Source organism: Anoplophora glabripennis, unplaced genomic scaffold (assembly GCF_000390285.2).
Source record: "Anoplophora glabripennis isolate ALB-LARVAE unplaced genomic scaffold, Agla_2.0 scaffold104, whole genome shotgun sequence".
Classification (NCBI taxonomy): domain Eukaryota; kingdom Metazoa; phylum Arthropoda; class Insecta; order Coleoptera; family Cerambycidae; genus Anoplophora; species Anoplophora glabripennis.
In genome coordinates this window covers 1,050,181-1,189,040 of record NW_019416210.1, presented here as the reverse complement: position 1 = coordinate 1,189,040, position 138,860 = coordinate 1,050,181, and the positions used below count along the sequence as shown (strand labels likewise).

Sequence of the window (138,860 nt, the reverse complement as noted above, 5' to 3'; positions counted from 1 at the left end):
AATAAATAAAAAATTTAAATTTAAACACTCTGTATCTCCGAAACGAAGCATATTTCGATCTACGTTTATATGAACTTTTTTTCACAGAACTACTTCGGCAACCACGCCCTAAAATATTTCGCACTTGTTTACAAACATCCTGTAATAATATACTATACACGGTGTTTTTTAAGTACTTGTACAAATTTTAAAAGGTCAATCTTTGACTAATTTTGAGATAAAAGTTCATATGAACATGGGTCGGCAACGGCTTGGTTCTTGAGATCGTCCAAAAAATGTTTTGTTTCAGCAGTTATTGTGTAAACTTATTTGTAGTAGTTTTTAGTTTTAGTCTTGTAAATGATCTAAGTTTGTCACAGCGCAATGCAATCAATAACAGACACATTTTTTTGTCCACTTTAACAGGAAATGTGCTTTAAAACATCTGCAAAAAAATGTATTCTTCCCAGGATAAAAAACCTTTTTTTCTTAGTTGCTAATAAAGGTAACATATTTTTTGTTAAAATAATAAGTCGTTGTAACTGAAATATCTGAATATACCACAGAATTTTCTATCGTGAACTGTTAACATCTGCCATAGAACCAAAGTTGAACAGTCATTAGGTCTGTTCCAACATGCAATTTGCATACGATTTAATAACGTACTTGTAATAATTGAAACTCAATTGAAACAGGGTTCAAATCGTCTTTGTTTTTTTACGACAGAACTTTAAGCCCTTAGGGAAACACAAATTGGAATCCAAAATGTCATAGAAATTATATTTTCTCTAAGAGATTTTGTTAGTTAAATTGTTAAATAGGAAATAGTACAAATATAAGATCACGCGCGAATATAAACAAGACAACAAAAGTTAGAACAAACCTACAGACTTCCGCTTAAAAAAAATTAGTTCAAAATGAAATTACCCTTGCGGTGGCAACGACGCGAGACTCTTAGCGGCCTCCTTGTCCAATTTGTCGAAAGTCGGCAACGTCGCTTTGCCCGCATTCTTTATGATCTCTGTGTCCGTGACACCGGGACACACCGCCATAACTTTCACCTTGCTCAAGTTGTGGAAATATTCGGAACCCATGGATTTGGTGAATCCGATGACGAACCACTTGGTGCCGCTGTACACCGGCATGCTGAAGAGCGGCTGCAGGCCCAGAATCGAGGACACGTTGATAATGTATCCACCTCTGCCTCCTTTGTGGGCGCCCATATGTTGGAAGCCCAGTATAGTTCCCAGGACGAGTCCAGTCTGTCAAAAAAAATAGAAATGTTAGGAAAGTTTTCCGTAGAGCATTACACAGTACGACTTTCTGAGAACCAAGTCATTCCTGCGACATTCTCATTAACAAAACACAACAAATAAGATAGAAATAGATAAATAAATAACAAAGAATAGGATAACTTTTGCTTAACAATTTTTTTTATGTTATTCAAAATATGTATATTAAGTCGCTCTACACTTCTGATAATTCAATAATTGATCACAAGAAAACAACAATTCTTGGGGTGTACGAGGATGATAAATTAACTAAATGTGTGATCTCCAGATATTTCCAATGCACGTTCTCTAATTGAATATTGTGAATATTATAAATGGGAAGCAATCAATAAATATTCTAGTTTTTAGCACACAAATACTGTATCTTTAGAATTACTCAAAATAAGACTAATAAGGAGTATGTTCATCAAACGAAATGTCTATCAATCAAACTGTATACTGCAGATGTGTGTAACTGTGATTGTGAATTCTAAATAGTCCAGGCGGTACTTGTTTCGTGTTGGGTAAAACGCATATGATCGGAGATTTTTGCTTTAACGGCTTTTAAATAACATCAGAAATGATAATATTTCTATGCAAATAAAAAAAAACGTGGGCTTAATTGTTATTGCAACTAAGTATAAAAAAATTGCAAAAAAAATCATTTTTTTCTTGGATTTCTCGTCGACAACTTAGCAACTATTCGTTTTAGACAAATATGGAAGCGGAAAAAAGTTTTGCAATTAAATTTTGATCAAGATAGAGTTAGTTGCAATTCGAAAAAATAATTATTGTTGTTGCAAAAATCGGAAAAATCATTTAAAAAATTGCAAAAAATGCTAGTTTATTTGTAAATTTTTTTCAGACACTTGAATAATACCTAGGATCTTCATACTTTTTCCAATTAAACTTCTTAGTGCATAGAATCATCACACCAAATTTCATCCAATTCGGTTCGATAGTTTTTACATAATAATTGTTTAATTTTTTTTATTTTTTTTAAATTAAAAAATTTTCAAAATCAAATTTCTAAAAATCTAAAGCCTTTGAATACTTGAAAATTTCACCACAAAAAGAAGAGCTCTCAAGCTTTAAAATGCTTTTTGAAAAATTCAAATCGGACGATTAGGTGAGCCGTGGTGATTGTTTAAACATTTTCGCAATTTTCACGCTTATAAACAATTGCAATAATTTAATGTTTTTTTAAATTTTTTTTTAATTTTAAAATATGGTTTGAAAGTACTCGGAAAGACGAGTATTTAAAAAAAAACTGATGATCCGCCCATTATTTTCGGAGTTATAGCCCGTTAAAGTTAACCCTTATTTACAGCAAAACTATAAGGGTATAAGGGCTGTTTTTTGAACTAATAGGTTTGTCATTCCGAGTACTTTCCAGATATAAATTTTCAAAATTTGCAATCACGGGCGTCCCATTTAAAATGTCACTCAAAGATATTCAAGACCGCGTGAAATCAATGAGGTATCAGTGGTGGGGGGAGCAAACACACAGCTACTCCGATCTGAATTCTCGAGTTCAAAACTGCGACACTCGGAAAAATTTCACTTATCTCAGCGTCTAATGGACCAATTTCGATGATTTTTTTTTAAATCGATGTCTCGCAACTAAAAAATTCAATTATCATATTTTCAACTACATTTTATTATTAATTATTGGACTTTTGACATGCCGATAAACAGTTACTTTAAAAAATGATTAATTTATTATGTTTATTTATTTACTATGTTAATATTCACGACCAAAATTTTTGCATGTTGCACCAGGTAATACTAGTAAGTTTGTTTAAATATTATAAAATTGTTTAAACAATAATTATTTAAATAAACAACTGAAAATTGGTATTAATTTTTAGTTGTACGATAAATTTCTAAAAATCTTTCAAAAAAAATAAATTGTGAATAATTATAATTTTAATTTTTTCGTTTACTTTTAAAATATTTATCTAAAATTTATTTTTTATTTATAAAAAAAAGTATAAGAATCTTTTGGAAACTTAATTAATACCAACAACATGGTGCAACATGCAAAAATTTTGGTCGTGAAAATTAACATAGTAAATAAATAAACATAATAAATTAATCATTTTTTAAAGTAACTGTTTATCGGCATGTCAAAAGTCCAATAATTAATAATAAAATGTAGTTGAAAATATGATAATTGAATTTTTTAGTTGCGAGACATCGATTTAAAAAAAAATCATCGAAATTGGTCCATTAGACGCTGAGATAAGTGAAATTTTTCCGAGTGTCGCAATTTTGAACTCGAGAATTCAGATCGGAGTAGCTGTGTGTTTGCTCCCCCCACCACTGATACCTCATTGATTTCACGCGGTCTTGAATATCTTTGAGTGACATTTTAAATGGGACGCCCGTGATTGCAAATTTTGAAAATTTATATCTGGAAAGTACTCGGAATAACAAACCTATTGGTTCAAAAAACAGCCCTTATAGTTTTGCTGTAAATAAGGGTTAACTTTAACGGGCTATAACTCCGAAAATAATGGGCGGATCATCAGGTTTTTTTTTAAATACTCGCCTTTCCGAGTACTTTCAAACCATATTTTAAAATAAAAAAAAATTTGAAAAAACATTAAATTATTGCAATTGTTTATAAGCGTGAAAATTGCGAAAATGTTTAAACAATCACCACGGCTCACCTAATCGTCCGATTTGAATTTTTCAAAAAGCATTTTAAAGCTTGAGAGCTCTTCTTTTTGTGGTGAAATTTTCAAGTATTCAAAGGCTTTAGATTTTTAGAAATTTGATTTTGAAAATTCTTTAATTTAAAAAAAATAAAAAAAATTAAACAATTATTATGTAAAAACTATCGAACCGAATTGGATGAAATTTGGTGTGATGATTCTATGCACTAAGAAGTTTAATTGGGAAAAGTATGAAGATCCTAGGTATTATTCAAGTGTCTGAAAAAAATTGACAAATAAACTAGCATTTTTTGCAATTTTTTAAATGATTTTTCCGATTTTTGCAACAACAATAATTATTTTTTCGAATTGCAACTAACTCTATCTTGATCAAAATTTAATTACAAAACTTTTTTTCCTCTTCCATTTTTGTCTAAAATGAACAATTGCTAAGTTGTCGACGAGAAATCCAAGAAAAAAATGATTTTTTTTGTTATTTTTTTATACTTTTTTGTAATAACAATTAAGCTCACGTTTTTTTTATTTGCATAGAAAAATTATCATTTCTGATGTTATTTAGAAGCCGTTAAAGCAAAAATCTCCGATCGTATGCGTTTTACCCAAGTACACCCTTTGTAAGACAGATACCGCCTGGACTAAAATGCCCGTAATCCAAATACATTGAAGTTTACTTTCATTATCTTCTTGTGTTGACGGCTTCTCAACGACAATTAAATATAGGCCAGTCAATAGTGCCATCATATAAAAGACAGTCTGTAGATATATGCTTATATGTTTCCTACTCCAATTTACTATTAATTAATAAGAGTATGTTATAAACATGTATATACAAAAAACGCATTTATTTAGTTTTTTGCTTATAAAACCTAAACTAACGAAGCAATCTAAATGCTATAAGGAGACAATTTGTAGAGAATCGAAATACGAATAAAACGAGAGGTCGATCGATCCGATCGGATAATTAGAAACAAAGAAAACCGACCTTCCCCCACTACTCGAGAGTACGCGCGGTCGGGCGTTTTTGAGCATGTTTGGGGGAATTTTTCACCTATTTCACACCATTCTATCGGAAAATTAGAATATATGTTTTGTAGTGTTATACTTTTACTTTTAAAATCTGGCTGAAAAAAATAAAATCGGACCACCTCCAACGCATCCAGAAATAGTCCACAAAAATTCAAATTGCAATTGTGCCAAAACTAATGGTCCGACAGCGCCTGATTTGTGCACACTTAAACTACATATAATTTGCTAGTTTTCTACACAGGGTCAGCTATACAACTTAAAAATGACTGAGTAACGAATTTAAAAGAAAACGCTAAATTTTCCGATTTTTCCGAATGTTCTTCGTTTCTAATTATCCGATCGGATCGATCGACCTCTCGTTTTATTTGTATTTCGATTCTCTATAAATTGTCTCTTTATAGCATTTATATTGCTTCGTTAGTTTAGGTTTTATAAGCAAAAAAACTGGAAAAAATGCGTTTTTGTTTAAAAATGTTTATAAAATATTAATTAATAGTAAATTGGAGTAAGAAACATATATGCATACATCTACACAAACTGTCTTTCATATGATGGCACAGTCCGTTTGCTACTAGTATTTTTGTCACAAACAAAACCTCTATTGATTGGTCTAATAAGGTACTTGCACCAATTAAGTTTTGAATAAATAGTTTTAGGTATACTGTGTGAAAAATAAGTTAACAGCTTCTACCGACCGAAATGAGGTCACTGTCCACATTTTATATTTTAAATTTAAGACAGCTGCAAATTATAAGGTAATATTTATATAACCACATTTATTTTCACCCATAATATATTATTTAAATTGTCTTCCTTATGCAATTCAACACATCCCTCATGAGAATATTGTAAGCACATCTTCTTCACGAACAAAACAATATTGATTTTCTTTAGTCTGCAATTTCTTATTTTATTTAATATCAAACTTCTTTGATATAACGAGCGTATTAAACTAACCTCCACATGTGGTTTTAATAGAAGCGCGTAATTTCTGGGTTAGTAACCATATAATTGGTTTAAATTTCTCAACGTCGAAAGAGATATTGTTTTCTTCTTTAAATGGAGAAATTCCGAAACTGGAGATGAGCCACCTAGTCTATAATTTGCTGTGTGTTGTGTGTTCTGGCGTTTGGATGCACTGTCTGAAGCTCCTGACCTGTGACTTTTCAGTCCTTGATTTGTAACGTCCTCATCTCGGTTGACATTATCTAATTTCTCTGTCGCAGTCTTAGCTACCACCTCCCTCTAATTGTAATTCCGGTAATTACCTAGGTTTATCAAATGCCATATACTCCGGAACTATGTCTCTGTGTTCAACATAAACTTTGTTTCAACTATAAAGGATGTTGCTCTGTGTCCCGAAATCTTGTAATATGGACCGTTCTTACAACTCATCTTTGGAATGGATATTCTTATCTTCTATTGGATATATTTCTGTTACTACATCTATTTTCTCTTGAGAGCTGTTTTACAGGGTTGGGAATAAAGAGGGTTCATCTAATGAACATTTTTGAGGTCTGGTAAATTCTCATCCTTGTTTTCTGCAATGTGCCCTCGATACATTTCCCAAACTTCTTTCATTCATTTATTTTCGTAAACATTACGCAGAATCTCGTTCGGATATCGTCTGGATTTAGTTCTACTTCCTTGATAATTTTCTGTTAAACATCATTTCATATAGCGCTTCAGTCATGTTTCCCTGGCGGAAATAAGAACAAGCAGCTTCTCGGACTTATTTTATTCAACACCAAAATACGTCAATTAACGTTTGCAGTAACTGACGCTCCGTACTTATGAAACACGTAAATTGTTTTCGGTAGGAATATTGGGTTAATTGAATATTCCAAAAGATTCTCTTTGAAATGGCGCTGTTTTGGCCTTATTAAAAAATGGTCTAGCTGGTACAGGTACCTTATGGTTAACAGTTACATAATTATTTCATTAATATTTGTACTCACCGTATTGATATTGATCACCTTATCCCACTCTGATTCAGCAACGCCAGCATTATTAACAACAATGTCGAGTTTTCCAAATTTTTCCGCGGTGCATTTAAATATTTCTAAAAATAACAAAACTCGTATGTATTTGTAACGTAGTGTGTAGTCCTTGTATTGCAACTCGTGTTCACACAAAAACGTTCCACTTTCAACAATAATTATTCAAAACTATGTAAAGGAAATTTTGACAGATTAACACAATGAGAAACAAATGCAAATTTTAAATTGATATTGAGACTTGCAACAAACAAACGCTTCTTACTTTCCATTTCCTCCTTTTTGGTGACGTCGCAAGGTTGAAACAGAGCCCTGTTTTCTCCATACTTCTCATTAAGCCTACAGGTAGCCTCTTCTAGGTCATCAACCAGAATATCCCCTAATACGACAGCCTAGAAATATTGTACGTATTACCTATTTTTTTCCCTGTATGTATAGGATTACTTACTTTTGCACCAGCTTCTAGTAGGCTGTCAGAAATGTGGTAACCAATACCGCGCGCTCCTCCAGTCACGAGTGCCACCTTACATTGGGCTGGTTTCGTATTTTCACTGTAATCTCTCTTCAGAAGTGGTGTGCTATGAAAAGCCTTATTTTAGTTTGAAAAATATTAGATTGCCCAGTAATTTTCTTAGTAAGATCAGGTCAGTATACGCGGTGCCCAGAACTGATGGCTGGCGCTAATTACAGGAAATTCATTCTCGGTTTAGCGCGTCATCAAAATTTGTTCATAATTGAATTAATTTCAATTATTTTTTAAGTTAGGTGAAACCTTCAACAACTTTCGTTAAAATAGTTATTTCGATATATCTTTCCTTTGAAAAGATACATAGCGATATTCATAACGAAACTACTGATTTTGTTAGCATTGCCGGGAAAAATAAGATACTTGCAATGATATGTGACATTACTGACTTGTTTTAATTATTTTAAGCAGGTACGGTCTTAATTTTTGAGAAAGCTCGGAAAGATTAGATTTTAGCAGTACGTCTTTATAGGAACAAAAAAATATTAATAACGAATATAAGCATCATTGGTTTTATAAACTTTGGTATCAGAGAAATCGGAGTAAGGGCTGATCGACGGCGTCAGATCTGACAAATTACGCTTTTATTAATCTTCAAGTAACAAATTACCTCTTAGATCAGGGCGGATCTGTTTTGAGGTGGATGTGAGAGGGCGGAAGCAATTTTTTTCTGGATTACCTTCAACACAACTCACATAATAAAAGTGTAGATCTCTAGATCTGGGCGAGGTCCGGAACATTTTCAAAATTGCAAAAATTGTTTAAATTTTTTTTTAAAATATCTACGTGGGATTTTTCGACAGATCCGCCCTGGTCTATGTAAGGAGATATCGAAAAATGGATTTAATGAAAGAAAAATATTGAGAAAATTAAGAACCTTCGTATGATGTAGAGATACATGTGTGAAATTGTGGGCGAAATTTTCATGACGTCGCAATATACCAAGATGGAATTTAAAGTCAAATATCCCGTCTTTCTGTAACTGTAACCAACAATATTTTTGATGGAATCAAACATTCGTAAAAAGTTTTTCCCTTGAAACTTCTTGGTCTTAGTTCCAACCTGCTTCACCCCGTAACTTTTTTATAAATGAAAATAATTTGAATTGTATGCCATATTGTGAATTAATTAAAGATTTTAAAGCAAGTGATAACTTCCTTGTTTATTACTTTAGCTGGTACCTTTTTTTGAGCCATAGAGCTTCAATGGTGATAATGACGTGCTTGTCAACGCAACAAACAGTTTATTTGCAGGGATGTTTTGAATGTAATTTATTACGCAGTAGTATCAATTGCAAAAAATAAACAATTTCGTCAAAAACTGATAAGAATATCAACATAATTATGTTCCTTCAAATTTTAAGTTTTGGTTTTTAAGAATCAAATAAACAATTTCTGTAGAATAATTAGGCTCAAAAGGTTCGATTGGTTCAAATCTGGAAAACATATAGGCCATACGATAGGATGATCTATATGAATATTGTTCATCTAGTCACTGAAGTTGAAACTGTAATTCCTCTTTTGGATCCCCATCACCCAAAATTACTTACTGTAATAAACAAAGTCTAAGAACTCAGATTAGGGCATACAATTAGTTATGTACAACGATATAACTGTCACAGGGTGAAACATTTCGAAATTTCTTATATCTACACTACTGAATTATTTTTTAGTCGAAATACTTTATCAAAACATGCAGTCAAGTCGACTAATTTAATTTTTTTAACTCCTGTAACTGCTGAATCGTTAATAATTAGATAAAAGTTTATACCTATGCAAACTTGCAGTCTATCTTATCCTGATTTTTTTTTAACTACACTGTGAATCACCTTGTACCTATATAAAATTATTAAAACAAATAACAAATGATATCTACTGAAATTGTTCAGGTACCAAAGTGAAAATCTCGTTGCTATATTAAAATATTGAATATTTAATTGTTAAATAATTTTATATTTATAAAAGGTGTTTCAAAACATGTATCGGAAATGAAGGGCGTGATTCTTTGGCTTATTCTAAGAAAAAAAGTTCTTATTAACATGGATCCGCAAACTCACCGTTTTCGAGATATAGGGTGTCAAAGAAATATATACAGTGTAGGAAAGTACCGATGGTCTATCAGAAGTTACGTGAGAGCGATAAAGTAAGCCATAGAAATCCATGTGATAGACAAGGATGGCTATAATGAAGGCGTCTAATAGTCAACGCCCATTTCGCCCTTCCACAAATAAGAAGTGGATCTTATTTTGTGGAAGGGCGAAACGGGCGGTGATTATGAGAGGCCTTCATTATAGCCATCCTTCTCTATCGCATGGATTTCTATGGCTTACTTTATCGCTCTCACGTAACTTCAGACAGACCATCGGTACTTTCCTACCCTGTATTTTTTTCAGTTTTTTGACGATAATTCCGTTTGAGACACCGTATTCAAATTTTGTACGCGTATGTCATTAATATTAGCTACTTTTGAGCGCTAATTTAATTCTTATGCATATGACAGTGGCGGAGATTTTAAGATTACGTGAGGTTCTTTTGCCCTCAATTTTTACGACTCTGGGAAAATTGGTATTTTGAAGGCATATTCTATGTGGCCAACATAAAAAGGTACTCATCATCATTTTCAAGTTTCATTTATCTCGGAAACGGTTCACGTTAGAGCTTTTGATGATTAGTACCTTTTTGTGTAGAAAACATTGGCGTTTTAAAATATGCTTAGAGCTCAAAAGTATCTAATATTAATGATAATACGTCTATAAAATTTAAGTTCTGTGTCTCAAACGGTTCCTGAATTATCGTAAAAAAAAACAAAAAAAAATATTTTTTTTGACACCCTATATCTTGCGGACCCATGACTTTTTTTCTTAGAATGAGCCAAAGAATTACATCCTTCATTTTCCGACATGTTTTGAAACACCCTGTATAGTAATGTTTGCCTTAAATCTTCAGTCGTAGAAAGAAAAGTTAAAGTAAGGAAAAATTTACCTGGTACATACTGCTGCATTTGAAAAGCACCTGTAGACACTGGCGGCAAATTCATTGGCACGCCTAAAATTTGTGGATAAAGCCATTTCACAAAAATTTTTAGATATTACATTAACAATTTTGAATTTTATGTCAGCGTTGACAAATTTTTGTTGAAATCGTGATTTTCATTTACATAATTTGTTTCACTAGTAAACTTGATTTAAATATGTGGTTGTGACAATCTTTTGACATGACAGTTATCTGACGTGGCGATTTTCTCACAAAATTTTTATACTCTGCAAAAAATTATCAATACGAATTTTAAGATTTTAAAAGACTTGTACTCATCAGAATGATAGGTGATATATGATAAAATATATACAATTTCTCAACAAATTTTATTAAATAAAACCATTATTTGAAACAGTATCAACGTAGCAAAATTAATACATATATAAAAAGTATATATACCTCTTTGTTGAACATTGATACAAACTTGTGTGTAATATGCATTTTTATACTTCTTTAAATATAAAAATAGATTGCTACAAATCTACCCCTATGTCAGAACATACAAAGCAAAATTTCACAGAAAAATTACTTTGACCAATTACTCCAGTCGGCAGAGGCCGAAAAGTTACTGTTGGTGACATTTTCTTGATAACTCGGAAATAACTACACAGGAATACTTTAAATGAGGAGTACAATAACAGGCTAATTTGCTGACAAAGTATCTTATCAGGAAAAAAAGTTATTAACAATTTAATCGCGAAAAAATTTTCTTTAGTAGTTTTCTTTAAATAACTCAGCGGGATGACTTTGTACGAAAAAATGATAAGTTAAAGGTTTACCCCACACGTACGATTTTGTTTTATGTTGATATGTTGAATAATGTACGACTATGGCTAACAGGCGCAAAATGTTAAGTAGCTTAGGATCTAAACGATGAAAATAAATATTTTTTTAAATTGTAGGTAATTATGCTGGCTAATCTACCGTAATGGAATATTTTATAAATATACATAAATATACGTCCAAAAATTAAAAAAACGGTGACGTATAAAACTAGGGTGACGTATAAAACCTTACCAAAACTGCAAAAATGAAGATACTTGAATTTTGCAAATTGCTTTTGGTTTCTGCATATTTACACTATGTGTGTACCAAATTTCAAGTGTCAGCAAAGCTTCGAACAAATTTGGCAAAGTTTCGAGTTTCAGATGCCGATGAATGTATAACACCTTATAGAACAAAAAGTTTTGCTCTCCTGATTTTCGGCTTTAGCGTCATTATTGTATATATATTGAACTATAGTTTTCGAAAGTTTTATCACTTTTTGTTTATAATTGACATTTTTACAGCAACTTAAAAAAATTGACGTTTTATACCGTTTTTTCAATCTCACGGCTTTGTTATTGCAAATTTCGTAATCGGACCACCGCCATTTTGTAGCTATTTTTATTACGAACAAAATCATGTCCTAAGCATTTTTTCGTACAAAGTCATCCCGCTGAGTTATGTAAAGAAAACTACTAAAAAAAATTTTTTTCACGATTAAATTCTTAATAACTTTTTTTCCTGAAAAAATACTTTGTCAGCAAATTAGTCTGTTATTGTACTCATCATTTAAAGTAGACCTGTGTAGTTATTTCCGGGTTATCAAGGCTTGACACACGCTGAAGCTCTACCAACTGGACTAAATATCAAACAGGCAGATCATAAGTACATAAATAATTTAAAAATTTAGGGTGGTACATAGTTCACTTTTTGCGGAGGGTTTGTCTTTCTGGAATTGCCACTTCATATATTGGTTCTCCACCTTCTGATACCCAAACACTGCCGTTTTCGCCCTTAGTAATCAGGGTGATTAGGCCCTTTGCAACATTTTCTGGCCTGAAAAGAAGAGCAGTGTATAATATATGTTCAATTAAACAATGAATGATTAACTAATTATATTATCACTTCTAGTATGGATAAGTTCAGAAAATAACCGCCATTATTCCATGGCTAGAAATTGGCCTCAATGATTTGGGATCGAGGGGGATTATCCCTCTTTATCCTGCCTCATCTCGTGTAGGCCTGGACAGCCTTCGTAGGTGGGCCCCATCCGTCGTCTACCCCGACCGCAAATGCGGCCGGTGTAGGCGCTTTGTGGGACCTCCTTTTGTCCTGGCTGGGCCCCGCCGGCTAGGGCCCTTGAAAATAACCGAACTTTTTTAATAACACGCTAATGTAGATATTTAGTGGTAAGCGGTTGGCAGCATTGCATTCCGTCTAACTTCCTCTGTAACCACATGTTCTTGAATTGTTGATATCTCATTTAGTTTTCGTGACATTGTTATTTGAGTCAACGTGTTTAAGTGTTAGTGACTATTTTTGAAATGCGCGATTTTATGGAACAATGATGCAGCGTAAAACTTGGAAAAACTTTCACGGCAACGTTTCAATTTTTGAAACAAGGTTACGGAGATGATGCTTTGGGTTGTACGTTGTTGCGAATGGTTTTCACGATTTGTAAGTGGTCGTCAGTCAGACTACCTGTAAATTTGAGATCTTAATATTAACAAACAAAGGCCACAATGATTTTTTGAAAAAAAAAAATCTCAGCTCCAGAGCATCGTAGAGCAATGAGTAAAAGCTCAAAATTTGCATAAAAATCGTAGGAATTAAATAATCGATGTGAAAATTTTATGTGAAAAAAATTTACCACTTAACTTTAACTTTAATATTAAAAAGGCTTGATTTTCAACTTAATGTTTAAACAATTTACAGTTCAATAAACAACTTTTCCTTTATTGTACGTTGTAGTACAATAATTCTTCACGAGTGAAATAAGTCTCTAAGAAAACTAATAAATATTTTGATCTAAATTTTAAACCACTTATTAAGTATACATTGAACTACAAAAAAGTTATAGTACGATTTTTTAGAAGCAAAACTAATTGAGTTATATAAAATTGAAGAAAACACTAAAATTGGCTGTTTTTTGAGTTTTGCAAGAAAACTAATTAACGAATTTTGATCCAGCTCATTTTGTAGATATTTTTAATATTTTTTCAATACCTATAAAAAGTATTAAACTTTTTTTCAGTAGCAGCAACTTTGAAAAGTTGAACACAAAAAACCGGTTTGTCGAGTTTTCTTTGATTGAAACAATATTCTGCAACAGGCTACTGGTCTCAAACTATTGTCCTACTAATATCCTGACACCCTTCCGAAAATTTTTGATTAATAATATACTCTCTTTTAATTAGTCCCCAAAACAGTACTTTTAAAATCTAATCCAATGGGAGTCAATTCATCAGTTTTGTGCCAAAAATCAAATTACTGTCCTCCTTCACCCTCCTTACTTGCCAAACCTGGCTCCAAAGAAAGACCAATAATGTATAAAATTAATAATAAACTCAAACTTAAAAAAAAATTCGGTTATTTTCTGAACAGACATCGTATGGTATATGATTAAATGTACATATTGATTTTTATGTTTAAACAAGAGATATTTTTTTCAAGTTGTATATTTTTGAGAATTTTTATTTAGGTCTTTGAAAAATTTGAACTCTGTTCACCAAAGCGAGATTTAAAAATGATTTGAATTTGTGACACTTCCCGATAACACAAATCTTGCATTTTTTTTTTGTAAACATAATTAAATAATAATTCTTAGAACAATATCTAAATCTAAACAATTTTTATCAAAGAATGCCGGAATTTCTTGATTTGGCAAATCAAAGGTTCCATGATAATTTCTTATTATCATTGTATTTAGATTTTTATTTTGTAAATAACCGACTGATATAACTGACACACTGGCTGATATAAATATGTATACTGTATCTCTAATTCTGGGGCTACACTTAGAGTAGTTTCAAAATCTCATGAGCCGCGAAATGCGCGAAAGGCATATTCGCATAATTCTTCTAATAAGCACGTTGTGAAAACATTGACTCATAATTAGATCACGTGTCTTATTACAACCAGAAATGAACTAAGGCGCTCGGGCATCAATAAAATCAACTGGCGAACGTTCGTTATATATATTTGTATTGCTTAAATTAAAATAATAAAGAATAGGGCATTTTATTATGATATTTGTAATTTTGTAATCGGATCAAAGGCTTGTTTACGCTACCAGAGCTCGAGATAGACTGTGAATAATAGATGTAATGTTTTTAGGACGTAGAATAATTTAGGCGACGGTCGGAATTATGTTACTGCGCATATGAATGTCAAAGCTCATAAAATTTTGAAGCAACTCTACGTCTATTGCCGTTAATTATCGCCCTATCTTGCATTAAACGTAGCTGTAACCACGACTTTATAATTAAGCCGCTAATTTATCCATTGTCATTAATAATAGCATGCTTCGAGCATGGTTTAATGCGGTTAATGCAAAAATGGAGTGATCTAACGAAAAAATGATATAGTTCTTAGAACTGTTTCAAACGGATCCTAGACAAAAAACATAAACTAATAATTGACGCTCATATAATACAATTGTAAAGCTTCCTCAATCTCGTTAACACGTTAACGTAAGTGTGGCTCCAGCATAAGAGACTACATATTTTTTAAATAATGTTAATAATTGATCTTCTTACAGAAAATACTACATTTTAAAATAATTTCTAGTAGAAAAACGTATGGATTTACTGTACCGTATTATGCGTTGGATACGTAACGCCAATTTTTTTTCTGTGCAATATTGTCCAAATCAACTCGAAGATTGTACTTTGATCCTTTTCTGAATTATTTTTAATTCGTTTTTGCTCTTTTATAAAATTGTTAAATTTATAAAAGTATGTGTTTTCTACGGGCATTTAAATATTTTATTACTATTACTAATATACAGGGTGTTAACTAAGTACATAGGTAAACTTTAAGGGGTGATTCTTTGAGTGATTTTAAGGTAAAAATATTTTATAAACATGGATCCGCAAATCGATACTTTCCGAGAAGTCAAAACTTAGGTTAATGATTAATGGTAAAAATTCGCTGAATTCGGATATCCCTAAATACGTTTACTAGTGGCGAAAACCCTAGAAATTCGACGACATGGTTTCACAATAATTTCAAATAATAGCTGCTCCTTAAGGTGTTCATTTTCAATTTATTATTTTTTTTTCAACTTTCATTAACCAAGCACTTCATTACAATTTACAACTTTAGTACTACTCGTTTCTCAAAAAGTTCATATGATTATACTTTTTTTTTGAGAAACGAGTAGTTCTGGATTTATGTTATATCCTATTGTATCCTAATCCAGTGGATTTTTATCTTTAATTTTAGGTAAATCGTTAGTCTAAGTCTCATGAAATATTCTCAGAGATATTTTACAAATCAAGTTTTTTATATTTCATCAACCTGTCTCGAAAATCACTGATTTATGGTCCCTTGTTTATATGGGTATAAACTTTGTTTCTTTAAAATCACTCAAAGCACAGCACCTTTGTCCGCGTACTTAATTAACATCCTGGATTGTATTTCAAACATTATGTGCAAAGCATAAAGATATAGAGGTATATAAAAAGTACTTAAATAGTGTGTTTGTTAGTTTAATATTGGATCAAATGTACTTGTACTTAAAGCGAGTTTTCTCTGGTCTTTAAATAAAAGTTCTAAAGTTCTCCTCTCATTTTTTTCAAGATAATTTAAATCCGTTTTTTGTAGTAAATCAATAAAAACTTGCAGCAGTGAACAGAATTTGCACTTTTAATTATCTTCTTAATTAAAGCAAATAAAATTGAGACGAGCAGTGGTAAATGAAAGGAGGAAAATACCTACTGCTAAAACGTGGAGCTTTAATAATTTGCGAGTTAAAATTTCTAATGTATAGAACCATCTCATTAACATAGGATAATGAATATTCTATCGGCAAACTGCTGCAGGTGATTCTCTTATAAAGAAATAAGTTAATATAAAGGTATGTGCAAAGATGTTTCGTTTTTGAAATACAGGGTTCTACTATTCATCAAAATTTAACTTAAAGCGTAACACATATACCTAATATATCATTGTAAAAAATCTATCTACCAAGTAACTTGTAAACAAACGAAAATAAGTGAAAAAATCAAAGAATTTACGTGTGTCGTATAAATCTTTTTTATTCTTGCACAGGAATCACCTATATTATTTTGTTGGTGAAATATTTTGAAGTACCTATATGTATATTGACTATGTTAAAATTTTCAAAAAACTAAATATATCCCTAAAGAAAAGAGCCTTGCCATGTAAATATTATTTTTTTAGATGATAATTACATGTTACTTAAAATCGCATATTAACAGAAAATTCTTATAATTTTTTTTTTTGTGAAACCATTTGAAGCTTTTTCCGACATAAGTGTGTAAATGTAATATTTTTCAATTCTTAAAAAATTAACAATAATCAAAACTGTTAAAGTTTATTGAGAACTTCTGGAAGTAAATAGTTGTGGTCACAGATGGTTGTGGTCTCCTTTTTTGTCTCAATTTTCACAGTGATCAAATAATTGATAATTAAATTTGTTAATGTCATCAATTCTACTGTACGTCTTTATCAACTGTGATTTGGGTAAACACTTGTAAACAGAACCAACCAAACTGTCGATAGGCTCAGCGGTCCCAAACCGTTTTTTTTTCAGATTGTTGTGATAGATTAAAAAAAATTACCTGTTGGTTCGTGGAAGCTTTAAGACTGAAATAATCCAGGGAAAATTCTTCCCAAGCTATGACAGACGACACCATGAAAGAAAATTAAAGGTACTTACGGTTGTTTTGGTAGGGATCCTAGTTCTTCAGCTAAAACTCTTCCAAGGTCTGGATAACCCTGAAGAGCGAATTTTCCAGCCTCTGAAATCAGTGGAGTATCTGTAACACCAGGACACATAGTTCCAAATTTGATTCCAGTCAGGTTGTAATAGTAAGGGGTTCCAAACGATCTGTCCAATCCAACAACGAAGTGTTTCGTTCCGACGTAAATTGGACATCCTGCCAGTTCTTGAAGACCTAGAATTGAAGCGATGTTCACTATGACTCCTCCTTTTCCTCCATTATTTTTGCCCATGTATTTGATTCCCAATAGAGATCCCTGAGCAACGGCATTCTGAAATATAATTTCATTAAAATATCATCCAACTTTTTTTACAATTTGTACTCTATATTTTACAATAACATGCTTTTTAAACTCTACTAATCTAACTAACATGATACAATGAAACTATTTATTTGGACATTACATTTAAAATTTACTTACGCAATTGATTGCTATTTCCAGCTCCCAATGGGCATCATTCATAATCCCTGCATTGTTTATCACAATATCTAAAGTGCCAAAGGTGGAGATTGCAAGTTTAAATGCAGCTGTAAGATGAAGGAGGTATTATATGTCAAGTCCCTTTGAAAACTGAATATAAGACAACACATGAGACATAAAATTAATGCATTTGTATAGGATATCCTAGTTTTAATCCATCGGACTTCGAGAGCAGATAGAACAAGAAAAAATAATGGCTTTGTCTTATTTATTTTCATATATGAACCATTCTTGAGATACGGGGTGTTAAATGTTCCCCAAAAATGCATTTACTGTGAAAATGTCTGAAATAATACAGATATTTGAACTAAACTTATGAACATATAAACTGATAGATTAAAGGTGGGATATTCTGTACACTACACAAGAAGATGTAAAATATAAATTTTAAATGAAACATTTTGTACACACATGTACAAAAGTTTATCAAGGAATGTATTTGTTCATGAACTATAAAACTATTTAAATAACAGCCGAGTTATAAATTATGTTTTGCGTATTTTTTAAATTTGATAACGCTGTATTTGCAACATAATATCTTATTTCTTACACGTTATTGTTAAAGTATTAAGCTAATTCTATTTTTATTAGTAGAGATCAAAATAAAAAAGTTCTTCACAAACAACCTATTTTGAGAAAAAGGCAGTTTATACGGAATTTTATATTCAAAATTAAGGCACACAAAATACAAAAAAATATATACAGATTACTAATAATTCAGTCAGTTACGCATCTTTCGGTTATTTATAGTAGTGTTACTGGTGAATAATTATGTAATATTTTATGTACATCATACGTGAATAATACAAGTTATAAAATGGCGGAGCAAGACGCAACTCATATTTATAGTAACTAATATCCAGACGTTTACTATACGCTAGATCATATGTTTTAGACAGCGCATTTTAGATATTGGTAGTGTTATTCCTCGCCGTGAACGAAAACAACAACTTCCTGTGTGGGGAGAAGAATAGAAGAATATATACTATTATAAATATTGTCGACGAGAATTCCGATCCCTAAGCATATCCGATAAGCATAAGAATTGGTGTATCTAAAGCAATAATATATAAAATGCTTAAATAATAATTATTGTACCTTAATTACGTTCAATGAATGAGTTGACTGTGGCAGATTTGCCTGACAGAATTTCTGTATGTGGTTCTTGGAAACAAGTTGCAATAATTTTCTCGACAAGATTCTAGTTCTCTTCTTTCCAAGGAAGCGATTTTTTAATTTTCACAATAGTCATCGCTAACGAACTCAAAATTTCCTATTAATTTAGGTGATGGTCTAGCAGGAGATTAGTTAATTAGACCATATATTATTTTGAGAAGACTAACGGAGCGGCATTTTTGGACTTTTTAATTATTACGTTGACGGTTCTATTGGACGATGTTTTATGTGGCATTTACACGACATATGTGTATTGTTTCAAGGTGTTATCCAAACAGTGTATTTGGGGACCGTTAGATTGAAAGATATGGACCACGTGGATACTTATTCTAGCTGTAAAACTAATAGATATAACAAATATGTTCATGTTATTACGAATAGCGCTACGTAGTTTATTTCGATTTAATGAAAACACACATGCGTGACATATTAAATTATTTAATTAATGTTGCAAAGAGTTAACGAAATTAAATTTTTGAAACTTAGTCACTATACATTATTTAATACAATTCAGCATTTTAAAGACTGTTTCCTCGTGGTTTCCTCGTAAAAGGTAATTTGAATTAGCTTAACGCTTCCAAAATAACGTAAAAATAGAAGACTTTGTCATATGAAAATAATGATCGTACAATGTAAATCATAATATATTACTATAATTCTTAGAAATACTTCTATTATCATTATTAGCAAACATATCCACATATCTGTCTGCTATGTAATTATCTCTTCTTATATTTTGGGTAAAAGTATTTTGAATCAATGGTTAGCAATTAAGTGGTAATCACTTTGTGGTTAATTTGTTAAAATAACATAAAGCAAGTAATTTTAAACCATTTTAAACTAGATTTTATTATAATGTACAACCAATACCAACCATTATAAAAATTATTAAAAGTATTTCAAAATTGTGAGAACTACCATCATTATGAAAATATAATATTGTTATTCTGTTGATTAGGTAATGTAATAAAACTTTAATATTTTCTTTTTAAAAACTTTTCTCAAAATATGAAGAAAACTGTTCTTCAAAAAAATGGCATAATCATATTTATTTTACAGGAAAGTCAAAATGCAATTTGGTAGAGAAGTCTAACTGAAAAAAGAACAAAAAATAGTACTTGTATTTAACTAAACCATAACATATAACTAAAATAGGACTAATTCTTAATGGTTTTTATTGCAAATCTGAATCCAAAATAATAAAATAAGTCATAGAATTCATTTTAATTAAAATGTCCTATCCTAAGTCTAAAAAATTATTTAAAGGTCTCACAAACTTACCCTCGAGTTGATCAAATTTGGTAACATCAGTCTTTATGAATACTGCCTTATTTGCTCCAAATTCCGTATTAAGTGTATTTATAGCTTGATTTCCATTGTCCGCATTTAAGTCTGCGATAACAACTCCCTAAAATATAAAAATAAAAAAATAAAGCACGAGCCCTAAGAATAAATTGGTTTGGAATTGTCATCTATTTAAAAAAATATATAATGTATTAAATTTTATATATTACATAACTGAAAAATATTTAATTTGTAAATATTTTTTGCACATTTTATCTCATTTGCTTAAATCTTTATTCTGATAAAATATGAATGTAAAAAATTGTAAACAAGGTAATACGTTATGTCTAGCCATCAAACCTATTTAAGATGATAAACTTTTAGATTTTTGTAATGAAACTATTCTGTAACCGTTACAACCAGTGAGTACCTAAATGCACATAAATATTTTTTATAATTGGATACAGTAAAATTTGGAAAAATTGGGAATTGATATTAACAACTAATGAGTTCTACTCACCGCAAGTCCATTTTTCAGCAATTCTACAGAATAAGTATAACCTATACCAGCTGCCCCTCCAGTAATAAGGGCAATTTTTCCTTTGATATCGTAGGACATTGTTAAAGTTGAGTTTGTGTACCAAATTCAGTTGACACAGCTTCTAACGGACTGAAAGGCAATACCGTGGTGCTAGGTTTATATAGTTTAAGTAACGTGATAAGATAAAAATGTAACACATATTTGTTAATCTGTGGAGCAAACATAGCGGCATGTTTGTAAAACTTTTTTAATAAATCGTCAGCTAATGTTTGTAAACAATTTTTTGGACAACTTGTTTTTAAGTTGTCATATTTTAATAAATTAAATTTGTTATGTAGAGGTAAATATTTCTAATTCAGTTCTTGTAAAATTATATAATAAATATTTCGTCTAATATCTTTGAAAGTATTGAAAATTATTTTAAGACATTTGAGGGGAAAGAAATATTGCAAATTTTATACCTACTGTAACATAAACAAATCATTGGCGGAGATATTTAAAAAATGTAGTTTATTGTAATGATGTTAAATATGCTATATTTAGGAAATGGTGTGGCATTTTGGGATATATCAATGGTGTTCATTTTAATTTGTATCTCCCCTTAAAAAGTATAGGCAGAAATATATACCTGCGTTTATTAAAATTTTTTAAAATGAAGTAAATGCCTATGATATTCGATCGATTACACTGAAATTTTTTGTAATTATTTATTTGTAGGATTTTTATTCTTTTTCACCAATTTTATATTTTTGACAAATAATTATCTACTTTTTCAATACCAAACACTTCTGCATAGGCAAAAATTTCAAAGTCTCAGAAACACCCAAAAATAAATTAATGAAAAATATTTTGCTCAGATTGTATAATAAGTAACAATTAACATTTTTGAAAAGTCCATTGCTGAAAAGGCACCTTGATAATACAGTGTCCGATTTAAAACAAATAAGTGTTTTAAATAAATGTTCTACCAAATCAGTTTCTTGACTAAGATGAATTTTGCGTGCAATAAACTTTGAAAGCTTCCCTCTTCGATTTTGTACATCTTGCATTCTAAGACGCAACGAATAAATTTTACCTATTATAAATCCCCACTATTACTATTTTGGACCGGAAACTGTGGTATATATGGCATCCGTCTTTTCATAATGTTGGAACATTAAGAAAATATGGAACATGAAAAATCTTAAATATTTCACAAACTCAAAGAAATAGACCTTAATAAAATCGAAAGAAAGTTAAATTTTACATGTGATTGTTCCAAATTTAACATAACACTCCATTAAAAAAATTTATGATCCAAAACTTCGAACTTTTTCAGTTTGAAATATATAAACAGTCCAATTAAACAGGCCTTTAACACGCAGTTTTGGTCAACTTGCCTGAATTTTTAATACTATAAGTTAGTTGACAGTATTTTTTTTTACTTCAGGCCAGGGGTAAAGAAAAGTGTTTTTTGAAGATAGCGCAAAAGGGGTAAGAGTTAGGAAAAAGTTTCTTATATAAGTTATAGACTATAGAGCATATAATTTTACATAAAAATTGTCTATTGGCTTTTTCTTCTACTATAAAAATTAACAGAGTTAGGGAGGTTAGAAGTTAAGGGATGATTTGAGAAATTTCAAAATCATTGCAAGCAGAAAAATGAATGAATTTCAAAAAGTTTTTTGTTTCAATTTATTCTAAAGAAGATGAACCTTCATTTCAGAGAAATAGATATTATATATTTTTAGTTTTAATAAAAAAAGTTAAGTGGGTATTAACCATTTATATTTTTTAATAATTTAACAACATTAAAATAATCATTTTTATATCATTCGATTCATTATTTAAGACAACGAAATGTTTTGGAATTTTTTTCATCCTTGATTTTCAGGTAGATATATATTTGTTTACCTTTTGAATTGTATTTAGTTCCTTCGATATTTCCACGACAAATCTAAACAATTACATTAGCTATTGTCTGTCGTACTCATAGGTACCGAAAAGAATTGTTTTAAAATATTTAACTATGTAAGTTTATGTTAATTACAAAGAAAAATAACTTATTCAGCTGTAACAAAAATCTTACGATCGAATTTATTAAAAATAAATGAGATTAAACTGTACATGCATTTATTACAATGGAAATATAAAACTACTATAACTCATTGAAATATAAATGTGACGCATGCGCATTTACAAGGACTGTAATGTGTGCGACAAACATAATAATCTATCTTTGTCATAATCATACGAATTATCCAGGACAGTCATATTTATGTAAAATTTTGTGATCTGTAACTTTTATAAGAAACATTTTTTTCTAGTTCTTACCCAGTTTGAGTTATCTCGAATAACACTATTTTATTTTTTTTTACCCCTTATATATTACCTGAGCTGTCTGTCCTAAATGGAAAATTTTGTATGTAACTAACTGCGATTTACATTTTGCCGCAACAAACCTTAAAAACAAACTTACTACATAATTTCTGTACCACAAGAATCAATTAAATAGTTTCTTTTTAACGTTTAATAATAAAAAAGCATGGTTTACAGTTTCCCTTTCCATGCTATTACTTTTTACAGTAAGTAGTTACTAAGAGTTGTTACACATAACCTTTTTCCATTGGCAGGACTAATAAACTATCAACTTAGAAGAATTACAAACATCCCTAATTTGAACTGGCACTCTTGTTAATTCTCCCCATACTTTTCCTGTACAGGCCACAGTAAAACGGTTAAAGCCTATTAAGCTTTGTATGTGAGGTCTATTTCCCTATTCCTTAAATATTATGTGGTACAATTTGTTTTACAAACTTATTAAAAGTTTTCTTGCCTTCAAGATTAAATGGGTCAAATAAATCAATATTTTTAGGAACCTAGTTGTAGTCAAATAACTAATAAATACCTACCTGGTAGGTACTTACAGCGTTATCTAAGCAGGTAAGGTCTTTTTATGACTTCGTATACTATATATAGTACAAAGTTGGTTGTTACTTTTAAAGTAAATGCCAACTGATGCATTTGGGAAAGTATTTTGTGAATACATTTTCATATATTTAGTTCTAAGGAAAAATTGAAAATATGAATCCATTAATAAACAAATGAAATGAGAATTAGAGGATTTATAACCCGATTCTTAAACTTAGGCAACTGTATACAAACATTTAAAAAACTTACCTTTTCTTCTACATAAAATGGAACATACCTACACTTACAATTAAGTAAATAAATATGTGTACTACTGTTATGTACTACTTACCGAGTCAAATCACCGGCACCGACTAATCATTTTCAGCCTACTGCCTACTTCACTGTCTTAAGGCACCTGGGTATTCTGAAAGTTACATTGCTTTAAAATGCGCAGAACTCAATGCGCAGTGCCGCATATTCCAAACCGCCTTAAAGTCGTGTGTTTGTTTCGGTTATAACCAGAAAAATGAATGCTTCTTAGGGAAACAAAATGTGGCTACTTCATTTGATAACTACTCTTAAAGGAAATACAGCAATACAAATACAATGTATAAGAGCCAGTGGTGGTATAAAGTAGGAGCGGAAGTGATTAGTAATAACATTAGACACATTAATATTTATTTGCTTAAATCATATAAATACAAGTTAGAATACAGTGTCTAAAGATTCTTATTTACAATTAAAGTGGGATACAAATAGATATATAAAACATGTATTAAAATCCCTAAGTTTAGGTTTGTATAAGAAGCTGTTTCTACCTAACTTTCTTGCAAAATCTGAACTTTGTAAAGATAGTACCGATTGCCACCTATAAATTGAATATAACAAGATAAATTATTCATTTACCGATATTTAATTATGTTATACAAGGTGTTTCAGAAAGGCCCCCCATAAGTACAGAGGGTGATAGTACTACAAAAAATAATAATTTTTTGTCTTATGAACTATATTGTTTTCAAGATACAGAGCGAGAAAATAAAAAATTTTAAGTGGAATTTTTACGAAAATTTCCAAACGGCGCGAAATATTTTTATGAAATTTGGTATTCCGGGTTTTTTACGGATGCCAAATATGCTGGTCTAATTATTTTTTAAATATTTTATAGAGGGCGCTAGTTATGCTACATTCCTATTTCATTCTAAATTCTAATTTTTTTAAGGTTAGGTTTTTTACCATTCGAGCTCCAATTTATAATGTACAATTATATTTTTTTAAAATTATGTACTCTTGTTAGAACTTCCTAGTGTGGACGGTTTTCGAGAAAAAAGGCTTTTAATTGAACTTACAATATTACGGTGTATAAAATAAGTGACTTTTCTCAAAGCAGGCTTATGTTAAGTCTTATTGATGGATGTCTCATAAACAACGCATACATTCTTAGTAATATTTTAAACTAACCTTATATCAAAATTTTTGTGACTGTAATTAGTCATTACTAACTACAGTCACTAACAATCACTAAAATTTTGATATAAGGTTAATTGAAATTTTATTACATTTTTTGTAAGCATTCATTACCCGCAATAGTGTACTCCTCAGCCCGAACCAGACATTTTGTCCCGAAAAATTCATCTTCAATATAATCGTTCCAAAATCTATTTTTTTAGATTTCTATGTTTATTGAATTATCGCACACTAGTATCGTTAGACCCTGTAAAATCCACCTAGTTATTTAAACTATTACCATCACACGTTACAATAAAACATTATTGTGTTTCAATCTCCATCACATAATTCGATAAGTTGTTGCGTCAAAATTAAAACATTATTATAATTTTAATTTCACTATGATAAATTAATTCTTAAAAATGCATATGAGCAATCAAAACTCCAAATGAATATTATACTTAAAAATTACAGTAAATGTTCAAAAACGTTTCCGTTTTGGAATGATTAAAAATGAAAATAAGCGTAATATTATCGGAATTTATTATACCTATAACTGCAACTGTGAAAGAGCATGTCAGATGTATTTGTATGAATATACTGAAAAAAAGTTAGATACAAATTCGTTTGAATTTTGAGTAGGTACTCGAGAACCCTAGAAATATGAACACGGGATTAAAACTCTAATAATGTTTTATTGTAACGTGTGATGGTAACATTTAAATAACTAGGTGGATTTCACAAGGTCTAATTACAGTTAAGAGTGTACGATAATTCAATAAACATAGAAATCTAAATAAAAAATTAGATTTTGGAACGAATACAATGAAGGTGAATTTTTCGAGACAAAACGTTGCCATGAGAAAATGTTCTTTTTTCAATATCACCTCAAACAAGGCTGAAATGAAACAAAATCGGATTTCTAATATTTCGCTTTTTTTCAAATATTTCGAAAAGTAATTATATTAGCCTTGATTTTTTAAAGGTATAATGTTGGTCCCATGATTATGCAACATTACCCCCATTTAAGCTACTTCGTATCCCTAACCGTTTCCGAGCTCCCTATACATAGTAAGAAGCGAATTTGTAACAGCCTGTATTTAACGCTTACATTTGTTAAAAATATAAATTTCTTAACTAAAATAATTGTTACTAATTTTCTAAAACTTTTTTATGATTACGTTTATGATATGATACAAATTTCAACAATTGATTTAATAATCCTTCACAGGATTCCAAAATAAATGAAAACTTCTTAACAGACTAACAGCTTTATTATTTTTTTAAATAATTAATGAAAATACTAAAATACCAGTGATTTTAATTTTTTGAAATAAAAATTTTAAGTATAATAAAATATTTCAATATTACTAAAGTTACGATTGTTTTCAGTATTGAATTCTAAAGTAAATGCATATTCATCACGTTCTCAAAAGATAAGAATTTGTGGAAAACATTATATTAATTTTAGCAATATTTAAAGTTAAATGCTCTGTTATACTGTACTAAAGTTCCTCTCGTTTCGACATATTCGACTTTCTGAAATAGTTACAATTATTCCAAAAATACAGAAAAGGGATTATTAACTTTAGACATTTTAAATCTGTAGCAAACTTTTGTATCAAGTAAATTTCAATCATATCAGATATGTTCAGAAGCAGAATAGGTAATGTAATCTATGTAAATGGAAGTAATATTGTGTCCATACAATCTTTTATATCAATACATTTATATCTACTTCCTAATTTCGTTTCCATACCTCCTTCTAAAAATAAACTTATTTTATATACTTATTTAATTTTGATGGTCAAGATAAGAGAGATAATGTTTTACGCTTGGTCCATTCTTATCTATTGGATTTATAACTCTGTAAGAATAGCAGAAATAGAATATCATTTATTTTTATTTTTCTTAAATAGTCTCGAGTCTGCGTTGGTATTGCTTTCGTATCTCGGACGAGCACGTGTACAGAAATCTTTCCTCGATTTTCATTAAAGTGACATAATCCGCTTATATTCGTTGGTTCCATAGCAGCTATTAAGATAATTTTAGCGGTACCCAATATATTTTTTTCAATAGTCAACATGTTTTGATTAAATCTAAAAATATAAATACAAAATAGAGATTCCGTTTGACGTCGCCTTTTCTATTTGCGTACTACTATTAGATATTTCCACTTCTACCGTGAATACTTTTCCTTTTTTTTAATTTTAAAAAATTATTTGTGGAGAATTTTGGCGACACTTAGTATTTTTTACATAAGTCAACATGTTTTTATCAATTCTAAAAATATAAATACAGAATAGAGATTCCGTTGACGTGGACTTTGCTATTTCGATAACTACTATTTTGATTCTTGTCGTGGATCCCATAATTTTTTTCATTTTTTAAATTCTTGTCTGGTGTGGTAAAACTAAGAAAGTAAAATTAGATTTAACCTGACGATTCCAAAAAGGTTATTTATGATAAAATAATCTGTAAAATAATGCTATGTGCTTACACAGGCCGACAAAATTTGGCCGACCCTCTAACCCAGAAACCAGAATGTACTTTTCCGAAAGATTTTGGTATCTGAATTCGAATCCGAGGTCCAAATTCCTGCATTAGCTCTGGTTTTCGAGATTTCCTAACCTAAAAGTGACAAAATCACGATTTTCTTACATATTTGAGGATATGTTAGTTGGATAGGTAAATAATTTTTTTTGCCCAAACCATCAATGGGGTCTTAAAGTACTATACTTAGTCTTTAAAACGCACTTGGATTTATCCCGATATCATTTTTCGTCTTTGAGAAATCGTGTGTTGAAATTTAGTTGTTATCATTATTGATTATTGAATGTACCAACAACACAGCACCACAAACCTAAATTCATCGGCACCCGGAAGTAGTCACATATTTTTAGGGTCGCTGATCATGAACCTCTACTCCAAAATACTCTATCACATCAAATTTTGCAATAAACATAAAAAATGTCTAAAAACTCAATACATGACCGATATTTTATGCATAATATCAATCTGGAAATACATTTACACGCAAAAGAGGCTAATACTCCCAATCCTAACTCATAAACCCTAAGTTCAAAAACCCTAAGCCCATAAACCCATAAGCTCATAAACCCTTAATCCATAAACTCCAAACTCATAAACTATAAACTTATAAACCCACAAACATGTAAACATTGTAGACCCTTAACTCAGAAACCCACAAGTCTATAAACCCACAAACCTCAAACACATAAGTATTTTGGAGTTTAGATTCGTGAGCAGTGTCCTCAAAAAATGTAAGGTACCTAATTCCAGGTGCCGATGAATTTAGGTTTGTGTGCTGTGTTGTCAGTATATTCAAAAATAGAGAAATAAATCAAACTACTAAATTTCAACATGCGATTTCTCAAAGACGAAAAATGATATCGGGATAAATTCAAGTGCGTTTGAAAGAGTTAGTAACGTACTTTAAGATCCCATTAATGGTTTCACCAAAAAATTTACCTTTCCATGTAATATAATCTCAAATATGTTAAAAATCGCGATTTTCGCACTTTTAAGTCTCGAAAAACAGAGCCCATTGAGAAAATTGGATCTCGGATTTGAATTCAGTGCATCAAAATCTTTTGTGAAAGTATATTTGTGTTATTGAGTTAAAATCTCGTCGGCAAATATCTCCTGGATATACCTGTAGCCTCTTACAATCCTTTGATGGAGATACAGACATCTACGTTACAGATCTGCTACAGCTTGGCTGAATACCTACATTAATACCGTCTAACTCTAATCGCGCCTTTGACATCTTGACAATTGCAGCTCCTATTACTGCGTTACTATATTTTAGAATTTTACTTTAGGTACCTTCCTAAAAATTGTCTTAATGGTAAGTCATGTAAGTCCCGCTCACAAAAAGAAAACAAATGAAAACTAGAAATAATAAGCCATGGATTGCAAATGAAATACTTTTGTTGGGAAATATGGTTAAAGAAATGCATCGTATAAAGAACTCAATTAATAACGCAGACTATAGCCAGCCGTAGATACAAAGAACTAAGAGACTTCTATCACAAAAAAATAAAAATATCCGAAAAAACTTATAATGATAAGAGATTAAGAGAAGCTACCAATATAAGTAAAGAAAGTTGGAAAATAATTAACCAAAATAAAAAAAGTTGCTCTAATAAAATAAAACAAATAGTATATGAAAACAAAAAACAAAAAAAAGTAATAAGTAACTATGATATTTTTGAAACCTTTAATACATATTTCGTTAACATTGCAAATAATGGCGATCTTCCGAATCTAACGGTTCCAGACTTACCTTTAGGTACAAAAACGTTATTTTTAAATCCTACAGACCCAAACGAGGTAGAAAAAACTATGTTTGTAACAAAATGTATCGGCGGGAGTTGATTATATACCCGGAACGGTACTCTTATTTGTAAAAAAAAGAATTAGCACCTGTTTTGTCCGATTTTTTTGCGTGGTATTTATTCTGATTCTATGAAAGTCTCTAAGGTTATACCAATATTTAAAAATAAGGGACATGCAAAGTGTTGAAAACTATAGACCAGTAGCATTGCAATGCCATATTGCTAAAGTGTTTGAACACTGCTTTAATGCAAGACTAAGATCGTTTTTGCAGAAATACGAAATACTCTCACCATGTCAGAATGGTTTTCGCAAATGGTGCCTTGCATCATATGGTGAATGGTGCCTTGCATCATATGGTGAATGGTGCCTTGCATCATTTATGTAATGCACTAAATAATAAAGAAGTTATATTAGGCTTGTTCTTTGATATAACCCGAGCTTTTGTTTCCGTGGATCACCAACTGCTGTTGGAAAAATTACATTTAATGGGCATTAGAGGTCCTGCCAATAACTGGATTAAATCATATTTGACAGAGAGAACGCAGCAGGTTGTGGCTGACGGGGTCAAAAAATCATGTCCAAAACAGATAAATAAAGGCACTCCTCAAGGTTCTTGCTTGTTCCCGACATTATTTAATTGCTTTATTAACGATTTGTCTTCTTGCGACATCGTCAGTAATAAATTTTTAATATATGCAGATGATACTAACGTATTAATCTCTGCAAAAAACAGAAGCGATATTTCACACTGTGCTTCCGGCGGTAATAGAGCGCGTAGTGAAATGGGCGAAGATAATGGCATTAAGCTAAATGCACCCAAGATCACAGCGGTGGAATTCTGTACAAAAAACGCTACTGTCGATGGCAGGCCTACTCTTTAAATTTATAACACCGTTTTTAATATTAAAGGACTTTTTTAAGTGAAAAGTTGAATACTCTTTAAACATTGGATTCAGGATTCAAGTAATCTTGGATACTTTTTTAACAGAGTATTCAGTATTTAATACTTTTTTAGTATCCCTATACAGCTTCTGATTATTTTTTAAGCAAAGTCGTTAAAACTTAACGGTTGTATTCCACAAGAGCTTCAGTTCATTAGTCAGAAGTTTCGCGACGTCCGACAGTAATGAATGCAATTTCCTGACCTCAGAAATCAACGGACCATCCGTTATTCCTACGCAGTAAAGAACTTAATTCCGGTTTAGTAATAAAAATAAGGTATACTGATCCCTGCCGATTAGGAAATGTTCCGTCCCGACATAAATTGGACATCCGCTGAGCTCCCGAAGACCCAACAAGGAAGCCATCTTTACGATGACACCTTTTCTCCCCCCACTGTTCTTCACCTCGTGTCTGATTCCCAACGAATTCCGTGGACGTTGCTGTTATAGTTTGAAACGAAAGTTACATGATCCAGATACTAAATAATATATATAAACAATACTATAGTTATGTTCAATATACAGGGTGTTTCTTAATAACGTGCTAATATTTCAGGAGGTTATTTTTGGGTCCATTTTAAGAAAAAAACTTCATATGAACATATGTCTTAACTTTTAAACTACAGGGTGCTAAGTTTTATGAAAAAACATTTTTTTTTGTGATAACTTTGGTATTACCCTAGATATTTTTACAAATTTGGTACACGCCTTCTATTCTGTAATTTCATAATTTCAACGTTTAAAAGTTATTATCTTAAATAAATTATTGTTCAGTTACATAATTTTTTTTTCTCGTAAGTGGTCCAATAAGATGCAAATGAATGAACTTTATTTTTTTATGTGAAAACCGTACATCAAATGAAAAAAATTCAAGACACCACATTTGCTCAGAAAGGAATGATGATTTCAAAAATGATTTTTACTTTAAGAAAAAGCAGTGGAGTAACATATTTTTCTTCAAAAATATCCAATACAAAACCTGTACAGACGCCACTGGCAAAAATAATAAAATTGTTTGTACATCAGAAAATGCATCTCGATGAATAGAAGGCGTATACCAAATTTGAAAAAATATCTAGGGTAATACCAAGTTATCATAAAAAAATGTTTTTTCATAGAACTTTAGCACCCTGTAGTTCAAAAGTTAAGACTTTTAGGACATATGTCGTATGAAGTTTTTTTCCTAAAATGGACCCAAGAATAACCTCCTTAAATATTAGCACGTTATTAAGAAACACCCTGTATGCATACTCGTGTACAGGGTGGTCACATTTAAGGTTTACACCATTAGTATCTCCCGAACTAGAATATATACGGGAATGGTTAGATTACAAAAAAGTTGCATATTTTCTGGCCATTTCGAACTATGAAAAGAAACTGAAGTTGTACTGTTCCTGAAGTAAGCTGAATAAACTGAAAACCTGACTTTTCTTGTTTCTTCCATATCTTTTTTATTATTGAAAATAATGAAAATAGGTTTATATGCAAAAGGCGATATGCTCTATTGCATAGGTACTCTATTCATAACCAACTTTATATTTTCTTATGGACGCCATATATTGAATTTTGGACCATTAGATAGACCATTAAATTTTGAGTTCAACGATGTATAATACTTGGGTGAAGAAATTTTATTAAAGCCCAAAAAAAAACCGCCAAATTTATGATTTATTCAATTTTATCGTAGTAGCCACGAAAAAACATGAAAATTTTGACATATCTATCATTTACTACTGTAAATAAGTGCTCAAGTGTTTTTATTATTTATTTGTAGTGATACAATATTTAATAAGTGAAAAACTAGACACTTTCACGTTTTGTTGTAAAAAATTGGCAATATATGTCTAAAACTAACGGTGCTTAAAAGCTCCCAACTTAAGGAATCATTTGATGAACCAAAATTGCGGTTGAACCGGAAAATTATAACAAAAATGTCAAAAAACATGTTGGAATTAAAAAAAACAAAAACCAAAAAACCAAAGAAACATAAAAAACAAAAAAAAACTAAAAATAAGCAGATACAAAAAAGAGACTCTTTAGTTCTACCTCCATGCAGCAAAAGTTGGGAAACATCGAATATTGTTGGCTAAATGACGGATATATTGGTTTATTACACGATAAACCCAATTAGGACCAAATATAATAATTGACTAATTTCGGTCTAAGAAGTGAATGTGATGGTAACTAAAATATTTAAAATCGAAAATAGGAAAGGTTGCAATTTTTCCAGATGTTGTTTTCTGGAATTTTATCATTGTACAAAAAATGTTTGAACTTTTTCCATTTTTGGACAATATTCGAAAAGTGATAAAATTATTCAGAATCGAAAGAGGAAGGTTCAGGAATTTTTTTCCCATTTTTTCTGTGACTATCGATTTGGTCAGAATTGGTCAAGTAGAAAATTTGAATAAAATGGCCCAAAAAAATTCCAACGTATTCTTTAAACAATTCTTTTTGTCTCTTGATATTTTCCGAGCAAATCCGCCTTTTTCGAGTAAAATCTTCTAAAAAATCAGATTTCATTTATTTGTAGTATTCCTAAAATATTTTTTTTAGGATATTTTACCAGTCCAAATTAAAAAATTAAATAATTGAAAAAAATGTAAATATCTAATCCTCTGTTCTACAAAGAGATTCATGGGTTGTTTTTGACAAACTTATTTTTGTCTCATTTGAAAATCACAAGAAGTATCTGGATTTCTATACAGGGTGTCCTTTAATTCGATCGCCAAACTTTTACATTATAAATTGTTATGACAGTTTTTCATTTTGCCCGAAAACCTGGTTCTTTCGCAGTATTTTTTCAAGAGCTGTAATTCTTCTAATTACCATAATTTGTGTTATAAAAGCAAAACTTATATTTTCTATAAGAGACAAAAAAGAAATAACGTTTTCTTTATAAAGTAACTGTGAAAAATTGTATAAATATGAGGTACCAGTAATTTCTAATTTGATACTGTTATTTTAATGGATTAAAAAGAATTTTAATAACAAGGAATACCTTGTAGAAGTTTGGCAGTAGAATTAAAAGACACTCAGATGCGTCATTATAAGACACCTTTTCCACTAGATGTTTACGTTTCGAAACATTTTCCAAATTCGTTTAAATACCTACTTGACATAAAACAAATTTTTCTCATTTCAACTCATGTTTGTTTAATTTCTGTAGACTGTACAACGAACTAAGTAACTGTAATACCGTTTCTTATAGAAATGTATTCAACTTTGGAATTTATTACAAAACTTATACTATTCAATTCACTTTTGTAACCATGATGTAGACTGTTCAAACTTTTAATAAATTTTTGTACGCTAAGCTCGCATAAAGGCTGATAAGTGCAATATTCAAGCATATTAAACTAGAATTCTCCAGAATATTTGATGCTATGTTAATATTATACCTGCAGAATATTTTAAACTCTACCTCCTACTGTAAATATTAGTTTCTTCGCTTTAATAATGAAAATATTTGAAAAATAATTTAACAGACTTGAATATAGTAAATAAAAACAAATAAATGTCGTTTATACTTCACACAAATGTGGAAAATAGTATACATTTATAGGTATTTAGATAACAGAGCTTGGGGATATATTGTATGTTACAGCAATGTAACATTTTATAATGTTAATAACGTCAAACGAGCGTTAAATTAAATTATCTATCACATGACACAATAATTACAAACTGAATTTACTGAAATCTAATAATTGTGGTGATATTACAGCATTGTACTAGCTGTAAAATGGTTTGATGATACATCAATTCAATTGGAGTATCAATAAAACTCTACGGAGGAATATGAAAATATTTTTTTGCGTAATCTGGTTTTCTGTATTCGGGATATTCTGGATATGAAATATGATTATATACAAATATTTGCTATAATATGACAATATCGCGCTTTTAGATTGTAACGGTTTTGACATAACACTGTGCAAACACACTGGACCCACGATAACGTTCTCATTAATGTAAATAAGATAATTTATTTATCGTATACAACATCACATTTTTGATTTAATTAATTTGTATTGATATAGGGTACATACACACGATATTTGCGGTACCTGTTTTACAAAAAAATTACTAATTCATTCATCTATCTAAATTGATTTATTTTGAATAACATTTCATCATCAATCTTTATACGATATACGTATCAATTAATATAGTACAATATTAAAAACGATGAATAATGAATGAAAATTATATGAATAAAAATGTTGCATGTATATCCTTAATTAAAAGAAAATATTGAAAAAGAGTTCATAAAGTCAAGAATACGTTATTTACAAAATTTTGAAATCCGTATTAATATCTTTTTGTGAAACGCTTAAATTGGATTCCTCGTTTTCTGTAAAATAATGCGATAGTTTGAATAATTGGTTTTCCTATCCAGGTGGATTTTTTATTTCAAAAAATAACTATTTGTCATATAAAGTTATGCTCTACGGGTTTTCTTTTCCAAAAATTTTAAAAAATTTAGTTTTTTAATCTTATATTTTCAATGCAAAAGTGATTTGATTTTTGAATGCCTATTTGACTATGTTCGGTGGCTGAGTCAAAGCATACTTCATAATGTTTTTGTTATTTTTATTTTCCTATGTTAGCAGTGGGAAAAAATGATGGTATTTACAAAAGTTTTATTTACGGAAAAATTACAAGAGCTAGAAATAAAACGCAAGAGGGTAATTTTGTTTAAAATAAAAAGTGGATCATAAAAAATTATTAAAAAAATGTTTTTACCAGTGGCGTACCACAATTTTCTTCGAAAAACCTTACGGTACAATCTGTACGCACGCTACTGAGTAACTTACAAAGTCAATCTTTTTCCTGTTACTCGGCGATTATCAAATTAAGCTAAGGCTAAAATTTCGTTCTATTATCTTATAATGTTCGAAAGTTATTGGAGAAAAACTAAAGTTTTTAGCGCCCTGTAGCTTGGAAAAGAAAACCCGTAGAGCATAACTTCATATGAGAAAAAAATTATTTTTTAAACCAAAAAATCCACCGTTTAATTTATTCCCAACCTTTACGTTACACCCAGTATATTATACCTACCCTAATATAGATAAAATCAGATAAAATATGTATGTTTCTAAGGAATCATACAGTATACAGTGTGTCCCACTATGGTGTCTTGAAGAGGAAAAGTTTTCATTTCCCACTTTCCCTCAAACTCATAAAAATGTTACAACTCCTCTAATTGTACTCAAGGGTGGTCAATTTTGTGAAAATTGATAGTAATATTAAGAAGGTTGCAGGTATGAATTGTGTATTGTTTTGTAAAAGAATTGTCATCTTATTCCACATCAGATAGGTAGCAGATACTCTCACGATTCTCGTAATTTTATCTAAACTGCTGACAAACTAAATAATTAATAAAAATTCTTTGAATTCCCCACTTGAAAGTGTAAATTATAAAAGTTTACAGATTTTAAATTATGAAATCCAGCTAGATATTATAAACATTGGAAACGGTATTGTTTTGTTTATTTTTTTATTTATTTCTTATAGGCAGTTGGAATTTTAGGAAATATCAAGAATGTACCAAGCAGCATTTAGAATTGAGAAGTACTTAACAATACATTCACAATTGAATTACTTGACGGGAAAATGTGGTCAAACTGTATGACCTCAAAGAAGCACGCATTTGAGGTCAATGGATTTTAATTAATTTATCATTTGTTACTTAATTTATGGCTTAATTGTAGGTATCATAAATGTCTCCAAGCCATCTAACTGATATGAAATGCTTTCATATTTTTTTACGAAACAATTGCATTTTAATATTTATATTCTTACAATTCTTTTATAAAACGATGGATTTTATATTTGTATAAGTATGTTATTTTCTTGTAAATCTATAAGTAAATAAAAAGTCTTTTCTCTTGACGATGCAATTGTGAGACACAACGAGATTCAGGGTAATTCGCAGCATATAAAAAAAGGAGATGATATAGAGCATTAAAAGGTGCTGAAGACAAGAAATATAATTTTTGACAATAACTCAAACATTAACGAACACTTTCGTTTATCATTATTTCATGTAATTAAAAAAATTAAATTACACTTTTCTGATTATTAACCAAAGGTCAAAAAACACTTTAATATCAAGGTAGACACTATTTTTGTGAACTGAAATAGTCAATACTTATTGACTAAAGTACCTAGTCTGATCCGCTAATGAAACCTCCACCTCCTGTATTTGGACTTCCAGAAACCGGACTTCCAGAATTCCAGAATTTGCCGTAGACACTACACTCATTGTCAGTATTATCCAATCACCCAACACTTGGTTATACAAAAACAAATCGGTTCTGTATGGACACCAGAAGTTCGATGCTTCAAAATCTGCTGCAACCATTTAGTGGTTTCTCTTTCGATGGGGTCCTGCAAAATAGTTTATTTGCAATAATGATATATTTAAAATCTTTTAATGAGCCAAGAAAATCGATTCGGTTATAAAATTACTTTTAAAGGCTATAGAAAATCATTACAATGGTTTTTAGTCATTCTTTTTCGCAATTGCTGTATTGTATGCAAAAAGAGATATACGTGTGAAAGGAAAAGGGATAACAAGAAATCCTCTACATAAATAATGCGAAAACAAAAAAAAAGGAATGCAAAGGGAAAAGACACTGTATTGAAAGGCTGCAGTGCGCCATAAAATAGTTTTATAAGTTCTGGACTTATTCGTAGCTGCCTTCACACATTTCGGTTTATACCATGCGCCCAAGTAGACTCCTTTGCTATAAATATGTGGTTCTTAGATTTACTTATCTGATATTTAGGTTTTACAGGTAGTTTTCTGGTGTTCACTGGAAGCTAAAGTATTGTTAAAGTTGAATGAGTCTTTGAATACTCGATATGCAATGATTATGTTTCCATTTGTTTCTAGGATTGCACCAAAGAGAAAACTACTAAATGCCGGGTTTTGACTATTTTCAGGAACGGTTTTTAATAATTTAAAAAGAACTAAACTTTAATGGAGTATTGCTCATGACAGATTGAGTTTCTGGGGACCAAATACATATAGGTATGGTCTTATTCGTGTAGAACACTTTTTAGTGTGTATCAATGAAAATCAAATATAGATCTCATGATGCGTCAAATTGCAAACATTTGTAAAATGTAAAATAAATGCCGTAACGTGTGGATGCCGCATATCGATCCATTCGAATGCAAGTCTTCACTTGCCAAATATTCATCAAAGATATTTGTATTTATATTTGAAGACGCTATACAATTTTCGCTCTTTTTGGGCAAATAATCTGCAAATATTTGATACATTTATGTTTAACAGATGTTTGGAGCTGGCATAACTATTATCAAATTACCTTGGCAAACATTTGAAATGCATTAGTAAATATTCCTTTGTTTTATTAGAAGGATTAACAGTAAATTCAATCTCAGTGAGATTCACCTTACCTTCGGAAATTAGAGACTAAAACATTGTAGATACTTTTAATCCATATAAATAAAAAAATGACATGAATTTACTTTCACTGAAATATTTCTTTTGTTACAGATTTTATTGGGATCTGTGCATGCTTCTGTTGCTCGTAGCGAATCTTATCATTTTACCAGTGGCAATAAGCTTTTTTAACGATGACCTGAGCACCCGCTGGATCGCCTTCAACTGTCTGTCCGATACCATATTTTTAATCGATATTGTTGTAAATTTTAGAACAGGTAAGTCCAACACAACCCCCTTTTAATCACCTAATTAAAATTAAACTATCATTAATTTGTCATAAGTATATCCAATGATAGACTTTGCAGAATTTATTTGGTTTACTTTTATCATGTTAATTCGAAATATGAGAGATTGAACTTGTCTGACTTTGTGTTGTAATAGTACAAATGTCTAATATTTTTCTTGGAAAGATCTCGTAAATTACACCGAACTTACTCATCATAGTTTACAAATTGTCTGTCTAAATTTCGTAATTAGTTGATTTGACTCTAATTAATTAATTTAAATGAACTCTCATTTTTTTTTGTAAAAATTATTCTATAATTACACGCTGTTATCAAACACGAGAAACTTTTATGTTAATCGTTATTATAATTTTCTTTAAATGACTTTGTCGTGTTTGAGTGATGTAAAGTAGTTCATGAACGACGTTCATATAAAGATAAAATTAAAAAAAATACATTCGTGGAAAAATGTACAATATACAGATTTATATAAAAAAATCTATAACAGTAGAAATAAGTATGTAGAATGCCTATATGTATTATTGCTTTAGAAATTTAATTTCAACACAAATTCGACTGCTGCAGTTATATTAAAAATATCATGTTGAAATGTTTATATATAGGGTGATTCCCTATATTTTGACCCCCCCTTTAACTTTTTTGTTTTAAGAGTTATTTTCTTAGTAAAAAAACCTTCTTTTCGTTTTTTGATATTATCTCGCTTATTGTTAGAGACGGGCACAACAAACCCTATATGACTATGCTCGACAGGGAACGTTCTATCCAAATATATAAAAATATACAGGGTGTTCCATTTAAATTAACAAAGCTAATATCCGCGGCCATTTTGTTTGGACTTCAATTGTTTTTCTACTATCATTTTCGAAAACTTCATAAAAATCGTGCAACTTTTGTATTTCATATCTTTTTATAACTCTTAAAACAGAAAAATTAATGGGGGGGGGGTCAAAATATAGTGAATCACCCTGTACCTACAACATTTCTCGTAACTTCTAGTCTAGTTACTATATTTGTTAACAACAAAAATACTGAAGTTAATATAACAAAAACTCAAAACACAGTGTACACGGAGTATCAGTGTCTTATGTTTAATACGTGAAATAACAATCAAAATAAACAAACTAGTATACAACAATTCACTCTATTCCTTAAAAAAAAATACAGTTTATATGAAACTTCAATATCAAATAAGGTTACAAGATAAAAACAATTAGGTACAGTAGTGGCTAAAAATGTTTCCTTTAATAATAAATTTATAACATGACCTAATTCTATGCAAAAATATGATAATAAGATATTTATCATTTGTAATGTTTTCAAATTATGTGTAAATCAAGTCTAACGATTCGGTAACACTGTCCTGTCTGGCATTAGCATTATGAATGATATTCAATTGTGACTCATAGTCATTCTGTTTTTTATTGTTTCCCGGATTGCGCTCTCTCGGCAAATTATCGATTAGCCATAGTTGAGATGTTAAATCAGTTTCAATTTGCCAGTTCATTAGAAAACAGTTGTTATTTATCATGTCTTTTGGTTGTTTATATTAATGTTATGGGAGAAAATTTTTTGGATAATTGAATTTCACGAATTTATGGGGAAACAGCATGCAACTCGTTAGCAACATAACGTACTTCTGAAAACGGGTATCCAGATAGATGTTTATGAGACATTACATTAGGTCATTTGTTGTGATGTCCCGGTATGTTCTAGATACCGTCAGTATTGTTCCTCTCCCTGGACGAAGACCACAACATAGGCCAGGAAATATAGAGTTGGACGCGACTTTTTATTTCGGCAAGCTGAATTTATCACTATAGATGCTAAATATTATGTACAATAACATAGTAGTTTCCACATATATTGCTGAAAAGTAAAAAAAATCTCAATTTTTTTAAGTCATGACGAGCTACGATTTCCATTTAAAAAAAATATAACTTTGGGTCATAACTCCGGAATCTTAAGAGCCACTAAAAATCTAATACCGGCATTCAATTATACGCCAAAGAATTAGTTTTGAGCAGTTTTCACTGCTACCTTATTTAAAAGCTGAGATACAGACATGATCAAAAGTGTCACAATAACGAGAAACGCCCTGTAACTCAGAAATAAATGAAAATAGCAAATTTCTGATTTGACAGTCGAGTTTGCCATGAAAATTGAGCTCGAGAACGTGGTGTCAGATTTATCATATCTTTAGTAGTTTCTGAGATACCCTGAAATCCCACCGAAAATGGACCAGCCTGTACAAAGTGACACATTAAAATCGTAACATACTAATAAATATATATGTATATATTTATTAATCGGTTTTCATCGTTCTTTTTTTAAAGATGAATACCAAAAACTGCACTTTTGGATAAAACATCAGATTTTTTTGAGCAGCAAAATTCAATAAATTCTATTAGCGATTTTTCTTGTATAACATCTAGATACCTCTGTACTCATCATCTCCTTAAATGAGTGTGTACCAAGTTTCATAAAAAAATACAAAATTTTAAAATTTTTGCAGAAAAATTTAGAAATAAATTGTTATGCAATTATTATTACAGATAAAGCAAACCATTAAATAAACATCAACATTCCATATCGTTCTCTAGTGTCACTTGGTGTAATTTGTTCGCATTGCTAGTAATATTATTAGAATCAATTATGTTTTCTGTTGTCATGTTTATTTCGTGGCTTACTTTGTTTGTATTAATAAACTTATATGTAAAGACCACAATTATATATTTTTTTTAAGAAATTTTTTGCACATCGATTTCTGAGGGGTATATTCAGATTTTAATGACAAAAAAAAATCGTTAATTTCTTCAACTTTAGTCCTCAAAAAATATTGCAATAGGCCCTGATTATAGAAACAGTCTAACGATTTGTTCCAATGTACAGTTTTTGGGGTTCTGTCTCTTAATTTGCATCAAAATGTTTAGGTTTGAAATATGTAGGTTTCTCCATATGAGTTTCTCCATTTATTTACTCTTATGGGTTTCTCTATATAACAAATGCGCGTTTAACAAAAGTTTGAGAACGCTGGCTTAAAAGATCCACATACACCGTGTCCACCTAGTGCGCGTAAGTCCAATATCTAGGTTAATAAAATATATAATTTATTTTTTTTTCTAAAGAGTTGCCTACATTCCCGAGCAGCACAAAATGAAAATATATTTGCATATACAGGGTGTTTTTCCTGGGCAGGTACCAACTTAATTTTTTTTAAATGGAAACCTATATTTTTTATGGCATTATCGAATTCTACGTGAAAAATTAACGGAACTTTGTGTTATGATCCCTATTAAAATATTGATAGTTTTCGAGATAGTCAACGTTTCATTTTTTTTCTTGTTTCGTCACTTCTAGTAGTTGACATAATTATGATTGTATGACAGCTAGAATTTTTTTTTCAGGAACTATAGAGTGAAGATGGCTCTTTCAAAAAACCTATCAAAAGTTGACGTGCGATATACAGGGGGAAAAAAATCGTGCCAAACCTGATAATTTAAAATTTGAAAAATTTCGACTTTTTCAAATAGAACAACCGGTGGTTTATGATTTCATTAGATGCCTTTCTGTAGACCCTACAATTTTTTAATAGCTTTCCCTATACTTAAGTTGCGTAGTTTTTGCAAAACACCAATTTTTATGTAAAATACCGGATTTGCGCCCGTTCCTTTGGCTGTAATGTGATTATTTTTTTGTTATTATACTTTTCCTATTACCTATTTATCTTTCAGGTTAGAGAACACCTAAATCACGTATATCTAAACCAGTGGTTAGGTCGTGGTAATCCAGTTCCTTGGCCCGCACGTTTACCTGACATAAATAGTTTGGACTTTTTCTTGTGGAGTTATATCAAGGAGCGAGTATACGAAGTACCACCAACGGATATTCTAGACTTAAAAGAAAAGATTCAAAACGAGTTTCTAACTATAACGCCTCAAATGTTAAGAAATGTCCACATTCATTTTCATCGTAGATTAATGCTTTGTGTGGAAAACAACGGTGGGCAGTTTGCGACTATAAGTATTCTTTTTTCAAAATTCTATTCATCCAAATTTTTTAATCTCCAATTTCACTAATAACTTTCCTAACTACGGTAACAGTGCTTGATTTTCAATATGATACGGATGAAACTTCTTCTTCGATATTGTCAAGCTTTTGAAAACTCCAAGGTTACTACTAATTTCCTGGCACTAATATTTGGATTTTCAACAGCAGACGCCACAACTTTAAACTAAATATTATCGTTGTTACTTTCATGTCTCCTGGTAGTTTTCTCATAATTCGCATTTGCTGTTCATTCAAACCTTTCCTTCACATTTTCAAAACAGTGGGAATCTCTGTAAATTTGGATTATTTGCTTTGTAAATACGTGCTGCTAGCAAACATTTCCCATATTTTGCTAATTCTTAATCACTTGTAGCGATTTTATGGTTTTTTGATTTTATTTACAAATAAATGGTAACTTTCCATAAAGACTTATTTATTAAACTCAAATATCTAAATTTTTCAGTTATTAATTTTTATTTTAAATAGTGTAGCTAGACAACTAATAAATTTAATAAAAATAAATACCCTTACAATATTTTTCCCGACAAAGGAACGGGCGCAAATCCGGTATTTTACATAAAAATGTTTTTTTTTTCAAAAACTACGCAACTTAGGTATAGGGAAAGCTATTAAAAAATTGTAGGGTCTACAGAAAGGCATCTAATGAAATCATAAAACACAGGGTGTTCTATTTGAAAAAGTCGAGATTTTTCAAATTTTAAATTATCAGGTTTGGCACGATTTTTTTTGCCCCCTGTATATCGCAGGTCAACTTTTGATACGTTTTTTGAAAGAGCCATCTTCACTCTACAGTTCCTGAAAAAAAAAAATTTCTAGCTGTCATACAATCATAATTATGTCAACTACTAGAAGTGACGAAACATAAGAAAAAAAAATGAAAAGTCGATTATCTCGAAAACTATCAATATTTTAATAGGGATCATAACACAAAGTCCCGTTAATTTTTCACGTAGAATTCGATAATGCTATAACACCCTGTATATGCAAATATATTTTCATTTTGTGCAGCTCGGGAAAGTAGGCAACTCTGTAGAAAAAAAAATTAAGTTATATCTTTTATTAACCTAGATATTGGACTTACGCGCACTAGGTGGACACGGTGTATAATCTGAACTAACCCTTCCTCGGAAACTTTTATTTCATAGATTTTCTATTTAACAAATATTTAATTGTTTATTACATTTCAGGTATAATGCAGCAAGATAATGCCGAACAAGTTATCCTAGATCCAAAACTGATAGCCAAGCACTACCTGAGGACGTGGTTCTTCCTCGATCTAATTTCGTCCATTCCTCTAGACTATATATTTTTAATATTTAATCAAGTAAGTGGAGTTTAATATTATCAGTGGGATGTACCGCATGATTATGCACGTGTCACATTATCTTTAAAATACCCTGGAATAACCTGTTCTTTATGTAACCTTTTTCAGATAGCGCAACATATTAAGTAATGATGAACTAAAACAATAAATAATTAATTAAAATGGACATTAAGATGCTTTATCTGTTTCCGAAGCAAGTTCAAGAGTAATTATTAATCTTGGAAAAATATTTATGTCTATCATTCTTAGTAAAGCACATGCAAATGTTTTTGTTTATTATATTTTTATCAAAATGTTAACATCAATAGAAATGTATTGCATTTTTCTATAGATTTATTTTGGGAAGTTCCTATAAAATGACAAATTGTCATTTTTTTTTTCGTAGAATACAGAAATTAGTACAAAATCTATATTGTTCATTGTTTAAAAGTCACAGAGAATACTCTTGTTACTTGGGCATTTAAAAAGCAATTTAATATTAAAAATTGTACGAAATTGAGTAGCTGAGATTCCCGTTAACTTTATTATTATGTTTTAATTAGCGATGTGACAAAAGTATCTAAAAAAAAGAAACACTAAATTAGTTCAGGAAGACTTTTCCTGGATATCAGAAGATTCCATGTGGTCTGAGTAGGCTGAGACAATCCCAAAAACTATGGTAGTGTATGTAATAGAATGGGATGTGAAAGCCTTAAAACTACCAAACTTTTAAGACTATTTGTCTCTTATCAAAACAAAAAAAGAAGATTTCTAAGGACTCTGTTCTGTTATATCTCAAAAATCGGAAGCGGAACATATTTTTTGATGATTAGTTACTGAAGAACTATGGAAAATATAAGGTTTGTTTTGATTCCGATAGAGAACAACTCTAGGATGATTAAATTTTCTTAACATTCCATCCATAAGAACATCTGAACGAAGTCGTATTGACATATAGTTGGATAGCTATTCTGTTCTGTTCTAAAACCATTTTTAACGGAACCAAAATAAGCGTATTACAGACTTAAAACTTGAAATAATATATAAAAAATTTGACCAGAAATTAACCCTAAACGTTGGAAGTGTCAAATGTCAAATACATAGGTAATGTTAAAAATAATTTTTATGGTTTTGGTTGAACCATTTGCAATTAAAACTAATTCTTTTTTCATAGAATTACAGTTAAAACTACAAAGCCATAACGATGTCAGGAGAATTGTTTAATAGTGCAAAGCAGAATAATTACAAAAAATTTTAGCTTATGAAAAATAGGCAGATGAATAAATTCAACCTTTCCATAATTACGAGCCTCTAAAAAATTTGAGCAAACAGACCTTTTCACTGAGAGAGCTCCCCTCTTGGAAATTACTTTGTAATTCGTTTTATAATTTAAACTTAAGACTATGTCGGTCTGAATGCCTATTCTTGAACTCTACATTCATCAAAATTCAGAAAAAATCCGGCATTCAATCGCTGGTGATTTATGTGCCGGTTGGTATAAGGGTCTTTAGGGCAACAAAATACATATTATATTATTCTCCGGAGATTTTCCAGAAACGCTTCAACGTCGTCTAATTCTGTAGTCTGTAGGTACCTTCCTGGAAAGCTGGTTCAGGAAAATAGAGCAAACATTATCGGGAATTCCTTTGTAACTAGAAATTCCTGCATGCATGGTGAACTTCATATACTTTGTGAAAGTTTCATTTCTGAAAAATATAGAGGCCCACCGCACAGGAAATTGTGGCAAACTAGACCTTTAACCACGAAATAGATAAACCAACATAAATCTGTTTTAACTAAAAGCAGTAGATATAAGTTATAGAGGACAGGTATCTGTCTATTTTAAGTTAAAATAAAATTAAAAACAATATAAGAATCTGTTTCACAATACTCTCAAAATTGTTTGATTATTCTTTTTTTGCAGATTAATATACTATACAAGGTGTCCTAGAAAGATTAGACATCGTTCAACTGTAGAGTCCTAAGATTGAAATGAGACAATTTGATAGGAATTAATAAAGTCGGATTGGGGCAAGAAAATCAGGGTGTTGATTATCTGACTAATAGACTATAAATTATAATAAAGAGATACGAATATCGACAAACATAATTTAAAAACATTAAAGTATTTAAAAAAAACATGTTCCAATACTTTTAGAAACAAGCACACACATTAAAATTGTTAATTAAATTGTTCATTAACGCTACATAATAAAAGAAAGGAAGAAAATAAGAATTAAAATATATTCAAAAAGGGAGAATAATAGCAATCTTACTAATTGTAAGTGAGATGAAACCACTGCAATGTCAATTGTCCTTAAACTGCATAATGTATGTATGAAGTTGTCAGTTTGTGATAAGGCAATTAATAAAAACTAAAAAATTCAACAGGAAAAGGATAATGCACTCGTTGTTGTCATTTGATTACCATTTAATAAATTTATTAACAGTGCCGTTGTAGATTGTACTTAAATTATCTGTATCTGATGATTTTTTTGTCTATGGTATTATTGTATGATTATGTACAAAGTTATTAACTAATTCATAATTAATTATAATTAAAAATATGTCTTGTCTAAAATGACGAGATGGCAATCTGTTTGTTCTGTTTTGTTTATATGTTTAGGATTACAGGACGATTTAGGTGACCAGTAATTTTGTTTGAAACAGTAATTTTAATTCCTTCATGTTTGCAATGAAAATTAAAAATTATAAAAGCAATAATTTTCTATTCAACCAATCAGCTATCGTATTATTTCGAGTGCAGACGTAACGGTTTGTGATTGTTCATCATAAATCTTGGTGACGTTGACGCTAAGATTTGAGATTTTTAGTTGACAGTACCAGCCATGCAATGTTCGTTGCCTAAGCTCGGCAGTCACGTGGCTGGTAAACATTTATGAAGGCTCCGTATTTTGTTTTTCTTGTCCGATATAGATTTCTGAACTATTAATAACATTGAATTCCATAAACATGGAACAGATATGATTTTTCAAGTTTATCTTTCATTGAAGAATACAAATATTCTACCGTATGTTAAAGATTCTTCAGAAAAATTAAGAATGATTTTAAATAATGATAATTTACAGTTGTTTTTTATAATAGCAGCACGGTATTTATATTTATAGTAAGCGATGGGAGTCTATGTTGAGCGATATCTCAATCTTGCTGAGGCATCCTGTATAGAAATTTCAATAAAGGAAAGAATATTATATGTAAAAATAATGTACATAATTAATTATTATTACAGGAAAAACTATAAAATAAATTATAATTATTTATATATCAACAAAATATTAAAGATGAACTCTTATACAGTATGTTTTTATATACTCAGATTTTATATTTGAAATATCTTGTCTAACCTATCTTGTATAGTAAAATGGTCAGCATTTTCTGAAAGCAGACTAATTAATTGAAATTAGAAAATGCGATAGAACTGGTCACTCAGCTACTACCAATTTAGTTAGAGAACTATCAGTTCTCATTTAATTATTGTTATTCCATAATTTTAAATAATGAACCTATTTAGTACTATTTTGATTATCTTAAACGTAAATTGTTCAGTATTGTGTAATGTAGGTACTATTCAAATCATCCAGAGTAGTTTCCGAAGCGAAATCTGATTTATTAAAAATATTGCAAGTAATTCCAAAGTTATTCATTTTCAATTCAATAAAGAGATACTTTTTTCAAATTAGGTTAACAACTTCTATTTTAAATTTTCCAAGTTGTTGTGATATAATGGCATATTTGAAAATACGAGGCATATCCACAAAATTATAGTAGTACTGAGACTCCGATGCTCCGTGGTTTTAGTTTTCGACAAACACTGCGTTCAAGGTCAACGTGTTGAGAGCAGAAAGCGTGTTAACTTGTTTCAGTCAGTTCAGAACTGTTGTTGTCGTGACACTTGTTGAAATGAGTGCCGCTATTCCGAAACCCGTTATTTGCAAGGTGAGGAGCATAATCCTGTTTCTTCTTACAAAGGGAAAGACGTCGTTCTAAATTTTTTACGAAATCAAAATTGTTTATGGGGATGGTGTGATGAATCTTATTAATGTATATGGCGTCGTGAATATAAACCTGGCAGAACTAATGTTCATGATGAACAAAAGAGTGGGTGTCTCTCAGTCGTTACTGAGATGAACGCGGTGTTTCCATAAATCTCCAGATCTCTGCATGAAATCGTTACTGAAACTGGAACACTTGCTTATAGAAAATCGGGTGCAAGGTGGGTACCAAAATAGTTCACGGATCAACATAAAGCCAATAGAATCGCCTCTTCGCGGTGATTTCTCGAGCGCTTCGACTTGAAAGTGAACATTCCATGACTGTATTGTGATTGGCGACCAAACGTGGATGGACTACTACACCCCTAAGATGAAATGACAATCAATGCAGTGCCGACATCCCAAAATCGTTGTTTCGATCCGAAAATGGTCACTATGTTGTGGGACCGTAAAGGGATTTTCTCATTGACTTTTTGATCCAGGGAGAAACAATTAATGCTTTGCGGTACTGTGAAACCCTGAAAACACTACGAAAGGCGATAAAGAATAATAGAAGGGGTATGTTAACGAAGGGAGTGTACTTGTTGCATGGCAATGCACGTCCTCACACAGTCAATTCCACAAAGCAACTCTTGGATTCATTCGGTTGGAACATCAACCACACCGCTCACAGTCCTGACCTGGCACCTTCTGATTTTCATCTTTTCTCTTCTTTGAAGGTGTTTATAGGTGGAAAAAGTTTTTCTACAAATAATAGACTCAAGGGACGACGAGAGATTTTTTTGACGAAGGAATTAGAAAGCTCATCCCTCGGCTCACAAAGTGCATTCAGGTTGAATGCAACTACCTCGAAAAATAGTGATCGATGCCGTTTCTATTTTTAAAAATTGAGTAGGTACTCTTATTTTGTGGATATGTCTAGTAGACTAAAAGCAACATGTGTTCATAAGTGTTACCAAGATGGTACACTGTATGATAAATAGAAGTAAACCTAAATATTTTATAGAAGTGTTTTATGTCATACCTCACTGATTTTTTTTTCTCATAAAATTGTGTCATCAAAATTTAAAATTTCCTACTAATATATCCTGTATATCCCAAATAGATTGATGCATGTGAATTACTAGTAGTCCCGTATTGTACATATAAAATTATTCGTTGTTTCGTATGATGACCTACATCATACGAAACATTTGATTAATTAAAAAGCTAATCCACCACATGCAGGATAAATATGAAACCATAGATCTATATCCCTTCATATGGTTATGTTTGTAGAGATAAATTTAATCTTCTGCATCTGCATGTCGATATTTTGATATGTATTATTGTTTAGTATCCATACCGCTTTCTTAAAATATAGTATTGAGGAAAAACGAAAGACGCTTTGAATACACATTCATTTTATAGACTAGTTAATTGAATGAAAAGGATGTTTTTAAAATTATAAAGTATAAAGCTTAATGTGCACAAAATTGCTAGTGTTTCCATTTCATAAATGATTTTTTTTGGTATTTTACAGTATAAGTAAGGTAATATTTTAAGTAGATTGAAATTACAACAAATTTTATCCTCAACTTTAAGGACATTTGTATGATTCTCCTGTCCTTGTCCATAACCATGATACGATGAGAACAAACACTTAAAATTTGAATTTTATGTATTTTTAAATGTAAAAAATTTTTCTATTTTCTTTAGTAATGTATCAAGTATAACTGGAATTAATTGGGTAACAAGATTAATGTTTATTTCAAATTTTAACACCTTGCATTTAGAAAATGAAGCGTTTTCGGGCACATATTTATATATTTCTTTTTTATTCTGTTACTTTGTGAGAGTACGCAAATTCGACTAAGTATTTTAATACACCTTTATCACAAAAATGAATCCGTTTGGAGTTATTGTAACGGACTGATATAAACAACCGCACAACTCAAACAAATTCTTTGATTTTCATTAGATACAAAGGTCTGTGCCATTATTAAGTTCTTTTCCTTACACAGGGCGAGAAAGAAAACCGTTTATTTATTGTATTACACTTTAGGTCACGAGCTCTACTGATCACGAGCTTGCAAGTTTTTTTCTCTGTCAAACATATGATTTTATTTTGTTTATTGAACCATTTTTATTTGATTTAAAAATTATTACTTAAAGAAACATAACAAAAAGCAGATACTACATATTCAGTAATCAGGGCCGGACACCTCGAAAACTGTTTGAAACCCCAAACCATAACAAAAGGCTACTAAAGCGGATATGTTCCACCATTGTTTCACTCAAATACCTTACATAAGGAAAACATATTGATGATGATCCTATTTTATACTGATTTATGAAAATACACACACACATTTGGTGCTCCAGACGGAATATGAGACGATCTATTCGATGTTTTCTACATCTCTTTTCAATTTATTTTTGACCATTTCGGTAGAGTTGTTTTTGTTTCATCAAGATGGCATTCGTGGTTGAATTTAGGACCCTTCTGTTTTCATTCTTCTTCAACCACTATGGCATAATGGAAGAATTAGTTACTTGATACGTTAATTTTGCTTTATTGATTTGACTAATTAATACAATGATCACCTGGGCAGTTCTTCCTTGCAAAATTTCCTTAATGGCAACCGTCAGATAAACTGACGTATGGTCCAGTTTTGTTTTCAAAGCCACCTATTACAATTACAATGCTAAATTCTGCTTCTTCAATTAATCATTTTTTACTAGAAAAGGCTTCATAAACAAATACAATAATACAAAGACTTTATAACTTCAAGTGAAATATACCAAAACATCCTGGGTAACGCATATATCTATAAGAATGACACGGACAATTAATTGTAACTGATAGAAATTGAAGAACTACCCTAAAGTTTGAAGCAAAAATAAGTTAATTTTTAAGCATTTTACGCATACAATAGCTTATTTTCTGCCATTACTTTTTTCAAAAGCCTGATAGGTCAAATCAGAAATTAATTTTTTCACGGTTATTCCTGCGAGGAGTGGAACCAAGTTTAATTTTTCAGCTGCTATTATTGTCTCTCTCTTTCCATATTTTAACGTCTTTGTTCATTCAAATATCAAAATTTAATTGCCATGTGTCATGTCACTGTCACAACTTCCAATCAGTACAAAATAACAAAAAATGTTTCAGTTTTGAGAATAGTGCTTGGCTCTATTGTAAAACGGAAGATTTTGAAGTATGGTATTAACTGTACCATAATTAGTCTCTATGATCATAATAGAAATTAGAACTATAAGTTTGTGTATTATTGCTGCGCTTTAGAACAATTGGAGAAAAAGTCGACATGTGTGGCCACAGTTTAGAAATCATAGAAAAACAAAAAAAATTGCTCTTGGAAGCTGTAATGTAATTAAACCTTTACAACTTCAAACGGATCATTTTTTTGTTTTCACTACTTCAAAAAAAAATAATAATAAAATTAATAAATCTTCACATTGTTCATTAAACTATTTCATTTTCAATTGAATTAATTGTTTTAAACATGAGTTTTAGTTTGTTTTAAAGTGTCAAACACACACTCCTGTCTTGTATAGATTCAGATTTTTACTTTCTGGATAATTTATACGTAAACAGATTAGCTTTTGTATCGCGTCCTTATCGGATTTATTCGATTGCTCACCTTGGATTCGTCTCGGCTAGCAATCTCGCTCTATAAAATGACACTTTACAAGGTACATCCCTTGACTATACAGCGTGTCCCACTAGTGCGGGAAAGTCCAATATCTATGTTAAAATGAGGAATATATGGATTTTTCTTTTTACTGTGTTGTCACATTTCTCGGAATGTACAAATTAAAAATATATTCAATTATACAGGGTGTTCCACTTTTCCTGGCCAGACACCAACTTTGGTTTTTTAAATAGAAACACACATTTTTTTATATTTTTTTCGGATTCTACATCAAAAATAAAGGGTACTTTGTGTAGAATAGTTTTATTCAAATATTCACAGTTTTTGAGATATCTCGCTTGAAAGGTTTTTCTAGTCGATATTGTCTGCTTACATTTTCTGATACTGACAGGTTATACTAATAGCTACCAAGACCATTTTTTTATCAGATGTTTAGTAAGGATGACTCTTCCGAATCATCCTCCAAAAACTGGCCTGCGTTATACAGGGTGACCAAAATATCATGTCAAAATTGCCAATTGAAAAATTGAAAAATCTCGAATTTTTTAAATGCAACACCCTCTATATTTTCGTACCATGAGATGCAGAATTAAATTCTCTACAACTTTGCTATACCTGCTCCTATACCAAAATTCATTAGTTTTTCATGAAATCTCATTTCTATGAAAAAATGCGAAGTTTACAAATAGCTTATATGTAAAATAATGTAGTAGGCTCCTGTCAAAGGATAATCTGGAAAATTTTCGATTCACATAAGGTTTAATAGAAAAGCGACAGTAATAATTGTGAAATGAATTACTCTAAAGAAGAATTAGTAAATAAATAATAGAACAATTAGTAAAATCATGGTAACTGTTTATTGACAAGTATTTACCACACTAATAATCCAGATTTACAAAGATATCCTCGTACAAAGTGTTTTGTAAAACTGAAGGAGAAGTTTGAAATAACGGCAAATGCAAATTATGAGAAGACAACAAGAACACACGCATGCAATAATCAGGATAATTAAATTGACATTTTGGGATGTGCAGTCCAAAATCCATCTACAAGTGTCAGAGAAATTAGTGATGAAATTAGTATTTCCAAAAGTGTGGTTAATAGAACGTTAAAAAAAACAACTTCCACCCCTATCATTCTGAGTATCACCCATTCTTAACACAGCAAGATTTTCAGAAGCAAGTACAATTTTGTGAGTGGCTACAAGATGAAATTTTTTTTTCAAATATGTTATTTACTGACGAGTCATCCTTTGCCAATACTGGTCGAGAGAATCGACATAATTATCACCATTACGCCGATCATAATCCCAGATTAATAAGACAAGACGATCATCAACACCGCTTTAAAGTCAACGTTTTGGGCGGGAATATGCGGAGAATATGTCATTGGACCACATTTTCTTGAAGGAAACTTAACTGGTAATGGGTATTTGCAATTTTTACAAAACGACTTGCTCCAATTGCAGGAACATATTCCTCCGGACGACTTAAACAGTCAGTGGTTCCAACATTATGGTGCCCCTGCACATTCCACACTGGCGGCAAGTTTTCTCATTATGTAAATTATGTAAATTCATAGAAAAACTGTTTCAGGTTAGAGAATACTTAAATGGTTTGTATCCAGATAAGTGGATAGGTAGAGGCGGTCCAATTCCATGGCTTCCCCGATCCCCAGACCTGTCGTCTTGATTTTTTTTTTTATGGGGCTATATAAAAGACAGGGTGTATAAAACTCCTCCGATAGCTGTAGAAGATTTACGGGCAAAGATAAGAAATGCTTTTTTGACCCTAACTCCGGAAATGCTGCGAAATGTGTCAAGCAATTTTCGTCGTAGAATTGCTCAATGTCTAGAGAAAAATGGCAGACATTTTGAGCGGTTACCTATTAATTACTAATTTAACTAGGTCTTTATTACTTTTGTTAGAAATGCACGATGTTAATTTACTGTTTTGGATACTGCATGCGTGTGTTCTTGTTGTCTTCTCATAATTTGCATTTGTTGTTCTTTCAAACCTCTCCTTCAGTTTTACAAAACACTTTGTACGAGGATATCTTTGTAAATCTGGATTATTAGCTTGGTAAATACGACTTGCCAATAAACAGTTACCATGAGTTTTACTAATTATTCTATTATTTATTTACTAATTCTTCTTTAGAGTAATTCATTTCACAATTATTACTGTCGCTTTTCTATTAAACCTTATGTGAATCGAAAATTTTCCAGATTATCCTTTGACAGGAGCCTACTACGTTATTTTACATATAAGCTATTTGTAAACTTCGCATTTTTTCATAGAAATGAGATTTCATGAAAAACTAATGAATTTTGGTATAGGAGCAGGTATAGCAAAGTTGTAGAGAATTTAATTCTGCATCTCATGGTATGAAAATATACAGGGTGTTGCATTTAAAAAATTCGAGATTTTTCAATTTTTCAATTGGCAATTTTGACATGATATTTTGGTCACCCTGTATAACGCAGGCCAGTTTTTGGAGCATGATTCGGAAGAGTCATCCTTACTAAACATCTGATAAAAAAATGGGCTTAGTAGCTATTAGTATAACCTGTCAGTATCAGAAAATGTAAGCAGCCAATATCGACTAGAAAAACCTTTCAAGCGAGATATCTCAAAAACTGTGAATATTTGAATAGAACTATTCTACACAAAGTACCCTTTATTTTTGATGTAGAATCCGAAAAAAATATAAAAAATGTGTGTTTCCATTTAAAAAACCAAAGTTGGTGTCTGGCCAGGAAAAGTGGAACATCCTATATAGTTGAATATATTTTTAATTTGTACATTCCGAGAAATGTGGCACCACAGTAAAAAGAAAAATTCATATATTCCTCATTTTAACATAGATATTGGACTTTCCCTCACTAGTGGGACACGCTGTATATAGTCAAAGGTACATCGTTGCTTACGTTACAATACAAACCACTAGATGACACTACTCCTTTAAGAAAGCAGTAAATAGTTCCAACCCGAAACCCCACATCCTCTCTAACCAAGGGAATGCTAATAATTGTCTCTTGTAGATCTGTTGGCCGTTGTAGTTTTTTGCAATTACCGAGACTCTCTAAAACTCTGTTCCAGGATTACGGCGACAGTTTCCAATTCCTCCACGCGGGCCGCGCACTGCGGATATTGCGGCTCGCGAAGTTGTTATCGCTGGTGCGGCTCCTGCGACTGTCCCGTCTCGTCAGATACGTCAGCCAATGGGAGGAAGTCTATGTAAGTAGCGTTTGCATTTTTTGCCGACATTGCGCTCATGCTTTCACGCATTGTGGATAGTCCATGTCACCGGGAACGTAAATTAAAGCTGATGCTGAGATCTAACTCTTCTTTTTCTGTCACAGTGTCAGCTGTTTTAGTTAGAACGAAAACAAGATTAATTCTTTGAAATGGTACTGATAGTATTTCATATCGTCATGATGAGAAACACCGAATATCAGTTAGGGATGTAGCACTTAGTTTCTGAACTGATTGAGATTGTCTCAAAAGAAAAGGAACAAAGTAGTACAATAGAGGTTATAGAAATAAAACTCTTCTTTATTAGAAAATAGTAAAAAATTTATAATATGTAAATCTCCAAAGGAGATCCGAACCTACTCTCACTTTTCATGATTCCATAAAAAAAGTTCCGATAATTACAGCCACACAAAAAAAGTTCTCTGTACTTTTCATGCGACATACGGTATTTTTGCCTCCTGATCACGAATCCGATGTCAGAATTGAGCTATCACATCACAGGAATTTCTTTATAACCTGAGTACCCAATCATCTTTTAACATTTTTTTTGGCTATATCTTGTTCTTTTTTCTGTAAATGATCTATTCACGGGTTTTCCGCCTAATACTAAATTTAGCGCGAATGTGTTATTCTTTGAAAATTTGGTCGGCCGCCATCTTGAAACTTGCAAAATTGACCTCGAATTCGTGATCAGCGACTCCGAAAACCCCCTTTTACCAAATTTGGAGCAAATCTGTGATTTTTTGATAGTTTGGTAGGCTATCTTGTATCCGCCATCTTGAATTTTGCAAAATTGACCTCGGATCTGTGATCACCGACCCCAAAAATCCCCGTATATCAAATTTGACGCTAATCTATTATTTTTTGAAAATTCGTGATATCTGACCTTAATTGACCCATTTTTTTTTTTTGAGGTTAGAAACAGAACCATCAATTCTGACCGCTGATTCAGATTCGGCGATATCTTAACCATATAAATGAAAATTTGAATATAGAAAAAAAAATTATATTTTCCCTAGCACTTTTTCGTGAATTTTTGTTATTTTTGACCTGTTTTTTGAGGTTAGGAAATTCCTTTGATGTTATAGCTCAATTCTGACACCGGATTCGTGATCAGGAGGTTAAAATACTACGGATAACATATGACGCATGAAAAGAACAGACAACTTTTTTTTGTGGCTGTGTAATTGTCTAAGATATCAAGAAACCAAGATCTAACCTTTGAAGGTCAAACTAAGATCAACAAGAAATTATGAATTGGAACACCTGTTTTATTATCGACGGTTCAAATTTTACTTCCCAGTCTGAGGTCAGAAAGCTTTTTGGGTATCTCCTTTTAGGTGATTTGAATGTGAAAAATCACATCATCAAATCACATTTTTCGCTGAACTCGACAAGTTCAAATGATAAAGGAAAGTGTCTCTAGTCAAATTTTATCTTTCAAATGACCTACAATGATATCCTGGAAAAAATCTTTGACCTTAGATTCCGATATAAAATTTAGCACTTTATTGGTTGCTGGCAAAAACTAGCATATTTCATTTAATATTAAGTTGACCTTAGATTGACCGTGCAAATTGTGGTGAAGGTCAATCCAAGGACACTATCAAATTGGTCAATCAAAATACTACTAATTTGGCTTGAACAATTTTTCTTCACAATTGCATCTTGTCAAGTTATTCAGAAAAAAATTAGTTTGACTTCAAATTGCATGCATAGACATATCTACCGGAAAAAATTTCTGAACCGGCGTATAATTTGTCGTTGGTGGAAAAAAAGCTCCTTCTGTACATGTAACTCTGATTTTTACGATACGATAAACAATCTCAGACAGTTAGATTTGATTGTTTTTGAAATACTATCATACCGTTGACACATACCCTTCAATAAATATAAACGAAAATTCACCGAAGTTTCCATTTCGTGATATTGAAGATATTACAGCTACAGCTTTAATTCATGTTCCAAATGTATCATAATACAAAATCATGTACTATTTAAGAATCAACTTTAAAGAACCAATATATAACCGCACTAGTTAAACATTGCTTTTAAATAACCGAAAAGTACCGTTCTTAAAAGTTATGTTTAATAACTGAACATAAAATGAAACGATACAAAATAGATTAGAAAGGGCGAAGGCAGGATATATTGCGAGCTTAGGGCTTTCCGCAATAAGCTCAGGCGTGCTTGGAATGAGGGCTAAGTTTGCAATTTTATAGCACCTTATCATTGTTACCGTTTGCACTTTTCAGCTTACAAAATTGCCTCCAAATTTATCATCGTCTCCTTTAGCCGGTCAAATCTTCTCTTGAGAGAATAATCCATTTAATAAATTCTTAAGATTTCGAAAATATAAAAGGTTAGCTTAAATTAATTAGTATTATAAATTTGTTTAGGGCGTAACTTATTTACGCTAAATATAATTTGAATGAAGACACTGGGTGATTCATCTAAAACTCCAATAACAGTAAAACATTTTTGGATTCTATGAACCAGTTGATAGAGTTCTTCGATGATGTCATTTAAGATTTCAAATAGAATTTTTCCAAAACAAATATAGTAACAGATCCTTTTTGTCTTCGAACAATCTGTCTAGAGGAAAGTTGTGGCAAATTTTGAGGTTTCGGGGTGTGAGGAGCATTACTTAATCCATTAATGACTGATTTTGTCTTCATGTCCGGTGTAGGAAAAACTTCTGAATGCAACTTTTTAACTTGGTTTTTAGTTTTTAGGGGTTTTGGCAATATATAAAAGTGGAGGGTAATGAAGTATTTTCCAAGGAAAATTTTATTTCCGGAAATCCAAGTACTTTACTTTATAGCAGTAATGAATCACATTTAAAAATGTAATTTAATTTAAGCAGTTTTGACATTGTGTAAATGTAATTTTCATTAAAACATTTTTTTTCTAATCAAACTCTATTAAGTTGCACTGTACATTAATTGCTTTTATTAAAAGAAATAGGTAATGTGAATTAGTATGTCAATCAAGAAAAATACCTATTTTTTACTGATTTCAACCCTCAAAGGTCACACTTGGAGTGGGCCACCTTAAAGATCACACTAGTGCGAATTGGGATTTTGGCAACTTTGAACCTTTATGTCATCTTTATTTCTTAACAAAAATAGCGTATTTATATCAAACCTGGTGTAAAATTTTCCGAGAAATCGAATGATCTAATTAGCTTTGAAAGAAAATTATTAGTTAATAAAAAATGCGAATGCGATTGAAAACATTTGTCGAAAAATAACTTTTTTTTAATTCGTATTTTTTTTTTATAAATAATGGCTAGAGACGAAGTAAAAAAGGTTCTTAAAGTTTAATGTCTATATTTTCAAGAAAAAAATACCTCTTATTGATAAAATGATCTCGAATATATAGGTATCAATATTATCCATAATTATTGACAAATACATGTTACAATTAAACTATTAATGAAAAAAATGAGAAATTATTAACAATAAATAAATAAACAATGTTTTAGTCTACTTGACAGGTAAAATGAGGTAAAAAAAATCGGAAAGCATTTTAATTAACTTAATTTCTGCCACACTTTTGCCCAAACTAAAGTCACATTAGTGCGAAGTCGCACCGATTGGACTTTTCAGACTCTCAAATTTAGCTGATAATAACAGATTGAGCCAATTGTGGTACGGCTCAATTGTTATACAGGGTGTTCCGAAATTCATGCAACAAAATTTGGTCACAGATTCTTAAGACAAATTTAGGGGACCCGTATTTTTTATTTTTGCCAAGTGGTCCCCTCTTTCGGAGTTACAGCCCCCTGAAATCTGCCCCTAAGAAGTCTTTTTTATCTCGAAACCATGTTGTACGAGAATCACTAAATTTGGTACACAGGGATTTTATGACATGTGAAATCTCACAGTGCTACGCTTTTTGGCGAGAAACCCCCTTAAGACATTTTTTCGTGGGCCCCCTTGTCTTTGGAACCAAAAAAATTTGGTCGCAAATTTGATTTTTTTTTAATTATTGGTTAGTTACTAGGGCAGATTTCAAGGGGCTGTAACTCCGAAAGAGGGGGCCAGTTGGCAAAAAGAAAAAATACGGATCCCCTAAATTTGTCTTAAGAATCTATGACCAAATTTTGTTGCATGAATTTCGGGACACCCTGTATAGAAGAAATTATCGTGGTGGGCAGTTGCTACCTGAGAAATGGCAGCTGTTAAAAAAAAGGTGGTATTTGAGGGTTAAGGCTATCCAAAACATTTTAGGCGAAGTTTTATGGTTTCAAATAAAAATCCAATTCATTCTTTAACGTTTAAAATCATTCGCTATTCGAGTATTTTTAACTTCTCAGAAACCATTGAATGTTCGAAATTTATTTACCAAATATTTGCTTAAATTTTAACAGTGATGATGCAGAATTCCTACGAGAGATAAATTTTCTTTACACTCCGTTGGTTTGGAAAACTTGAGCTCTTAGCTGACGTCATCGAGGAACTATATCAGCTGTAGTATTCACAATATATTTTTTAAATAATTGCGAAATTAAAATAAATTCACTATGCTTCATGATATTTCCATTTTGATGCAGTACGCATACTTTGAAAAGTGTCTACCCTCAGTACGCTTTATAGGCTGATCAAAAGGCGAGGGAAAATTCATGGAAATATATTTTTACTTTTAATTCAATTCTATAGACCAAGGGTCGGCAACTGGCGGACCGCGGTCCAGATCCGGACCGCGGAAGGTAAAATACTGGACCGCCAAAAATTTTTTGAAAATATAAATTACTCAAATAAATTATTTAAAAAAATTTTTTTTTTCGTTTGAGTGCCACCCTTATCATTTTTTCTAGTATTTTACAATTGTGACTGATTTGAGTTCTTAATGCAAATGAAAATAAAAAATTAGTAAGAAATATGAATTTTTTTCTGGACCTCGTTAAAAAATTTCAAAAGTGTCCGGACCCCACCTAAAATTACTTGCCGACCCCTGCTATAGACAGACATGTAGAACACATTGCAATATGATATTCTTTGTACAAATGATCTGAGTAAGGCTTACGGTGTATTTTTTGACTTGGAACAAAACAAAAGGCTTTTGCAATATATTATTTAAAGGGACTTAAGTAATTGGAAATTGGAGCTTGAATTTTGGAATTTACAATAACACAAATTATATCAAAATGTAAAATTTATTTAATGTAAATTCGTGGATGTAAGAGAAAAAGTCATTGCTGTTTACACACAGGGTGTATTTAAAATCAGTTGTATTAATTTTTTAGAATAAAATATACAGATGGACATCCAAATAACTAGTCATTAATCGCTCATCTCACCTATTACATACTGATGACAACTAATAAGTTCGAAACTGGTCACATTATTCTATGGTCTATCTTAGATATTTATCAGATATTGCGGGTGTAATTCTGTGCTGCATGGGACTTTAGTTCGCAGAGCAGTTGTTTCCCACATCATTCGTTTGATAATAAAAACAGGGAAATATGCTTCCTTGTTTTTTGTTTTTGTTACAGTCAAATTATGTTATTCCTTTACCAAGAATTAATTTCTTTTATCAAAAAATAATAATAATAGTTGGAGTCGGTAGGTATATGTGTATCTCGAATACAGTGGTCAAAACTTCCTCTAAAAAAAATCAGGAAGAATTAAATTTTAATTTACAGGTATCTTACAAAACTAACTGCCCCAAAATTATTAAGTTTCTTTAACAAGTATTGAATCTTATAAAATCCTACACTCAATTATATCTGCCTTTGCCTTATTAGATTGCTTGTACTCCAAAATCTGTAGGTACATTATTTTTTTCAATAATGGGAACCGAAACTTCACCGTCCGTCTTAAATGGATCGCCCTGTACAAAAAATATTTTATATTTCTAATTAATTCAATATTGACTTTCGTTTTTATCAAATTGTTTACAGAAAGTGTAGTTTCTATAATCTCTCATGTAGAAAGTTGTGATACAAACAGACAAATAGTAAAAAATCTTCGCAGTAACTGATACAGTTTTATACACATTTAAAATAATATACGTTGATTTTATATGAATAAATTTATTCTCCAATTTTTACTGTGCATTCGTTTGACTATAATAATAGCATTTATTTCCAAAATATCGCCAACCTAGGTATTGCATTCTCAGCCCCTTTTTCTTAGCTTCCTAAAATCTTTCTCATATAGCTTATATCTCATTACTAGATTTCTGCATGACCTGCCACAATCTCCTCACAGATTTAAAAATGGATTATTGTCTTTAGATGAAATTTTTAAATATCATGGTCCAAAGATTATGTAGATTTAGCTTGACACAACTGTCGATTAGATTTTTTCCACTTCTTCTCTACTGTACTGTATACAGATAAACAAAAACAAGTTACACACCACATGTTGGTCATACTGAAAGATATATGTACAGGTTATTTGCTCCAAATTTAACTGTTGTTACTGAAGCAGGTGCTAAGAGTAATAGATAACAGTTATTTGTGCCACACAACATTCTCCAAACCTCTATTCCATTAGTCCATATACAAGTTAGAAATGAACAGAAATTATTTTTCATCAGCGATTGGCTCTTTTTGGATGTAGAAAAAAAGAAGAAACCTTCTGTCCCGGTACTTCATACAAAACAGTCGAGTACAAATAGATGAGGTCAAAATAATTTTTTTTCATACGGGCTTTCGTTAACAAGTTACGGGACCTCAAAAGTGAAAATTAAAAAGTTATCTTTATTTACAGTCCATTAACCATTAACATCAGCATGATGCAAATTTGGTGATCGATAACACATGCGTACAGCTTGTTTTTGATATTATAAGTGAAACTTCATTATGCTCAGAACGCCAGGAACGGACTATGCCCAATGGTTAACAACCCAAAACTTTTGCATAGTTGACGATCGCAATCTGCTCGTATAAAAAATAAGTTCCCTGAAGAGTTTGCCAACGATAATTCTCTCTTGGTTCAACTTGGTAAAATTAACAGTTTAGGAAATATTTGTGATTTTATGTCACAGTGCACATCGAGTGGCGCCTCCACCATTTTCTGTTTTTAATTTTTAATTGGACATAATTGCTGTGTTAGAACCATACATATTTTTAAAATAAGAGCCTAGTAAATCTTATTGTCTGCTAATGTAATTTTCACAACAAAATTTGACAAATACACTTTATACATAACACAAAATGGAAAAACAAAACAAGAAAAGTTAAAGTAAGTTAAAAAATAATTTAAAAGAAAGAAAACTATCAAAATACGTTTTCACTATGGGCAGTTTCCACCTCCACACACTTCTTAAGTCTACGAATGTTATTTGCTTGTATACGAAAAAGTATATTATCACAATGGAAATTAATTCTTTGTAGCAATTCATCCCTTGTCTGTACTGGGGTTGCGTACACTAAATATCTCGACGGAAGAAGTCCATCGGGTTAAAGTCTGGAGAACGTGGTGGCCATGAAATTGGGTCTCCTCTCCCAATCCATTTATTATTAACACAATGGATAAATAATTTCGCACATCAATATTGAAATGGGAAATCGTGCATGAACCGAACGTTTCTTTGGTGTCTAATCGAACATCGTCTAATAGTAGCTGTAAATTATTTTGCAAAAACTCCAATAATATCGATGTCTATTCAGACGTTCCTCAAAAACTTATGGACCAATTAAATTATTACCCTTTTTCATCTACAAACAAATAACATTCATAGTCTTAGGATGTGTGTGGAGAGGGAAGGTGTCCATATTGAAAATGGATTTTAATAGTTTTCTTTCTTCTAAATTCTTTTTTTTAACTTTAACTTATTCTTGTTTTGGTTTTCTATTTTGTGTTGTATAAAATTTGTTTGTCAAATTTTGATAATGAAAATTACTTACAGTACGGTTTTCTCGGCTCTTATTTTGAAAATATGTATGCTTCCAACATAGTAATTAAGTGCAATTAAAAATTAAAAACAAAAGAATGGTGAAGGCGCCGTTTGTGACAGAATATCACAAATATTTCCTAAATTGCTAATTTTATCGGGATGAACCAAGAGGGTATCATCGTTGGCAAATTCTTCAGGGAACTTATTTTTGATACTGGTAGATTGCGATCCTCATCTATGCAAAAATTATGGGTTGTTAACCATTGGGCATAGTCCGTCCCTGGCGTTCTGGCCATAATGAAGTTTCACTTACAACATCAAAACAAGTTGTACGCATGTATTATCGATCACCAAATTACATCATGCTGAAGTTAATGGTTTAGAGACTATAAATAAAAATAACTTTTTAATTTTCACATTTGATAGCCCGTAACTGGTTAACGAAGGCCCGTATGAAAAAAAATTATATGAAGAACTGATATTATTTTGACCTCATCTATCTCTATTCGACTTTTTTGTATCATGTAACGGGATACCCTGTATATAAGTGAAGATTTTGTAATTTGGTATTAGATCAGAATTTTCTCTTCTCATTTTTATTATTCATTGTGACTATTTTAAACTATTAAATTAAACTATCTAAAATTTTAAATAAATGCAGGCAACTAGATTCAATTCAAGCTGTATTGATTTGAAAACATAATTTAGTATTGATTTTAATAAATTCGAGCCTCAGGTATAGATAAATACAAGCTGTTTAATAATTATTAAACAGATTATAATCTATACACAGTTTTTTAAAATAAAGTAGTAAAGTAATCGCAGTCAATCCAAAGGTCAAAGACGTATAATTTATTACAATTTATTTAATTTTAATCATGGTTCAATATACATATTAAATTATTGTTTTACTACATTAAAAAAAAATGTATAATTCTCAGAAGTCAACTTATTTATTAATTTTATCTAGCTTTTTGCTTGCTTTCCTGCTTTATTTTCATTATGTGAGAAAGGTTGATGAAATTGAATACAATGCAATATTAATTTTTAAAAACTGAATCTAGAAATGGTCAAATGTGACTGATATTTTTATAGAATGATCATTTTACTGTTGAAATAATATGTGAATGAATCTTATACCACAATTTGAAAATGAATTGGTACCATTTCTGCTATTTTATTTAATAACACACTGCATGTGAAAAATCTTAAACATGAAGAAAATGTTCCCCAAGCACCATTAATGGAAGTGATCTTTAAAATCTTATTAATTTTTTAATTGTAATAAAAAATCAATCCATCCTTCGAAATATTTTTCAACTGCTGCAATTCAGAGTGCTTCCTAAGCATGGTCCGTAACTTCAGGACACAATTTTTTATAGTATTTAAAGAAAAAAAGTTCCTATAAATATGTGGCCGGAAACGCTTAGATTCCGAGATACAGGGTGTTGAAAATTTTAAAAAGATATTAATATTTGAAATAAATTTTGAAGAGTCAATGTTAGGTTCTTAAAATTTGGCAGTTATTGTACGTTGGTAAAAAGCTGCATTTTTAGTACAGTCAATTTTTACTTGCCGCCAGTGGTGTAGTTAGGCGTGTAGCGTTTTCGTCATAAAATGTAGAATGCCAATGGATTTTTTAAAATTTTTATTTTTTTCGGACTCCCCTAATATTTTACAACAAAAAAGGTGTCTTGAATTTTTTGCCTAATACTAACCTATTCATAGAAAAATTTCCGGCAACTACAAAACAACAATCATAGAATAATAATCAGTTTCTACACAAAATCAAAGCAGATGTTGAAAATGGTCTGATAAAGCGCATAATCCCAATAGTTTTATCCTTGATTGTCTCACTCGCTCAAAAATTCATGGAGAATTTTGTATGACATCACAACTTTGATTTATTCTATTTAGTAACTCGTTTTCATCTAATACAGGTGTCTTATTCACAAGAGAGTTGAAATGACTTATCTTACATAAAAGTCGCATGGATTCATATCGGGACTGCGAGCTGTCCAAGCTTGGGGACCTGTGCGTTCAATCCAGCGGTTAGGAAAGGTGTTGTCGAGGTACAGACGAGCAACACGGCTGAATTGAACTGGGTCACCGTCGTGCATAAACCAGAAATTAGCTCTTCCGTGTAGAGATACATCTTCTAATAAATGTTTAGTTCCATGGCTAGAAACTGCCTATACGAGTCACCAGTAAAAAGTATGGCCCAATAAGATAATCATGAATAATCCCTATCAATACATTCAGCGAAAATGATTGCTGAAAATTACCATCTCTTATCGCATGCGGATTTTCGTCCACCCACAAAAATTTTCGTCAAAAAATTGTTATTATGTGCCACTGTATGGAGTAACCAGTAACCACCTTCTAAAATCTAGCCTTGGCTGAAAATCACGGGGCGGCAGAGCTTGTACCCATTGTATGTAGTATGGCAATGGCTGGCAAACTTTGAAAACTTTCCCCAAACAGTCTTTGGACTTACATGAAGCTACAATGCTATCTTCCTGGCACTGCTCAAAGGATCTTCTTCTATCTCCCAAAGTATAGCTTCTTCTAACTCTGGGGTTGTTACTGTTGAAGGTCTGCCTAGCATATGGCGTTACTATTAAGATAACGTTCCCGATAAATTCTCCTTCTCCTTCTTCCGCATTCTCATTTGCTAAGCTGTATATGAAATATGCATATGAATCATTTCAGCGTTAGTAAAGTTATTCATTTTCGAATTTTATTATCTAATCCACAGTGTTGATTGACAACTAATAACTAGCAAAATACCAACAATCTCTGTACCAAACAAATAACTAAGACGACAAAAAAAGGCACACCATATTGTCTCTTATTTTTGTTGTCGCTGAATGAAATAAATAAGTTTTTTTCTAAGAATACTTAGGTTAGTGTTAAGCGAGTCTGAAAATAATAATTTTAAAAAATCCATTGGCGTTCTAGCCTAACTACGCCACTGGCGGCAGATAAGAATAGACTTTATACTAAAAATGCAGCTCTTTATCAACGTACAATACCTGCAACAAATTTCAAGAACTTAACAATGACTGTTCCAAATTTATTTCAAATATTAATATGTCTTATAAAATTTTTAACATCTCAGAATCTAAGCGGTTCCGATAACATGTTTATAGGAACTTTTTTCTTTAAATACCATAAGAAATTGTATCCTGAAGTTACAGACCGTACTTAGGAAACACCCTGTATTCGATTGATTTTAAACGCAATTATTTCCAGACCTATAACTGTTGAATAAATTATTACAATCGGCATTTTCGAAATATCACCTTTTTCAATCAGATTTAAAAACAAAACAAAAACCAAACACTCGAGGATAATTAATTTTTGACACTCATTCGTCTACAATTACCAATTGTAACAAGAAACAAGATTTTTTAATGACTCAAACTGTTTAGCTAGCGATTTGGGTCGCATCATCGTTAACAGAAAATTTATATTATTACAGTTATTAATTATTACATTTAACTTTTTTACCTTTCAACCATTGAATTAAATTAGTAACTGTTGTTGATTTCATGGCATCCTAGACGCACAGCACAAGATTTTATTTTGCAATTTTTTAGAGTTAGGTATGTAGAAAAAAACCGAATAAATTTTTTTTCGAGAAAATTTGATACAAAACTATTTTGGGCACGATTACGGTGTTATATTTTTATTAAAATCATATAAAAATCGGATAATGCATATACGTTTGTGGTAATGGGAAACCAATACCTGCTAAATGATAACCTTTTAGGTCCCGACTCATCCTACTTGCCTTTAAGAGGGTGCCAATATGAAAATCTAGACGCACTGATTCCAGGAGTTTGTGATTGAACGGTGTTCTAACATCTCTAGGACACCCTCTACAGGGAGGGATGGCCAGAAGTACGAAATAAAATTCATATCTTTTGAATGAGTTAATTTTTTTAAAACGCCGAAACACATCTTTCGGTTGTATAATAATTAATTTTTCTTCAACCCCCTAATCCCCAGCTACCCCTACTTTTTTTTCAAATGGAAACATAAGGCATGTGGGGGCTCGTTGAAAAGCTTATAGAAAACTTAATCCAGCCATACCAAATAAACAAGTTTTATTTTTTCAATAGCAAGTTTTTTTTCATTTAGAAATTGAAACAACTAGATAATTTACAAAAATAAACTCAATGTCGCAAATGCTGAAAATGTCCTCCATTCACTATTTGGCATTCTCCAAGACGATAGTAAAAGCTGTCCACAGCATTCTGAATGACTTCAGCTGGTAAATTATGCATCTCCGCCCTAATCTTGTTCTTTAAATTCTCAATATTATCCGGTCTGTCCTGGTAGACTCTTTCTTTCAAATATCCCCAAAGAAAATAATCCAGGGGTGTTAAGTCGGGGGATCTTGGCGGCCATTCAACTGTACCCCGTCTACCAATCCAGCGATTTGGAAACATTTCATCTAAGTATCTTCGAACATCAATACCAAAATGTGGGGGAGCGCCATCTTGTTGGAACCAAATTCTTTCATTCGGTATATCTGGATCAATTTCATGAGGGAAAATCACAGCTAGAGCAGGTATCAGGTCAAATGTTAGGAAATCCAGGTAGCGTGCGGCAGTAAGATTTTCTTCAAAAAAGAATGGGCCCAAGATTCTGTTGTTGATGATACCTGCCCATACATTAACTTTTTGTGGATGCTGCGTATGCGATTCGCATGTCCAGTGTGGATTTTCCTGGGACCAAAAGCGATAGTTGTGCCTGTTAACCACTCCATTTAAATAAAACGTAGCTTCATCCGAAAAAAGTACGTCTCGTTGAAAACCATTATTGTCGTCACACCGTCTCATCATTTCCTCACAAAATTGTAATCGCCTATCATAATCGTCTTCCAAAAGCTCTTGGACAAGACATACCTTATAGGGGTGGTATTTCTCTTGTTTCAGAAACATTCGAATTGCAGTTCGAGAAGCATCGTGATTGCGGGCCAATGAAACAGTTGAAGTATGAGGATTTTCAACAAGTTCTAATGCAATGTCTAATTTCTTTTCTTCATTCAAAGCACGTGCCCGTCCAGTTTTGGGCAAAGTCTGTACTGTACCGTGTTCCTCAAATTTGTGAAATATTTTACTAACTGTCCCTTGCGAGATTTGGTTTTCGGGATATTTCGCATTAAATAAATCGCGCACTTCAGCCTGACTTCTTATTTTGTCTCCACATCCAAGCAATATCAAGATTTCGATGCGTTGCCTTTCCGACAATACCATTGCAATTCAGTAAATAACTTGATTTTGACACAATAGTAACGTTTCGAACTCCAATTTACAACTAAAGCGAAAAATTAACCAGAAAGCCTGGCAAGTAAGTGGTGCCAAAAAAACGCAACATAAAAAATATATCTTTTTTGCGTTAGCAGTGATAGGTACAGTTTCAAATTCTTTATTTTATTCTGTGCAAATTCATGGAGGATAACACTGAAGATAATTAAATTTTATTTCACTTGTTAAGTAGGTGTTTTATACAACCCTAAAAACCTTGCTATTGAAAAAATAAAACTTGTTTATTTGGTATGGCTGGATTCGGTTTTCTATAAGCTTTTCAACGAGCCCCCTCATGCCTTATGTTTCCATTTGAAAAAAAAAGTAGGGGTAGCTGGGGGTTAGGGGGTTGAAGAAAAATTAATTATTATATAACCGAAAGATGGGAAAAAATCAAAATCAGTTAACGTGTTTCGGCGTTTTAAAAAAAATTAACTCATTCAAAAGATATGAATTTTATTCCGTACTTCTGGTCATCCCTGTATAATTGACAGGATTGGCCCTTTAAACAATTGTTAATTATGACAACGTCTAAAAGAATATCAGTAAAGCATGTTATATTATGACAAAAAAAATAAAGGAAATAAAACATAAAACAAACATATAAATCGAATAAATAAAACGATAAGTGCGTAAAGTAATGAGTATCTTTATTAAAAGTATATATATTTTGTTATTAGCTCTTGTACTTTTACTTTATTTTAAAAATGTTAAAGCTACTTTTAAAAATAAAAAATTTTCCTAAAAATCTTATCGGATAAAGTCGAACAAAGTTCTTTAATACCAGAAATCTAGACATGCAAGACATATCTAACCTCATAGATTCTTAACTGATGATTTGCGACGTATCGATCTTTGTCAAAGATAATGTTACAACAAAAAGAATAAAACATATTTATTTGAAAGATTACATTATTTAATGATTTCAATATATCAGGTATTTGTTTATCAATTAATAATATTTAGATATATAATTTTTAATTTTTATTTTAGACAGCTAATACAATTCAATGCTAGTCGGGGCATCTTATTGTTTTCTATCGGGTTAGACATGTTGCTTGCCTAGATTTTTAATATCAAAGAACATTGTTTGACTTCATTTGAAGATTTTCAAGAAAACTTTTTGAATTTATTTGAATTAGCTTAATATATTTCAAAGTAAAGTACGAGTATCTTTGTTGCAGCCGTTAGAGCGTGACGAGGTGTTGTGTGGCAATAGATAAGCTAAAATGTAGTAGGCTTTTCCAAATTTTACTTAAAAAATTAAGTGTTTGGGCTGCGCAGATACCTATGTACCAGCACCCGACTGGGCGACAGGCAGAGTACGCCCCTGACGGTACCCCAATCCCTCCGCCTAGAGACAGGACCACCGAGGTGCTTTGTTATTCTATCTGTCTGACTGTCTGTCTGCCTGTCCATGCCGGCGCCATGATGTTTACTGACTTGGCAGTGGCTTGGATTTTTATTTTGGAATGTCAGTGTTTTAGCGCCACTGTTCATGTTTATTTACTCGATATTTTCCGTAGACGGAGTACGTTCGTTGTGCATTTGACCAAACGTTTCTTCATCCTTCTTGTCGCTGTCAATCTTCTCCTTTATTTTTATTTTGTTCTATCAATGTGGTAACAAATGAACCACAGCAATGAGACATTTTATAGATGTCATCTATTTTTTATGTTATTCATTGAGTGAAAAAATATATACATTGATCTTCATACCTTTGATAACAGGTATAGAGAGGACGACATTAGTAAAAATCTTTTAAACCAATAAATCTGGATTTAAGGTATTATTGATAATTGTGAAAAGAAATATAATTGAAAACATAATTCGCCTGCAAGAAAGATTATTAAAATTAAAACAATCAAGCACTAGAAGGTACATTGAAATAATATAGTCTTTGGGACTCCAAACAGCCGATACATATTCTAGTTTGCAACTCACAAGTGTTATATTTTGGTATATTTACTACTTTACATTTTGAAAATCTCTAGCAAAATAGAGCCTAAGTTTTTATTAACAGATTTGTTTATTACAGGAATACGTTCATCAAATGATAATAATTTAGCGTTAAAGTTTAGTAAATTGCGGTATTCCATTTAAACATGATTCACCAATTTAATAATCAAAACCATAATTTTACATTTGTTTACATTCATGTTATTTGAACACCAACAAGATTTAACTTCCAAAAACAACTTGAGGTCCTTCGCATGCAGTAAGCAAATGCCATCAACGCATTGAGTTAGATCATTATTAAAAATTATTATTAAGAAGTGGCCTCAGAATTGACCCTTGCGGAACCCTTATAGATTGATCAAATTTATCTGAATGCGTCACGTTAACAAAGCGGGAAAGATATATGGTTCCAGTTTCACTGTTAATAGATTGTGATGAAAACGATCGAATTTTTTGAAAAAATCGGTACATACAAGCTTTAGCAATAAATTGCGTTTTGTCAATAAGATCTGAAATAGTAGAAAGACCCCTAATAAATTGGTAATGGTACACTGTAAAAAAAATTCACTAAATTTCATTCAATTTTACTCAATAATACATCAATTTCTATCCGCACCCGATTGAGTGAAATTTTCACTCTATTAGTATGAGTACAACAAAATTTTATGAGTGAAACTATTGCAACAGAAGTGAGTGAATTTTACTCAAATCCGAGTTTCTGCTGATCAAGTGAGTGACTTTTGACTGTATTCTGAGTATGTAAAACCAATTAAGAGTTGACTTTTTATCTAAATTTAACTATTATTGAGTAATTTTTTACTCAGACTAGTTTATATTTATATTTAAATATCATTGTATTATTAAAGTCATAAACTAATAAGCTGCCACAGCGGTTTCTACAGAGATCTGTTTCAGAGAAAATATTTTAAGTCTCGATTAAAAGAATTGATTAATAGTTCTGACGAATAGATCGTCATAATAACCTATATTGTACCTTACAGATACGTAAGTAAGTTACTATAGTTAACAATCTAACTATCTGTTTATTTAACCAACTATTAATCAAGACTCAATATATTATTTTTTTAAATTATTGTAATCAAACCACTGAATTTAAACAGAATTGTCATCAAATAACGGGATAATCGGATATTTGTCCAACGCTACACGTCATACAGCACGCCATGAAGACAACGCACGACAACCATAGAATGGGGTGGGGTCACTTAATAATGAGGACATTTCTTCCCATTTAGGTACAAGTGTACCAAATATGAGTTTATCTAGAAAATTTATTAAACGGGTACCTACATTTGAATGAAAATACTCAGTTTCAGTTCAAATATTATCACAAATTAGTAAAATGATAAAAATGCTCAATATTGAGTGAAAATGTACTGGATAATTTCACTCCGTATCTTTATTGCTTTCGCTCATACCGATTTTTTTACATTGTACGCAGTCAAGTTTTCAACATGAGAGTAAAGTCTTGATACATGTACTACAGTACGTTAGGAAAACTTGAATCAATAGAACGTACACCAAATGCAGTTCAAATACCTCCATAGAGGATATTCTGGATCGATTGAGATTTAGAAATAAGTTAAAAATTTTATAAAAAAGTACAATTACTATTTGTTGTTCTACCTGCTCTAGAAGTCTGATAGATTAAAACTGGGATAATCTTATATTATTCACCTAATTTAAACTTTTAACATGATTTGTTTACTTTGTATTATTATGTCAATGTCTGTTTGGAAATCAGATATTTTTCTTAATGAAAAAGATTCGATTAATAGAAATAAGTAATTAATTCAACTAGCTGAGATATTAGCGGACTGTCCAATAAAATGACATCGCAAAAAATACCTTTCGATTTTTTTTTTTTAATTTTAATGATCAAATTGAAGTAACGATTAATTAATTAAATTTATTAAACTTTAATAATAAAGGTTCGTTCTCTACGAAATGTAACATAAATTAATATTCAATTATTTCAGATTTCAGTAAAACTGAGAATGTTTTGTAATATATCATCAGTAATATAATAACACTTTAATTTTTTTATAACTGATCATACGAACAGAGAATATAAATTTTTAAATATTGACATTGGCTGGACAGGAGCCAGACATATTTAATTTTAGCGAAAATCCCTGCTGTTTCTTAGACTGACAAATTTATTTTCTATTAAACCACTACTTTTATTAATTTCCTTCAAGCTTTTAAGTGTGACTAAAGAAAATTATATTTTAACTCTGGCGTCCAAGGGAGAACTATTCTGTTTGTCTTTTCGAATTCGAATTATAGATATCTATTGTCATATTTTGAATTAAATTTGGGTTGTTTAGTTTCATTTCACTATTTATTATTATTTGTTTCGTATTTTTTTTTATATTCAAATGCACAACATGCCGGATAGTCAGAATATGCCAGCACGTTCACGTAGCATATCCGAAAAACATTTTGAATAAAATATGCGCTTAAGTAAGTTACTTGATGTTGATTGTTTAGATCTGATATAGTTGTATAGGTATAGTGAATAACACGAATATTTTTATTTTAATCACAAGCAAAACAATGACGTCAATATTGTTTAATCCGAGAATGATTACTTTCCTACACTAAAAGAAAAACTTGACGAGTTAATTTTGCTTGTGGGGTGTCTTTCTTACGGTGTTTGGTAGGTATAAGTGTCTACATCAAAATCATTTACAACTGTAAATATACATGTTACTTACATTTTTACTTCACCTACTTACTTTTCTTTTCTCACTTCTATTCGCACTTAGTACACTTTAAATAAAATATATAGATTGCCTACTTTAACGCCGAATTTCCTTTGCGAGCGATTCTAGCTGAAAAGTAGTTTCAAACCCCAAAAAATAAGTAGAGCGTAATAATCAAATTATTGCTTGTTCTTTTTGAACAGACATTATTTTACTTTGCTTTGATATTAAACATTTAACATTAAATTGAAACAGGTGTAATAAGATTTTAACAAGAAGGTGGGTTTAAGGATATCTAAAAAATGGCCTTTTGTTTTGTATGTTTGATAGATTGATTATTTCGTTTATTTATAAGAAAAATATAGGTAAGAAATAAATCAATAAGCAAATTTTTAAATTTTCTACTAAAAAGATTTACTGCATGACTATAATTAATTATAATGAATTAAACGTTTAATAAAATTTACTTCTGTATCTATCACGGTTAATAGAATGCTTAATACATTAATTTAAAATTTACAAATTTGAATATTTTAATTACAAAACAGTTTTTTTTAAACAAATAAAAATGTATGTTAAAGTTTGATATCATTTTTGATATTGTAAGAAAGAATTAAGCTTTATCTAACAAATAATATATTCCTGGAAAAATATTCTTTGATATACATATACTGGTAAAACCATTTCCAGAACTAATATTTCTACGCAGACAACAATACCTAATTGCATTCCGTCGCATAAGCAGGATTCATCTGGCTTATGATGACCCCAAAATAAAATATAAATAAATGAATTGGAAATGCAATTTAGCAATTTGCGTAATTAGTATGCTTCTCTCCCATGCATTCTTTCATTAAATAATTTGAATAACCTGTAGGGTAGGTCATATTTCTAGAATCCCTTTTATTAAAAATACCGGGCGACATGATTATATGTACATATATCAAATATATACTGTAGATTGCTCTTATTTATCATTATATTTTAATACTTACAAATACTTAGCTACATACTATTAGTAGTTTGTAATAAATGTATTACAATTATTATATGCATTTCTATTAACCGTGAAACTAAAATATGTGTCCAGGTTTAAATTTATTATTGGCAGTTTAAAAAAAAGAGTAATTTTATACTTGTAATCATCAGCAAATTATGAATTAAGTATTGTCCAATTATGTAATGGAACCAAAAAGTAGGAGATCCGGTTTGATATCGTCAGATGATAAACATTAGAAGGGGGCGTAAGGCGTAAGTTCTATTGAATATCGTTTTGAAATTTCTTAAACATTTTTATATTATCGCCAAAAAACCATCACTCAGGACTTCGAAAAAGGAGTGTTAAGATTTAATTTTGAATTGAGTTTTTGAAACATGCTGTATATTCCGCTTTATATCATCCTTGTAAAATACGACTTATTGTATGTATAGCATGTAGTCTTTAAAATAGGTTCATATTCATGTACACAACTCATGGAGATTCACAGGTGAGTGAATCTCATTTTATTATACTCCTACTCACAAAAAAATATTATCTTGAAGCAAAAATACGTTTAGCTTATGATTATATCACAAATTTGAATTAAGCAATTTATTTTTATCAGAAAGACGCCCGTTTGAAGATATTTTATTTAATTTAAGGTTATGTGCATATATTATACACAAATAAAACATTTATTTGGCCATAATAAATCAATTATTTGAGTATGTCAGTATTTAAAAATTTAATTAAGTAAAATGTTTTCTTATATAAAAAATGTTTTGCTGGACAATTTAATTGGTTCAGGATGATTTGCTCATACATGTATATTTAGATAAATGTATCCTAGATTCAAGATATTATTTTTTTTATCTGCAGATTACATTTATTATAATAGTAGGTACTGTTTATATTATGCAATGCTAACTTCACATTTGCACATTTTACATTGTTCTAATATAGTCTGTACATGTAAAATATTCACAAAAAGGTGGTCCAAGATTTAACCAATAAAAAAGCTCAATTAAATAAAATTTTATACAGAGTACCTATATCATAATTAATAGCTCAAATTGAAACAGTTGCAAGTACACGACATTTTAATACCGATACCGATAGTCGATTACACACAAACAACTCACAATCAGTGGTTCTAAATTATCTTCTAGTATCGTGTACTTACAGCTATCTCAATTTGCGCTATTAAATATGATACACACTGTATATCCCTTTGAAACGTTACGACAAAAACAACATAAAAGTGGTACATTAATATTTTAATTTTCCACATTTCTTCTTAATTATCTCAATCTGTAAATAAAAGGAAAATAGATGTTGTAGTGGTATTACCGTGACATTAAAAATAATTTTCATATTTCAAATATAGGTATCTGTAAAATTAAACTTATGCATTATTAGGACCACCCTGTATAAACACACAGCTTCAGAGCCACCACATTAGTATAACTTAGAATGCCTTGTGTTCAGTCTAATAAAAAAAACAGTAAATATGTTTCTGATGAACAAATAATTTCGAAATAAAAAATTTTGTATTGACTCCACTTTTTGTATTCTATTGTATACTAGTCTTGATCTTCTATGTGTTACTACTTTATTAATTCAACAAAGGAAGAGGATCTTTAAGCGTGATTTTCGGCCCAATTAAATAAATGCTTGATTTTTATAGCTTGACGCCTGACAAACAAAATTCAATCGTTTTTAACTCAAACGGACCCACCCCTCACAATCCACTGCCCTACATACCCTCGATAACCGACTCACATTATCTACTATGAGGTAGTATTGGCAGAAAAATGTCTTTTTATACATCCCTAGGCCCAGACGAGCAATATTCCGTCGATTTTGACCAAACAGATCCAATCCATCTTCCCATACCCCATCTCCATAATTCCAATCACGTCCAACTATTGTGGCAGGTAGGAATGCCAGAAACCTCAAACTGAAGCTCAAATAAACCAAAACTGAGGCTCAAACATGAAATCTGTATCTCAAACAGAAAGAAGTTCAGGCTGCCAAAACCAGGTTGAAGCACCGACACCAAACTCAAACTCAATCAAGTATACCCAAGCTGAAGCTTGGACAGGGAAACTCAAACTCCAACAGAAGATCTACCTGACAAAACAAAACTGAAGCTCTGTCAGGCAAACGCATATTGAACTCGAAAAGGGAAACTAAACTCGTACAGTTTTGTTCACCGCCTTTAGGCTTTTGCTATTTCCTCAAGGCTATTTTCTTTCATTAGAGTGGTAGATACTGCTCCTTTTGGGATGCTTTTTTAACGTGAGTCCCCTTGCCTCTCGCAAAGCGGATTTTTACTCACCATCTTTCACTTTCGAAGTTTCTTCAGTTTCTCTTTCATCTCCTTCAGAAGATTCACATTCTGTGTAAACGGATGCACCTAATAAGTAGTTAGAATACGCATTACTGTTGTACTGTGGGGAGTTTTCACGATGATGCCGCTCCAAAAGGGTCTTTTTTGTCACAAATTAGAGATGGGGGAAGGTGGGTTGGATCCATTTAGCCCAAATCAAGTGAATATTGCTTGTCTAGCTTTAGGGATATGTAATTTTTTTGCCATTACTACCTGTCATAGTAGTTGGATGTTGGTCAGTTATTGGAGGGTCTGTACGGCAGTGGATGGATGGGTCCATTTGGGTTAAAATCGATGAATTTTGTTTGTCCGGTCCCAAGCTATAAAAATCACGCATTTTTTGCCAATTGGTCCGACAACCGCTCTTAATGATTGCCCTCCTTTCATTCAGAAAATACGAAAATCTAGTTTGGTTATTGGATATTAATCTATTTGAAGTACATACAGCCAAAACGAAGACTGGTTTCTAAAACATCTACAGACATTTATAACATCTTGTATATAATATTTCCGATACTTTCAAACATATTCCTCTAAAGTTCAACATGAAAAATGTAATGAAATAGCGGATACGAAGTTCGAAATTAATTGCTCTTGAAAAGCCAGAAGAGCAGTAGACAGCTCTTTCATTACTCATAAAATTTTAATCTTTTCTTTTTCACTCAGGCACAAAATATAGCTTTGGCTTTAGATGGCTTAAATTATATTGAAATCGTACGTAGTTAAAGTTTGTTACTTCACTATGAAATAAAACTGGAGATTAATCAGTATGATGCAGACAAGAAATGCTCAACTTTTCAAATGTTTGTTTATGAGGTTAAACCTACTTTTAGGCTCCATATCAGTCAATTTTTCATTTCCAGTCATGCTTAAATTTTTTTAATCGAGTTGTTAACGGCATAATGTAGGTATGTTTAACTTTAAATTTGAAGAAAACACTAGGTGTTGCAAGAAGAGTGAACGGTAAGTTACTGATAAAGAAAATTTGTATCCTAGTATTGCTAATGTATCGAATTTAAGCCTGGACGGTTATATGACGAAAGCTACATAAATTAGTAGTGATATCTGTTGAATGTTGCACTCATTTTCACCCATAGCCTGCCATTTTGTGGCATGCACAGCTCTGTCCGTGTCGCTTCGCACTGCACTGTTCTTTTCCTCAAAAACAAAATCGAAAAAAAAAAAGAAAACTTTACTAACTCTGTCTATTTAAGTCGTTCTTCTTCTGGAAACTAGCGAGCCACGCTTTTCTCTACTACCTTGTGTTCTTCGCTTTTTCTAGATCTTGCAGAACCTTCAAAAAAAGCGAACGGAACGGAGGGGGCGCCTCAGTTCGGACCTCAACAAGTTTAAAAGCACCAAAAGCAATCTCATCTTTAAGGTAACCCGCTTCGGACCTGCTTATGGCATTGCGCATGCCCGATCCGCGGCGCCTCTGCTTCCGCCACGTCACTGGATGGACATAGAGCTTCCTCAAAGGGAGAAGTTTGCTTTTTGTGTGACCTAGAATGCGGTAGAAAGTATATATCTCACGTCTTTCGGCTCTACCACTAGTACTACACGAGTACCTCACACTGACCTCTAGTAGAACCGGTTTATTCAAAAAGTTCGGCCAAATTGCTTTGGATAGGTAGAATCTGATTCTGCGCATTCGATATAAACGGAGTTGTGTATACAACAGGGAAATAGAACTAAATGAGAATACACTTCAAGATGCACAAGTGGCTAAAAACGGAAGCCGCCATTTTGAAGTTTTAGATACGAGGGGCAATAGTAATAATACTCTAGTATTACCGGGTTAACACTAAAATGTATATGAATACATAAGTTTGTATTAAAAGCATTGAGCATTGCACATGTTTGAAACATGAATAACTAAACACTCTTTTTTGTGAAATTAGTTGTCAACAATAATTATTTTATAGAGGAGGAACAATTTTCAGAATTTCAAAATGATACTACAGTGTAACTCAGTCATGTCATTAATTTTAACTACGTAGTCGGAAGCCCTAATAAATTCAAAAAATCGAAAAAAAAAATTCTCGACCTTTTAAAAGATAAGCAAATTACCCCTTAACTCCCGCTAATTCGGCACTTTCATATTTTATGTCCGGGAACGCGCCGGCGTTGCACTATTAGTATTCGAACGTTGAAGTGAAACAGCTGATTTCCTCAGTCGAATTTTGCAATTGGTTTTAAAACCAAAGTGCAGCGAATCCAAAACTTTATTAACAAGGTGCTATCAACGGAAGAGTGTTGTTTTAACAGTACCTGCATTTTAAATAGGTTATATACAGGGTGTTCCTAAATAAGTGTCGCAACGGAAAACTGTAAATTCCTCTTGAAAAAAGAAACATTCTTTTCCTCTTCAATTTTTCTCTCCGGGCTTTCGTTTTCGAGATACACGGTGTCAAAACTTTAATTTTTTAAAAAATCTTTGCCAATATCTTAGGAACCGTTTGAACTACAGAACTTAATTTTTGTACACGCATTACCACTATTAATAGCTACTTTTTCGCACCCTTCTCTAATTCATTGAACGTGACAGTGGTGGAGATTTTAAGGTATCGTAAGGGGTTTCCCCCTTAACTTTTACGCCACTGGAAAAATTAACATTTGACAGGAAATTCTGAAACGCTAATGAATTTTACACAAAAAGAGATCTCTTGGTTCATTGCTCTAAAGTCAACCGTTCTCAAGAAAAATTATTTTTTATGAACAAAATCAAACATTTTGCTAACATTTCGAAAATCTAATCTCTATATCTTTTGTAATTCAAAAGATAAGTAGTAATAATTAACAATTTTAACGAAATTTAACAACATTTGCAACAAGTAGCTATTAATAATGGTAATGTGTGTACAAAAGCTCAATCCTGTAGTTCAAACGGTTCCTAAGATATTGGCAAAAATCTGAAAAAAAGTTTTGACACCGTGTATCTCGAAAACGAAAGCCCGGAGAGAAAAATGGAAAAGGAAAAAAATGTTTCTCCTTTCAAGAGGAATTTACAGTTTTCCGTTACAACACTTATTTAGGAACACCCTGTATATAATATTTTATAACTCGTGAGGAACTTCGTTTTGACGAGTCTACCAGTCTTTTCCTCTGTGACTTTTCTCGATTCCTCCGCGTTTCCACTCGGAAAAGTCCAAAAACATGGCAATTTCCCGAGGTCTTGAAAAGTCAAAACCACATCTTTTTTTTAGCTAAAGTTACTGGAAATTTCGTTGCAAATGCCGATTTAAATTTGTCCGACAGCAATTCTTCCGACACTGACGTATCTACCGGCCGAAACATGCCAAAATGACGGCATTGAAAATCAATTACCACATAGGTAATTTTTAGTAAAATTAATTGTAAATAATTAATTCAGTCAAAAAGTATTGTTGTCCGACAAATGTCAAGCCGCGTTTTTTCAATCCGACATCGACAGCTGAAAATCGGAATTTTCACGGATATGATAAATCGATTACTTACCACATGTCGGACAAAAATAACACACGATAGAAAAGAGTTTTCTATAAGCAAAAATTGTAATGCGACAAAAATATATCCGCAAATCGTCGGTCCGATAAAAAAAGATGAAAAACATGTATTTATAATTTCTAATAAGGTATTTTCATTTGCCATGACTTTTCCGAGTGGAAAAGCGGAGGAATCGAGAAAAGTCGCAGAGGAAAAGTGTGGTAGACTCGTCAAAATATGGTCACAAAGCAGAAAACTGTTTAGAAAGAAAGAAACTATTATGAAAAAAAAAAAATTATAACTGAATAGACACATAAAACTTTATGNTTTAGCTTAAGTTACTGGAAATTTCGTTGCAAATGCCGATTTAAATTTGTCCGACAGCAATTCTTCCGACATTGACGTGTCTACAGGCCGAAACATGCCAAAATGACAGGGCATTGAAATCAATTACCACATAGGTAATTTTTAGTAAAATTAATTGTAAATAATTAATTCGGTCAAAAAGTATTGTTGTCCGACAAATGTCAAGTCAAGTGTTTTCTATAAGCAAAAATTGTAATGCGACAAAAATATATCCGCAAATCGTCGGTCCGATAAAATAAAGATGAAAAACATGTATTTATAATTTCTAATAAGGTATTTTCATTTGCCATGACTTTTCCGAGTGGAAAAGCGGAGGAATCGAGAAAAGTCGCAGAGGAAAAGTGTGGTAGACTCGTCAAAACGAAGCTCCTTACGAGTTATAAAGTATGTGGTAATTAACTTTCCAGGGGGGGGGCTGTATTGTAGACTATTAATTATTTGCTCCTGCAGGAGGACTAGCAAGAAGGATATTTTACTGAAGAATTTTAAATAATAAACAGCTTTAAAGATCATTGATTACTTACTATTAGTTTTCTAAATAGAATTTCCTTTCATTTTATGTTGAAGTGCAGCAAAAGTTGTTTCCTAGTCAAATTTTAAGACAGGTAGTGTTTTCTGTCCAATTGACACGAAAAAATCAGTTTTAGAGCTAATTGAAAAACTGTAAATGTCTTATCTTTATGTTTTTTTTTTTGTATATGTATGTTTATGAAGCTAAAACTAATGTTTTGAAAAATCTCTCGCACAAAATATGGTCACAAAGCAGAAAACTGTTTAGAAAGAAAGAAACTATTATGAAAAAAAAAAATTATAACTGAATAGACTCATAAAACTTTATGTTTACACTTTAAGTCTACTATCATAACCTCATTGATCATGACCATCACCAACATTTTTGACAAGTTGACTTCAAAATGGCTGCGCCCTTAACTAGCCAGAAATTTGGGTGTGCACTCGTCGAAACTCATTCTAATTCCGTCCATATCTCTGGTATAGAATCGTCAACAATTGGCATTGTTACCAAGCAAGCTTGTGCAAAGCCTGTCTCGTATAGAAAATTCAACCTTATGGTTTCAATTTATATACGTAAAATTATTCATTCAAGACTACAGGGTGATCCACATAAAACTCCCTAGCTAATAACCAAATGAAATTTAATGTAAAAGCCAGTTGGTAAAACTGCTCACTGGGATTAATGAAGAGCTCAATTAAAGTTTTCCCAAAGATGGTGCTGGAATAAAAGGAAATTTTTCTTCTGTAAAAGCTTATTAAAGTGTTTTTTCCAAACTTATTAAAGTGTTCTTTTCATCAAATAGTGGTACTTTGATATAAGTTAAAATCGGAACAATAGCAAGCGTAATTTCTTCCAAAAACTGTAACACATCGAAAATATAGAGCCTAACAGGAAGTGCAGCAATGAGATATATTTTCCATTCATTTTTGGCCACTGAAGCAATACTTCTTCATTCACAAGACCAAATTTTAAAGTATTCACATATAGGATACGCCATTTGGCTTTTTATGCATGATATACACCTTGCTACACTTACACTTTTTTTTTCTCCAGTGATACATGACACACTTCTTTATTTTTAGTAGTACTTCAGAAGGTCGGTATGATTTACTACACACAATGAGACTCCCTTGAAGTAAAGGGGAGTCACTGCCAGAAACTGAATGTCAATTAATTTTACTTACATCGGCAACATACAAAATTCATAGCAATTGGACTTATTTATTGCAATTTTACGTATATAACTCGCAAAAAATGATTCATATGGACAGCAAATGCCGACCTAATATCTAAAAGCCGATGCACATGTGCAATATTAAGTTTATTTACTTCTACGTATAATATTAATCCGTTGGTTATAAACTCGCTTTCATAATTACCTTTTATCTCTTTGTGGTACACACCAGTTTTTGAATATTAATATTAATACTGAATACCTATTAATTTTAGGCAATAGTAGTTTTACATAATTCACTTTAGATGTAAAATACGTTTTCTTTAAAGAATAAAAGGGGAACTGATCCAATAATATTATTTTAAACAGGCGTTGTTTTATTGTACTATATTTTAGTCTCAGTTTTAGTTCTTCCGTTACTGGAATATCAGTATCAATAGTTTGACATTAACGTGCGAAGTCAGTAGCATTACAAGAAATTTAAGAATAATCTACTTGTGTTGAAGTACACTTACCAGCACCTAATTTTGTTGTAAGTGAAAAACTGGTGGAACTTAACATGTATTTGTATTATCAAAACGACTTATTATAAGCTCAAGAGTACATTAAAATACAACACTGTATTACACCAATTAGCAATCGCATTATCTCGAGCGTAAACGTAACGGTTTGTCACTGTTCATTGTAAACGAATCATTAATATTGGTGACACTAAGATTTAGGGATGTTTAGGCAATGTTGGTTGCCTAAGCTCGGCTGTGTACTTCAATCTTAGATTAGGACTTTCCTAATCTAAGACTTCAATACATGTCATAGTTCTGACTAAGATTTTTTCAATGTTAACATTCTTCTTAGATTTTTAAAGGTTCACGATCCCAGACGAGTTATAAATTACTACCTTCTAATATTTTTCAAAACAGGTTTGCTTCTGTTACGTCAAAATTAAATTATTATAAAGATCATTTGTAAGATTTCTGTTTTCATATGAATTATAGATAACATTTTCGTCTTTTAACAAATAAAAATCGTTTTCACCAGTAAGTATGTTTTTAATATTTCCCAAAAAAAAAGCCATAAAATGAGACGATTATACCCGAAATATTTTAATATCAATCTAACAAGGAGGATGTCCCAGTGGAACATAGTTTTATTCCGTTTGATTTGTTCAGCGGCTTTTGTTCTGAAAATGGAATTAAAACAAATTGAGGATTCCAGGTGAACTAAACTAGTTTTACGTTCCATTTATTGTGCCAAACGCAATAATTTTGAGAAACGGTCTTGTTTTTTAAGGGTCGGATAAAAATAGAGGCATTTTAAATTGTGTTTATAATCAGTGATATTTATTTAACGACTAACTATCCACTAATCAATTGAACAATGAACATGTAGTTTCGAGGAAATAAAGCCGAATCTAAATATAAAATTATCATGAATATTGCACTGAGCAACTGGCAGAAACAAATATACGTACTGTATACGGCGTGATTTATTTGAATACGACAAAAATAACATGGATGCAATAAAATAAAAAATACTTATGATATTAGAGACCACTATATCAACCCGCCGCCCATGGATACTACCTTTTGTTTGTATGAATAAAAATGTTTGCTCATTAGGTACATTGGAGACAAACTTCTAATCGCCGAATTATGTTATGATTCGCATTAAAGACGAGGTAGGGAAAGGGGCAAGTTATTTAGAATAATCTCCTTCTAGATTTCTATTTAAAAATTTAAAAATTCAAAAATAAGATCATCTTTCTATGTCTGGACAGGAAAAATTCACTAGTAGTAGATAAATATTCACTTGTCCCAGCAAAAAAGTTGTATACAATAGTTGCTACTAAACTACTATAAAATTTCTTACTAATTTCTCTCAGAAATTAAACTATGTTGTTGTTGATTCATTATCTTTAACATTCATTAAACGTAATTTTGATGCAATAAAAATAAGAGCACTGTACATTAATGGTAAATAGAGAAATAATAATTTTAATATTTCAGCTGTAGCTATTTAATTTCATACAAATATTAAATTTAGTGAATTGTATTGCTACAGTAGGAAATTAATTTTAATTTCAATAAAACATTAAAGATGATAACGTGTTATTATAGGACTAAATTTTTTTATTTACCTTAGCATACTCACTCGTTTAACATAGATATGCAATCATTTATCGGAAATATACCGGTGTATATAAAAAATATTGCCAGGGTCTAAATAAATCACCCTGTATGCTGTAGAAACGAATGCTATTAAAATATATTTTTTAATATTTTTCTTAATTTAAAAGTGATCTAGTTTGATCTTAATTTTATTATCTTCGATTTTAGATTGTCATATATACTATTTCCTAATTGTTATCTTCATCTTTCAACTGAATATTCCCAGTTAGAAAGTAATATTCTTCATCTTGTATTTGGAAGTATAGATAGCAGTAAAGTAGTGGCTATTTGGTTTTATAGAATAAAAACTTATAATACAATTAAATATCGTCAATTAGATGAAACATTTTTGTTAATAATACCAACTCTAAACAATGATAATGTTTCTAGTTAATTAGAATTATAGCAATAGGTAGGTACTTGTCAATGTTGCTTATGTGTAATAAATTATGTTATATAAGGAGCTCATCAACATGAATTATTTTGAAAAAAAATGTCTATATTTATGTAAATTGCAAACTGACAAGTTCAGTTTTACGCAGGGTCCACATGTTAGATTCGAAAAATAACCTTCTGGAACTAACAATCTTTAAAGTAAAAACTAGTTTTCTTAGTTGACATATTACTAAAACTGGAATCCTGACGAGCAACTTTGGTCCAATAAAATTTATAACATGTTCGAAGTCTGTGGGGGATTTTCTTTTAAAACATTTCCTTTTAAACATTTAGATTTAGGCTGCTACTCAAATCTGGTAATAAAAAACATTTTAAACCCTCCATATATGTATACAGTTATATCACCGTTGAAGCTTTCGAGTGTTATACATATATTTATTATTATTATGAAATTTTTAACAATTGTAATTTTAATCTGTTTTGTGACTTGTTGTTTAAATCAATGAAGATGTATTAATATCTTTAATACTTCCAAATTGGTCAAATTTTAATATTAACCTCAAATCAATTCCTGAAGAGAATAAAAAATTCTTGAAAGTTTGAGAAAAAATGAAAAGTACTTGTATTTTCCAAGACTACATCGCCCAGTTATAGAGGCTAAATTTTAGTTCGTAGCTAGCTAGTAGCAAAAAGGTACTTATGGGCCGATTTAATTCGTTTTTTTTTGTTTAAGATAGAGTTCAAAAAAGTTATTAAATCACATATGATTTGAGTTTATTTTCAGTTATCCTACTTTTATCTTTATTTCTTTTTTTAGATGAAAAATTTGACAAAAATTGGCTAGCGATTTTTGTCTTTAAAATCTAACTACACCACTGCATTTTGTACCCTCTCAATGAAATTTGTACCAAATTCTGAGAAAAATATGTAATTCCTCATCGTAAAATTAATATTAAGTTTTATCATTGCTATTCTTCTTCTTCATAAACGGAGTAATAGGAATAACGGATAAATTAAATAAACAAAATAAAATGTCTACTAATGTGCGATTCCAAGTTAAACCTTTGATATTAATTTTATAGTGCGCAACTAATATTTTTTCATGAAATATGATGGTACAAACAAAATTGGGAAAATGCAGAGTCCAGTGGCGTAGTGAGATATAAATAATTTGCTAACCAATTTTTATAAAATTTTACACAGAAAAAAAAATAAAAAGCAGGTTTAATTTAATTTAAAAAATTGATCGATCTAAATTAAATCGATGATAGATAATTTTTCACAAGGGTGTTTCAATTTGAAATGGGTAACACTCGTACAATATTTTCTTTGCTTTTTGATGAATGACTACTACTGCGGCACCACACGAAATGAGACCTTCAGTACATTTTTATAGATTTGTCAGAACTATTCAACAAATATTTAACTTTTTAAAATTTCTACTAGTTTACTTTTATAAAACTTGACACTTAATAGTTTTGAAAATATAGAAATTCTAAATATCATTTCTAGGATATTCTTCCAACAATACTCTTTCTTGAATTTTTGAACTGTTAATTTTTGCTTTGCTTACATTTATATGCTTAGTATGCAGCATTATGGTAGCAGATAATAAGTACCAACAAAAGTGCCACGTCATACTAACATCATTAATTTTCAAATTGGATAAATTATCGACTTACATGGGTATATTAGTAACATATGGTTATTTATTTTAATGTGAAATCTTCATGTTAACTAACATGCCGAAACATTGTTCGAGAACAATTTGGTTAGAACATTTCTAAATTAGCTAACAGCTAGTGTGGACTCGGGCTATGGAAGAATAGAATAGTTAAAAAATATGGTCATGATATTCTAATTAACATGGCATTTGTCTGTAGTAATTTCCGAAAATGTGGATTAAATATTCTTACGGTGGTCTTAGACCTGTGTTAAATTGCATTTCAGGTGAAGTGGTAGTAAATCATGGTGATTCTTTGCATAGTGCATGCCTTCTTTTTACAATTCAAAGCATGTTTAAAGTAACCGATGAAAGGTAAGTTCGTAGCATAGTGCAAGGAATAGTTTTGCTTGAAATACCCCTTGATTTTCTGTATGCGAATCCACTACCAGTGCTCGGATAGGTGTTACTGTTAAAATAATAAATGATAAGCCTCAGAACTAAACCACATATTGTTCGTTTGAAAGTTTATGGTTATTGATCTTATTATTTTATTTAAGGTGCTGGGTACATAGATTTTATTAGCGAATCACAATTACTTTTACAATTTTAACACTTTTTGCTTACTTTACTGAAAGGTATCGCTTATGAACGCTTTTTTAAGTGAAGGCACCGCTTGGGATTGGCTTAAGGCATTTTCGGTTCAGCTCCCCTAGAATTGACAAAAGGCGAGGTTGCTTCTTAAAGTTTATTTATTGTTACTACACCGTTTGTTTATTACATTAATGTTCGTTTTGTTTATTTTACAGCGTATGCAGTACTTGTAGTTGTTCAGTGGATAACTCCTGTATAAAACCAGTAACCTAGTCTTCTATTTTTCTAGTTAGTTATATTTTAACATTATTTGACTCTTTCAGATCGCCATTTTATTATATCTTACGATCAATACTTCAATAAATTTGTTAGCAAAGTTTTTTGAAACTTGAAATAGGTAAAAAAAACAGTGCAAATAGCCTTTATTTTTTTGCCATACTAAATATTTTAAATACTACAGGGTAGGAAAGTACCGATGGTCTATCTGAAGTTACGTGAGAGCGATAAAGTAAGCCATAGAAATCCGTGCGTTAGAGAAAGATGGCTATAATGAAGGCGTCTCATAGTCACCGCCCGTTTCGCCCTTCCACAAATAAGATCCACTTCTTATTTGTGGAAGGGCGAAATGGGCGGTGACTATTAGACGCCTTCACTATACCCATCCTTGTCTATCACATGGATTTCTATGGCTTACTTTATCGCTCTCACGTAACTTCAGATAGACCATCGGTACTTTCCTACCCGGTATGTGTGATATTTCTAGAGAAAAAGGAAGTTTCCCTTCATAAATGTAGGTCCAAAAATGCTTAGTAAAAAATTAACAAGACTGATAAAGTGATAAAGATGCAAAAACACATTTTCTAAATAGCCATTTTCGGATACATGTTCAAATTGGATTTTTCGCTTAAAATGGTATCTGCTGTTTCAGTTTGGTATCATCAAATTTTATATCTTAAAAAAAATACTGGATTAAATTTTTGTTAGTTCATTCAAAACTATTGATGGTAATTATTTTCATTATACAGTGTGTTTTAACGAAAGCTTGACGATCCTTCTCTGGCTTTGTATGTATACAGGAGTATTCAAATACTTACCATTTTATCTACCTTGTCCTTTTTGGCGTTCTATCAATAAAAAAATGGAGACTGGAATTTTGAAAAATTTTCTTGTGATGTCAAAAACATATTTGAAAAACTAGTTTGTGTTTTCTTAATGGAGTACCCTGTGTATTTATCGTTTTTTTTTTTGGATCCTTTTTTTCTGATTACAATGATATACAGGGTGTTTGTAAATAAGTGCGAAATATTTTATATGGGTCGCCGAAGTTATTTTGTGAAAAAAAGTTCATATACACGTTGGACGAAATAAGCTTCGTTTCCGAGATACAGAATGTTTAAATTTAAAGTTTTTATTTATTTTTATTAATTATTTCAGTTTTAAAGATATTGACTCGAAATTTGAAAAAGCTTTTGAAGGGATAAATGTGCATTTTTGTGGGGTGATACGAACATTTTTACTTGCACCAGTGGTGTCCGTTCGAGAATGGAACTTTTTAAATAAAAAAAAATGGTACTCCACTGACTTTTTCCCGTTTTGATATTTTTTTAGAAAAACACCATTAATTCTGAATGAAATTGGTCACCTCAATTTTTTTCGTAGGGTACACCGTTTTTGAGGAAAAAAATAAAACATTTTATTGTCCTCCTATACCGAGGATATTTTTTTACAGAATTTGTACGGGGTGGTTCAAATTCGATATTTTCGGTGGTTTCTCTTATATGTCGAAAACATAGAAAACATTTTTATTAAGATGTCGTGAATGGAGAAAACCGCATTTCAATATATTAATTCGTTTGAGAGATACATTGTGTTCATTTTCAGCTGTTTTTCTGTAAAATCAAATAACTCTTTTTGTAAAACTCAATGACGTAGTGAAACTTTTTGTTCAGTTTTTTTAATGGAATTCAGTGGTGTAGGAACGTGATATTTTTGTATAACTTTAGGTTTTTTTTTGTTATAATCCAATGTAACACTACCTTATATATTTTTCAATTTTTGCTTTTTACATATTTATACTAATATTTAGATACATTTTTAAGATAAAAATGTAAAAAAATTGTTTATCTGTTTTATTATCTAATTTATGCAATTTTATCGTGGATATATCAGAAACAATCATGACTCAGTTCATTGTATAAAGCAACAATTTAATTACTTTTTGCAATTTTGCATTCAAAAATCGAAGATTTCCATACAATATTTGTCGAGATAGAATTCCCAGAAATGAATAAGCCAATAAAGTTCTGTTATCGGAACTACTGTAACAATTTACAGCTGCAGGGGCTTGCCTTTAAATTTTCCGCCAATGTCTTTCTACCTCTCGGGTATCGAATGCAGTTAATTCCAACAAATTCGTACGGATTGTATTAAGGTGTTACATTTAAAAAAATATACGTTTGAGTTACAATTAAAGAGTGGCGTTTTATTTTAGACTGTTCTCGTATATGTATGTCTACTACACTCTATCACAGAATATCCTGGATATTCTGTGACTCTATCCATAACCGTGCATATTTCTTGTCTGGGGATAAAAAAAATTTAAATGGAAATATGGGTCAAGTATATCTACTTGTTATTGTATGAAATGTATTTTCAGTCTTTACACAACCATATTTTTTAATTAGGAAAACGTTTTTTATAAATACTCTTTGCAAAGTTACAGGGTGGATCAAGTTTCTGTAAGAACACACTGAATTATTATTTCTAAAAAGAACTGATCGTTTTATTTATTTGAAGATGCATGTTAAAGGGTGCAATGTGTTTGACAACAGTAAGATATTATAAAAAATATATATACTCTATATATCAGCAAGAAGGTTACCGGTTTTATCCAAGAAAAAGTTGAACTAGTCTTAAACAAAACCCCGTGCCTTATTCCGATAGAGTATGTGTAATTATAATGTTGCAGTTTCTGAATATGGCCAGCGTGTTCATGAGGATATTCAATTTGATTTGTATGATGCTTCTGATTGGTCACTGGTCCGGCTGTTTGCAGTTTTTGGTGCCCATGCTTCAGGGATTCCCGGCTAATTCTTGGGTTGCAATCAACGAATTACAGGTAACAGCGGTAGCTGGTAGCAACACGAATAACTACCTATGTTCACTTATAATATTTTAGTGTTTACTAGTAGTTTTAAATTATCTTCCTCAATATTTGGGTCCCGAATTTTTCCGCGAAAATTTCAAACATTCTGTATTAAAAAAGCTGATTTCCGCATTTTCTCCTATATTTATTTATTGGACAGGAAAGTTTTTCTTAAGAAGCGGGATATAGCTTTAAGGGAAATTCCCGAGTACAAAATACTAAAGCTTAATGTTGCTCCTTTTCAATCTAGTGTTGAGATTAAATAAAATCGAATTTTGACAATATCTTCAAAATCGTCATTGCATAACTAAGTTGAAAATTTCGTATGGGAATTTAAAAAATTATTTATTTTAGGCTCATATCGTTTAGATTAGATGACGTTAACCCTATTGTCGATACAAAATATGATCTAATAAACTTTTTATTTTTTTACATTTCCATAATTTGGACAAAAAATAATAAATGGAAAGCCGCTAATTCAGATAATTTAGAAAACATTAAATTGTTAAGCAAAACTTGAAATATAATGTCAATTAAGAATAAGCAAACATAAAATTTTATTATCAGGTTAAAAAAATCAGTTATTTTAATACTGAAATACTTCCTGATAGAGACTTAAACTGGTGGTTTTGCTGTTACAGATATAATTTATTAAATATTTCATCTTAAATTTTGAATCTTATAATTGAACCAACTTTGAATTAAGGTGAATTTGGGCTAATGATCATATTTGCCTCTTAAGATCGATAGTATTTGTGCCCATTTAAGGTTTAATTTAATTTAGATGTTTGTATGATAAAAATAAGCACTCTCTATCTATAAAGCACAAAATTAATGTTTTTTTCAAATGACACCTAAAAAAACATGTCAATTCCCTGAAATTTTCAACATGACTGGGTCCTGGCATACTGACAATCGTTTTTTTTAAATTTTATCATCACTGCTCTTTTGGTATCATGAATATCCCATTAAGCTGTGTCCCATTCTTATCATATTATATATTTTTTTTAATTAAGAACTGACGAAATATGTAACAAATAACTTTCGTTTCAATAAAACTACATACTAACTTTTCCTTGGGATTGTTCCATTTTAGATAGGCAGTTGAAAAGCTCACATGAAAGTTACCCATCATTTTTCAGATTCCAGAGTAATGAGAATCATATTTTTAACTAATTATCTGCCTGTAATTTATTTTAGGAAGCCTTCTGGTTGGAACAATACTCGTGGGCATTATTTAAAGCGATGTCCCACATGCTTTGCATAGGTTATGGAAGGTTTCCGCCCCAATCATTAACAGACATGTGGCTGACAATGCTGTCCATGATATCCGGAGCCACATGCTACGCTCTGTTCTTGGGTCACGCGACAAATTTGATCCAGAGCTTGGATTCCTCTCGAAGGCAATACCGTGAAAAGGTAAAAACGGTTCCACTGGCTGCGGTTTTGTGTTCATCTTGTATACACAGGGTGATTTGTGGCAGGGCAGCAAAATTTGAAGCGAGAGGTCTCATAGCAAAAGAAGAAAATTGGGGGATTGTATCGAGGTTAATTGTTGTAATGTGGAAAATTTTATTTTAAAATAGTTTTTTTCTATGTTGGCGTGAATAGTGTATAAAAAAGTGGACATCATAGTTAATGTTTTTGCAACCGTGTATATAGAGTTAAATAACAATAACATTCTTTAAAAGCTATGCTACATTATTTTCATCCTGTTTTTTTTGTTCTTTTATTGTGAGCAGACCCTTGAATTTTTTGCCCTATTTATAAATCATCTGTGTAATAGTATTGTAATAGCATGTGTAAATATTATGTGGATTATTTTTTATACAACTTTAACGGAATGATAAGTGTTTATTCAAAGTGTGAGATTGTCTGACATTGTGATAATTTGATGTTGCTTGAAATTGGCATGAAATTTCTGGAAGCCAAGATTGTGAGTTTTCTTCTTTAGAGCTTCTTTCATTTTTTCTACATACCTTCCATCTATTGCCTAATATCACATCTATCTAATGTGTGTCATAATTACTTAAACTGACTCAAATGTAGTTCAAAATTAAAAAATAAACTTGCAAGGCATCTTCAAGATGCATGTGTCGGCTTGTATAGGTAAATGTGAAGTATATTACTTGGCCTTTTTTGTAGATATAATTAAAGGTATGTATTACTACTGACTTTCTCTTACTTTCTCGATCTTCTTAAGGTATTGCACAATTCACCATTCAGAATCTCACTGGTCTTTTCTGCATTCCTCAAATGTGTCATTCCGTTAAAGCGTAGATATTTATATTTGGTTAGAACTGCAGCCCGGGCCCAGAATAAAATTTTATGCACATTACGTATCTGCACCAAATAGGTAAAGCAAGTAGAGGAGTACATGGCTTATCGAAAATTACCACGAGAGATGCGGCAGAGAATAACGGAGTACTTCGAGCATCGATACCAGGGCAAGTTCTTCGACGAAGAATGCATCCTTGGGGAATTGTCCGAAAAGCTGAGAGAGGATGTGATCAACTACAACTGTAGATCCTTAGTTGCTTCTGTACCCTTCTTTGCCAATGCGGACTCTAATTTCGTATCCGACGTTGTTACTAAGTTGAAATATGAAGTCTTCCAACCTGGTAAGTTGTCTCATTGAAATAAATTTTGTTTAGTAATATATTTCACAACATTCAGCAATCGTTTAATGACGTTACAAGAGCCCCAAAATTGTGTATGTTAATTTTTTTACTTAGTCCCTCTGCTTTGTTAGATACTTATGCAGATCAGCAGATTAGTCTTGGTAGAATGTGAGTAGTATTCTTCTTTCTAGCGATTTTTCAAGCGAATCGTATAAGCTTAGGTAATTTTATATTCGTGTTTGTTATTTAAATAGTAATCAAACATAATCTTAAATATTATTACTTTTACATACTTTTAATATGTTTAATTACAGAATACGTAAAACAATAACTGTAAGTATAAAAAATAACAAAGTAGATACTAAATGAAATAAAAACTTGACAACAAAGTGTAAAATTCTTATTTATTACTTTACCTACTTTACATAAAGACATTAGCAATAGATAATAATTTTAAACGTTGATGTAAACAAATATATTTATAATACAAGTTAATAAATTTTAGCACCAAACACGAAACAAAAACACGATTTGTACATGTGTTGTAAGCATTTTATTATGTATTTAAACATCAATAAATAATAATGATTAATATTTTTGCCAGGCCATACTTTGTATATTATACAATTCTCGCAGGCGCGAGAAGCTGATGCTCCCTACTTATTTGCACCGTTTGTTTCCAGATTTGTATGATGAATTGTCATATTTATTTTTTGATTCCTTCTTTCAACGATCATCTCACATTTTGTCATGATGCCAAAAAAATTAATATATCTGTTCAATATTGGTACACTTCCAAAAAGGGCAAAATTGTAACTATACAATTAACATTGACATTATGATTGAAATACTCGGGAGTAATTCAAAAAGAGTAATGTTGTTTCACAACAGCATCTGCTCCCATTTTACTTCTAATGGAATTTTCAAAATGACCTGTTTGGATATTTCAAAGGACATTTATAATATCGGAAGTTTATAGACGATAATGAGGCAACTGAAACAATGTTGCTGGTCAAAAGCTACACCACGTGTGTTACATAATAGGAGGACTATATAAAAAATAAGACAAACAGTTTCTATAGGTGCTCTTGTAACAATGTTTTTAAACAGCTGAAGTTTAACATAATTCACTGTGTCAAAAATTATGAACTATTTGTAGGTGATATTATAATAAAGGAAGGAACGATTGGTTCCAAAATGTACTTCATCCAAGAAGGAATTGTGGACATAGTAATGGCCAACGGCGAGGTGGCAACGAGCTTGAGTGATGGTTCCTACTTTGGAGAGATCTGTCTGTTAACGAATGCCCGTCGGGTAGCTTCAGTAAGAGCAGAGACCTACTGCAATTTGTTTTCATTATCTGTTGATCACTTTAACGCTGTGTTAGATCAGTACCCACTAATGCGTCGCACAATGGAGTCTGTGGCCGCGGAGAGGTCAGTGCGTTGGTTGGTATAAAGGAACCCAAGAGGTTTTATTAAATTATGTTTGTTTAATCGCTTCTTTGCTGTGTGCTCCCCCTATTCTTCACCACATCTATAGTATGTTTAATCATCAATAGAATATGAAATTTTGAAATTTACATCATCATTACACAGAATATTAATACAGTAAAACCTAAAAACTAATACCATCAAGTAATCCAGAGAGAAAGTGACTAAATTCAATAACTCGAACTACATTCTATTAATCAATAGGTACATTTTAAAATTTAATTATACTTTATTCTGAATTGCAGATTCACTGTTCTTAGATATTCATCTCAAACCGTATTACTTAATGTAATTTCTTTATTTTTCATATTTAATTTTGGTCTTTTTTATAAGTGGTTGTCAACATGGCCAGAACATCAAAAATACGTAAACATACATCACTTTGAAATATAAAATATAAAATGAATATTATAAAAAGGTTAGATGGAGATTTTTGGAAAATATTGCTGATTTTTATTAAATTAGAAAGTCAGCCGTATATAGCTTTTTATTTTAAACGACTTTATTTTCAAAATTGGTGCAACAATAACTTGTCTATCTTTTCACTAATTCCAATTAAGTTTGAATTTTTTTTTAATAGTTTAAGGAAAGTAAAAAGTAATTTCTTACTTTAAGTTAAAACTATCTTTTACTGTTCAGGAAATTTTCTTTGCTCTAATTGAAAGTTGATTAAAATCAGAAATAATAAATAATGGATTTGAGATAAAATATAGCTCTAAAAATCTTTAAAATCTTTGAATAGCTATAAAATATCTTTTAACAGGGTAAGTCTTGTCGATAAAGATAAAGATTAATGTATGTTTCAATATCTTTGTTAGTTTTGTGGTAAGTATAAATCAAGTTAATTTAAATTAAATAATTAATGGTATATGTAGTGACTTGGTGATGGAATTTTCATAAATTTCAATATTTTATCACCGAATAGTAAAACTCATCAAAATAAGTTAGGCTTCCAATACCTAATTAGTACCGTCTTTCTTTTTGTTGTTTGTTTGTCATGTCTTGTCGTGGTGGTGGGTTAACATTGTATTTCATTCCATTTCTTTCTTCCACTGAGTAGTACTTATTTTTTGCTCAAATGTTTGCCATATTATAAAGTGAATTTTTATTTAAGTTACACTTTCGATTATTAATATAAACATAAAAACTGTAAACTATGAGAATTCAAAATAAAACTAAATTATTTAATTATTAATACACATTTTAGAATTAGGAAAGTACGATATCATAAACTATTTCTTATAATTCAGTATTAAATAAAATATAATAATTACAACTAGATAAAAAAATGCAATGGAAAAACTTTTTTTTAATTTTTATATCAAATAACAAAGAGAATCGACTTATTTTTTACCTATTAATTAAACACAAATAAACTATCTGTATATTTTAATTTTCACAAGAACAGAATCTTTTACACGAGGTTGTTATAAAAATGAAATACTTCTGATGTGTGGTAAAAATTTTAGCACTTATTTCTGGGGCATCCTTATTTTAAATGATTTTATCGTATGAAAAACAAATTTACAATTACAATGAATTTATGTTGGGGAATGCCAAAGTAAATATTTCTTTCTATTAACGAATCATAAGCTGGAATTGTATCAAAATCACAACCGAAAATTACAAAATTATGAAATAACGAAATACGTGTTACATATTTTAAGCAGACCTTTTGAAAAGATTTAAAAATTTATCAGTAAACAGGACTATACAAGACAGTAAATAATGGTCCATGAAAACATAAGATTTTTGGTATTTAAATATTTCCATTTGAGCTAACAAGCCTAAATAAAAGTTGGTAATAAAAAAATATGGTAAGTCAAAGTTGAGATTTCAAAGTTTATTTGTGGAGATCGTTTTAATGTTTTTGAATGTATGAATGAAAAAATGTAGGGCAGAAGTTTGGAGATACGAGAAATCATAATCTGATATCTATTTCGATGTATCTTCTAGACGGCACCATACAGGCTATATTTATGATGTAAATGTGAGTACAACTTTTTTACTTGTAACACTATCACATTTTTTTATTTAAAAATCTTATATCTACTTCATTTTTATGAAAACAATTATCCTTGTTATTAGCCTTAGAAACTGACTATTTTCGAGATTCACATTTCAACAACTAGCTGTATAATTTATTTCTGGAAATTTTAATGTAAAAGTATTATTGTCCTACTGTTAATCATTTTTGTCAATTTTATATATCAATTTTTAGTTAAAATCAGTTCAGCAAATATTAAAAAGACTTCCAAAGAGATTACATCATTACAAATTACATTACATAACAGAAGTTTGTTTCCTTGGCCGCCACATAGTCCAGATTTTAATCCTTTCAATTTTGGGTATGGAGCACAGTGAAATAAATTGTTTACAAAAACACTGTAAACATCCGTGCCTCACTTTGGCAAGAAATTAGTGTAGCCGCAGTTATTTTTGATCCAATGGTATTATTTAATATCAGGCAATCTTTCATAAATTATATAAATAAGTGTATCAAGGAGGATATATTCAGGATTTACTATAAAACATCTCTCTCTCTCTTTTAGTTTCCTTGTCCATTATGTTCTCTACCTGTTAAAGCGTTGATTAAATCATAATTTTGTTTAATTAAAATCTCCCTTCTATTGTTATTATGTAAATATTGTACTATGTTAAAATTTCCTGAAATGAATTATGCAGCTAATTGTTGAAATGCTTTTGTCTCAAAAACTGTCCATTTCTAAGGCTAATGGCAGTACATTTTTTTTGCAAAAATGTGGTATGTTTTAATAGTTGTTTATGAATAGAAAGCGGTAACTTTATGGGTAAAAAAATTATGCGCACACTTACATCCTAAACATGGTTTACATAACGACTTCTAGAATATACACTCAGAGAGCAGATTATGATTTATCATATTGAAAGACTACATTCATACATTCCAAAACATTAAAATTATTGTGAAAAATAAATATTTAAATAAAATAATAAATAAACTTTGACATCCTGTATCTTTTTTATTATCATTTTATAAAACTTGGTAGTTCAAATCGTAATAGTTTGAAGTAAAAATCTAGTATGTCTACATGAACCAATTACTAACAGTAACATGGGTGGTCTACCCATGAAAAAAATATTTTATAAACTCTATAATGTGGCAAAGCAACACACAACACAAACACAGAGACACACAATAAAGGGCGATGGTATTAGGCATAATTTAAAAAAACACCTGACATAGTAGCAAAACACCAAGACACAATGTAAAAGCTTTTCTAATTAATTTGCAAACCAACACACTCAAATAAACGTCGGATACATTAATCAAACTTGTACTTTTTCATGTAGGTTGAACAAGATAGGCAAAAACCCGAATCTTTTAGCGCACAGGGAAGAAGACCTGGGTAGTGAAAGTAAAACGATAAGCGCCGTGGTAAACGCATTGGCAGCGGAAGCAGATCATGTAAATATGTCGGATGAATCGATGGCGAGGTTGCACGCAAGCGAACGTAGTCTGCAAGACCTAGGAAGAACACTGCAGAGACTGACTTTACCTAGACCAAAGTCAGAGAACAATTTCGCATCCCAAGACCTCACCAGGAGCAGCGACCACAACGGAAGGCCATCATTTCATAAATCCGACACATTCCATAAGGAGAGCACATTTCAATGACGGCACTCCACGCACTAGTGCTCAGTGTTAACAGGGCAACTGTGCCAAATGCCAGTGCTAACCGTAGCAACAGCGGCGCTAGCAATTCGCACAGACCACCATTGAACTGGAAAAACACATGTACTAGTGCGTGAGCAGCTTAGCTGGTGTCTCTTATTAAGCAATAAGTGCCATGGACACTTTGCTAGAATTGTGCAATATTAGAACTAAATTAAGTTAGCTTTAATCATTAGGTGCTCAATAAATTATATGAATACTAGTGACAACACCAACCCGGTTTTTGGGTGGTTTTCTTTTCGTCTGTGCTAAATTTTTTGTACATAATTTTTCCGTACTCGACCATATCACACTACCAAGGTACACATGTAAGCTAGTGGCATTTCTTTTTTCCATTCTCATAGTAGAATGTTTCGAAAATTCACTTGCAAACGGTTTTCGGAAGCGAATAAGTCATACTCCAAGGAAAGTTTACTTAGACAAAAATAAATCTTAGTATATGATACCATTTTGTTTCTTTAAAAAGTTAAAAAAAAACATTGTTTTGGAGAAAAATGGATCACACTTTTCTAATACAGTTATGAGTTAATGGGAGTCGATTATTTAGCAGTATTGTAATCTAATAATCTCTTTTGCAAAATTTGCACATTTGTTAAACTTATTTTACTACCTAGATGTCAACTTGCCGTTACTTGAAGGTAACACCTATTGATATTTTAGACTATGTTTTTGCTACGCCTTGTTTTTTTTATGTAACCCCTTCCCGCAGGTGCAAGAAGCCCATGCTCCTTATTTATGTGTGCAGGCTTTGCTTCCTTTTCAGATATTAGCAGAAAATGAAACAATGAAAAAAAAACTGCCCTGTATTTTTTATTTCTGTATGAACAATTATTTATACTATCAATTTAAAAAAATATAAAACTGAAACGAATTTCGCTGCCAGCTGTGGCGTACTAAACTATACCTTCATTGCTTTGTCTTCAATAGGAAGTTCAATAAAAATCTCATACGACCCCTCATTTTTTTTTACTGATAAAGCAATAGAAGAGTTACTTAAACAAGAAGTTTTCTGTAATAACATGTCGATAGTCTATTATCTCACAAGTTGATAGCAATGGAGTACAATTCGAATTCAAATTTTTAAAATCAAATAAAAATTGTTAGTTTTTAGTGAAATTGCTTGTACACCTTGCATTAACTTAGTAGAATAGTACTGAGTAACACAACACTACCTACACTTTTTTTTGCAAACACCCCATTGGCACAAGTCCGGCATTAATTTTTTGGCCCTTTTTTTTTAAATGTCAGTATTCTAATCTTAAATTCTTCATGGAACTACATTCAAAAGGCTATTTCAAATTAGACTGTAAAAAATGTATAATATAGCAAAACAATGAAGATTAATCAGGTCAGATACTCTGTTGTCCATAACTAATAACCACGGTAGAAAACTGAAATCTATTTTTCTCTGGATCGATGCATTTTACTGACATGCGGCAAGAATGTCTTTTTTATAGCAAATAAAACTGCTTCTTCTCAAAATTTCTACCTACAAAAAACTTATGACAAAAAACAATATAGTTTCGGGTATTCTCAAAGGAGTTCTTGATACCAGAAAAAACAAAACGCGAACAAAACAGCAACAAATCATATACTTCGTCCCAACCAGATAGACTATATTCAATTTTAGTTTTGAAGTTAATTCCACAGGAAAGTTTAAAAAAAAGAGAACAATCGAACTGGTAAGATGCTTATTTAAATAGACAAAGGGATTTACAGAATAGTAAGAAATGTTTTTCAAACAGTTGCATAATTACGCTAAGTATTAAAATAATAAACAAAAACTTAACACCATTGAAAAACCCATTGAAACCCTTTGAGCATCTTTCGAACAGAACTCCGAAAACAAAACATAAACAGTCACCGGCAACTTGAGTTTGCAAAAAAGTTTAACAGTTGTTTTTAAAAGATTCAATTTAAAATTGACATGAGTTTCTATTTTGCTGCTGTTTTGTTTGTTTAGTGAAATCCGCTTTAGCAATCTGTATGTTTTGGTAAAAAATATGCCCATGTTCATTGAAATCTTAAAAAGTGGCAGAGTTACCTTAAAAATGAAGAAACATCAAAACTTTTTAAGAAAGCAAAATGGTACTAAGGCAATTTGATCTAAATAAGTTTATTATCATCCAACGAAGTTATCCTTGAAATACGGCCCAATTATTTTTGCATATCCTTAAGTATGAACTATTCGCATTAGATATTTACTTAATTATATTACAAACTGTGTAATAAATAATATCAAAATACTAAATGTCCTGTGGAAAAAACATCTCACAGATATTTTGAAACATTCTATATATGATAAACCTCTCTAAATTTTACAAACTAATCCCCACCGAAACTGTAAATAGTGAAAATATATATATAAATTTTATATAAAACAATAAAATTCTTATTTTAAAAAAAGTAGCAAATTATATTTAAGTAAACTCAGAAAAATAGAAAAAATGCACATTACTTTTCCATTTGACAGAAGATAGGGTTTGTTTAAACGGCTGTTAATACATTTGATGCTACTTTACTTCATTTTTAACATGTATGTGTAAGTAAATATGAAATAATAATTCCGATAGTGGACATTTTAAAACAGCATTCAAAGACATAGAGGTGGTTTTTGTCTTTGTCTTTTGTTTTAAGTTAATAATGTTATATAATACAAATCATTACTTAATAACAATTTTGTACTAGAATAAAATTTTGAAATTTCTCTATATGATGTTTCAGGAAAAAAATCTTGAAAAAAAAGGTGTTTTGTTATTTCGTATAATAATATACACTAAGAAAATAATGGATTGAGTTTGTGCCTTTCTAATATTTGCATAAAAAAATCTATCACCTTACGTATTAGCTCCCTATAATCAATTTTAATCAACTCTTGCACTAATCTAGAGTTATCGAATTAACGTAAATTTAATGGGAGAAATCCCGAAGTCAATGATGTTGAGAAGATAATTTCTTTTACAGCAAACAATACTGTTCATTGAAATAATAAAGAAATATACAATGAAGAATACATGAATTGGAAATACACTCGTTTAAATATTTATATAGTTAGACAACCCATTGTTTGCTAAACCACGCCACCCAAACCAAAGTAATCTAGCTAAACAACTGATCAAATTTAAACATGAGGATATTAGATAGTGATGCTACCAAAATATGCCTGCAAAAAAATAAAGAAGGGTGGCAGGGAGGTTTTGGTGGTACAGGTTTAAACAAATAAACATACTTGTAATAGTGCGATTACAATTAACATTATTAATATTGGACATATATATCATATTTACTTGCATTTTAGTAGCCGTTATTACAAGAAAACCAAGAACCGTGGTTAAATCAGCACTCAAAGAAGACACATGTCTGCTATGAACAAATTGCATGTTTCCTGCAAACCAGTATATTAGAATTAGCGATACATAGAAAAAGTGCAAGTTAGGCCTAAGGTTTATACAAATGATAACTAATCTATGAGTTTGCAGGACCAATATATTGTATATTAAAACCGTTTGACATTGAAAATGCTCAAATAATTCAGTTTTGTGGTGCAATTGTGACTGTAGCATCAGTGTTGTTACTTGGTATATTAAAGACAAAAGTGGTATTTTTTATCGAAATGGGTTAAACTGTAAAAATGTCTGTAATATGTGTCATACTGGGGGAAGCGATTATTGAGAATTTTTATTGTCAAGCTACTTATAGCCGAAATGCCTGCCTGGATATTTTTATTATTTTGATTTTAATTGTTAAGCAATAATTTAGTCATACCTACATTCTGGTGGGCAATTCGGTTTTGTATAATAAGAAGATAATATAAAGAAGGAGACTCTTCACATTAGCTGTGATCTACAATATGGATGTCTTATCATTAACAAATGGTCTACTTCTCAATTATTTGTGTAAAAACAGGTAATTACAAATATTTATTTATTTAGAATAATTTTACCTCAGCTAAATGTGTGCTTGCAACATGTTTTGACAAACACTGGGTGGTACAATACTTCAATTATTATATTTTAGTATAAATCAAAATCGGACTCTTAAATCATAGTAGTGCAATTACTAACGGTTAGTTAAGGTGAAAAGAACATTTTCGGTACATGCGAGCAAAAGTATTTTAAAAAGGTTGAGAAATTTTGTACTCTGTTATCTGAATGTTACTTTTTGAGTAATCTAAAAAAGTATTGTTTTATGAAACCAATTACAAATAATGGCCAATCTAACGACCACTTTTGAGAACATGGAAAAAGAATAAGAATATGAGGTCGTACAATGAGAAAATGTCTGTTATTTAATCTGGAATCTGAAAAAAGTGATAGTTCTGATCTGAAAAGTATATTTTATATTTTGATAGTGATACAAACTAAAAAAAAAAAATGTATTTGAAGATTAAATACGTTTTTGTTTTATGCAATTTTATTTTATGTAAGAAAATTCAAAATTGCCCTTTTTACATTGCTAGAACAATACTGAATATTAATGTAACATGAATTATTAAGGATATATTTCAGTTTTTAGTACTTTCTCCAATGTAATATAAAAGGAGACATGTAGAATTAAAAAAACATTTTTTTTTTGGCTAGCCTCTCAGTCTTTACCATTTCCAAGATCCAAATGAGAATATTTTTAAAAATGTATTTACTATACAATTCCTATCTGCAATTTAAAATTTAGAATATTCAAATATAAATGATTTTCAAATCTCTCTAAATTAAAATATTAACAAAATACTCGGCAAAAAATAATTTGAAAAAAATATTTTGAATATTATTTAGGTATATTATACAGGGTGATTCAGAACTTATCCAAAAAAAATTCTGGTTGTACAGGGGACCCTTACAAATACAATTTTGTAAAGAAAAAATCAAAAAGGGTAGTTTGAAAATGATTTAAAAATACACTTCTGCACGGCACTGGAAACTGGTCCACTGTAAAACCTGACCTAGCACAATGCGACCGACATGGCGGTGTGATAAAAACGGACAAAAACTTTCGCAAGGAAAGAAATATGTAATAGAATTTTATGGCACCTATTTTATATCGGCAAATTCAACTGCTTTTGCATTTATTAATTAATAAAATTAATTTGTGTTTATAAATAATAAAATCATTTGACATACCCGATGTTACAACAATTGTTCAAAATTTTATCCACCAATGTGTAAACACAGTCCGTTGGGTCCGTTGTACTCAGTTTCTACGAACTAACACAAATGTTGTCTTGTTTCACCATAACACAAATGCTTCACCATAAATTAAAATGATATCCATCAACTCCGAGTACACGCAAACCATTTTTGACACTAATTAATGATTTTTGACCACTAACTACTAAAAACATATTCTAAACATCACAGATAACAGGTAAATATCACAACGACGATTGCAAAATCCGAATTCAGTATTCGGAGTCGCTGAGGCACGTGGCGAATGACGTTAGAGACTACAGTTGTCCAGCTATGTAGTGGTTGAATGTACTGTAACTTCAATATTTTTTTTCTTGGAAACTATAAGGATTTTACAAAAATTTTTTTTACGATATAGATTCCATTTCTCATATTGCATCTATTCCCAAATTTGTTTGGATAAGTTGTGAATCACCATGTATATTTCAAATTTTACCAACAAATAAGTGTATATAAAAACATGTTTGTGTTGTATTTTTTATTTATATAAGAAAATGTGTATGCTCTACAAGTGGGCTACAATTGGCCGTAAATATTTTTACTTGTATGTATCAAATTAATTATGAAGTTTAGTGATATTTGTTTTTTATAATGTACAGTGATTTTTAAAAAGTAGACGACTGAAATATCAATAAGCATGTTAATTTTTAATTCATCTCTGCTATGTTGCATCGTAGAAGATGTGATACGATGTAGATTTAATTAAGTTATTTATTGTTACCTTTAAGTGTTGAAAGCAGTTTGTAACATACATAGATCTTTTTAAAGTAGTGTGATATTTATCTGTTATGTTATTACTATTCCAGAGTCTATCACGATGCAACATCTCGATAGTAGGTACCTACATGTAGCAAATAAAAAAGAAATATCAATTATAATTTGTGTTATAGGTTTCACAAATTCTTGCCATGATGAAATCCTAGCCTAGACTGAAAATTGTAAAGTATGCTTTGTTACATTATGACAAGTAGAGTAAATATATGAAAACATCTTAGTAGGATCTTTGTAAACTTTTGGTCAACATTTTTTTATTTTAATTCAAAATACCAAAATCATTTAAAATTCCAGTACTTTTATTCTAAACGTATACAAAATTCAAGTTATATTTGGTATTAAAAGTTACATATAAGTTAATAAAGGAATTATTTATCTAGCAAACATTGTCCATAGAAATACAAAGGTCCTAATTTTAGTTAATATGAAGTATAGTTATATACAGTTCTAGGGATTAAAACTTGCAGTTCTGTGAATTCTTGTTATATTTTTACCAAAAGTGCTCATGCTGTTATAACGTATAGAGTATGAATTAATGCTGACTAAAAATGGGAGAAGCTCTTGAGAGGGTTTTAATTGTATTATATAAATTTACTCATGTTTCATATACACCTACATTTTACCTCAGGTCCCTCATAATCACCATATATAAATTTCCTTGATTTTAGGAAGTGAACGGTTGAAGATAAAACATAAGTAACAGTTCAAGGTACATCCACATACAGACTGTTACTGTTTATGCTATCAAAACAATGAAAACATAAGTAAAAATATATGTTTTACTTCGATAATTTATAAATAAATCACACCATATCCATCATAAGTTACAAATCGTTTTCTAACTTTTATAAAATTATTTTCTCATTATAAAACATTAATCAAATCCGTATTGACATTTTATAATAATATGGAATACTTTCTAAAATCAAGGGAATCTACTTTTTTTATACATAAGTTTTAATTTAACTCTCAACAGACAGTTTTATTGGAAACCTCTGTTATGAAATTGTATATAAATGTAGAAAAGTGCCTCTTTTAAATTGCGCATTGCTACTCTCTTGGTCAACTATTAGAATAATCTGATTTTATTTTAATGTTTTAACTGTTGTTAAACTTTGGTTTATTATTGAATAAAGCTGCATTTTTACAGTTGATGTGAGTTTACTTTACACTATGAATTTTTAAATCTTGGATTAATGTGGATAATAATATTCATATTTTAAAAATAGAAAAAGCAATTAACTTTTATGAAGTACCTATTCGTAGAGGAGAAATATAGCTACTATCAGTCATGCTGATTTTACCCTTGCCGCATTACTTATATGGTGGAACTAAATAAAACAAGTAGGTATATACTGTTATTACTTGAAAAAATATTTCTTTAGTTTTAATAACTTTTTTTCTTGGGAATATAAATTAATCGATAATTGTATGAATGAAGATAGATGCTTCAAAATAAAAAATCAGACTTACTTTTCAACATATTTTAATACATTTATATCTAATAATACCACTATAATTATTGAAAGCAATTATCCCAAAGTGCGGTATTCCATAGTAGTTAACTAGACCACACCTTAGAACACACTTTTATTTACAAATTACAATAATTTGTACATAAAAACAGATTGTTTTTGTTTTCCATTGAGAATGTATTAACATAAGACAAGTTCGGTATTGACATCTAGATACTCTAGACATGTCTCTTTGTCTTTTCATCTCTTACAATTAGAAAAGAACAAAACACATCTGGAGCGTCTAGATGTTAATACCGAACTTGCCTTAAGATAATTATCTCGGTAATCGGTATCCTTAAATTATTAATATTTTACATGCAAGTAATACAAATAATTTTCTATTGTGGACAAATGAATAATATCGTATTAGACATGTACTTATGTATCAAGTAGTATGAAAATAATATCCTACTTACGAAGTTTCCAAAACGCCAAGTTTGAGTTCAAAAGGCCAAGGAAATTTTCACAATGCAAAACACAATAGTAAGACAGCAAATCCTAACCTTTCATACTGATTCATTATTATAGCGGCCACACCAAAACGAAATGCTGCTTTCATTACTTTAACATTCCAAAACATCATGATAAGCCGAAGCCATGTTGAACAAACTTTTGGTGTCACGTTTATATTTATGCCTGTCGCTGAATTATCATTTTTTCCTAATATCCTATGAAATATACCATATTTATCAACATAGTAACTAACTCTACCTTCTGGAGGCATCCTTTTATAAATATCTATAAAAATAAAATACTTAATTTCCCGTATATTTAACAACTTTTAAATATATTTTATTACATTTTTAATTTCTTCTTTAAAGGGGCAAAGAGAATTGTATATTATATTTCTTGAAATTCAAAAAATATGTAAATGCCATACTTCGTAATGTCAAAATATTAAAATCTGACAATTGCTAATTGCTCATAAAGACGTTTATTTCACATAAAAGCACATACTATAGAAGTATGTGCATAAAAGTAGATGAGTTCCAACATCACAGAGCGATAATTCAATTCTGTGTTCAACAGTTTCTCCAAGGAAAATGTAAAGACAGTCATCAATCTCACTTAATCTACTATAAAATTAATGTTAATTATGTGTATGAAGTCCAATTCTCTTGAATCGTTGAAGCATGTATTTGTCTAGAACTAGATGATATGATCAAATAGAACTGTGGGTATTATTTTTTTCTGTGGTCAACTAATAATACTAATATAAACATAACCTTAATTTGATATTGATAATGGCAGCGGTATCATTACAAGAACAATTACAAATGAAGAGAGATCCTGTAGACAAGTGGTCCCTTAGAGAGCAGCTATGCTTAGCTTCAGCTGTTTCCAGAAGTGGCGATCAGAATTGGATGTCTGTTAGTAGGGCTTTAAAACCATTTGGCGAACCAAATAGACCTTCAGATTGGTTTCATCAAAAGAATTGTGCAGCGCAGTATGGGGCTCTATTGGGCAATATTGAAATTCCCAAACGTAAAAAACGAACAAGTAGTGCAGATTCTGCTGTAGAAACACCAGCTGAAAGTATTTTACGAAAATTACTAGCTGCACGACAAGCAGAGTTGAAAAAGTTGCTTGCGGAAGAAAAATCGGAATATTTAAAGTTGCAGGAGGATATGGTTTTGCTGCAGTCAGGTATGTTAAGGTTAGGTATGTTCACTTATATAATAGTTCATCATTTTTAAAATTTTTAGGAAAAGTGAGTGAAGAACAATTAGATAAGTGGTGTAAAGAAATCGATGAGGAAGAGCACAGAAAAGAACAAGAAGCCCTAGCTCATGGTCAATATTTGAGAGAGAGAGAATTACGTAAACAAGAAATAGAAAAGGTTTGGAGACCCATCAAGCCAGCACCTCTTGTTGGTCAAAAACGTAAAAACTCTGATTCCATAGAAAGTCTATTAGAAAATGAGCAACATGAACAGTTTGAAGATATACAACAACCTCCGCAGCAGCTGCAGCAACAACAAGTATATGTACAAATGCAAGAACCAGCAAAACCGGCTTTATCGCCTTTACTAACTAGTTTATTAAAATCCCCTTCTCAAGTACAAAACGTTTCAACATCTTCGTCTATACTGCACACTGCTATAACTAATCGGCAAGCTCCTAATACTAATACCAACCCAATGATTGCCAGTTTATTAAATTCGTCTACTGGTGTAACGGTTTCTCCAGGCCTTCAACAACTAGTTAGCACAGCAATTGGTCAAGAAGACGAAAGTATGATTATAGATTCAGAAGAGAATGTTCCTTTAGGAAACGATATACTAGACGATGCCAATTTACCTAATATTAAAATTGATGATCTTGCAAACAGCATTCTTGTGCAGGATGGTCCATTACCTGAGATTAAGAAAGAGGAAGTCGATGACATAATATCCGAGATAATAGAAAATGCAGATGAAATTGTTGCAGATCCTGAACAGCATCTGCAACTAGACGGCAATGGAGATATCAATATTAATTTAGAATTAGATTTTGAAGATGATGAGTTACCTGATCCCGAACCTGAGCCTGAACCAGAGCCTGAGCCATTCCAACCTAAAGAGGTATTTATCTTTTAAATAGTTTTAAAATCTTTTTTTAGATAATTGTTGTACTGTTAAGAGGTGTAGTTTTAAAACCTCATTCTACAGTAGAAAAAGCTATAAAATGTATCAAAACAATAACAATTACATATATACAATTAGAAATAGTTATGAAATAAATGCTACAGAGCCTTCATAAATGATTATAAGCCATGTGACCAGTAATTTTGTTTGCAGCAGTAATTTTATTTCCTTCACGAATCAACTATCGCATTATCTGAAATGCAGACATTGCGGTTTGTTATTGTTCATTGTAAACGAATCATTATCATTGGTGACGCCAAGATTTAGCGAGTTTTAGGTGATAGTACCGTGCAATGTAGGTTGCTTAAGCTCGGCGGCTTGTAGTTATTAACGAAGGCTCTGTATTTTATTAATGTTTATTACTGTCCAAGTATTAAACTTGGAATCATCATAGGGACAACCACTATTCGCAGTACGTTTTTATTTTCGTAGGAAATTATTCTCAATTTTCAGTGATCGCGCATAATTCCACCTAAATTTCACATATACAGGTGTTTGTGAATAATTGCGAAATATTTTAGGTGGTCGTTGGCGAAGTTATTGTGTGAAAAAAGTTCAAATTGGTCGATATATGCTTTGTTTCCGAGATACAGAGTGTTTAAATGTTAATTTTTTATTTATTTTTATTAATTGTTTCAAAGAGTTTTAAAGATATTGACTCGAAATTTGAAAAATGTTTTGGAGGGATAAATGTGCATTTTTTGGGGTCATGCGAATATTTCTACTTATACCATTGGCGTTTGTGCGAGAATGCCACAAACTTTTTTAATAAAAAAAATATTACTTTTTCCCGTTCTGATATTTTTTTAGAAATCCGCCATCAGTTTTGACTGAAATTGGTTTCTACAATTTTTTTCGTAGAATGCACCATTTTTGAGGAAAAAATAAGACATATTTTATTGTAGGTTTTGTTAACCTTTGATTAAAAGGTCTCTTTTAATAAAGTGTTATTATGGTCAAAGTAAAAAGGCAATTCAACCTTGAAAACAAAAAGTTGATATGAATGTGGGTACAAAATTTAATCGTTTAAGTAATTTTATTTTGTTTAATATTTCAAAAAGTTTTATTTCTACTACAGTAACATTAAACCAAAACAATAACACAAAACAACAGTAATAAAAATATTTTTTAATAGTCGCAAACCTACAACTGATGTTGAAAATGACCTCCCTCAGGGGCCGCCTAGCCGGGTGTCTTGGCCGATGGATTTCGATTGGCCGACGTAAGCATCACGGACGCAGGCTGGAACTTGGATGGGTGACCTAAGGTAGGCTCGTGATGTGGCTGTGGCAGCCTACCAGAGACCTGGGTCGCTCAACACCTTCCGCCTGCGTGTGGTTCCCAATAAAATGGTAATGAGAATAGAGAAATAAATCTCTGTATCTCAAGACCATAATATACATAAAAAGTTGTACAAGACTTTGCCACAAAGCCACCCGTGTAGTAATAGGATGGTGGCCTAAGTGCTGCGATGGAAAAGCAATTTTCCACCACCCCCCGACATACATATAAGAGTCAACGCTTTGCCTCATTGACTGTCGTATTCGCTGAAATATTCGTTCTGTATTTCTCATTCACAGATGGCTGTAATTTGATCCCTCAGGTCTTCAACATTTTCAAATTTCAAGTCAATATCTCTGAAATAATTAATAAATATAAATAAAAAATAAAAATTTAAACACTCTGTATCTCGGAACCGAAGCAAATTTCGACTTTTTTTCACAAAACTTCGGCAACCACCCCTTAAAATATTTTGCACTTATTTATAAACACCCTGTATAGGACGGCCCAAATTTCATATTATAATTTTGATCATCCCATTAATTTGTATTTTCCTATGCAATTAGTAGCAACCCCATTTTAATTTAGAAAATTTAGAATAACTATCTATTTAATAAAACTGCATTAAAAATAATAACTGAACAATGACTTTCTGTAAGTAAATGTATAGATTTATCACAGGGTGATCCGGATTTTAATAGACAAACTTCGGGAAAATACTAAGCAACTTTGCTCTATGAACATAGGTGCAGAAAGCCACCGTTTATGAGATACAGGGCGTTGAAATTTTTAAAAATAAAACAATTTTCTTCTTTTATTTTTGTCGAAAAGTGAATGGTTTACGATTTATGAGACATATTATCCAAGTAAACAAAATGTTGAAATAGAGAAAAATAAAATGAATTTGGGTGGTCCAGATTTTAATAGACAAACTTCGGGAAAGTACTAAACAACAAAAATTAATATCGCATTGCTCTATCAATATAGGCACAGAAAGCCACCGTTTATGAGATACAGGGCGTTGAAATTATCAGAATTAAAACAATTTTTTTAAATAACTGTGTGTAACTATAACTTGTGTGTACCAAATTTGGATAAATTTTATGAAGTGGCTTTCCACATCTTTAAAAAAATTGTTTAATTTTTGTTAATTTCAACACCCTGTATCTCATAAACGATGGCTTTTTGCGCCTATTTTCATAGAACAAAGTGATGTTAATTTTTGCTGTTTAGTTCTTTCCCGAAGTTTGTCTATTAAAATCTGAACCACCCTGTATAGTATTTATAATATTTTTTACAATATTTATTATATTACTCATAAGTATGTGATTCTTTTCATCATCTTAAGAAAAAAAGGTCCTACTAGCAACAAACAATTTTAGATTTATTTTTTTATTTATTTAACACTGAAGTAAGTCGCAATACTCCAAAAATTATATATTTTTCTAGTAAAATCGAAAATATCCGATATGATAACCTTTATTTAATTATATCGTCAACTTAAATATCATCAACCAATAAAAACTTTAGCATTCTGTATCTCAAGAACTAAACTAAGGCACAATTTCAAATGAACTTTTCCCTTAATAATGATCTAATACAAGCATACTAATATAATTATCGTTGTAGGAGCCTGAACCACTGAGGGAAGAACAGAAGGTTGTAGAGAAACCAGCCACCCCTCCTCCTGTAGATCCGTTTGAATTTCAAGAAGACCCCGTTATTTTTGAACCGGCAACGAAACCTTCAATCTCAACCGGCAAGCAGCAAGATCTCAAGCCATACGTTCCCCATTATCAACAACAACCTCCACCTGTGACAACCCAATCCCAACCACCATCAATAATGCCTTCAGATATTGTCACAACTGAAACATCCGAAGTTATACCGGAGGTAACAGTAGAGAATGAGATTAAAGAAGAAATTATTGAGGATGAACCTAGATCGGTCAAAAGCGTATTGCCGGGTTCTGTGGAAATAGTAGAAGTTGTTGTAATGGATGAGGAAGATATTGACAAAGAACTGAACAAATCTCAGATACAAGACATCGTTCACTCCAACAAGCCAGAGGAGCCCGAGGATGTAAAACCGGTCAAGGTTGAAATCAAAGAAGAGAAACTGGATGTAGAGATTGAGGAGGCCAATACTGACACACCTGAGAGTAAAGAAGTTGTTGCTTGTGAGGAATCTTCAGAGGCTTCGGATGTTACAACTGTAACGGATTCCAAGAAAGACATTAACATTAACTTGGATGTCCAAGATAGTTCAGAAACTACTACCATAACTCATGATTTTTCAGAAGCATTGTATGACGATATCAGCATGGAGGTCAAAATCGATAAGAGTGGTAAAGTGAAAAGGGATTACTCCAGAACGAAGAAAAAAGAAGGTAAGTTCTAAACTATATCGTTTTAATTTTTATTGTCGCCTGTTTTATAAACATTTTTAATAACTAGCTTCCCATTATAATTGATAACATAACTAGAATGAAACATGATATTACGTTAATTATTCAAAGTATTACACATAGTCCAGTTATTCAGGGTTTTTACCTCCGAATTCTTTATAACTGGACCAATTGACGTGAAATTTTGACTGAATGTGGGGAATGTCTCAAGGAACAAAACTTATATAGTGCCAAAGTGTGCTTTTGCCCCTTCTTGGGGGTGGACATTTTTACCCCCAAAATAGCCACAGGAATCGATAGAGGAGTCAATTTTAAGTAACAAATGTTATATAAAGTTTTTTGGATAATCCAATACTTCCCGAGTAATTCGTCATTGAAAATGTTGATTTTTTACTGAAAAAATGCTTGTTTTCGGACAGTTTTTTGTAAATAACTCGTAATTTTTGAAAATATTAATTTTTCAAATTGTTTTAAAAAATATAATAATTTTTTTATGCTGTAACTTAAAAATTAAAGGGTGTATGAAAAAAATACATGAGTAAAAAAATTTAGCTTTATTTTTGCTGAAGATTTTACTTTTTTTATTCCTCTAAAATTAATATTAATCGAGATATCGCCATTTTGAGAACCACCCTTTTCGAGCCCTTTAAACCCTTCAAAATTAAAAAAGTAGGGCTTAAAAAAGATCAACTCAACAGTTCACGTAGCCCTTACAATTCCCTGCAAAATGAGCCTTTGTGCGATTAAAAATCTTAAAAAGTAAGAAAGTTATCGTCAAAAAAATAAACACGTGTATAGGTGATAATTTTAGGAAAATTTAGGCCAAACAAGAATTTTGAAGCATTTAGATCTTTTTTGTATATATACGTATTTATTATGTGTACAAACACAAATATGGATGGGAAACAAACATATTAATATAACGGACTGGGCATGGTTAAAAAAAAAGATTTATTGGAACCAATAAAAATGCATAGTTTGCCAGCTCCGGAAGAATTGCTGAAAATGATTTTTTGCAATTGCAAAAAAGATTGCGGAGCAAAGTTTTGGCAAGAATGGTTTAATGCATTGTTGCCTTGTTGCCAAAGGTTTATGTAGATGAGGTAAAGAGATTTTTTATATTTTTGCACAGACAAAGTATAGTCGTTACAATATCAGTTGGAATTGCATAAAAACATTTTAACATTTTGTCTTGTCTTTTTTAGAAATAGTATATTCCGAGCTATATTCCTATTTGGTTGACGATATTCTCGAATTTTTTGTAAATCATTTTCCCGAAGTGTAGCTATACGTGGTGATTCCATAATTATCATACGATTGTCAAGTATTTTATGTTTAAAACCGCATTGTAATAAAACATGTTGTAAAGTATCTAAAGATTTATAATTATAATCAGGATAATCAGTTAATTTATCTCGAATCATGTTTAAAGTAGGAACTTTATTTTCTTTATACAGATAAATTATGCGCCGTATTACAACTTTGGTAAAATCGTCAATATTTTTTTATTTTGTATTTTTCCGTTCCTTCTTTGTATCGTGATTAATAACGTCTCCTTTAATTAAGCGATAAATTGTCATTTTTGATATCTTAGTTAATTCACTAATCCTTTTCCTAATTTCTTTTAGCACTTTGTTCACTATTTTCTCTTTTTAAACATTCATATATATTTAAAATAATAAGTTGACTTGGAACGTGTAAATCTTTGTTTTTAAACTCTGAGTTTGTTTCGACACTTTGGACAAAAACCGTCTCGACTATTTGGGGATTTTCCCGGGTTATTTCGTTATCTTCCATTTCCAAGGGTCTCCAGAAAGCCATGCTAAAGTACTAGATAATTACATATAACATTTATTTTAATAACTATTACCCTTACTGGTTACGATATGAACAAATATTAATATTAACTAATAATTAATAATACGTATTATATCAACAATAAATATACCACGCCAAGCACTGCTCTCTACGGCACTGACAGTGAACCGCATTTGTCACCAAACTAATTATAGAATGCCATGCAAAAAATTATTTACGACCTAGTGGACCAATACAGGTTTGCTTTGACGGCCAGCGCGCCACCGTCGATTCTACATCAGGTAGATTGGTCTACCAATACCGGACTCGCCCAATGGCTATTTGAGTATAAATTACAAAACACATCATGGCTAAAGCATAAGAAGAAATTTTAAGAGAAGTGCAGACGGTCTTGTGCTTTAAGATTCACAGGTTCCACTAAGTAACACAAGAAATAATTTATTTTGCAACTAAGTAATAAGGAAAAACCTGACGATGTATAAGAAGAAGTCGATGATATCAGATAACGAACTGTACCCTGCAAAGGCGCTATCAGAAGCGAGTTGGATCACTTGGCTATCTCACGTTTGTGTATACACAAGAATTACCTGCCCATGTGTACGTGTCAGTGTTTTTGGTCATTGTGCCTGGATTAGGGTTATTCCCATTAAATCATCCAAATCCATATTGGGATGATTTTTTAATTACACCGACAAATACCCTTAATGCAGGAAAATATACTTAAATGTACAATGCGGCGATCGTAAATATTATTCGAAATGATTTAAATATTTACATCAAAATACTAAGTTTATTAATAACTGGAATTTTTTATTTATTTGTTTTATTATACTTAAATATTACTTTAATAGTTACGTAAAACCAGTGATGAACCAGGAGACTGGTGTCCCCACACTGCTAATATTGCAAGGTAGTGAAATTTAATACAAAATTTAAAATTTTTTAAGGTCTCGATGAACCTATCTAAAATTTTGAAATTTGAGAAATTGGAAATTTAAATATTAAAAGTGGTTACAAGTTACAATTTTTTGTAGTAATACATATTACATTTGAAACATAATTTCATTTGAAATATTTCCAAAGAAATTTTTGAAAAATTGAGTTTTTTTGGAAATTTTAATTATATCAGAATTTATTAAAATTTCGTAATTTCATACATTTTAAATATTTCAAAAATTACATGCAATATGAAATAAAACATAATTTTTTCCTGTTTTGATCTGGAATAGATCAGGAACAAAAAAAAAACAGTTACATTTTGTTAACGTTTTGTTCTTTTTATTACATTATTGAGTTTTACACACTGAAAAAAATATTGATTATACAGAAGGATATTTGGATATAAAAATTGATAAAATCATAGTTTTTGATTTTAAAGAGGAAGTTGAAATATAAAACCCAGTACATAGTTCTAAGATGTCGTAATGAAACAATAACTTCGTAACAAAATGTAATTTTTTTTTGTCTAATTTAAAGAAGTGTATCATTTTCATAGATTTAACTGTATGTACTAATGTCTTAGCACACCCCCCCCCCTGGTTTTTAAAACTGATGATATGGGAAACAACTACTCTGGGGACTAATGCCCCAACAACTAGCATTGAATTATACCCGCAATATCGGTAAACAGCTAGGATCCTTAGTCCTTAAGAGTACTTGTTATCTGCAATATCATAGATTTAAAAATTGTTTTGCGTGGAGCTGACATGTCACTTCATAGATTGTTGTTACATTTCATCTATATTAATTCTGCCTCCTTTGCTAAAAAATTATTTAAGTTCAGTAAAACAGACGATTTCTGTATATTCTTACAGGCTTTGACATGTTGTTGGCGATTGAAAAGGCGCAACTGGAAGACAATGAACTAAATGAAGAAACTTTCTCGGACAACACAACAGACACGGAAAAGAAGGACATTAAGGTTAAAATTAAATCTGAAAACGAACGCTCCAACAGCCCTTGGACCGAAGAAGAGGACAACGTGAATCGATCTAAGAGGAGTTACTCCACACCAGCAACTCCGGTAGATTCAGTCCCAAATTCTCCTGCCTCGAGTACTACAGCTTACTATGAAGATGACAGAGACTATCGAAACTGGAAAAAATCTGTGATGCTGGTCTACAATCGTCTGGCCACCAACAAATATGCATCATTGTTCCTAAAACCTATAACCGAGGATCAAGCACCAGGTATGTAATTAATGTATAAAGAACATTAACTAAGTAATTAAAAAAAGTAAACATGAAACAAATATTGATCTTATTTAACACAAAAAGGCTGAATATATTTAACATGTTTTGGTAAGTTTCATACCCCGCCACTAGATGTAATAGTGTAATAGACTGGGCGATATCTGTTTTGGTTTGGGTGAATCGTATATCCACGGAGATTTTTGGTTTTTTGGCTTTCAAATATCACTAGAAATGAAAATTTTTCTGCACGCATAAAAAAAACGTGGGCTTAACTTTTGGCGGCACAATATGTTAAAAAAATTCGAAAAATTTCAAATTTTTCTTCCTATTTAATTATGTATCTTTTCAAGAGTTGATTTTAGGCAAAATGGAAAAGGAAAAAAATGTTTGTAATTAAATTTTTTACAAAATATGACTAGTTACAAATCGAATGAATCATGATTATTATTGTAAAAATTGAAAAAATCGCCAATGGGGTTAAAGAACATTACTTTTTAGGGAATTTTTTGGGGTCTTTAAATTGGGTATAGGACTTCGATACTTAGCTCAAGAAAACTTCATGTTAAAATGATATAATCGTCACACCAAATTTCATCAAAATCGGTTGGATAGATTTTGCATAATAATTTTGCAATCCAAATTTTGAAAAAAATGTTGCCGTTTTCAAAATTTTGCACAGCAAAAACCAAGGCCCTTAGATACTTGAAAATTTAATCACATATAGAAGGGCTCTCAAGCTTTCAAACGCTTTTTGAAAAATTCGAATCCGTCAATTAGGAGATGTCTGGCACTTGTTTAAACATTGGTCGAATTTTTGTATTTATAATCAATTAGAATAGCTTTGTGAATATTCAATCAAATCAATTTTTTTAAAGCAGGTTTCAAAAGTTATTTGAAAGACTCTTCTTTAAAAAAAAAACGGATCGATTGGTCAATTAATTACGTAGTTATAGCCGATCAAAGTTAACCGTCATTTACACTAAATGTGCTGGGACATCCGGGCTAATTTTTCGAAAAATACCTTTGGTATTCCGAGTACTTATCAGGTCTACAGCTGAAGCAGCCGCGCTCTCTGCTTCCCCCATCACCACCACCCGTACGATTTTCTTGAATTTCTCGCTTGCATAAATAACTTTAAACACGTTTTAAAGCACACACCATCACACTATTCTCATAAACAGTTTTGATTTTGTTAAAAATCTTATGCTTTTCCCTTTGCAAGAAGAAACCGGATTATGTTCCTCACTTCGCAGCTGGCGGGATTCGGAATAGCGGCACTTATTTTTTTTCAACATGCCACTGCAACAACAGTTCTCAACTAAGACAAACGAGCATTTGTTCTACTCTCAACGCCTTGGCCTTGAATGCAGTGTTGCCAACTTTATCAAAAACAGACACCACAAAATATCAGTCTCAGTACTCTTACTTACCATTCTCATAAACAGTTTTGATTTTGTTAAAAATCTTGTGCCTTTCCATTTGCAAGAAGAAGCCGGATTATGTTCCTCACCTCGCAGCTGACGGGATTCGGAATAGTGGCACTTATTTTTTCAACATGCCACTACAACAACAGTTCTCAACTAAGACAAACGAGCATGCGTTCTACTCTCAACACCTTGGACTTGAATACAGTGTTGCTAATTTTATCAAAAACAGAAACCACAAACCATCAGTCTCAGTACTCTTACTTCCAACATTATTTTGCATTGTTCTAATATTTTTTTTGTATTTTCTATCTTTTTTTTGCTGTAGTATTAAATTTTCCTGTGGTGTATATTTTGGTAATTTTAAGGATAAAATTGACGTTGCCATTACTTCTAGGTTACAGCACCATCGTATACAGACCAATGGACTTGCAGACGATTAAAAAGAATATCGAAAACGGCACAATAAGGACAACACTGGAGTTCAAACGTGACACCATGCTGATGTTCATGAATGCAGTCATGTACAATAAAACAAACGACACGGTGTACAATATGGCCATGCAGATGCAACAGGAGTCGATTCAGCCGATCGAGATCCTGATGCAGGCGCAGAACCAGGCTGATGTACCCCTCAGAAGAGAGACCCGCACCAGCGAGTCGGGATGTAAGAGAAAGCGCACCATCACCGACGAGCTGATGAAAGCGAAAAAACGCAAGGAGGATTAGCAGTGCTCTTACTTCATGTTTGACCTTGATGATTTTTTTTGAAGGTTGTTGATGGGCACTGGTTAATTTTTCTGGAAACGGTTTGTGAAATGAAGGAAATTCTTTAAGTTGTAAGTGCAAGGCAGAAGAATATTACTTTTTTTTTTAACGGTTCTAATTTTTTGGAGTACGTTTTTTTTTAGAACTAAGAGGAAATATGTTAATTTAGAAATCGTGAAGGTTTTAGGTGCTCTTTGGTTGAAAAGTTGCCTTTATTTTACCTACTACTGTGATATATGTATGGAACGTTTATTAGGATTATTCCTCGTTAACCTAACATTACGGGCCAGCTATATGACCATCGCCGTCGATAGAAATATGATGTTAGTTTGTATATGTAGGTTGTAAAGATGTGCAAATATGGGTCTTTGTTTCAGAAGGCCTTCTACTTTCAAAATGAGGAAAATAGTAAACATATTTTCTAAAAAAAACAGTGGTTCGATATTACACTTTAACTTTCTGAAAAATAATAAACACTGTAAAGTACATATAGTTAGTTTTATTTTATTCCAAACCTTTTCCTTTTGGGCTCTTGTGGGAGTATAGAAGTCTTCAGAATAAATTTCAGTGTTAACATAAAGTTATAGTATAGTAGTAGTCATATTTATTTAGCCATGCCCATATACAGGTCTGGTCGAAGTAAACTTGGAGGTGGTAGAAATGTATATTCCCATTTGAAGAATGTGAGTGCGGGCAAATGAAATACAAACAGCTGCATTGGGCCACTGGGCAATAAATCTCAGCTGCTGACAAGTGGTTGACAAATCGCCCAGCAGTGCAGTGTAGCAATGCGGAATTTGGTGTGATTCAGGTAATTTTAATTTATTATAGGCACCTTCTATTAATCATTCATATTACAATTGCGAAAGGCATAAATAAGAGGGATATTTTGTTTACTAATATTGTTATTACATGGCATTTTAGAAACCTTTTGAATCGGAACAAAACGAAATTTACCATCAATATAATAAAATTGTTTAAGGACATAAATAGTTAAAATATGTTGTTGGCCAAATGAACACAATATACATTTTCTACACATTATATACAAATTATTATAATTTTTTACCTTTAGCAGAAAACTGTTTTAGGGATGCCTATGAAAGTAATTAAAATATATTTCCAGGCATATTTTTACATGTTCAACTAACTTCGGAAAGACTAGCATTTAATTTTTATTTAAAAACAGCTTTTTAAAAATAAATAAAAATTATTGTACAAAATAAATTTTACTAATTTTAATGTGAAAAAAATGTAACCCCCCTTGTTATCAAAATCACAATTCTCACCAAGCTCTGGTTATATTTGATTTGCACAAACTGTTTTCGGCAGATTACATTTTTATATGCAATATTATATGGATAAAAACTTATGTCCAAAATAGGTTGTTTTGTTTTTTAGTTTTTTCTATTTTTGAAGTTCTACGCCACTGGAAATAAAAATTAGACGAGAATGGTGTGAAAAATCTACTCCTATGGATAGTATAGCATTATATTTTTATTATCAAAATAATATAATTTTTTCAGTTTTTTATCTACGCCACTGGCAATCAAAATTTAGAAAATGATGAAAAAATTTCCCAAACATATATATAGACTGAAAACATTCTATTTTTGTAATTAAAAAGGCAAAAAGTATTGATTTTGTTTCAATTTTTGACTATACGCCACTGCAAATCAAAATTTAAGAAGTGACTAAAAAATTTGACAAAAATATATGAGCACAATCCATTTTTGTCATTAAAAACGCAAAGAATATTATAGATTTATTTTTCAGTTTTTTAAACTAAAAATTTTTACTTTTAAAAACTGAAAGTGAAGAATTTATCAAAAATATATCACTATGAATGAGAACATTCCATTTTTATCTTTAAAGAGGCAAAAAATGTTTTTGTTTTCAATTTTTGACTCCATTTTTGTTATTAAAAATGCGAAAAATATTGTTTTTTTCCCAGTTTTGACTTTCCATTTTTATCATTAAAAAAGCAATACATTTTTTTCTCATTTTTGACTAAATCAAAATTGAAAAAATTACTGAAAAATTTGTCAAAAATATATCACTATGAAAGAAAATTCCATTTTTGTAATAAAAAAATTTGATTTCTTTTTTCGCAAAGCCTCAAATTAATATGTGCATTAAGCGGTTAAAAAAAACATTAAGATCTTGTTTATTAATGGTATACATAGTGCCAAATTGTATAACTAAAATGGCATTTCGAAAATCATCTACCTTTTGAATCGGCTTAATCTGAATGAAAAAGTAAATTTTTACTACATTTTTGAATTTTCAATGAATTCACAACCATTACAAAACACGCCCTCAGAGACCTGTTTGGCGCCAATAAAAACTCGGGGAATCTGTGACAGTGCAGTAGACTGGAGAAAAAATTATAAATTTTTACTATTGAATTTTCATGTGAAATTGCCTTAGACACTTGGCATTCCTCCAAAGGCGACTGCACGATCGTTAACCCTCTTTATAGGTATGGTAGGATGGAGAACATTAATTTGAATAAAAAATGTAGGAGACACCATCTGCCTCCCCAGGCTTCTCACATTGTTGTACTAAATAGTACTCCAAAGTTTACCAAATTAAGTTGCTTCTAGATACAATTCCAGTCTAGCGAATAATAATATTCCATCCCATGTTCCTCACAAGTCTTTGATTCTGTGGGCTAGCCACTTAAGAGTGATTCCTTATACAATTAATACATTGTATTAAAAGCATAATAGTAACTTTTAAGAGAAAATCGATTGTAAATGAACATCTCGCTGTGAATGTTATGATTAAGTTTTTTTGTAACATGGGTCATGGCCAAACTTTGCAAATATATTTTTGTGCAAATATGACTGAAAGATTTTTTAATAGTCTATGAAAATTACAAGAAAACTAAAAACCTATAGATTTTAATTTTGAACATCTCGAAGTAAATCATTCTGTATATTTTGATTAAAAAAAATCATATTTAATTCAGACAAAAGAAATTTGGATACGCATATCAAATTATTGAGATTGCATGCATGAATTTAAAAAAATCATATATCATGGTATTTTTTTATAAATTATTTTCTTCATAAATTCTTTAATTAGTTATTATTTACAACAGTATTTTAATATCTACTAATTATGTCCATTAATGAATTTCATAAAACTGTCCTTGTATTTTTCCTGTGGATCAAATTTATTTTTAATTTTCTCCCAGTCCTCTGGTCGCTTTTTCATAATAAAAACGGAAGTTTTCCTTATTATATTTATTTGAGCTTCCGTACATTTTGCACAGTTAGTCGTTATGGCTTCAGGAACGTGATCTACAACAAAAATCATTGAATTAGTACATATAGCAATTCGTAGAAGGGCTAGAAGGTGAAAGGTACTATCTATGGTGCTAGCCTTTAGTAATATACAGGGTGTCTAAGTAATCGCTATTCACCGTTGACATAAAACCTGATTTTAATTGTGCACTTGTTGCGTGTCGTCATGATATTGTAGTATGCAAAATTCGCCTGTTTTGAATAGCCGCATATTTCTACAAGAGAAGTCCTCATGGCACAGTCCCCCCGTAAAATAGTCGCGTAGACCTGCTTACATAAAAAGAATTCGCAAAAAGCAACACATCAACAATTTTGCTAATTTTAACGCCATCTAGCGGCTAACCGAAGCAACTTGGTATGGATTTTTTTTCTTACCAGACTATGCAATTCTATTCATGCTATGCATGAACTAGAACATGCTCTATTCCATGCAACAAAATTGCATGGATTCTAGTTACTTTTATGAGGATTTATTGTTTATTATCAACCTAGTTGTTTTTGGCTGTTGTTGGTTGGTTGTTGTTAGTAATGCCACTAACAACGTTGAAGCCACTATTAAAGCTATGCAGCAATTTACTTTTAAATTTTCATCCATTACAATGTTTTGCTTGAATGACAATGACAATTTATTGATCAATTAATTCATGAAGTCGCTTCATCAAGAAATTGGAGATGTGTAATGCACCAAATCTGCTGTCAAATAACTTTATGAATTTATTTATCAAGTTCTTGACAAATTAGAACATATTCTAATTTTTGTCAATTTCTTCGTGAAGTTCGGAAATACCAACCCAACAGATTTCCAGCCTCAGATCAGTAATGAGGTTACGTTATTGGAATATGTAAATAACTGTGTGGCGTCGTACTAATTTTGTATTGTTTTTACTGATTTGTTACTTACAAAAACTAATATTTATATAATATGTGTCAAAACGGTACCGCTGTTGTACTATTACAATTAATGAGTGGAAAGGTGACATTTTTGAAATTTATTTACTTCTTTGATTTGTTGGTAGAGCTGATTCATGCGTCAAAAAACTTGACAAAGTCTGTAGCAGTGTAAAACCACACTGTTTACCAATAAATTCGTGAATTAATTCATGAAGAACTTCGTCAATTTATTCATCAATAAATTGTCAATGTAAAACAGCTAATTATTTATATATTATATATTCTACTGCTGCAGTAGTAGGGATTTCTCCCAAATCATTGAGGGGGCAAACATCTATCGAAAAATCCCCCCCCCCCCCCTAAATGAAAAACCCAGAGAGATTGCGAATTCAGTTAAACTCTAACATAGGTAACTATTTCTAACTAACCTTTGACGCAAAGGTAGTTTAACAAGATTTAATTTTTTAAGAGCACAAAAATCTCAATAAATAGAGTAAAACAAATGCCTATATACAAATTTACTATTATTTATTTATATATTATTATCTGTATAGGTACTGATCTGTATTTAGATACCTTCTACTTCTCACATAAATAAGTAATTTAAAGTCTATTATGTATCTGCATTCCATTTAGGGGGTTAGACCTAATTATTGACTTAACTTCCCTTTTAAGACTTTTTCTTAGTGTAATGGAACGTGGTTTACATTTAAAATTGAATGGTAATACAACGTATTCAAAGACGTGTACTTATAAAGTTGTGTCTGAATTAAATTGAGGAAGCGGTAGTTAAATATAATTGATATAACAATAAGGATCCATTTACATGTAAATACAGGGTGTAGTGGCACTAGTAGCGATGTTGTGAGTAAGTTTTTTCATTGGTCCAAACAAAAAAAAAATAATCATCGAAACTTTTTTCGGAAATAAACGATTTATAATGGTTAGGTATATGATTTTCGACAATTGAAAGTAAAGCACGTTTTTGATAAATTGCTCAAGAATCATTGAAGACTACAATTTGGAACATGCAGTTCCTTTATTTTCACGTAAAAAAAACCGTCTTAGCAAAAGCTAGTCAGTGGCGTCAGAACAAGGACGATTTTTAATCGTCAATAAAAAAATATAAAAATATATTTTACAAGAGAATCTTCATTTACAAATTTCGATAGACTATTTCCAATCAAAATTTTTGTATGGCTTGAGTGTACGAAATTGAAACACAGTTTACGAATAAAACTCCTAGAACTATAACCGCCAGCAACGGATAAAAGTCAATCACTGTCTCTAATTTATTTACAATTAGAGGTGGGGTTACCTTTCAATCAAATAATTCATTACGAATCTGTGTAAAACTTTGATTTATTCTGATTTTAACTTCAGGCCCACCACTAACAATGGGTCTAACTTTGTCATAGTTTTTGAATTCTTAACCGTAAATTCAGTGGCGGTCTGTACGGGGGGCTCTGGGGCGGTGCCTCCCCTAGAATTTTTCTTTTCATAGTAAAAACAAATAATTTAAAATTAATTGGATAATTAAATAGATTCGCCTTAAGCAACATATTAAAAAGGAAATGTTAAATTTGTAATGTTCAGTAAATTTTCAAAATTCGTTTAAAAAACTGAATACGTAGCTCGCTCCTACATCTGTAAAGTGTTTCAACGGTGGTTATGATTACCTTCGCGCAGCAGTGACGGAGTTGAATTAGCACATATTTACTATGCAGTTTGGACAATGTTTAGTCCGACCGTAACCAAATAGTAGCTATTCACGTTTTTTTTCCTTATAAATCGTAATTTGTTCAGGTGTGGTGTAAATTTTTGTTACTTACGTATTGCTTTTTGTGTGTTTTTTTTTTTAAAGATTGTAAAAGTTTAAATTGATTGTAAAGACAGACTAACAGTAATAACAGTAATCTATTGAAAAATAAATGGTGCTAGAAGTACCAAACTTTAATGGGAAAGTACCTAATTGAAAAGTTTATTTCGGACAAAAGAAGAAGAATGGACTTAAAAAATAATGTTGAACACATTTTCTCTAAATTTCAATAGTTTTTAAAATAAAACTGCCCAATTATAGAGTGTGTCCACGGATGGAGTTGATAAGAGGAGAAACTTTTGTTTTTGACTTTTTCGAAAAATGTCACTCTTTATAAAAAGTTCTGCCTCTCTGTCATACAAACATCTAAATATACAGGGTGTTCATAAATTAAAAAAAGAACACGAAAATACTCAAGAGCGAAGTACCATTATTTATTATTTTACACAGCATTTTTACAAAACAAATCTGTTTATAATCTCTAATAATGTCCTAATACAAATTTTAAAATGAAAATTTCAATTTTGACTTTTACTCTATATAGCTTTACGAATAGTTTGAGGCCCATTTAATTCATTTATTCCTTCTCGTATGCGCTCTTTTGATACTTCCCTATCATGTGGCAAAGTGTACGAAAAATTTATTAAGTTAGCAGAAAAATGTGTTGAGGTGGGAGGTAGCGCTATGTAGAGTAAAAGTCAAAATTGAAATTTTGATTTTTAAATTTGTATTAGGACATTATTTGAGTCTATAAACAGATCTGTTTCATAAAAATGTTGTGTAAAATAATGAATGGTAACTCTCTAGAGTATTTTCGTGTTTTTTTTTTAATTTATGAGCATCCTGTATATCTAATCTAAGATGTTTGTACGACAATCTCATTTTTTCGAGTGGCTGAACTTTTTATAAAGATTGACATTTTTCGATAAAGTCAAGAACAAAAAAGTTTGTCCTCTTGTCAACTCCATCCGTGTATATTATATTTAATTTCTTTTTTTTTTTCAATACTGTGTATATAAATTCTTCGGCCCTCTCTGGTACGGAAGTCAAGAACCGTCTCTGCGTAAATTGTGTATTATATCAAAAGAAAACCTTAAGAGACACACTTTAATTGTAATATCAACCAAAATCTATTCGTTTTCCATGAAATTTGTCCAAATCTGTCATATCAAATATGTGTATGATAAACACAACCTCAAAATGAAAAATATATTCTGCACAAATTTATTTCATTAAACATTATTCGATTTGTTTTTGATATATTTGTTATTGATAGTACATATTTATATCCGAATTCACTGAGTTTCTTCATTTAACTAATATATAAATTAGTAGCTTAAGTTTCATCACTGTACAAATTTTTAGGGAAGTTTTTTTAAAATGTCATTTCAAAATCATTTGCGAACGCATATTAGGCCAACCAATACAGCGAAAAAAGAGGCTGTTTTTACACTTAAATATTACAGCAAATTACATGTATTTCCTTTTAAAAAATTCTTAGTAAATGGAAACCCAAGTGATTTCCCCAGCAAAGTCGTAAATTTTTTTTAAACAATAAAAACTGCAAAAAATGACATTTCTTGTGTTTTTTTTATAATATCTCGAAAAATAATGATGCAGTCGTTTTACTCTCAATAGGACTTTTGTAGAGAATAAAAAAACCTATAAAATTATCGGTTAATTTTTTATAAAGAAAATCCGGAAAAACCTCTAATATAGACCGTTTTTCAAAAATTCATAACCGTCAAAATTGAAGCAAAATTGAAAACAATCTTGCGGAAAATTATAGATAATAATATGTAGTTTAATCGTGCGCAAGATGGTTTCTGTCCGATGCATAGTTTTTGAATAATTGCATTATAAACAAATTAGGGTATTTTCCTGCTTCCCCCATTACCGCTATCCGACTCTGGCTCGAGCGTACTTTCGATCGTTTCCGGCGACTTTCAGGGGCATTTTTAGCATATTTCCCATCACCCAGGAGAAAATCCGAGATATATAAATTGGAGATTTTGTCGTCTACTTTCAGATGCCGTTTTCAGAATTTAAATCGGGCCATTTTTGATAAATCGCCACGCTGTGCAAAAAAAGAAAATTGTTTATAATGCAATTGTGCAAAAACTATGCATCGGACAGAAACCATCTTGCGCACGATTAAACTACATATTATTATCCGCAAGATTGTTTTTCCAGCTTTAAATTTGACGGTGTGATGAATTTTTGAAAAAGGGTTTATTTTAGCAGTTTTTATTGTTTTAAAAAAAAATTGCTCACGACTTAGCTGGGGAAATTACTTGGGTTTTCATTTATTAAGTATTTTTCAATAGGTAATACATGAAATTTGCTGTAATATTTAAGTGTGCCAAAAAATCTCTATTGGTTGGCCTATCTATATAACCTTTTTGGTTAAAAAGTTGTAGACGTTAAGACTCTATATATTTGGTGAACATAACGTCAAAACGAAAAATATATTTAGGGCAAATTTCGCTGAACTTATTGCAGGAGCTTTACACATCTGAGGTAGAAAGAGCTACAATTTAACGTCAAAAGCGTCATTTTGCTGCTATGGGTTAGATACAGGAAACAACTTGAAATTGTTTTTAATTTTCTTCTCAAAACATTTATTTTAGTATCTTTGAGAGTTGTGGATTTGGGACAATTAACAAAAACTTCTTCGCAAAATTTGCTGATTACATTCATACTCACGACTATTCTGCCTTCATTAAATCAAGACTAATAAAATAAAAAAATTAATGAAGGTCATGAAAGTAGAAGTTTGCATGGCTACTATACCTTATGTGATGGAAACGTTTTATGTTTACTGCTTTCCCATTATAGACTATTAGCCTTGAGGAAGACTAAATATATACATACTCGAAACGTCAACAATTTTGCGAAATAAGGAGTTTTTGTTAATCGTTCTAAACCTACAACTCTTGAGAGAAGCTATTACAATTAAGAACACAATCACTATAATATGAAAATGACTAAAATAACAATTTTTTTTTACTTAACCATTGAAAGCTTTGACTAACAACTTTTTCTGTAGATTTTGATTTCCTTTATTGATGTAATTATTTGTATGTTTAGCCTTGTCAACCAAAAAAGATTATTTTTTAAAACAGGGTTTTGATATAACGGATATTAATGTGCATGTATTGAAAAAATCAATAATTTGTTTATTAAGCTTTATTATAAACGTCTGTACTTTATTTGGTCTTATTATTATTTTTTTAAACAAGTTGATGTTTAGTAGATTCAAGTTTACATAACATTCTCTAAAAATTTCCTGATTATAATTATTATGAAAAAAACATTTCAATGAATTATTAAACAAACTGTGGAGTTTATACTAAACTGTAAAATGTATGTTACGAAGGCAAAAATATAAAATAATAAATACAGTTTTTGTTATAGGCCCCTTATCTCTTTTATTTTTATATAAAGAAAAAGACTGGTATTGACCAAAATTTCTGGAAACTTACATGTAATTTCAAAATAAAGCTAAGAAGAATAAAAACAATTGAAATTTATTGTTTTGGAAATATGAACCAAACTTTCCTGAATCTTTTATCCGTTCCGTTCCATTTTCTTCCGAGTATAAAAATGAAACATAATTTGTATCTATCTATATATTTTAAACAAATGAAGTTTTTAGTTTCCCAGCTAACAAAAATAACTCACCTCTAAATTCTCTTCCGTCAGGAGTACAAGGTCCTTGATCCAAAATGCACTTAATGTAATTATTTAAAACCCTTTTATTAGACAAAATCCTATCTATGTCTATATGGTCGTACTTGTTACTATATTTTTGTCCAATTACAGAAGATATGCAAATCAGACAAACCAGACCACTAAAAAAATACATTTTGAAACTACCAACCCAGAAGGTACTGTAACAATGACGGCGTTTCAACAGAAATACATTTATATAGCAGTCACATTCTTCACCGACTAATATGAATATTGAGCCATCATTGATTCTTATTTTAGTGAGCATTTGTCATATATTTATGGGCGATCTTGATAAGTGGGTAATTGTTCAAGGGAATACGGAGTGGTGAATCGTGATCTTCATACGAATTATGTATTAACACGTCGTCGTTATGCGTTTATCTATCTTCCACTATTCTGTTAGAGAAAATAAAGTTTAAAGCGACATTGAAATGGAAATATATTTATTACTTTTTAATTGTCTTTAATGCCTTTGGATAATTATTTTTAAGAAAATGGTGATATCTGATTTAAAATATTCCTAATAGGAATATAATGGTCAGTGTTAATGTGTAACAATATTATATTACAAAGATATGCTTATCTTAAGAGTCTAATACTAAAATTAGGCAATTATCGCATCTGCTAGAATTATTCGTTACATCATTTATATTTATCATTCATTTATATTATTGATAGGTTGGTTGAGAGTTCAGGAGAGCTGATCTCTCGCTGGGGGGATGCACAAGTGACCAATGGGACCTAAGTGCTGTAACTCAGTATACTGAATTACTCTCTAAATTATTCCAAAATGCAGAATCCAGAATCATTTATAATGCAAGACTCTTCTTGGTTACATACTACATAAGTCCACATTTTTCATTTCTTGGCTTCATATTTAGTTTTGATTTTATTCCCCGAATCAAAAAGGTAGATAGATTGAATGTGATTGTGAAAGAGGATTCAGTATATTATACTCGTAAGCTTGAGGTATAGTAAACTATTCCTAGAAATACCTACTGTTAAATTTAATCCCTATAATCCCTGAGTATAATTATTTTCTATTAAGCCATGATGAGCTCAAGTGACTGTAAGTCCTGAAGTTAATAAAATTAATGTATTTAGTGAAGAGAATTCAGTTGGAACAAATGTTCGTATGATTTCGACAAGTAGCGGAAAAATTCCATTGTTGCATTTGGAACAATTTGTGTTCATTGTATCGAGCAGGATCCCTGATACACGAGTATAAATAAAATGAAATAAGTATTTTGATTGAAAAAAGTTGTTAAGAGTTTTCCACATTTTCTGAACTTCATATTCGATAAAAAAAATTTGACCACCCTGTATAAAAACTGTAAAATTTTCATGTCATATTTGATAAATTAGGTCTTCCTCTACAAAACGTCTTATTTATACAAAAAAAAATAAATCTATGTTTCCGGGAAAACTAAATTTTGCTGAAAGTCTGCATTTGTCAATTTTTGCTTAAAAATCAAAATATCTCGGAAACGGTCAATCCTAAGTATGGAGTGTTCTATAAGTTTTCAACTTAAAAATGGATGCTCTTTCAAAAAATGCAATAATATACAGGGTGTTCCATTTAAAATAAGAAAGTATCGACTTCCGATATAACCGGAAGTACGATGACCTTGAAAATATTTTAGCTTGGTAGGCCCCACAGTCCGTATCACACCATCACAATTTCAAAAAAATCCTTATAGCGGTTTCCCAGGTATCCATCGATGGAGGGTGGGACACCCTGTATAGGTGCTTTTATACAGGGTGTTAATGATAAGTTTTGCCAAACTTTAATGGCGTATTTTACCGATGAAAATAATCAAGTTTTGCCCAATAAAAATTTTTTATAGAACGCTTCCCTACGGAGATACAGGGTGTTCAAAGTTTCAAATATTTATATGATTTTTCCTGTAACTTCACTGGCATAAAAGATTGAGTGATAAAATTTGGAGGATGACATTTTTTTAGTAGGTGCGGCTATCGACCGATTCAATTATAATTGAATACCATATATATATATTTTTTATTAAAATCTGTTTTTAGTTGTATGAAAAATAACAAACTTTTAGCAACACACAAAACAGTGGCGGTGTATAGTATTTTGAAATCTCTCAAAATTCAATTTATTGTTATACATTTAGTAATCAATAGAAAAACATAAATAGCAACATAGGTAGGTATACCTACTTAAGTATCTTCTTATTTAATTTCCCAATTATCTAAGACTAGTAAATTTTACTAACACTTTACAAGAATACTTTATTGCCACAAATTGATTGTACATTTTAAAAACATTTAAAATTATTTAAAAAAGCAGTGGGTACAATTTTTTTTCAAAAAGGACTGACCCCAATGACTGGAGTGTATTTTGGAATAAGACAAATATTTGAAACTTTTAACACCCTCTAACTCCGCAGGGAAGCTACCTATCAAAATTTTTAGTAGTATAGGGCAAGAATTGATTATTTTCATCGGTAGAATACGCCATTAAAGTTTGGCAGAACTTATTATTTACACCCTGTATAAAGATAGAAAGCTTTTTTACATGTTTCTATTATATCTATACTAAATGCTGATAGTATATTCTTCATTTTGGTAAAGGTATCATTAATTTAAAGAAGTTCAATGAAATGCAAATCAGGCAATTTGAAAAACCCACTTATTTAGTTATTAAAGTGGTGAAAAATAAATAATTACATTATAAGTGAATTAGAAAACCTCTTTTATTATGCCTTAAGTGATTTAAAGTTACTAATTTAAAGCCCGGTGGAAAGATTTTAAATTTTAATAATGATGACGATTGGGAAGAGAATTCTATTAAGAAATAGAGATATTGCTTCCAGCTATTTATTTGGCATACCTTAAGGTTTTTCGCTGTTTATTTCGGTATTTTGCCTCATGTGGAAAAAACACACTAGATAACACACTTCAGTGTGTTAGTACTATGGACTGCGTTTCTATTTACATTCTTTTTTCAAAAGGTAGGAATGATGTAATATTTTAAATCTACAATTTGCCTTAATTCAAATCATATTTAAAAATTTTCCTGGCCGTTTTTCTCCATCTGCGTATATATAAACTTTTCTCTTGTTTCTTCTAACCTATTCATAAACTATGCATAGAGGTTACGATTAACTTTGATATACAGGGTGTTACAAGTTTGACTGCCTTAATTTTAGCAGACGATAGAATACATTAAAATAAACAAAAAAACCTTATATAACATGGGTCCTAAACCATAGAAAATATTGTACTAACGTAGAATGAAATCTAACATATGAATAATGAAACTGTCATGGCGGCGTCTCATGTTAGTTAGCTTCCAAAATAATATATGGCGTAGAGAATGCTAACCCTGTCATTTTGGGTTGGTTGGTAATGCAGTTTAGACTTTGCACGTATTTGAAGTTTGGCTTTCGTTATCTTTGATTTCTTTGGTTATCCTCTGAAAATTGTGAATTATAGTATTGCAAGAATTGTGTTTATAATTATTTAGTGCGTAAGAGTTTTCTATTTGTTATTATATTATACTGGGAATATGATGTGTAAGTTTTAAGCTATATAGTTTTATTAAAAACCAAACCCATACCTTTACCAACTTTACCAACATTATGTGGAACACTCATACTCATGTTACTTATATTAATCGATTAGAAGCAATCCACATAAAATATGTAATTACATATTATTTCAGTTAAATATTGATAAAAATAATTATGTGTATGATGATAAACTCCAACTAATATTTTATGAAACCTTTGATACTTAGATGCTTACAAAATTTTTAATGGTGGTGAATTGCTTTCTTTATTCAGTTTGAGACATAGAAATATAGTGTTAATATAAAGTTTTCTATGGTTTGAAAGTTCCAAACTATATGAACTATTGAATTTAACCCAATATTGTACAAATATTCGGTTATACTGTCCGGAAAGTGAGATTATTATAACAGTTCCTGCATAATTTTAATATTTTTACAGCTTACTTGCCATAAATCAATTAGGATTTCTTGTAGATACAAAATAAACTTAAAATTATTAAAACATGTTTTATTTCCTTATTAAAACCATTTACTAAGTATATCTTGGCAAATGTCAAAATTTGAAAAATACTTATAATATAATAAAATAGTAAATAAGAAGAAATTGTCTGTATTTATTTGTGGCATTATAAATGTTTGTTATAATTTGGATATTTTGCCCTAGTTTGAAGAAAAAAAAACTGGAAAAATAAACCCTTGTACCGATAGGGACAGTCAAGTGTCAATACTGAAAACTTTTATAATTTGGATATTTTGCCCTAGTTTGAAGAAAAAAAAACTGGAAAAATAAACCCTTGTACCGATAGGGACAGTCAAGTGTCAATACTGAAAACTTTTGCCTAATAGTGAGATGCCAGAGACATACATCTACATGTATAAGTCTGGTTACGCACTGAAAAAACAAATACACATCACAATAACACTATGACGTTTCTGAAACCTCTAGTTTCGTTATCAAAGCAGAAGTGAATTAGAAAAGTCCTGAATATTAGTTTTTCGCTACATTTTCTGTTTAACTAAATAATCTGTTCTCAAAAGTATCGACACTTGACTATTCCTATTTGTATAAAGGTTTACTTTTAAAATTTTTAAAATAATAAATAGAGGTAGAGGTGAGAAGTCGTTTGCATACGATAGATGGCGCCGTAATCAGTTCACAAAGTATAAAGTGTTGCCTACTCATTAGGAGCTAAGTAGTAGTAAGCTTCCAAAACGTTATGGCGCTGTTTCGCGGTTTATTGGCAATATTAGGGACATTTCATTCTACGTTAGTACTATATTTTCTATGGTCCTAAACTCAACAATTTCCTTGATGTACAAGAGTTCGATTAATTAAAGAATATTGACATAGCTGCGTGCAGAGAATACCATAAAATACAAGGTTTATCACTTTTTTGAATTTCTTTATGCTTAATTCTAAAAAATAATTAGCGTTGTAATAAATTTAAAAATCGATAAAATTAATATCGAGCAATGTGACAACGGCTCGGCGGTTTATTAACACGAGGTACTAAGGTGCAGCAACCATACGCAATTCAGTTGGTATCTGGATTCGACCGTGTCGGAGTGTTTTTTGCGTACCACTATTTCCTTTTCTTGAGCGAAAATTTGAACCGAAGGTATCGTGCGTGCATCGAAAATGGTGATGAACATTTTGAGCATATGTTGTAGTTTGTTTTGTACTTGTGCGTTTAAAAATTACTGAATTTTGCTTTTTGGTAACTACCTAAATTATTTTTAAAAAGTAGGATTATTTGGATGACGTGAATCTTTGGGTACTTTAATTGCATATTTGATTAAAAGTTAAGTTCCTGTTTTAAGAGATTCATAATTACTAAAATTCGAACTAAAAATTAAGCACAACACTATCTTCATACTATAAAATCGATACATTTTATTTTATTTTATTTATTTAAAAACTGGAAACAATTGTCTTGAAATTTACTAAATGTTTCACAATAATAGCTGTTTACATTTTTTCCGTAGAACAAGTCTGCTGCGTGTACACAAAACTGTTAATCTTACGCCCCCGTAATATACAACTTCTTTGTTAATTTATGATTACTGTATCTCTTGCTGAAATTATGACGGTAAAACTTCTTATACCTTGTATACGAAGAAATAAATGTGGACGCGTATGTTTATAGCAAAATGTTTTTATTATAAAAGTGAACTATGTTAGACATATCAGCATCTTCAAGAATTACTTTTTATCTTTTATTCTTCAGCTACTCATCTGGGAACATATTTAGCTTTAATCTCATCCCATAAGTCGACTTTGTTATCCATTAAATAACGAACAATTGTTTTTCCTATATTTCTCTGTGCCTCGGTGCATGTCTTGCAGTTCGTCTTAATCGTATCTAGTACAATTCCTGATGAAAGAGAAATGTACATAATAAATTACATAAATGTATTGATAAATAATTACAGACTAACACAAATAAGTTTGAGTTTCTGATTCACGGAAAACCGCGCGAGGTTGAGAAAGAACGCATTCGGCTAAAGGGAATAAGACGCAGGCGCGGCAATTTGGAATAGCAGATTAACAAATTCATTTCTTTACTAGTATTGTGGTTTTCTAATTTGACAACTATTGACTACATCGAAAGCATATAGAATGGAATCTCTAGTCTTGAGTTTGTTTATTTATTGATGGAAATAGAAAATAACATGATAACTGTCGAATTTCTAAAAAATGTCAATGTGGTGTCAGTCATACGATACGGTAAATACCTTTGGACTGTGGGTATGTCTTATGGTTGTGGATAAGATAAAAAAGCATAGATAAATGTCAGATATAACTGTTCGTTCGAAATGTTATTTTCTAAAATGTGAGTCGAAGGAATTTTCTAAAAATGTGATGTGTAAGATATATATTTTCCTATGAACGAAAAGCTTCAGATTAAAATTTCAAATGTATCGACAAGAAATGTACAAATTTTTGTTTGTTGTTAAGAAAAACTGTCGTGTCTCTGCAACCACAAGGGAATCCCTGCTATAGAATTCTTAAAATTCAATATTTAAATAAATAAAAAATGATCTAATGTTTATTTTTCTATATATGTTGAAAAATGATACTCACCTTTCAGTAATTCCCCACCTTTACTGCATTTGTCTTTATCTAGAAAACAGTTCATGTAATTATCGAATACTGTTCTGCTCTTTATTATATCATTTAGATTAAAGTTATCAAAGTTTGGAATATGATCTTCAAGTCCAAGAGCGTATACGGACTGAAAAAGAGCACAAATAACGATGACAGCAAATGAGTTCATTATTACACTAGTTGATTTTTCTTGTAGAACTATATCTACCGCCATGGAAACCATTTGTAGTGATTTATATTAGGTTGATGTTCTAACTGAATTCAAATTATACAGGGTGGGCCACCAGTAACGCCTCGGTGGCTAGGGACCAAACGGCAAATGTTATAGAAACCTGTAAAGGTGGGTATGTGTAGGTTGATTACGGCTACATTTTAAAAATATTTTTATATATACAGGGTGTCCAGAAATAGCGCACCATATCAAAGTTATGTATTTTTAAATGGAACACCCTGTATTTTACTGCATTTTTGAAAGCATCGTTAAAAAATAGGTGAACATTATTAAAGGTTCTGCATACCTAGGACTTATTGTTTGTGAGAAATTTCAATTTTAGTGAAAATGCATAGATGCGGCATGAGAAATGGAGTCAACATCGTAAAAAATATCGTAAAATTTCTAAAATCCTTAGTTTCCGAGAAAAAAATTATTGAAGTTGTAGTACATTCAACCACTACATAGCTGGACAACTGTAGTCTCTAGCGTCATTTGCAATAGGCGTAGAGAACAATAGGCGTAGAGAACCACGTGTCCTCAGCGATTCCGAATACTGAAATCCGACTTTACAATCGTCGCTGTCATGGTGTTTACAGTAGTTTTTTTATTAGTTAGTGTCAAAAATAGCTTGGGTGTATAGCAACTAGGAGTTGATGGATATCGTTTTAATTTATGAAGCAAGACAACATTTGTATTATGGTGAAGCATTTGTGTTATGGCGGAATAAGACAACATTTGTATTAGTTTGTAGAAACTGAGTAAGACGGACCCATATGTGTTCCACGTCGGTAGACAAAATTTTTAACAGTTGTTGTAACATCAGAGGTATGTCAAATTATTTTATTATTTAAAACCACAAATTAATTTTATTAATTAATAATAATAAAAGCGACAAAAGCAGTTGAATTTCCTGATATAAAATAGGGGCTATAAAAATCTATTTATTTCTTTCCTTGCGAAATTCATCAAGCTTTTGTCCGTTTTTATCACACTTTGCCACCATGCTCACATTGTTTGAGGTCAGATTTTACAGTGGACCAGTTTCTAGTGCTGTGCAGAAGTTTATTTTTAAATCATTTTCGAACTGCCCTTTTTTTTGGATAAGTTCTAAATTACCCTATATTTGCAATATATTTTTTTTCTGAAAATATTATTAAATGGCATTGATATGTATTTCTTTAGCTGCATGAACATGACATTACTTTTGTAAGCCATATTCAAAACCGAAATATTACTCACTACTTTTTGGATACTTTATATGCATAAACGTCTCCCTTGAGGCCTTCGTTTTTGAGATATAGCATGTTGAGTTTCTCGAAAAAAGTATTATATTTCAAAATATAACACATGAATAAAGTGATATTCAACGTCAGGAAATTAAGACTCAAACTATGGACATGAGATTTGTTCATATTTTCCTGAAAAATTCGTCTCTGGAGAAGAATATTTTAACATTTTTGAAACGCTAATTTTATTATGAAAAAAATCTCACTTTTTACCTATGTAATTTAAAAAAATGTGTTTAAAATAGCGTCGCTGTATCTCAGCACACTTTTCGATATATGTTTAAATTTTTTATACATGAACACCCTGTAGGTACAGGGTGTTAAAGTGTGGAAAATATTGTTGCTATAAGAACCTGCACTTCAGGGGTTAATGTGTGTCCCGTTCATGTTTCAAAAAAATTAATTTTCCTCATCGAAAAATAATAGGGGTAGTTCATGTAAAGTTTTTTTCTGAGACACTCTATTTTCGAGATACAGTGTGTTGAAGTGGATACTTTCCAAATGTTTTTTATTAATTATCTTTACATCGGCTAAAGATAAAAATGTCAAAATTTGTACACGTGTAAACATCAACTATGCGTTAAGAATAATGTGCAAACGGTTTCTTTCTGAAAAGCAGTGTCGCCGATACAGGTAATTGGAGGGGTACAATCGAAAAGAAAATATGTTAAAAGTCAAAATTTATTACATTTCTAAACGGTTCTGTAAACTCTAAAGCATACTACAAAAAAAAAGGTATACTTCAACACACTGTACCTATCTCGAAAACAGGGTGTCTAAGAAAAAACTTTACATGAACTACCCCTATTATTTTCCCATGAGGAACTTGCAGATAATTTTTTTTTTTGAAACATGAACGGGACACCCTGTATATCAAATATATGTAATGTATAACTATTCTTCAGTTTTTACGGGGAAAGCTCTCTCATGTTTTGATACAATGTTATGTACCTAATATCCTGTATAACTATAAATTATACCAAACCTATCATCTTTACAAATTATTGATTTGCAATAAAACAGTAGAAGCTGTGTAAAAGCTAAAATGTGCTATTTTTGTACAAAATAAAATTTACAAGTTACAAAAAATTGTTTTTTTCGGTGCTATAGTTATCGATGAAAGGAAAGTTTCATATAAGAAAATATTTTTGATTTTGGCATGTTGGTTATAAATAAAACACTTGACCAAACTTTTACTTTTTAAAGGCTAATCATATAAACCAAATTTACAAAAAAAGTTCATACAAACATTTGTCCGGAAACGCTTTTATACGATATACCTACGGGCTGTTTAAAATTAACGCTTTATATCAAGTTACAAAAACATTTGAGAAAAACAATATAATAATACTTAATTTTATTTATACATAACGTGATTGCTCGAATAATAATTATTATTTTTATTTTAAAAATTGTATAATCTTACACCTGACTTTTTAGTATTAATTACATAGACAAGGTCAAACATTTTATGATTTATCGCGAAAACGGTGAATGCTAGCAATATGCAATAAAACATTTTTGGGAACTCTTCAATACTGTGTCATAATTGCAGTTCAAATTTGAAATAGGTTTAGAAAAAAATACGACCAAAAATTACTGTGCACACCTCCGACACCTACCTTTGTATGTAGCAAACCTGTGTTATCGTTATACTTTTATAGATAATCAAATTTTAAAGCTACTTGCTAAATTTGGATTAATTCGCTTTAGTTGTTTTTTTATTAGAAACAAATCGAACTGTTCTCAAATATTAACACCCTGTATCTCAAGAACCAAGCATTTACAAACATATCTACAGGAACGTTTTTTGTTGATTTGTTATGTAGAATCCGAAATTATAATTTGGCCAAATACGTTAATTACACCCTTAAGTTATAGAAATTTCAACGAAATTTGGTTTGAAAGTGTTTTTTTTTTTTGAGGTAGCCAAATATGAATATTAACTTATTTTTTACTTAAAACTAGATAACACTTGAAACAATCAACGCTCTTTTGTTTCTTTGCCATATTTTTTTTAGTAGGTATTTTGAGAAAACTCAGGTATTTTTTGAAAGGTGCTTTTATTTCTTTTCAAGAAGTTATCACTAAAATGCACAGTTTCGGAGAAAAATGGATTACAATTGGTCAATGTCTATTTATTAGTAATCTACAATTAGGCCAATTAACGTTTATATTCAGTAAAACCTTAAATCAGAGCTAATCGTGTCAAACCGACACCGGATTCGGATTCGCCGATCCCAAAAACGTGTAGATACGTAGGTTTAGTTTGTTGACAATTGATTTTCTACATTTGACCTTGAACTGACCTTCAACCAGAGCTAGTCGTGTCAAACGGACACCGGATTCGGATTCAGCGACCCCAAAACCATATGGATACCATGGTCTTGTCTTTTAGACCTGGCACTTTTTTTTGTGGGGCTGTGTAATCTTTCACTGTTAATATTTCTATTGAAATCAACTTGGATAAAATCTCTATTATGTCTAGCAAATTGAACGCAATGATCCAATACCTCATAAATATATCATAAAAAGTTTGACATGTTACATTTACTCCATCTGATATTTTTCAGCAATATAATTTTACAAAATAAAGTTTTTGTAATTATATTAAAGATTATTTGTTTTAGTTTTTTTACACTTGATAACAGTAAAATGTTAATTATCAAAATAAAGTTGGTTGATTAATATTTTCTTCAACTAAAGGAAGATTACATTGTTGTACATAAATATGGTCGTAATTACTTAGCGCTATACACTATACAATATACATTTCTATCAGAAGATGCCTTAGTTTGAATCGTACGGGGGTTGTGCGATCCAAGAAGTCGCTCGCCAGTTCCACCATGACGGGGATGGTGCATTTTAGCATACTGGGTTTTCTCAAAAACCTTTATCTATAAAAAGATGCAGTAAAAAGAAAGATGACTGTTTAGGATATTCTTAGAGACTTCAGGTATAAATTATGCTCATATTCATATTCGACTACCCTAAAAAAACCGTCTCTACACTAATTTCATTGAATCAACTTAAAAATAACCGAGTGATCTTAAACAATTAAATAAATTGTTTTTTTATGTGCCATAACATTTTAAGGAAGTAAAACTGTAAGGTGACTTAATCTACATCGGTTTATTTTCACTCGAGGATACTAATCTTGAAGTGCGTATCATTTTTTCCAATCTAGTAACTGTAGACTGTAAACGAATCCCCAAGAAAACGTTTTTCATGACTCATGATCGTGGCGAAGCATCTTTCTAAAAATAACGCTTTTGATTAGGTATAAAGTATTGACCGTTGACCGTGAAATAGCTATACATTTTAATGGTCCAACCAACAAATAAAAAGCTTTTTAATAGCAAGAGTAAACGTATATAATTTCCTGGAAAGACAGGCATTGTCATAAAAATGAAATACAAATACAGTAGCCATATAATTAAGAGAACCAAATAGCCTGTCAGTAAAATCGGTAATTACTGTGTAATTAAATACTAAAAATTAATGAAACCGAAATTTGTTTATTTCTTAGCTGTAGCTAAGGCGCAGTTTTACAAATTTGGAAAGGTATATGCACTATCTAATCATACTATTTATTTAATTTAAAGTAAAAATTATAAATTCTCAATTATTATTGCCAAAGTATGAATTTAGGAGCAATAAATTTTACAATCAGGTATACAGGGTGATTCAGAACTTATCCAAAAAAAAAAAATCTGGATGTACAGGGGACCCTTACAAATACAATTTTGTAAAGAAAAAATCAAAAAGGGCAGTTCGAAAATGATTTAAAAATACACTTCTGCACGGCACTGGAAACTGGTCCACTGTAAAACCTGACCTCGCACAATGCGACCGGCATGGCGGTGTGATAAAAACGGACAAAAACTTTCGCAAGGAAAGAAATATTTAAATAGAATTTTATCGCACCTATTTTATATCGGCAAATTCAACTGCTTTTGCTTTTATTAATTAATAAAATTAATTTGTGTTTTTAAATAATAAAATCATTTGACATACCCGATGTTACA

At 31.0% G+C, this 138,860-nt stretch overlaps 5 protein-coding genes and 1 long non-coding RNA gene across 9 annotated transcripts in view; 2 read left to right on the top strand and 4 right to left on the bottom strand.

Moving 5' to 3' along the window:
- The window catches only part of LOC108904819 (peroxisomal hydratase-dehydrogenase-epimerase-like), a 28,436-nt gene extending 4,387 nt beyond the window's left edge, over positions 1 to 24,049 (bottom strand). Inside the window, exons 1-11 of the mRNA XM_018707495.2 lie at positions 23,973 to 24,049; positions 20,711 to 20,860; positions 20,188 to 20,314; positions 17,671 to 17,777; positions 17,186 to 17,520; positions 12,208 to 12,336; positions 10,462 to 10,602; positions 7,403 to 7,532; positions 7,220 to 7,346; positions 6,916 to 7,019; positions 907 to 1,241 (exon numbers count right to left, since the gene is read on the bottom strand). Of these exons, the coding sequence (XP_018563011.2) occupies positions 907 to 1,241; positions 6,916 to 7,019; positions 7,220 to 7,346; positions 7,403 to 7,532; positions 10,462 to 10,602; positions 12,208 to 12,336; positions 17,186 to 17,520; positions 17,671 to 17,777; positions 20,188 to 20,314; positions 20,711 to 20,809 (1,634 nt within the window). The 5' untranslated portion in view covers positions 20,810 to 20,860; positions 23,973 to 24,049. The remainder of the gene's footprint in view (positions 1 to 906; positions 1,242 to 6,915; positions 7,020 to 7,219; positions 7,347 to 7,402; positions 7,533 to 10,461; positions 10,603 to 12,207; positions 12,337 to 17,185; positions 17,521 to 17,670; positions 17,778 to 20,187; positions 20,315 to 20,710; positions 20,861 to 23,972) is intronic.
- A 13,858-nt stretch (positions 24,050 to 37,907) lies between these two features.
- On the top strand, positions 37,908 to 101,614 carry LOC108904848 (potassium/sodium hyperpolarization-activated cyclic nucleotide-gated channel 2). 4 transcript variants are annotated; one of them, XM_018707549.1, is made up of 8 exons: positions 37,908 to 38,070; positions 43,356 to 43,492; positions 54,239 to 54,376; positions 88,934 to 89,083; positions 90,311 to 90,529; positions 91,467 to 91,731; positions 92,891 to 93,167; positions 96,558 to 96,882. In XM_018707549.1, exons 1-8 carry the CDS (start codon positions 37,926 to 37,928, stop codon positions 96,880 to 96,882), a joined length of 1,656 nt encoding a protein of 551 aa, XP_018563065.1. In that variant the 5' UTR covers positions 37,908 to 37,925. The 4 variants fall into 4 exon arrangements, with proteins under 4 accessions (XP_018563065.1, XP_018563064.1, XP_018563062.1 ...); XM_018707548.1 differs by having other exon boundaries at positions 92,891 to 93,179; XM_018707546.1 differs by having other exon boundaries at positions 37,926 to 38,070; positions 54,233 to 54,376; positions 92,891 to 93,179; positions 96,558 to 101,614.
- Positions 101,615 to 104,365: 2,751 nt separating this feature from the next.
- Positions 104,366 to 105,251, bottom strand: LOC108904817. The gene is made up of 2 exons (XR_001964245.1): positions 105,213 to 105,251; positions 104,366 to 105,151 (listed from the first exon to the last, which is right to left on the bottom strand). It is a non-coding gene; the product is annotated as an uncharacterized LOC108904817 (long non-coding RNA).
- A 331-nt stretch (positions 105,252 to 105,582) lies between these two features.
- LOC108904849 (bromodomain-containing protein 8) lies at positions 105,583 to 117,417 on the top strand. Its single transcript, XM_018707550.2, has 5 exons — positions 105,583 to 106,060; positions 106,120 to 106,976; positions 109,950 to 110,709; positions 114,360 to 114,734; positions 116,559 to 117,417. Exons 1-5 carry the CDS (start codon positions 105,658 to 105,660, stop codon positions 116,888 to 116,890), a joined length of 2,727 nt encoding a protein of 908 aa, XP_018563066.1. The 5' UTR covers positions 105,583 to 105,657; the 3' UTR covers positions 116,891 to 117,417.
- A 2,554-nt stretch (positions 117,418 to 119,971) lies between these two features.
- On the bottom strand, positions 119,972 to 126,929 carry LOC108904812 (ejaculatory bulb-specific protein 3). Its single transcript, XM_018707490.1, has 2 exons — positions 126,635 to 126,929; positions 119,972 to 120,237 (listed from the first exon to the last, which is right to left on the bottom strand). The coding sequence occupies exons 1-2, from the start codon at positions 126,816 to 126,818 to the stop codon at positions 120,050 to 120,052; spliced, it is 372 nt and encodes a 123-aa protein (XP_018563006.1). The 5' UTR covers positions 126,819 to 126,929; the 3' UTR covers positions 119,972 to 120,049.
- A 5,526-nt stretch (positions 126,930 to 132,455) lies between these two features.
- LOC108904803 (ejaculatory bulb-specific protein 3-like) lies at positions 132,456 to 133,555 on the bottom strand. Its single transcript, XM_018707479.1, has 2 exons — positions 133,309 to 133,555; positions 132,456 to 132,598 (listed from the first exon to the last, which is right to left on the bottom strand). Exons 1-2 carry the CDS (start codon positions 133,553 to 133,555, stop codon positions 132,456 to 132,458), a joined length of 390 nt encoding a protein of 129 aa, XP_018562995.1.
- Between the last annotated feature and the right edge of the window lie 5,305 nt (positions 133,556 to 138,860).

Coding starts and splice junctions, on each gene's coding strand:
- LOC108904848 (XM_018707546.1), top strand. CDS start 37,926: ATGCTTCTGTTGCTCGTAGCGAATCTTATCATTTTACCAGTGGCAATA. Junction 43,493..54,232: donor TATTTTTAATATTTAATCAA/GTAAGTGGAGTT, acceptor TCTAAAACTCTG/TTCCAGGATTACGGCGACAG. Junction 90,530..91,466: donor GAAGGCAATACCGTGAAAAG/GTAAAAACGGTT, acceptor TGCACCAAATAG/GTAAAGCAAGTAGAGGAGTA.
- LOC108904849 (XM_018707550.2), top strand. CDS start 105,658: ATGGCAGCGGTATCATTACAAGAACAATTACAAATGAAGAGAGATCCT. Junction 106,977..109,949: donor AGCCATTCCAACCTAAAGAG/GTATTTATCTTT, acceptor TTATCGTTGTAG/GAGCCTGAACCACTGAGGGA. Junction 110,710..114,359: donor CAGAACGAAGAAAAAAGAAG/GTAAGTTCTAAA, acceptor ATATTCTTACAG/GCTTTGACATGTTGTTGGCG.
- LOC108904812 (XM_018707490.1), bottom strand. CDS start 126,818: ATGTATTTTTTTAGTGGTCTGGTTTGTCTGATTTGCATATCTTCTGTA. Junction 120,238..126,634: donor TGACGGAAGAGAATTTAGAG/GTGAGTTATTTT, acceptor TTTTTGTTGTAG/ATCACGTTCCTGAAGCCATA.
- LOC108904803 (XM_018707479.1), bottom strand. CDS start 133,555: ATGGTTTCCATGGCGGTAGATATAGTTCTACAAGAAAAATCAACTAGT. Junction 132,599..133,308: donor AGGTGGGGAATTACTGAAAG/GTGAGTATCATT, acceptor CTCTTTCATCAG/GAATTGTACTAGATACGATT.